Source organism: Pteronotus mesoamericanus, unplaced genomic scaffold (genome assembly GCF_021234165.1).
Source record: "Pteronotus mesoamericanus isolate MK-2021 breed Mesoamerican mustached bat unplaced genomic scaffold, CSHL_Meso_final scaffold_85, whole genome shotgun sequence".
Classification (NCBI taxonomy): Eukaryota; Metazoa; Chordata; class Mammalia; order Chiroptera; family Mormoopidae; genus Pteronotus; species Pteronotus mesoamericanus.
Window position 1 is genome coordinate 51,308,552 of NW_026555329.1, and position 144,179 is coordinate 51,452,730.

General features: G+C 37.7%; 3 pseudogenes; 2 read left to right on the forward strand and 1 right to left on the reverse strand.

Annotated features, from left to right (window-relative positions):
• Positions 1–40,644: 40,644 nt before the first annotated feature.
• LOC129063186 (meiosis-specific coiled-coil domain-containing protein MEIOC-like) lies at positions 40,645–102,098 on the reverse strand (annotated as a pseudogene).
• LOC129062920 (phospholipid-transporting ATPase IF-like) lies at positions 95,890–97,653 on the forward strand (annotated as a pseudogene).
• On the forward strand, positions 97,830–98,637 carry LOC129062923 (phospholipid-transporting ATPase IF-like; annotated as a pseudogene).
• Positions 102,099–144,179: the final 42,081 nt, after the last annotated feature.

The following is a 144,179-nucleotide window of genomic DNA, read 5'->3' on the forward strand; positions in this document are numbered from 1 at the left end:
AAAAGATTATATATATTGTAAAGTTGTCAGGTTTATAGTACTGAAGGCAAATTTTTCAAAATTCTGATTTATACTTAAAACTTATCATTGGCAAGAAACGCTGTCAGATGTTTTTCTTACAGTAACAGCTTCACTTTGGGTAATTTGGGAAAATACCTGCCAATATCCACATCTCAATAACAATATAACAGTTGTTGTTTCAATTAAAAATAATGTTCCAGTAAAAGGTACCTAGTAAGCTCAATAACCACACAAGTCCTTTTCTTTGAGATCAGCATAGTACTTCAGTGTACAATGAAAATGCTTCATGTGCACTTCTCGTTTCATCACAAAGAACATTAGAAAGCCATGTATTCAAAGCATAATTTTATAAAATAAATAATTTAATGAAGATTTAATTAAGTTAATAATTGTGCTTCATCTTTCTTAAGTGAAACTTTGTTTTTGGTTTGTGTGATTTACTGGGAGTTCATGATGGTAAAAAACACAGTGACTATTGATAAGATATGGTGCCAATACCACAATTAGTGTTAATGTCCCTGCAGTTTTAGTCATCATTAGTATTTTGGCACCATCAATGAAAATGCCAGCACAATAAAAAGTGCAAAGAAAATTAGTATTTTTACAAAAATAGTTTTGACTTCATCTCTGGAAACCCATTATAGAGTCTCAAGAGGAGATCCAAGACTGCACTTTGAGACTCACTGGTTTATGGTAACAGTAGGTTCTAAAGGTGAGAAAGTTATGTTTTATTTAATTTATTTTTATTTTTTTATTTTAATTTATTTTTTCAAATACATTTGTCTCTGTCTACCCCCTACCACTTTCCCTTGCCCCCTCGCTCCTTCCCTCCCTCAGCTCTTCCCCTTTGGTTTTGTCCATGAGTCCTTGCTATATTTTCCTTGACTTTGGTGGTGGTGATCTGAAAATAAATGTCAATACTCAAATGCAAAAGCTGGAATTAAGGAAAACCTGCATTTCCCCAATTCAGAGCTATACAAAGGTTCCCTTTGCAATTGAAACCATTTACTTTTCAAAGTCATATTCACTGTTTTGAAATTATTTTTATATAATTTGATTTTTGATTAGTCAAGATTCTTGAAATGCACCTATTACCACAGTGTATAATACACACACACACACACACACACACACAGATAACTGTTGGCATTATCAGTGTTCCTGTATCCATCATCATCTCTCTTGTGACAATGAAGGAAATAGTCCTCTTATCAGCGATTAGTGTGAAGTCTGAAGCAAGTAGTACCTTCCATTAATATGAACCTTGAATCTCACTATTGCCCACATTCTCAGTTATTTATCTTTTATTGTAATTGTCTTATTCTTGTAATAACAATCTTCATACTCTGGGTCATTTCTATCAACACTTAAGCATTCTTTTCTATCTCCTATTTTAACAAAAACAACAACAAAGAAAATTCTACCTTTTCACTATTTTCTCTGCAGTTCAAATTTCTCATCCTTGAGACTGTTTTTAACACATTCTAGTACGTTACCCATCCTAGTATGCTACTGAAATCACTTTGTCAAGGATGCTAAAGACTTCTCTGCTGCCAAAGCTAATGAACACTTTTCTGCCTTCATTCTTCCTAAGCTCAAAGAATCACTCAACATAAAATACAGTGTCTTCTTCTTGTTTCTGTTTTGGAATTTAGCAGCTTCACTCTCTAGAAGCTTTACTCCTTATTCGCTAGGGTCCCTTTTCAGTCTCCTTTGCTGGCTCTTTTTCCCTACCAACTTCTAAATATAAAGTTCTTTGAGGCCTGGTAATTAGAAGCATTTTTTCTTTCTTTGCTTTCTCTCCTTAGAGGACCTTAGAGGACTCCAAATCCTGGCTGATGGTTACTATATTTATATTTCTATCTCAGCCTTTCTCTCTGAACACCATTCTCTTGTTTTTAACAGGATTCATGACATCACTATTTGATCCCAAATGACTTTTAGATGTCTCAAAATAGTATGTCCAAAATGATTTTTTAAATTTTTTCTCCCCCAAACCTATGCATTCTCTCATTTTCTTCATTCTATTTCCTATACATTGTCCCAACCAGACATTTAGGCCTTAACCTATATTATGCCCTTCCCTCAGGCCCAGACCTTCAATATTTTTAAATTTTGCACATTCATTGTCATTCTGGTTAAAAATGCCAAGTTTTGTATTATACGTATTATATGGTGTAAATCATCTTCATGTATCCTTTTTATGCTTAATTACTAGACCCTTGGGACTTAATATGTGAGTTAAAAAATGCAGTCCAGTTTCCCCTTGGCTCATTTAGATTATAATTCATGAAACTGCTGCTATAGATACAAGTCTTGCTTTACGAAGGGGCTACTTTCAAGAGTTCTGCTCTCCAACATAAATTGATGGTGCTATTATATACTATTTTCATAAATAAGAAACACAATTGATTTTGTTTTTGCCTGCCAGAGAGGCTACAGTCTCTGACATCAGGCAGGATGGTTCCCAACAATTTTTCTTTTTTCTTTTTTTTAATTTTAAATTGATTTATTTATTTTTTCAGAGGCGGCAAGGGAAAGTGGTGGGGGGAAGGCAGAGACAAATGTAGTTGGAATATTTTTTAAAGATTTTATTTATTTATTTTTAGACAGAGGGGAAGGGAGAAAGAGAGTGAGAGAAACATCAATGTGTAGTTGCTTCTCATGCGCCCCCAACTGGGGACCTGGCCCACAACCCAGGCATATGTCCTGACTGGGGATCAAACTAGTGACCCTTTGGTTCATAGGCTGGCGTTCAATCCACTGAGCCACATCAGCTAGGGAAAAATGGAATATTTTAATGCTTTTTAAATATTCCTGGTGACTTTTAAAATTTTTTTATGTACACAAGTGAGAATATTACAGAGTAACCTTCATAGTCACTGCCTCAAAACTGTTACTTATCTCAGACAAACCTTTTTCATAACAAATTGCTGTACGCTCTATAAACACAATGAAAGCAGTGAAACATGAGGTAACATTTTAGAACTAATAAATGATACCATGTGTGCCTCTTCTCTCTTTCTACCGCTGCATGTCCCTTGGTTTTGAAGCATTGACACTTTATTCTTTTCACAATAGCTAATGTTTCCCTCTAAAATTTTGTTTCAACATTGATATTCCCACATTTTGCCTTACAGTACAAAGCTGCAGATGATATAAATAACTTCACATAGATTTTTAAAATCAACCTATAAAAAAGTTCCAAAACTGTTAAAGTGCTGACTTCTTTTATTTGGTCTTCAGATGCTAATAGATGAATCATATATCTACTTATAAATAATTTTTGGCTTCTACATATCCACATATTAATTGATATTAATCCAACACATTAATTTATATTAATAGAAGTTATATGCACAGTGACATATAAAACAAGAGAGGGCAAAATATAAGTTGGCATATATCTCTATTTCTCAATGTATTAATCATTGGTGTTATATACTTTCTACTTTCTTCTAACAATGTCTTTTACTCTCTGAGTCTGAACTGCTTATTCAGCCTTTCACTACAAATTCAAAGAGAATTTAGTATTGTTACTTCTAAGTGAAGAAATACTTTAAATTTTGGTAAGGTCATAGGAACACAGATAAAAAAAGTTTCCTCTATGTGAATCAGAAGCTGATTTTAAAACATTTTTATTGCATTTTTCCATTACCATTTATCCAACTACCATTATAATTAGAGAATAAAAATAATATCATATAGTGATGTTTTAACAGATGTGTGCCTTTTTATGACATCTGTAGCATATAAAATATTTTATTTATTTTTCAAAATGTGATTTTTAAAAGCCTACAAAGTACATTGAAAACATAACAATAAGGTTACTATAACTACAGATACTTTGGAATTGCCTGGTTGAACGTCATGAGAATCTTCAAATGCAACCATTAATTAAACATTTTTTTCCTAATATTTGTAGTATGCCAAATGAGTCAAATTTTCAGCTCATCTAGACTGATTTTGAAAGCAGCTTTCAGTCAAAATCAAGTAGCCAAATCAGCTCAGGGGTTTGTTTTCTATCATTGTAAGATTCAGTTGAAATAGAAAACTTAGTGACTCTGCATATGTAAAATATTTTCAATTATGTAATACATTTGGAGCCATAAGGAGAAAACAAACTACAAAAAGTTTCGAGATGCATATCATGTGACCCAATAGTGAGGTAAGTCTTAAATACCCATATACCAAATCATGGATCATTTACCAAAGGAGAGTGTTTATTATACTTTGGTGTGTTTTTATATGAGGAGCAAACTGGGCAGATGGTCAGCTAGTAATCCAGAGAAAATTATTATCTAATGTGCCTGAACACTGGAGAAAAAAGTGGATAGAAATTATAGTCAACAATTCTAGTGCAATCTACCAGCCAGTTCTCATCAACTCATTTAAATAAAGAGGGCCCTAAAGCAATGTTTCCTCAAACAATATGTATTTTATTTATTTTGAAATATGAAGATCTCTAACTTCTCTATGAGAGAAACTCCTCATATGCTGATGAAAAGGCACCTGGGCTCAGCATGCCCAATGTTCCCAGGCAGAGATGCCTCCAAAAACAATATAAAATAGAATCGTGTCTTGTTTCTTTTTATCTGCCCAGTGTGTTGTTTATTTGATTTTCCTATCATTGTAGCTTATAATGTTCTGAGGGCAATGAAAAATAATTCAGTAAATCTGTGCTCGATATCTAACCAACAAATGGAAGGGGGATTTCTCCTCTCCTCCTTTAGTTGTCTGGAAGGTATGCATAGACTGTTTAGAATGACTATAAGGAATGATGTGAGCAAAGAAAAACCCCTGTCCAGTGCTCTGCATTTTGCTACAGAGATAAAGGGGGGAAAAAGGCTAAAATACATCAATCACAGAAATCTCTTATAAGTGGTAACTGAAGGCAAAATAACATGCAGCTGACTAATAAAAAAAATGGGGCTACCTTGTAAATTTAGGGTGTAATTCTCTTTGCTCATCTCTAGGTAAAACCCAAACAATTTTTTTTTCATGAAGCTTCCAATTGAAGAGCCTGTTGAAAACTTATTATTTTCAAATAGGATTACATTCTGTTAATACGAGAACATGCATATTACCATATCTGGTATAAATCAAAAGTTCCAATTTGCTCACTACATGTAAATCCAATTCAAAATATTTCCATAACATATATCTGCTGGGTGTTACACTATTTGTGTGTCACTCTGGAATGGATTAACTCCATGACAGGCTAGGCTCAGTTTTTCTGCATTTGGTGTTTTAAACAGTTTATATTTGTTATCATATCAAAGACAGGCTTGCAGTTTTCAAAAGGAAGAAGAGAACACAGTGCCCAAGGCTCCTCCAGCATTACATTTCTTATTCCATTTTATCTTTCCTGGTTTTGACTAATGTCAGTAACAGCTACTGGTAATAAACTGCTTGTTACAGCCTGCTGTTGCCTTGAAGCCTGGCTTTGATACATTGTCAGCCTATCGGAAGCATTTCCTGATTACATTTCCAAATTGCTTGTTTATTGATTGAATGTTAATAAAGCAAAAGACAAGTGCATGGCTTAAAATTAAAGTTTCCTTTGATGTTTAGATTATCCAATCAACCAATATTCACTGAAATGTAAGCATTTAGAAGTTTTCTCTGAAAAGGAAAAAAATATGTATGAGGTAAATGTATCTTTGCATGGACATGGTAGCTAAGTGCTAATGAAAAATATGTGCAACTTAGCATACTGCAATTTCATTTATTTCTCAGGCAAAAGAAATGATGTTATTCAATTCACCCCACTTCCCAAACCTGAACAAGAAAAAATATTCTAGGAGGTGTGTCATTTAGTTGGCAATGATTTTTTTAAAATCTGTAACCATTTTAGTAAATAAAATAAAGACTATATAACTTCATGGACTTATTAAAGTTAATAAGTTCGGATTAATAATCAGAAGTGGTAAAACAACTTACATGATATTTTTGGAATATTACAGTGTAGCTGTCCTTATGACATATATGCTCAGCTACCTAGTAAAAAAATTGGCTTCTGAAAATTGTTAGTAGCTTTAGACATACCCTTCCCAATGAGAAAGCAACCTCTTATGAACATAAGGGGGAAATCAGACATTTCTGTCAATGATGGAAATAAATATTCAAAAGGTTTGACAAAGCAAGGACTCACAGAAAACCAGGATTTCATGGTATGTGACCTATAAATTATATATTTCATTAGAGAGAAAAAATAGTGTTTCTTGAGATCTTGGATAAAATTATAAAAAGACAACTTTTATTTATCTCTTAAATGGGCCCCTTTAACATTTTGTGTAATAATGGCTTCATGATAATGAACTCTTTTATCTTTACCTTGTCTGGAAAGCACTTTATCAGCCGTCCATTCTAAATGAAAGTTTGCTAGATAGTGTAATCTAGGTCATAGGTCCTTTTGAGAAATCAGCTTACAGTCTATGTGTACTCCTCTGTAGGTAACTTTCTGCTTTTCTCTTGTTGATTTTAAGATTCTTTTTCTTTAACCTTTGGTATTTTAATTATGATGTGTCTTGGTGTGATCCTCTTTGGGTCTAACTCGTTTGGGATTCTCTGTGCTTCCTGGATTTGTATGTCTATTTCCTTCACCAAATTAGGGAAATTTCCTTTCATTAGTTTCTCAAATAAGTTTTCAATTTCTTGCTCTTCTTCTCCTTCCAACATCCCTACGATTCACATGATAGTATGTTTGGAGATGTCCCAGAGGCTCTTTAGACTATCCCCACTTTTAAAATTATTTTATTCTTGCTGTTTTGATTGAATACTTTTCCTTTCTTATATTCCAAATTGTTGATTTGGATCTCAGCTTCATCCCCTCCACTGTTGGTTCCCTGTAGGTTTTTATTTATTTCATTTAATGTAATCTTCTTTTCTGCCTGGGTCTTTTTTATGTTGTTGCCATATTCAGTGAGTTCTTTGAGTATACTGATAACCAGTGTTTTGAACTCTGCATCTAATAGGTTGGTTGTTTCCATTTCATTTAATTCTTTTTCTGAGTTTTATTCTGTTATTTCATCTGGGCCATATTTTTTTTTTGTCTCTTTAATTTGGCAGCCTCCCTGTATTTGTTTTTGTGTATTAGGTAGTGCTGCGTTGACTCTCTGTCTTTAGTAGCATGGCCAAATGTAGAGAAGGCACCTGTAAATTGTGTGGGGCAGAGCCTTAGGTAATTGCCAGGGCAGGTCAATCTCTTTTACTGTTTTGTGGCTCTGTCAGGGCGGAGGGCTCGAAGAGTGCACAATGCTGCTGCCAGGCTTCTGGAGGTTTACTTGGGAGGAAGTTTTCTCCTGGCACTCACCCCATTTCCAGTCACTTCACTTTCTCCCTGTGTGCCACTGGTGGCCTTCCAGGTGTTGCCCTGGGGCTAAATCCAAGAGTGGGTGGGTGTACTTAAATCATAAATCTGAGTGGGTCCTTTAAGAAGAGTCTTCTGAAAATCTGGCAGTTTCCTTCACTGTCCCAACCCCCACTGGTTTTTACAGTCAGATATTATGGGTATTTATCTTCCTGATGCTGGAACCCTGGGCTGTGTGGTATGGCCTTGGGCTGGGATCCCTCACTCCTGAGGTATCCTTTCTAATTTTTATCTACCACACATGAAAGTGGGACCACTTGTTTCACTGCCTCTCTGCACCACATCGCATTTCCATGCGTCTCCACCATCTCCACGTCTCTACCCTCTTACTTGTCTGGATGAACGTGGCTTCTTAAATTCTTGGTTGTCAGACTTCTGCACAGTTTGATTTTCTGATGGTTCTCGGTGATATTGTTTTGTGAACTAGTTGTAATTATTTTGTAGTTGTTCGAGGAAGTGAAGCATATTTATGTATGCCTCCATCCTGACTGGAAGTTCTTAACAGTTTTAAGAAACTTTTACAGAAGAACTTTTCCAGTCAAAGCAGCTATTCCCAGTGGTGCCTGACTGGGCAAAAAAACCACTGATTGTAATAATATTAAGTGAAAAGAAAAGTAAACAAAATTGTATAAACAGTGTGATAACAAATCTATAAAAAGAAGGAAGAAACAAGAGGAGGAGGAAAACTTAGTAAAAAGTATACTGGGAAATATGAAAAATACTAACAGATTATTTTGGGGAGATACTGTAAGTATTTTTTTCTGTACACTTTCTTCATTCCCTAAATTTTTAAATAATAAACATGCATCACACTTACAATGGGAAAAAATAAATCAGTTTAAAATGAAAGTTAATAAAACATAATGGCATTTTAGCTGTTTCTTTGAGAGTGAAATTACAAAAAGTTTATTCTGGGGTTAGATATCTTGCAAAACCTCGAATATGTTACTGGGTTTCTGAAATTACATGCCAAATATTGTAGCTTCTTCCACTTCTTTTCTTTTTTCTCCAAAGCTATCTGAAGGCAATTATTCAGACTATGTTGTATTTCTTGATTGAGTAAGGAATGTTAATTAGTTTCAAAGAGAATGTGATTCAGGTGTTACCCTTTGAGCTGGTCTCTTTCTTCAACCTAGTTATTTGACACCAATAGCCAGATTGATCTTCTTCAGGATGTTTCATTTCAAGTAATAGTGGTCTATGCACTTGATTTGTTGAATAAGCCTTATTGTCTCCATTGACTTGAAATATAAATTTAATCATATAGGACATTGTTAGACAGATATATACATTTGTTTCTAGAATGCTCATTATATTTCATTGATCTATTGGACTATTTCTGTACTGGTGTCATGTTGTTTTAATTGCTGAGACTTTATAATGCATTCAAATATTTTAATATTTTATAATGGATTTTGACATTTAAAAATAAATAAACAAGCAAATAAACAAATAAATCTGCATAAAAAAATGCAATCTGATTATGTCCTGCCTGCTTTAAACCCTTCAGATGTCTCTGCTACAAAGCCTTGCATATCTGCTTTCAGCCTACCTCTAAGCTACACCTCAGGATCCAACTGGCTCCTCTACTCTAGCTGCAAGGGCTTCTTTTGGATCTTTTCATTATGTGAATTTACTCCTGCCAAATTCACGGCCTCAGCACTTCACTCAAGTATTTCTACCTCAGGGAAGCTCCTCCTGACTTTCAGTCCATGTCAGGGTCCATTGCAATTTGCGGTCATCAAACTTTCACTGCCTTAGTACTGATACTGTATGACCCACATGTCATATTGCTTAGCACAATGTCTGGCACAAAGTAACCACTAAACAAATATGTTTTAAAGGAGTAAATTAAAAATAAATGAGAGAACAGATGAAATAGTTTTCAGTTGGTTACCCTATATTCCTCTAGACCTAAATATCTGGAATAATTCACAGAAAAAGTTTTCATTCATTTATTCATGGTTTCTTGAGCATTTACTGTGCAATGGCACATTTAAGTACTATAGGAGATGAAAAGATAAATTTGACATGAAGTTTGTTCTGAGAGTTCCTACTGTTAATCAGTATTTTCCTTTGTCTATGCTGGTTGCTCCCTGATCAAAGAATGAATAGACACTTGAAAGTGGAACTCTGCTTCTATTTTAATATTTATATTTATATTACTAAGAACCCAGATTCAGGCCAAATCCAGGAGTTATACCTTATATTCTTCTAGCACTCACTCCCCACCTTCTCATCCTCTGGAAACTTTCAGCAAACTCTGGCACTGACGCGCAAAACATATTTTGAATCCATCTTATTACCTCTGTTTTCCTTGAAATCAACTGGTCTAAGCAATTGCCACCTCTGTGTCCCTGCTAGTCTCCTTGCTTCCTTTTTGCTCCCCACTACATTCTATTTGCCACAAGACAGCCAGAGTGAGCTCTTTAAAACATGATTCTGGTTAAGACATTTAACTATTTATTGTCCAAATGGTTTCCTCTTGCACTTGCAATCAAAGGCAAGCTTGTTCTCTGAGCTGCTATGCCCTCCCTTACTCACCTTGCCTATTCCCATGACCAAGTGTTATCCTTCTTATTGATCATTACTGCCAGATACAAACAAAGCTTATCCCTGAACCAGGGCCTTGCCTTCATTTTTTTGCATGCTCTAAATGCTTCCTAGGACCAATTCATGGGTGGCTGCTTTTTTTCATTCAGGTCAGAACTCAGGGGCCTGCTCTACAGAAAGCCTTGTCTAAGGTAGCCACCTTCCAATCACTCACCAATGTATTGCCCTTTTGGATTTCCTTCAGAGTACTTATCGCTCTCTGAAAATTTCCAGTGTATTTGTTTTTTTTTTTTTAATTTTTAAAAATTCTGACTCTACTACATCCCCACTAGAATGTAAGCTTTGTGAGGATAAGATCTGAGTAGCCTGTTTGCAGGTGTGACCCAGTGCCAAAACAGTGCTTGGTATGGATCAGGTGTTCTACAAATATTTGTTGAATGAGTGAACAAGTGCACACATAAATGAATAGCTTTCACATTTAGGAAATGGAGAGTACTCAACAACAGGTGTCTCTTAGCTATTGTTTGCTCTTCAGCTGTAACATAGCTCCTCTTCTTACAAAATCTCACCGTACCATCAAGTCACATTGAAAATCCCACTGGTTCTGTAAAACTTTTCTTAGCAGGCTAGTCTATAAGTATCATTCCTTTTTCTTATCTGTTGTATATGAATTATTGTCTAACCCTAGGTACTTTTGAGAGTGAAAGGAGGCACTATTTATATTTATGCACTGGGACTGTCCTGGGAAAATTTATGTTCACCCTTTCCATATGCCACTTATCTATCAATCTCTCTATATAATCTATCTATCATCTATCTTTCTATTTATCATCTATCTTTCTATCTACCTGCCTATCTATAGCTTTTTCATAGGTATACCATCCTTTCCCTTATGAGAACATACATGCTCAGTTATATTTAATTATGTTTAGTATACAAGAGGGTCCTAGGAGGTGCTAATGAAGTGTTACTGTGTTCAGTCAGTAGCACAACACCCCTCTTTTCTCTGTTGCAAATATGTAATTCATTCATTTTGAGGAACTTGTTTTAAAAGAGAGACTCTTTTCTGCATCATAGTGGGTCTGATGTCTAAGAAAGTATTTTCTAGTTCTTATATAATCAATAAGAACCTCTAGGCTGCAACTGCCCTGTAAGTTTTATACATTATCTTACTGAATTCCCAATATTTAATGCTTCGTTTACCTGTAACACTGTCCTCCTCACTCTCCCCCTCCCTATCTTCTCCAACTAGACTCTTGTTGTACATTCTACAGGCCTTAGACTCTATGCCCCTTCCTCCCCAAGATGTGAAGTGTCACTTGCACTCTTCAGCTCTCCACAATACACTGTATTGTGCTCCTGGAGCCATATCACACTCTTGACGATATGGAAACTGTTTCCTTCTATCTTTCCATGCATGGGACTGAGGTAATTATCTTATCTATTTTATTCACCTTTCTGTCCTTTGGACTTATTATGTTTATCTCAGATTACACTCTCATAAAATACTTGTTGAATGCATGAAGGAGTTTGTTTATGGTAGGCTTCTGATGAAATAAGTTGGAAAATGTATCTATTATCAGCTAATGTCAGATAGCAGAAGATTATTCTTTTGAAAAATATTTTAGTCCAATCCTTGGAATAAATCAATCAGTCCAGCAGCTGTACTCTAATCAATTGACTTTATGAACACGGTCCAAGACATTTTTAGTTAATTGGGTAATAAGAATGAACTCACTATTTTTTTTATTTTTTAGGTTTTTGGATATAAAAGAAGTCTCCATTGTGGCTACTTAACTTCCAAAATTATAACTGTTAATAATTTTCTAGTGTCAGGGCTACAAGTAAAGTAGATACATGTGCATCTATTTATAAAACTATCTATAGTGTCTTAGCAGAGGCTTATAATAATTGCTGCATTGGATACTCCAAAAATCATTATTAAAAGTTGAATCTGGAAATAAGTTTGCTTGCTCCTTAATTATGCATAAAAAATGCAACAGTAAAAATATACATAGAATTTCTTTGAAAAACAATCAATTAAAAAAAATAAAAAAGACATCTGAAGGTCTTGTTAATGCTTTCAATAAGCAAAACCTCATAGGAAATACAAGTTAGAACTTATATATACATGTGTTTTATATATATATATATATATATATATATATATAATTTTCCTTCTGATAACTTTGAAACCTTTTAAAAGCTTTTCCTAATAAAAGAACAGTTCTAATTATTAGTATGTTTCAATTATTTTTATACTCATTGCCTCTGCTCCTATAAATAATAAGAAAGTCTGATATCAGGACTATTAAAATTAAGGCACATCCTAAATTAATGTCATCAGTCTCTATAGGCAATATAATAACAACAATAATTATAACATATTATAATTATAGGAACTATTAGGAACTAGCACTTTCCCACACTTACAATCTTTTGATTGATTATTTTAAGCCACAACAGAGTACATAAGTAATATTATTATCATCAAACAAGGATACCAAATCAGAAAAAAACTACATAATTTTGCCAAGATATGTGAAAGATTAACATCCAAGTTGTCAGCCACTGCACAGATATACATAACTCAATTGTGTGCATGTTATACTTTTGTGTGAAAACTTTATACCTGTTTTTTTTTTTCTTTTCTACTCTAAAGTCTTATCTTTCCTTTGAACTGATGTCTTCACTAAGAAGGAGGAAGGAGAAGGAGGAAGGATGAAGATGAAGAAAAGAGGAGGAGGGAAAGGAAGGAAAAGAGGAAAATTAGAAACAGGAGAAAGAGGAGGAAGAGGAGTTGTTTGTATTATAAAGCTGCATGTTATATTCCCAGAGGATCAAGAGAGCATAAAAAAATAGATAAATACTTAGATGAGTAGGTCATAAGAATTCATCTCTTTAAGAATCTGTCCCTCTCTTATGACTCTGGATTACCCAGAAATGAGTCAAAGAATTTTGCTAAACAAATGGCATGGTGAAGAGGGTGGATCCAGGAAATCTACCCCTTTGGTCAACATCGTGCAGGAGGAAGTTTTTACACTGAGTGTGTCAAAAGCTGAAAGATGAGGAAATCAAGATTGTAGAGGAGTGAATGGAGGTCACACTGACATCCTCCAGGGCCAATCTGGAACTACAAATAAATTGTGGTGAAATAAACTGGAATGAACAACTGAACAATAGCAAGAGAGGAACCTTATAACCTCAGAGACACAGAAGAATCACATTTAGCACAACCTATTTGGTAAGGAGTGTGGTAGAGACTCGAGAAGGCATGTGGGGTACCCATGGATGGCAGCACTAGAAGGATATTGAAATGGCCAGTTGGATCCCCCCGAGCCATAAGCAGGGATCTCCAGCCTACAGAACCAGAGTCCAAAACGTACACAGATAACAGCCAGCTGTGAAAAGTGGCAGGGTTGTTCTCTGCCAGAGACAGGCAGCTGGAGATACAAAAAGCCTTTTAAAGGGCCAACACATAAATTCTTATTTGCAGCCCTTTAAACTGGTCTCAGACAAAGGAGAGGGGGAAAAGAGTGCTGGAGATGCCTGAGGAGAAACAGGATGGAGACTTTGGGGAGAGAACTGAGAGAGTAGCAGGCGAGATCCCAGTGCTAACTCATCCTCCATACAGCAGCAGCCATCTTGCTCAGGCACACCACTACCCTGTGCAGCAAAAGCGTGAGAGGACACAATAGTCCAAACCCCAGGAGGAACTCTGCCCTAGCCTGTTGGTGCTAAAGCCTGATAGCTAAGAGCAGAGTGCCAGACACAGATAGTGGACCCCTGGCTAAAGGGGGAGCAGACTGGTCTAGAGACACTTGAGGAGACACTGGAGATAGAGAATTTGGGGAGATAATGGAGAGAATAGCAAGTAGAATCCTGGTGTTGACTCATTCCCCACATGGCAGCGGCAATCTGGTTCAGGCAGACCACTCCCATAAGTGGCAGCAGCTTAAGAAAATCCAATAACCGCACTCCCAGGAGGGACTCTGCCGCTCCCTCTGGTTTCTAAGCATGACTGCAGAGTGATTCAATTAATAACTGAAAGAGACAGCCATAGACAGTAGATTCCTAGAAGTTGCAAACAGACTGCCTAAAGTCAGACAGGGTCAACGTCTAACATCATAAGAGGCAGATCGAGAAAGAAAAAAACAGCAGTCTCCTACCATACAGGTTCACACCACAAAGTGAGAAAATCAATACAGATCAATTTAAGGAGCAGAGGCAAAAAAGAGAAGAGTCTCACAAACAATGGGAAGACAAAGAAACATCCCCCAGTCAAAGGGAAAGGAGGAATCCACACAAAGAAACTAAATGAAATAGAGGCAAGTAAGCTATCAGACATCGAGTTCCAAACAACGGTTCTAAGGAAGGTCAATGAGCTCAGTGAGCTCAGAGAGAATCACAAAAAACTACAGGGAAACAATGAGGAACTTACTGCAAACTATATCATCATGAAAAAGAACATAGAAACTATCAATTAGAGACAAGAGGAAATGAAAAATACAATTTCTGAATTGAAGAACATAGTAGAAGGAATCAAAAGCAGGCTCGATGAAGCTGAGGACCAAATCAGTGAGCTCGAGCACAAGGTAGGAAACAGCTCCCAGAAAGAGCAAGAAAATAAAGAAAGACTGAAAAAGAATGAAGAGACATTTAGGGAAATGCAGGACAACCTAAAACATAATAATATCAGCATAATAGGGATATCAGAAGAAGAAGAGGAGCAAGGGAGAGGGAACCTGTTTGAAAAAGTTATGATGGAAAACTTCCCTAATTGGAGGAGAGAAAAAGGCACACATGTCCAGGAAGCACAGAGGGTCCCATGCAAGAGGAACCCAATGAGGCCCACTCCAAGACACATCATCATTAAAATGGTAAATATCAAAGACAAACAGAATCCTAAAGCAGCAAGGGAGAAAAAATTAGTAACCTACAAGGGAGTCCCAATATGGCTAGGTGTTGACTCCTCAACAGAAATACTACAAGCCAGAAAGGAATGGCAAGAAGTACTACTCCAAGTCATGAAAAGCAAAGACTTGCAACCAAGACTGCTATACCCAGCAAGATCCTCAATTAAAATAGAAGGTGAAATAAGGAGTTTCCCAGACAAAAGAGGGCCAAAAGAATACACCTCTACCAAACCAGCACTGCATGATACACTTAAGAGACTGTCTTAAGTAGATGAAGAAAAAGAGTCTATGAATACCCAGTTTCTTTCACAGTCACCAATACTTGATATAACCAATATTTTTAATACTTATAAATCTGATTGTGACAATGATGGGTTATTTTAATTGTTACTTTATTATTTGTTGAAACTAAACCTGTTTTTGTATATTTTGTCCTGATTTCTATTATTTTTAAAAAAGCTTTAAATGACTGTTTTGTATTCTTTATCCATTTTTTTATAAAATGTTTGTAGAATTTTTCCCTAAAAAAACAAAAACAAACAAACAAACAAAAACCTATTAATCCTTTTTATAGATGTCGGCCAAATCCTTTCCTATTCTATTACTTGTCCTTTAACTTTTTTTATATGTATATTACTGTATAGTCTTATACATTCAATGTAGTCAAAATTGTCAATATTTTACTTTATAGCTTCTTGGTTTGAATATTGTACTTCAGGGTAGGAAAAATATTATTTTTTATTTTTCCCCAAAACTTCTTAGTTATACATATTGATTTTTAACTAACCTGAATATTTTTTGTATAATGTGTGATATAATGCTGTATATTTGTTTTATTTCAAGTAATGGTGGTCCATGCACCTTATTCATTGAATAAGCCTTATTTTCCCCATGGATTTGAAATATAAATTTAATCATATATTATGTGGTTATACAGATATATATGTTTGTTTCTAAAATGCTCATTTTATTTCATTGATCTATTTGGTTTTTCTGTACTGGTGTCATGTTGTTTTAATTGCTGAAATTTTATAATAGATTTAAATTTTTTAATATTTCATAATGGATCTTGACACTTAAATAAATAAGTAAATAAAATCAATCTGCATTTTATAAAAAAGAAAGAAAGAACTCCTACTTTTTGTGCCAACATGGATGGAACTGGAGAATATTATGCTAAGTGAAATAAGCCAGTCGGTGAAAGACAAATACCATATGATCTCATCTTTAAGGGGAATCTATTCAACAAAATAAACTAACAAACAAAATAAACCACAGGCATGGAAACATGGAGCAGACTGAAAGTGACCAGAGGAGGTGGAGAAGGAGGACAATGGTGGAAAGAAGAAGGGACTAGACAAAGAACATGTATGTATGACCTATGGAGATGGACAACAGCATCAGAATTGACTCTGGGATTGGGCGGCAGGGTGGGATTGGTTGAAGAGGGCAAAGGGGGTAAAAAGTGAGACAACTGTATTAGAATAAACATGATTTAAAATTAAAAAAAAAATCTAGAGGGATGGATGAGTAGGACCCAAGTGTTCCAAAAGCTAGCTAGATAATTGGATTAAAAAATTTTGGGAACCATCCCACCTGGTTTCAGTGACTGTAGCCTCACCAACAGGTGAGAGAACCCAAAGTCTGGAGCTGAGCAAGGAGACCTTGGGAAAATAGGCCTTGGAAAATAGGCCACTGAGGATACTAAACCTGTCCCCCTGGCAGGGGCACAGTCCCTGTCTTCCTCACATCACCTTGCTTGGCCCAGAGGATAGATGGTTAGTCAATGATGGGTAAGATCCCTCAATGCCATGGGCAACCTAAGACAGACACAGTCACATAGGGGCCATCAGGGAAGGACCTAGGGGACACAGAAAGGGCAAAAGACCCTCACATCTCGGCTTTGTCATGGCTGGAGTCCTCATTCTATCTGAAAGAAGTTTCCTCATCTCTTGACTGCTCTGCTCCCCCTGCCTGACTCAGGCTTGAAACAGTACTAGAGGCAGGTACAGCTCTAAACTGGATTAGGTGGTTCCAGGGGAAATTAGGCCTGAAAAGGAGTGCATTAAATCCTATGAAACCTGCTTTGCTGAGAATGCCCTTGAGTTAATGAGTACTGGTATTTGGGGTCCAAGCACAAGGTGAGTTTATTTTCCCAGATTTTAGGGCTGAATGGTTCTTCCACACCCTGACTCAGAAAGACTCTTGTAATCTCTTTACTGTTATCCTTAAACCATATCTCCTTCCTTTAATCATTACTCCTTAATATTGATTGATAATCTTTATGTGCATGTTCTGTATCCCTATATGAGCTAAACTCAATAAAACCCTAAAGATAAAGGTGCTTGGAGCTCTTCTCCTCTGAGAGATTATTCAGGCTTTCCTTCTGATGCAGATCTTGTGTTGGACATTTTCATCCACGGCATGGGATGGAGCCCCCCCTTAAAAAAATTCTTCTCCTCACTCTCCCTTTAAGAACTGAAGGTTTGAGTAGGAATGGGAGAACATCTTTGAGATGGGAATCTACTACTCCCAGGTCATCACACCTGAACAAACGTCTTTCCTTTTGCACCAGCATCTCTCTCACTAGTTTGGCTTTCATAATGGCAGGAGAACCTGCACTACTTTGCAAGGCATCTGCCTCTTGGAACACTTGGATGGTGAAAGGAAACAAGTTTCTGGGGAGGAAATTCCAAGACTAGGTAAATCAAACTGGCACACACACTAAAGGTCTTTTATCATTGCTGCTTGGTTTTCATGCCACTTGGGCTTCATGCCACTTGGGTTATGTGCCACTTGGGTCTGGTTAGAACCATTTTAAGTATTGGTTGGCAAGCTATCCCAGCCATTTGGGCTTCATGACACTTCAGCTTCATTGATGCTTGAATTTTGTTCTGCCTGGGCTTTATGCCACTAAACCTTCAAGACAGTTGAGCTTTTTGTCACTTGGATTTGGTTAGGACCACTCATGGTACCAGTAGGAAAGCTATATCTGCCCTTTTGGTTTTGTGCCACTTGGGCTTCATGCTCCTTAGGTCTGCAAAGGACCACTTACAATAATCAGTTGGCAGGAGGTAAAGTTATAGGACTTGCTTGTGAGTGCTTATATGGACTAATGAAATTATGGATGCAAATTTTGTTCATATGGTCCCACTTTGTCAGGGGTCTTTCTATGGTCATGGTTTTTTACTTGTACTTTTGTGCTATCATGGGTTGTTCTTTTTGACTCCTGAAGGAGGCCCACTGTACTGAGTTTTAGCAGGTTGGTCCATAATTCAATGATGAAAAAAGAATTGGTGTTTTATCATAATACTGCTTGGCTTATGTATACTTTAGACTATAGGGAATAATGCCTCCTAAATGGTTATCTAATTTACTACACTAATATATAGTTGGAATTATTTTACCAGTGGTAATGGAAATGGGACAAAATCCCTTATGACCAAGCATTTATGTCTTTATGCAATAAAAATTTGGCAAAGAAAGGAAACAACATAATTATGCAGAGAAAGGAATTGGCTTTAAAATCCCTCTCTGATAGTGAGACACAGGAAGAAAAAGAAAATGAGAATTTGAGTCTCTTTAATGCTCTGAACCTTGGGGACCTAGAATTAGCAGAAGGAATATTTCCCTGTCACTACCCCTGCTGCTAAATACCCCTGTAATAGGGCCCAGGGGGTGATAGCCTTAACCCTCTATAATAAAGAATGGTGTCCCCTTTGAAGACCCAGCAGGGGACCCAATTTGAACAGGGAGCATCCCTATGTGAAGGGGAAAATTCCCTTTGAGGCAATACACTCCAAGGAAGGCCAGCCTCAGGCTGTAACTGGGTCCATACTCTATTTTTCACCTACATTTGTGCCATTCATCATCCAAACTGGGCAAATGTATAGGCTCTTCTTACCATCCTGCTAATGGCAGATGGTTATTTATAGATAAGACTAACAAAAAGACTCATCAACTTCATCAAGAGAATCCTAATGGGACCTCCAACCCAGCTAGCATGATTCCCTTGAAAGAGCCCAACTGGACTTGATCCAACCTTCCTAAAACATTACAAAAGTGCATACTGGAAAGGTTTAAGAGAGAAATGCCTGAACAAAAGAACCTAAACATGATACACGTTGTTCAATAGAAACAAAATGAAGGTTCTTCTGAATTTTAGAAAGGATCTAACAGGCCTATCAAAAGCACACTGATGCTGACCCACAAGCACCAGAAAATGACAAGGAATTTTTGGGCGAAGTGCCCGGATATCAGAAATAAGCACCATCAGCTAGACGGGAGGTTGGGAATAAATTCCTCCCAGGTGGTGAACATAGCCTTTAAAGTTTGCCATGCCCAGGAAACATGAAAATTAAAATAAGCCACAGTTTTCTTAGAAACAGTGTGGGGTAAACCACAAGGAGAGGTGAGACCTGAAGAGAAAAAGATTCCTTAGATGTCAACCAATGTGTCTATTGCAAAGAGGAGACCATTAGAGAAAATACTTGTGAACTCAAAAAGAAAAATGTAAAGCATAGAAACCCTTGTAGAGAAATATTAGAGAAGAATGATGAATCTGATGATGAAAGAGGAGGCTCAGGGGCTCTCCCAGACACCTCCTCACCTATTGCTATTTCCCTACAGAAGCTCTGGGTAAAATTGATTGTGGGAAACAAGCTAATTGACTTCCTTATAGATATAGGAATGGCATAGTGCTAAAAACAAAACTAAACAAGGCATCCATTACAAGACATCTTGTAATTGTGGTGGGACAATTACAAAAACAGACGTTTCTTCAACCTCTGGAATACCACTTTGGAGATCAAAAACTTACTCATAGATTTCTCTAAATACAAGACTGCCCCATTCCATTGTTGGGCCAAGATTTACTTTGTAAATTGCATGCACAAGTAACTTATTTCCCTGGAAAATCGCAATTGTCTCACTGGAATATGCTCTATGGTTCCAGGTACTTGCCTGGAAGGACTGGAAGGTGAACTCTTTTTTAAAAAAGTTGTACAAACAGGTATGTCAAGCCACTTAGGCTGATGGAATGCCAGGTAGGGCTTTAACATTCAACCCATAAAAATTAAACAAAAAAGGAGTACAAATCCCACAGAAGAAAGAATTCCTCCTCAAAAAGGAAACTTTAGAGATAATTCAACCAGTATTAGAGAAATTTTTAAAGTTAGGACTAATTTGGCCATAACACTCTCCCTACAAAAAGCCTCACTCTGATGAAAAAAGGAGGTTATTGGCTGATGGCAAGGTACATAGAAAAATATTAGGCTATTTTATTTTATTTATTTTTTTAATCATAACAGTTTAATGACTGTATGCACTGAAATCTAATAGCCAAATACAGAATTCTAGAGGGTTCAGCTGGTTCTGATTAGTTTTCTATCTTATTCTGGAAAATAAGATTGGCAATAAGTAGAGGCCAAAGAACAGCCCAAGGTAGGGATGGGGGTTGATTTTATAAACATAGCATCTAAAAATAATATGTTCAGTTACAAGTATTTTTTTTTAAAATACATTTGTCTCTGCCTCCCCACCCCACCACTTTCCCTTGCCCCTCCCTCCTTCCCTCCCTCAGCTCTTTCCCTTTGGTTTTGTCCATGAGTCCTTGCTATATGTTCCTTGATTTTCCCTTTCCCTTCTCTTTCCATGCCCCCCCTCCCTCCTTCCCTCTTGGGTCTGCTGATTTCTTTTCCTTTCAGTGTTGCTGGTCATATTTTCCTTGCATCTTTGTATTGTTGGTTAGGTTCCGCTTATAGGTGAGATCATATGGTATTTGTCTTTCACCCCCTGGCTTATTTCGCTTAGCATAATGCTCTCCAGTTCCATCCATCCTGTCGCGAAGTTTAGTAGTTCTTTTTTTCTTTCTGCTGCGTAGTATTCCATTGTGTATATGTACCATAATTTTTTGATCCAATCATCTACTGATGGTCATTTAGGTTGCTTCCAACACTTGGCTATTGTAAATTGTGCTTCTGTGAACATTGGGGTGCATATGTTCTTTTGTATTGGTGTTTTCGTGTTCTTAGGGTATAGTCCCAGCAGGGGAATCACTGGATCGAAAGGCAGTTCCATTTTCAGCTTTTTGAGGAAATTCCACACTGCTTTCCACAGTGGCTGCACCAGTCTGCATTCCCACCAACAGTGGACTAGGGTTCCCTTTTCTCCACAGCCTCGCCAGCACCTGTTGTTTGTTGATCTGTTTATGATGGCCATTCTGACTGGTGTGAGGTGGTACCTCATGATGGTTTTGATCTGCATTTCTCTGATGGCTAGTGATGCTGAGCATCCTTTCAAATGCCTCTGGGCCCTCTGTATCTCCTCCTTGGAAAAGCATCTGCCCAGGTCCTTTGCCCATTTTTTGATTGGATCATTTATCTTCTTGGAGTGGAGTCGAGTGAGTTCTTTATATATCTTGGAGATCAAACCTCTATCTGATGTATCATTAGTGAACATATTTTCCCATACGGTTGTCTCCACTTTCATTTAGCTGATGTTTTCTTTCGCCGTGCAGAAGCTTCTTATTTTGATGAGGTTCCACTTGCTTATACTTTCCTTTATGTGCCTTGCTTTAGGAGATGTATCAGTGAAAAAATTGCTGTGTGGGATATCTGAGTTTCCTGGCAATGTTCTCCTCTAGGACTTTGATGGTGTTGCGACTTATATTTAAGTCTTTGATCCATCTTGAGTTTATTTTTGTGTATGGTGTCAGCTGAGGATCCCATTTCAATTTTTTGCATGTAGCCGTCCAGCTCTCCCAACACCATTTGTTGAAGAGGCTATTATTGCTCCATTTTATGCTTCTGCCCCTTTTGTCAAATATCAGATGCCCATGGAGACCTGGGCTTATTTCTGGGCTTTCTATTCTGTTCCACTGGTCGATGGGTCTGTTCTTGTGCCAGTACCAGATTGTTTTGAGTATAGTGGCTTTGTAGTAGAGTATGGTGTCCGGTACTGTGATCCCGTCTACTTTGTGTTTCTTTCTCAAAATTGCTGCGGCTTTCGGGGTCGTTTATGGTTCCATATAAATTTTTGAAATGTCTGTTCTGTTTCTGTGAAATACGTCATTGGTATCTTAATAGGGATTGCGTTGAATCTATAAATTGCTTTGGGTAGTAGGGACATTTTGAAGATATTAATTCTTCCAATCCATGAGCACGGTATATGCTTCCATTTATTTGCGTCTTCCTTAATTTCTTTCTTCAATGTTGTATAGTTTTCTGCATACAGGTCTTTTACGTCTTTGGTTAAATTTATGCCTAGGTACTTAATTTTTCTTCTTGCTAATTTGAATGGTATTTTTTCTCTGATTTCTTCTTCTTCTATTGCATTGCTGGTGTACAAAAATGTCTTTGATTTCTGAATGTTGATTTTGTATCCTGCTGTTTTGCCAAATTCACTTATTAGGTTGAGGAGTTTTATGGTAGAGTCTACAGGATTCTCTATGTACACTATCATGTCATCTGCAAACAATGATAGCTTTACTTCCCCCTTTTCTATTTGGATGCCTTTTATCTCTTTCTCTTGTCTGACCGCTGTGGCTAGAACTTCCAATACGATGTTGAAAAAAAGCGGTGAGAGTGGACATCCTTGTCGTGTTCCCGATCTTAGTGGGAAAGCTTTCTGTTTTTGCCCGTTGAGTATGATATTGGCAGTAGGTTTTTCATATATGGCCTTTATTATGTTGAGGAATGCCCCATTTATTCCCATTTTGCTGAATGTCTTGATCTTAAATGGGTGCTGTACCTTATCGAATGCTTTTTCTGCATCTATCGAGATGATCATGTGGTTTTTTGTCTTTTCTTTTATTTATGTGATGTATCACGTTTACTGATTTGTGTATATTGAACCATCCCTGCATGCCTGGGATGAATCCCGCTTGATCGTGGTGGTTAATCTTTTTAATGTATTGCTGGACGTGGTTTGCCAATATTTTGTTGATGATTTTAGCATCTATGTTCATCAGAGAAATTGGTCTGTAGTTTTTTCTTTCTTTGTAGGGTCTTTATCTGGTTTTGGGATCAGGGTGATGCTGGCCTCATAGAAAGAGTCTGGGAGTCTTCCCTCCTCTTGGATTTTTTGGAATAGTCTGAGAAGGACAAGGGTTAGCTCTTCCTTAAATGTTTTGTAAAATTCTCCTATGAAACCGTCTGGCCCTGGGCTTTTGTGTGCTGGGAGTTTCTTGATGACTGCTTCAGTTTCCCCAGCTGTTATTGGTCTGTTCAAGCTTTCTGTTTCTTCCTCCTTCAGTGTTGGAAGATTATACTTTTCTAAAAATTTGTCCATTTCATCAAGATTTTCAAGTTCCTTGGCATATAATTGTTCATAATAGTTTCCGATGATCATTTGTATGTCTGTGGTATCAGTTGTTATTTCTCCTCTTTCATTTCTGATATTATTAATTTGGGTCCTCTCCCTTTTTTTCTTGATGAGTCTGCTTAAAGGCTTGTCAATTTTATTTATCTTTTCAAAGAACCAGCTTCTCGATTGGTTGATCCTCTGAATTGTTCTTTTTGTCTCTATGTCATTCAGTTCTGCTGTGATCTTGATTATTTCCTTCCTTCTACTTGCACAGGGATTTATTTGTTGTTGTTTCTCCAGTTCTTGAAGTTGTAGTGGTAGGTCTTTTATTTGAAATGTTTCTATCTTTTTTAGGTAAACCTGTATTTCTATGAACTTCCCTCTTAAGACCTATGCTATTTTATTAGACAACCTAAATATTACCTTACAAACCACCTCTATCTTAAACCCAATCACCCTACTCCCTGACTCTTAGAGAAGCTCAGACCTCCAAAATGATTCCTTAGAAATAATTGAACAAGTTTATTTCAGGATACAAGATCTTTCTGACCAGCCACTGACAGAACCATACTGATAGTTACACATAAATAGGAGCAGATTCATGATTCATGGAGAATGGTCAACAACAAGCTGGATATGCAGTGGAAGTGCAAGTTCTTACCGTAAGAACCTCTGCAGAAAAAGCTGACCTGATAGCCCTCACCAGTGCCTTAAAATTATCCCAGGGAAAGGATATTAATTAACATTTGCACTGACTCTAAATATGCTTTCATGGTAGTCCATGCCCATAGGGCAATATGGAAAGAAAGAGGCATCTTAAACTTGGGGAATAAAGACATCAAACATGCAAAAGAGATTTTAAAATTGCTAGAGGCAGTGTATCTACCAAATAAGATTCCCATAATGCACTGCCCCGGACACCAAAAGATGGTTCCCAAACAGATCAGAGAAAGCAAACTGTCAAAAAAGCAGCAATACAAGTCATGTGAGGGCTACCAATTCTTGGAACTTTAATTCCATACCTGGACTTATCAGAATTTAAACTTAATTACATAGAAAGAGATGAAAAATGGGCTCATAAATGTGGATCCTCTAACACTGACCTTAATTATCTATGGAAGGTCAATAATCATGGTATAATCTTACTCCCTGAAGTTCTAATATACCCCATCTTCAAAGACCAATGAAAAAGCCCCTTATGGAAGGGATGCTTTAAGGAACCCCAGCATCTGAAGAGCCCTCATTCATAAAGGACCATTCAGAAAGTTATCCAAGACTACGAGATATGCACCAAAAACAATCCTAAAACAGAACATGCCCCAACCAGAAAGAAAGTATAATATAAAAGGATATGCCCACTTGAAAACTGACAAGTTAACTTTACACAGATGCCTAAAACCATAGGAAACAAAATTTTTATTAGTTTTTGTAGATACATTTTTTTGGGGGGCAGGTAGAATAATAACCTATTAGAACTTAGAAGACAACTGAGGCAGCGAAACTAATACTCAAAGAAATAACGCATAGGCTTGAACTTCCTTAAAGCATTCAAAGTGACAATGGACATTCACTTCAGAAATCTTTCAGAACATAGATCAGGCATTAGAGAGTCAATGGAAACCACATGCATTTTGGAGACCTCAATATACAGGAAAAATTGAGAAAATGAACGACACAATAAAGAAGATCTTGGAAAAAATAGATCAGAAGACACACATTTGAAACAGGACAAGGCACTTCCTATTGCCTTGCTCTGAATTAGGGTAGCACCCTGAATCAGGCTTAAATTAAGCCCTCTTGAAATAGTTTATGGGAGACCTTTTTTCTGTTTTAGAAACACCACTTTTAAAGTTAGAACATAGGAGTTCTGGTCAGGATGACAGCTTAGATAAACACAGCTCACTATTTTGCACAACCACATCAAAATTACAACTAAAATATAGGACTCATGGACAAAACCAAAGGGGAAGAGTTGAGGGAGGGAGGGAGGAAGCAAGGGAAAGTGATGGGGGGTAGGCAGAGACAAATGTATTTGAAAAAATAAATTAATTAATTAAAAAAAACTTTAAATAAAAAATAAAATATAGGACAGCTATCACTCAGAACCAGCAGAAATTAATTTGAGTGGAAGTCCAACAACTACAAAATTAAAGAGACCATATCCATCCAGTCTGGTGGAAGATGGGGAGAGGCAGAATGGGCTTATCCCACGTCCACATGCAGTGATAAAAATTCAAGACAGATATCTCAAGAACAAGGAGTCCCAGCCCCACACCAGGCTGCCCAGCTCAAAGTTCCAGTGCAGGGAAAATAAGTCCCCATAACTTCTGGCTGAAAAAACTAAGAGGATTGAGTTGGTAGAAGAAAGGTCTGGAGTCCCAAGCAATTCCTCTTAAAGAACCCACACACAGTCTTAATCAGACTAACTACTCCTGAGCTCCAGCACCAGGATAGCAGCTTTAAAGGGACTAGTGGCACACAGGGAAAAAACAAAGTGGCTAAAATCAATATGAGAGCTGGGGGACAGCTTTTTTGAAGGCAGAAAGGACAGAAGCCACTGTCCCTTTTCTGAGCCCTCATTCCATAGAGCCATAGAGCCAGCAGTCTGGTGTTGTATCTGAGAATCCATCGACCTGTCTAACACTGTTTGCCAAGCCCTGGAGATCCCCAGAGACTCTGTCCTACACAACTTAGAGACCCACCCAAGCTGCTTTTCAGATGAATGGCTGGTCTTGGCTCATGCTTCCCACAACTTCCTAAATTTCAAAAAAAGCAACAGCCAGCTTCAGTGAGCTGCCAGTCCCCATACTTCTTGCTATGGGGCCCCAAGTCCAATACTAGCAGCAACCAGCCTAGATTCACAGCTTGGTTTGCCTGGTAATCTCCAAGCCCAGCACAAGTAACAGTCATCTCAGATTGCTTTACAGCTCAGGCAGGGTGGCCTGTAAAAAACACAGGTGGGGACTGACTTGGGAAACTTCAGAGCCTGTATACCCAGTGGACAGCTACAGGCCACATGAGAGCACCACCACCCTGCCCCTACATACTTGGTCCTCCACAGAGGGTGGAGGTTGGTGGTCAATGGTCACAACCAATCCTTGCAGCTGACTGGCCTGCATAATTCCATCCTATAGACCTGCCAACAGCAAATAAGGCTCAGCTATAAGAAGAGGGTGTATTCAGACCACAGAAGGATACACCTAGAGTACCCAGTTTGGGTGATTGGGGAGGCTGTGTCACAGGACCCTGTAAGGCACCTATTATAACAGATCTACCTAAATATATAGAAACAAACACGTGGAGACTGCCAAATGAGGAGATAAAGAAACATGGCCCAAATGAAAGAACAGGTTAAAACTCCAGAAAAAGAACTAAACAAAATGGAGATAAGCAATTTATCAGATGCAGAGCTCAAAACATTGGTTATAAGGATGCTCAAGGAACTTAGTGAGGACCTCAGCAGCATAAAAAAGTTCCAGTCATAAGTGAAGAATACACTAATTGAAATAACAATTTACAGGGAAAAAACAATAGAGTGGATGCAGCTGAGAATCAAATTAGTGACTTGGAACATAAAGAAGCTAAAAACAACCATGCAGAATAACAAGATGAAAAATGAATTTAAAAAATGAGAATAGTATAAGCAGCCTCTGGGACAACTTCAAGAGGTCCAACATTCACATCATAGGGGTGCCAAGAAGGAGAAGAGAAAGAGTAAGACATTGGAAATCTATCTGAAAAATAATGAAAGAAAGCTTTCCTAATTTGGTGAAGGAAATAGACATGCAAGCCCAGGAAGCACAGAGAGTACCAAACAATATAGACACAAAGAGGCCCACTGCAAGACAGATCATAATTAAAACGCCAAAAGTTAAAGATAAAAAAAAAAATCTTAAAAGCAGCAAGAGGAAAAAGAGTTATCTACAGGGGAGTTCCCATAAGACTGTTGGCTTATTTCTCAAAATAAACTTTGCAGGCTAGAAGGGATTGGCAAAAAATATTGAATGCATGAAAAACAGGGACCTACACTGAAGACTACTCTACCAACACAGATATCACTTAGAATAAAATGGTAGATAAATAGCTTCTCAGATAAGAAAAAAACCTAAGGGAGTTCATAATCACAAAACATTCATATGACATGTTAAAGGGACTTATTTAAGAAAAAGAAGATTAAAACTATGAACAATCAATGGCAATAAATACATATCTATCAACATTTGAATCTAAAAAACAAATTAAGCAAACAAGAAGAACAGAGACAGAATCATGGATATTGAGAGCATTTTGATGTCTGCAAAATGGAAGAGGTATGGTGAAATGGATGAAGAGGTGAAGGGATTAAGAAGTACAAATAGGTAATTATAGAACAGCCATGGGGTTGCAAAATACATTATAGGGAATGGAGTAGCCAAAGAACCTATGCATGACCTAGGGACATGAACATTAGTGTGGGGATTGTCTGAGGGAGTAGGGGTGCTGGGTGGGGTGCAAAGGGAGAAAATTTGGTACACCCATAAGAGGATAATCAATAAAATATAATTAAAACAAGATTTATAACATAAATCAAACATTCACATCATAGGGGTGCCAAGAAGGAGAAGAGAAAGATATCAAAAATATATATACAACATTTAGGTAAAACACTCACTTCGTACAGTTTTACTCATTGCAGATTTATCTACCCATCTGATAAGTTCACCTTTTCAAGCAGTAGACCAAGTCTTGATAAAAACCTGGAAACCTTAGGGTCCTGAACAGTTAGTCAAGCAATGAACTGGTCCCTATGATGTCTTGCTGAAGCTCATGGGAATCAAGCCTTGGGTCCACAACACACAGATAAAGCTGGGAGCACCTGAAGATGACTCAGATCTTGCTGCTGCTGTTTATAATTCAAGAGAAAACTGGACCTGCACTCTTAAAAGAAATTTAAAATTTCATAAAAGCACACAACTTCCCAATGCAAAGTAAAAAATGTTATTTTCATTGTTTTATTATTTTGACAATTACTATACTTTATGCTCATGCCTGGGCTTGTTACACCTTTGTCCACATTTCCCAGGCAGTGGCTTCCTTTGCAAACATATTCTGCTGTTGGCTGTGCCACTCAAGCCCCTCTCATGATTAGATCATGGGGATATTTTAGTCTCCAGTTCTAATTCACTGCAATTCTCTCTGCATCATTAGGCATACTCTCCACTAAATACTTGATTACTTGTCTACACATAGGCTTTGCTTTGGAAGCCCATCTGCAACACTGCCTCTTGAAATATAAAGCAGTTTACCAACTTTGCCTGTTCAGCAGTGCCATCCTCTAGACAATGCACATTGCCTCCATTATGAAGACAATAATTTTTCTCCCTCAAGTAAATGCTTCTCTCCATTATTAACCCCTTTCTTCCTTTAATAGGTAGCAAGAATGTCTGGACCCACGGATAGGAAAGACTATATCCTTTCACAGCAGAAAGAAACTATAGAAGATGAGATCTCATACACTTACCCTTGTAAAATTACAAGCATCTAGGATTTTGAAGGGAGAATTTTTTAATCTGGATAGAGCACCAGGGAGTCTCCCCAATTGAACAAGTTGACATAGGTGTAGCATATCACACTGAGCATTCCAAAAGCTAGAAAAGTGAATAGGTAGAGCCTGAGTGTGCTAAAAACTAAAAAGATGAATGGATAGGACCCATGCATTCCAAAAGCTGGCATGATAATTGGATTAAAAAAAAGTCCTTCACTCCCTATCCTTATAACAACTGTGGGCTTGAGAAGGAAGGGAATATGGTCTTTGAGATGGAAGTCCACCATTCTCCCTGGCCATGGCACCTGAATAAACCTCTTTTATTTTTTAATTCCAGCATCTGCCTTACAAATTTGGCATTTATAGTAGCAGGCAGCCAAACCTATGTTTTTGGTTACAGGACTCATCAGCATATTTGAAAGGAACAACGAACATTTCAAGAAAGGGACTACATTTTAGTTAACCAACTGAATTTTAAAAGCTATAGGTAGATGGAAGAGAGAGCAAGCTAGCCCCTGAGGTTTGCAGAGCCAGCCTCTCCCTGGCCATAAGTTAGGGGTGTTTGATTTATGCACCTGCACAAGTTGGGAACTTGAAGGTTCGTGTCATCTTCATAGCTAAGCAATAACTTCCTCAAGAGTCCCCTTTAATTAAAATGTATTGCTCATCAGAGTCACTTGTAAAAATGTGTAACTGAATTGTATACTTTACATCCCAACCAAATGATTCTGGGGCACGAGATGCCTGTTAGAAAACCACCTCTCACTCAGGATAGGCAATTTCTGCTTTGGTTATGTATTGCCCTTTAGGTTTTAAAAATTAGCCCTCCTTAGATATACCTTTAATCCCCTACTTTCCTTCACATATTATCCTTTAGAAAAAAATGTATTAAAATAACCATGCAATGCCCAACAGTATTCTGTCCCTATAATTGTATTTCCTTTCCATTCTGTTTGTTTTAAATACGTGTGCACAAAATATCTCTCTCTATCACTTTAGTTAATGCATTTATTAAATTGAGATTCTTATAATACTTGGAAATCATTAAAAATAGCTACAAATATTCTATACTCAAGAGAATTTATTTGGAGTCAAAAATAGCTCTATGGTTTCCTGGTAGGAAAGACATGTTTAACCTGGTTACTGATTTGAGCTTTGAGAAAGCATATGAAGAGCAAAACAATGAAGAAGAGATAAATTTGAGAGAAGGTTTTCAAGTATTAACATCTGCTCAAAATGAAGGATCCTGATCAGTGTCACCATGAAACGAAAGCTCCATTTTATCTTGCTTTCTGCCACTTGCTCTTTCTCTGTCTATTCACATCTTTAAAGTGGTGACAATAAGCTAAACCAGTTGATCACCTGTAGGACCTGAGCAACATAATCATTTCTCTGAACCTTTCTTTCTCCTCATTCATCTATTACCATCAATATTGGTGTTCTTTATCTAGTTCAGTATCCTGTAATTTATTGTTTTCAGGCCAGGTTGATATTTATTTTGGCACTTACTACCTGTGGACTCTGAAAACATCCCTTCCTCTGAGTCTTGGTTTCTTCAACTATAAACAGAGTACAATATCCATTAGCCTCTGAGATTCATTAATAATTAAAATATATATCACGTGTACATCTTAGCACCTAACCTAGTATATAGCAAAGTACACATAAGTGGTGACTGGATTCCTCTAGGATTGGACTGAAGTATGAAAAGACATTCTCCAAAGCAACAGCAGCTGCTAAGCTCTTAGCAGAAGCACCTGTAAGAAATCAGTAGGTGCAATCACATTAGGGCAGGAAATCCCTAGTCTCCCATGGCACTGTATGCTATAGAATGAAAATTGCCATAGTATGGGTCTGTTTAGAAATTCTATGAATGGTGAACAAATGCGGAAGATCCAAGATGGTGGAGGAGTAAGTGGAAGTGACACTAACATCCTCCCAGGATCAGTCTGGAATTATAGCAAGATTATAGAGAAATCATCTGGAATAAACAACTGAACAATAGTGGGAGAGAAGACTTATAACCATGGACAGAGAGAAGAAACAACTTCATCAAACGTGACTGACAGGAAATGCAGAGGAGACATGAGAGGGCTGGCTGGGCTCCCCCAGGTGGCAGCTGAAATGCCAGAGGAATATTTCAGAAGCTGGGAATTCCCCCTGAGAAGTGTGGGGTCTAAATCTCAAGCTGAACTCTCCAGCCTACAGCACCAGAACCCAAAGAGAAACCAGATAACATTCATCTGTGAAAAGCAGCAGAGCTTCTTTCAGAGATAGATGGCTGGGAGAAAAGGGCCTTTTAGGGAGCCAATGCACAAAATTTCATTTGCAGCCACTTACCCTGGGCTTCAGCAAAGGTGGGGTGCAGATTTGACTAGAGGGGCTTGAGGAGAGACTGGCCACAGCGTTTAGGGGGAGAGAACTGAGGGAGAAGCTGGCAGGATATTGGTGCTGAGTCATCCCCGACACTGCAGGAACCATTTTGCTCAGGAAGACCTCTCCCCTCCAAGTGACATCAGTCTAAGAGGAAGCAATAGCCCTGGCTGCAGGAATTACTCTGCCTCACCCTGTGGTGCTTAAACTGGATTGCTGATTACAGAATGACTACATTAACAACTGAAAGAGTCAGCCATAAACTGTGAATCCCTGGTAGACTTGAAGAGGCTGCCTAAGGTCAGACTGGGACACCATCTGACATTGCCAGAGATGGATTCAGACAGGAAAAAAATAAAAACAAGAGTGGTAAATACTAGGTGCTAGAAAGATGAAATCCACCTGAAAAATTCTACATGATTTGTGATACTTTCTCTCTTGCATAGCTTTTTAGCATTTATTTATTTTCCTTAAGATTTGTGCATATTAAGTCAGTAGATTTTATATTCATTTATTACAAAATCTCATATTTTACTCCTCCATTCTTTTACACCATTTTACCCTCTTCTTATTTTTGTTTTAAATGTTGTTTTCTCTCTTGCTATGACTTGTTTCCATTCCAAACTCTTACTATTCTCCCTCCTCTAACCTCTTAAAACTATTTTTCTTGTCATTGGTCATCTCATATTCTTTTTCCCATTCTTAAAATACCCTTGTTCTCTCTTCTTTTTTATTGATCTTTGCTCATTCATTGTAGACAGGATGGTTGTTGCATAACTTCAATTTTGTCTCTAGAGCTTCACTATTTTGGTATTTCAAATCTCAAATTTTTACCATTATCTATTCTTACTCCATTCTGCTTTTCTCCTGCCATTTCTTTTTATTGCCTCAAATCTTAAATTTTTCCTGTTTTAGCCTGGTTTTTATTCCTTAGTCTTAGTATTTCTTCTTCTCCTATTATCTCAAAACACTTCCTTTTCTTTTAGATATCTCTTAAACTTTTCTTTCTCTTTTTTCCCTCTTATTCTCATCCCACCTATATTAATCTTAGCTCATTTGTTGTTGATAGTGATGTGGTGGAACTTTTTCTCTAACTTGGTTCCTATTCTTTAAAATCTATTTACTTATTTAGTTTTCCTTTTATTTCTCTCTCTCACTATGTGTATATTTTTATTTTCTGTTTGAACTTAATAATACTATACACTTCCCTTCTCTTGCTCTATATCACCTTCTTTATTCCATTTTTAAATTTATGATGTGATTTTTACTTTCTTTTTGTCTTTACCTTGTCCCAGTTCCTTACTCTTAGTAGTGCTCTTCCCTTTACACCCTCAAACTCATTTTTCTTTCAGTCAGTCACCTCATATTCACTTCTCCTTTCTTAGCATAGCCTTAAACTCTTTACACCCTTATTACTGGCTCATTGGTTGTTGGTAATGTGATTGCAGGTGGAGGTTATTTTTGCACATATGGTTTTATTTCTTGGGCTGTACGGTTTTGCTCTGGCAGCACCTGCACAACAGCATACAAGATGTACTGGGCGGAATGACTCCTATTTCAGCCAGCCAGAGGGAAACATACCAAGAATGACCCAAAAGACAATCAAAATACAATTAGAACCAGAGAGCTAATATAAATGGCATAATGAGCATCCCAAGAACAACAAGGTCAGGAGATCAAGGAGACTGCACTACTGAATCCTGAGGTCATCTACAATTTAAAGTCACACTGCAAAGACAGGATGCCAAAGCAGAACAGTCCAAGAGGGAGAAACAAACAAAAAGAGTACCTAAAATGGGGAGACAAAGAAACAAACCCAAATCAAAAGGAAAGGAAGGATCCTTAGAAAGAATGATAAATGAAATAGAGGCAAATAAACTATCATTGAGTTCAAAACAATGGTTATAAGGAAGCTCAATGAGCTAAGTGAAAACTACAAAGGACTCCAAGGCAGCTACAAGGAACTTATTGCGAACTACATAAGCATAAAAGAGGACATAGAAGCAATCAATAAGAACCAGGATGAAATAAAGAATACAATTTCTGAAGTGAGAAACAAAGCAGAAGGAATTAGAAGCAGGCTAGATGAAACACAGGATGGAATCAGTGGGTTGGAAGGCAAGGTAGGAAAAAACTCCCAGAGAATCAAAATGAAAAAAAAAAAGACTCAAAAAGAGGGAAGAGGGCTTAAGGGAGCTGCAGGAGAACATAAAATGTAATGATATTCATACCATAGGAATACCAGAAGGAGAAAAAGAACAGGGGAGAGAAAACCTGTTTGGAAAAAGTGATGACAGAAAACTTCCCTAATTTGATGAAGGAAAAAGTCATGCAAGTTCTGGAAGCACAGAGAGTCCCAATCAAGAATAATCCAAACAGGTTCACTCCAAGACACATCATAATAAAAATGGTAAAAATTAAAGACAAGAATGTTAAAGGCAGCAAGGAAAAAACAGATAATAACTTACAAGGGAGCCCCAATTAGACTATCAGCTGATTACTCAAGAAACACTAGAAACCAGAAAGGAATGGCAAGAAATATTCCAAGTAATGAAAAGTAAAGACTTGCAACCAAGACTACTGTACCCAGTGAGATTGTCATTTAAAATGGAAGGTGAAATAAGGAGCTACACAGGCAACAAAAAAAAACAAACCTCAAAACAAACAAAAAACCTTTAAAAAGTATATTTCCACCAAACCAGCATTGTAAGAGATGCTAAAGGGACTGCTTTAAAGAGAAAGAGAGAAAAGAACACAGGTACAAAAGGAAAACATGGTAATTAATAAGTACCTATTAATAACAACCTTAAATGTAAATGGATTAAATGTTCCAATCAAAACTTGTAGGGTAACTGAATGGATACAATAACATGACCTGCACATATGTTACCTACAAGAGACCCATATCACGACAAAAGATCTACACAGGCTAAAAAGTGAAAGAATGGGAAAAAATATTCCAAGTAAATAGAAATGAAAAAAAAAGCACACTAGGGTAGCAATACTTATATTAGATAAAAGAGATTTCAAAACAAATGCCATAAAAAAGACAAAGGAGGACACTATATAATCCTTAAGGGAACAATCCATCAAAAAAAATGTAACCCTTGTAAACATATGTTAACCCAATATAGGAGCACTGAAATATATAAAGAAAATCTTGAAGGACTTCAAGAAAGATATCAACAGCAGCATATCCATTGTAGGGGATTTTAACACCCCATTGTGAAAAATGGATTAAATATTCCAAAGAGTCAGCAAGGATATTTTGACATTGAACAACACTCTAGATTAAATGGCTTTGATATATACAGAACATTTCACCCCAAAGAAGCAAAATACACATTCTTTTCAAAAGCACATGGAGCCTTTTCAAAGATAGATCACATGGTCAGACACAAAACAAGCCTCTACAAGTACAAGAAAATTGAAATCATACCAACAATCATCTTGGATCACAATGGCATTAAAGTAGAAAAAAAGCTCAAGGAAAAAGTAAAAAACCATTCCAATTCATCGAGACTGAATAATGTGTTATTCAATAATGAATGGGTTAACAATGAAATCAAGGGAGAAATCAAAAAGTTTCTGGAAACAAATGAAAATGAAAATACAACAGCCCAAAACATGGGGCACGTCGAAGTCAGTCCTGAGAGGGAAGTTATAGCAATGCAGGACTACCTAAAAAAGTTAGAAAAATCTCAAATATAAAACTGAATCCTACATCTACAACAACTAGAGGGAACACAACAAACAAAGCCCAGAGTGAGTGTAAAGAAGGAAATAATCAAGATGAGAGCAGAATTAAATAACATAGAGACTAAAAGAACAATTCAAATGACCACTAAGTACAGGAAATTTTTGAAAAGAAACAAAATTAACAAACATTTAACCAGAATCATGAAAAAAAAAAACGAGAACACCCAAGTAAATAAAATCAGAAATGAAAGAGGATAAATTACCATTGATATTACATAAATACAAAGGATTGTATGAAATTACTATGAACAACTAACTGCCAAGAAATTTGACAACCTGGGCAAAATGGACAAATTTCTAGAAACATTTAATCTTCCAAAACCGAATCAAGAAGAAGCAGAACTGATTACAAGTAGTGAAATTGACACTGTAATAACAAAAACAAACAAACAAACAAAGAAACAAACAAACTCCTAGTGCACAAAAGCCCTGGAATGGACGGCTTCACAGGCAAATTTTACAAATCATTTAGAAAATAGCTAACCCCTATCCTTCTCAAGCTATTCCAAAACATTCAAGAAGAGGGAAGAGTCCTAAACTGTTTTTATGAGGTCAGTATTATCTGAATTCCCAAATCACGTAAAGACAATACAAAGAAAGAAAACTACAGGCCAATATTGCTGATGAACATAGATACTAAAATCCACAACAAAATATTGGCAAACCATAGTCAGCAACATATTTTAAAGATCGCACACCATGATCAAGGGGGACTCATCCCAGGGGCACAAGAATGGGTACAGTATTCAGAAATCAATAAACATAATACATCACATAAGCAAAAGAAAAGACAAAATTCACATGATCATCTAAATGGGCACAAAAAAGCTTTTAATAAAGTACATTACCCACTTATGATATAAATGCTCAGCAAAGTGGGAATAGAGGGAGCATACCTCAACATAATAAAGACCATATATGAGAAACCTACAGCCAATATCATACTCAATGGGCAAAAATTAAGCTTTCCCTCCAACATCAGGAACAAGATAAGGATATCCACTTGCACCACTTTATTCAACATAGTGTTGGAAGTTCAAGCCACAGTGATCAGACTAGAAAAAGAAATAAAAGAATACAATTTAGAAAGGAGGAAGTGAGGCTGTCATTATTTGCAAATGACATGATAGTGCACATAGAAAGCCATATTGGCTCCACCAAAAGAATACTCAATAAATGAATTTGGCAAGATTACAGGATACAAAAATCAATATTCAGAAATTGAAGACATTTTTGTACACCAACAATGAAATATCAGAAACAGAAACTAGGAAATATCTAATTTACTATAGCGGCAATTAAAATGAAGTACCTAGGAGTAAGCTTAACCAAGAAGGGAAAAAACCCGTATTCTGAAAACTACAAAACACTGAAGAAAGAAATTAAGGAAGATTAAAAAAATATATAAGCATATAATGTGCTCATAGATTGGAATAATCAACATGATTAAAATATCCATACTACCCAAAGCAATCTAGAGATTCAACACAATCCCTATTAAAATACCAGTGATATATTTCACAGATTTAGAACAAATATTTCAAAATATTTTTAAATCATGTTTATTCTACTACAGTTGTCTCAATTTTTCTCCCTTTGCCCTCCTTCATCCATCCCACCCCTGCTCCCACAGTCAATTCCCACACTGTTGTTCATGTCCATGGGTCTTTCATACATGTTCTATGTCTAGTCCCTTCTCCTTCTTTCCACCATTGTCCTCCTTCCCCATTCCTTCTGGTCACATTCAGTCTGTTCCATGTTTCCATGCCTGTGGTTTTTTTGTTCATTAGTTTGTTTTGTTGAATAGATTCCACTTACAGGTAAGATCATATGGTATTTATCTTTCACCAACTGGCTTATTTCATTAAGCATAATATTCAGTTCCATCCACACTGTCACAAAAGGTAGGACTCTTTCTTTCTTTTCTTTCTTTCTTTCTTTCTTTCTTTCTTTCTTTCTTTCTTTCTTTCTTTCTTTCTTCTTTCTTTCTTTCTTTCTTTCTTTCTTTCTTTCTTTCTTTCTTAAATGCAGATTTTATTTATTTATTTTTCTAAATGTCAAGATCCATTATAAAATGTTAAAAAATGTGAATCCATTATAAAGTCTCAGCAATTAAAAGAACATGACACCAGCACAAAAATAATCAAGTAGATCAATGAAATAAAATGAGCATTTTAGAAACAAGTGTATATATCTGTCTAACAATGTAATATATGATTAAATTGATATTTCAAATCCATGGGGAAAATAAGGCTTATTTAACAAATAAGGTGCATGGACCACTATTACTTGAAATTATACAAAAAAAAATTATATTCATGTGAGTTAAAAATCAATATGTAGAATCTAAGGAGTTTTTGGAGAAAATAGAAAATAATATTTTTCCTACCCAGAAGTATAATATTCAAACAGAGAACCTATAAAGTAAAATATTGACAATATGAGTATATTGAACAGTTAAAATAATACAGTAATATACATAAAAAAGTTAAAGAACAAGTAATAAAATAGAAAAGCACTTGCCACACATATAAAATAAGGTTAATAGTTTTTTCTTTTTCGTTTTAGGAAAAAATTCTACAAACATTTAGTCAAATAATGGATAAATAATATGAAAAAGTAATTTAAAGCTTTTTAAAAATAATAGAAATTGGTAAGAAATATTAAAAAACAGGTTTGGTTTCAACAAATAATAAAGGAACAATTAAAACAACACATCATTGTCACAATCAGATTAATAAGTACTAAAAATATTTGTGATATCAAGTATTGGTGATTGTGAAAGGAACTGTGTGTTCATAGACTCTTTGTCTTCATCTCCTTAAGGCAGTCTCTTTAGCATATCTTGCAGTGCTGGTTTAGTGGATGTATATTCTTTTGGCCTTCTTTTGTCTGGAAAACTCCTTATTTCACCTTCCATTTTAATTGAGAGCCTAGGTAGAGGAGTCTTGGTTGCAGGTCTTTGCTTTTCATTACCTGGAGTACTTCTTGCCATTCCCTTCTGGCTTGTAGTGTTTCTGTTGAGGAGTCAGCACCTAGTCATACTGGGGCTCCCTTGTAAGTTACTACCTGTTTCCCCCTTGCTGCCCTTGGAATTCTCTGTTTGTCTTTGATATTTACCATTTTAATGATGATGTGTCTTGGAGTGGGCCTCGCTGAGTTCTTCCTGAATGAGACTCTCTGTGCTTCCTGGACTTGTGTGACTTTTTTCTCCCCTAAAATTAAGGAAGTTTTCCATCACTACTTTTTCAAACAGGTTATCTATCCCTTGTTCCTCTTCTTCTCCTTCTGGAATCCCTATTATACTGATATTATTACATTTCAGGTTGTCCTGCATTTCCCTAAAAGACTCTTCATTCTTTTTGAGTCTTTTTTCATTTTCTTGCTCTTTCTCAGAGCTTTTTTCTACCTTGTACTCCAGCTCACTGATTCAATCCTCTGCTTCATCTAGCCTGTTTTTGATTTCTTGTACTGTGTTCTTCAATTCAGAAATTGTATTCTTTATTTCCTTTTGTCTCTTAATGGAATTTCTACGTCTTCTTTCATGCTGATATATTTTGCAGTATGTTCCTCATAGTTTCCCTGTAGTTTTTTGTAATTCTCTCTGAGTTCACTGAGCTCATTGAGCTTCCTTAGAACCATTGTTTTGAACTCAACATCTGATCGTTTACTTGCCTCTATTTCATTTAGTTCTCTTTGTGGGGATCCCTCCTTTCCTTCTATTGGGGGTGTGTTTCTTTGTCTTACTATTATCTGTGAGACTTCTTTTCTGCTTCTGCTCCTTAAATTTATCTGTCTTGATTTCGTGACATTGTGGTGTGAGCAGACTGGTGTTTTTTCTTTCTGGATATGCCTCGGATGATGTCAGATGTTGACCCTGTCTGACCTTAGGTCATCTGTTTGAGACTTTCAGGAGTCTACTGTCTGTGGCTAATCACTCTGCACTCTGCAGTCAGGCCTAGACACCACAGGGTGAGGCAGAGTCCCGTCTTGGAGTGGGGTTATTGGTCCACTCAAGCTGCTGCCGCTCAGGGGAATGGCCTGCCTGAGCCAGGTGTCTTCTGCTATATGGGGGAGGAGTCAGCATCAGGATCCTGCCAGCTATTCCCTCCATTCTCTCCCCAAATGCTCTGTCTCCAGTCTCTCTTCAAGTGTCTCTAGACTAGTGTGCTCCCCCTTTAGCCAGGGTTCTACTATCTGTGGCTGGCACTCCACACTCAGCTTTCAGGCTTTAGCACCACTGGGTCAGTTCAGAGTCCCTCCTGGGGGTGGGGCTATTGTGTCTTCTCAAGCTGTTGCTGCTCATAGGAATGGTCTGTCTGAGCAAGATGTCTGAGGCCAAATGGGGGATGAGTTAGCACTGGGATTCCTCCAGCTACTTTCTCAGTTCTCTCCCCAAATCCTTCTTCCACAGTCCCTCCTCAGGCATCTCTTAACCACCCCAACCCCGCTTTTGCTGGAGAACACAGTAAATGGATGCAAATAAGAATTTATGTGTTGGCCTTTTTTAAAGGGCTGTTTGTATCTCCAGCTGCCTGTCTCTGGTAGATAGCAACCTTGTCACTTTTCACAGCTGACTGTTATCTGTGTGCTTTCTTGGGCACTGCTGCTATAGGCTGGAGATCCTTGCTTATGGTGTAGACCTAACTATTCTCAGGGGGATCCAACTGGCTATTTCAATATCTTTCTGGTATTGCCATCCTAGGACAACCTGCCTGTCTTCTCGAGTCTCTATTGCACTCCTTACCAGTTAGGGTGTGCTAAAGCTGATTCTTCTCTCTGTCCAAAGTTATAAGGCTCCTGTCTTGCTATTGTTCAGTTGTTTGTTCCACGTGATTTATCCACAATTTAGTTTAATTCCAGATTGGTCCTGGGAGGAGGTCAGTATGGCTTCCATTCACTCCTCTGCCATTGATTTTTTTCAGAACAAATATTTCACAAATTTATATAGAACCATAAATGATCCTGAATAGCCTCAGCAATCTTGAGAAAGAAGTACAAAGTAGGAGGAATAACAATACCTGCTATCAAATTATATTACAAGTTGACTGTAATTAAAATAGTCTGGTACTATCATAAGAGCAGAAACAAAAATTAATGAAACAGAATAGAGAGCCCATAAATAAACTCATGTTTCTATAATCAATTAATATTTACAAAGGGGACAAAAGCATAAAATGGTATAAAAATAGCCTCTTCAGCAAATGGTACTGGGAGATCTGGAATGGTATATGGAAAAAAAGTAAAACTAGACCACCAACTTACAGCATACACCAGAATAAACTCGAAATGGATAAAATACTTAAACATAATCTGCGGCATCATTAAGTCCTTGAGGAAAATGTAGGCAGTAAAATTTCAGATATCCCACACGGCAACATTTTCACCAATACATCCTCTAGTGCAGGGGTTTCCAACAAACAGCCAGCAGGCCCCTTGCAACCCAGGATGGTTATGAATGGTGTTCAACACAAAATCGTAAATTTACTTAATACTATGAGATTTATTTGTGATTATGCATTGCAATGTCACATAAAATAAACATATGTATGCTTTAATTATTTGTAAACCTATGTGGCTTTAGTTTTATGGCTTTGTGCAGCTTCCAGTGTGCTATCTTTGAAATACAGACAGTAGAGTTGGCACCATCAGATGTTACGTGCCTGTGGTGACTTAGCAAGGCAGCAATTATCAATAATATTTCAACCTACCATTGCAACTTTAAGTGGTTAATGTTATTTAGAAGTCAGGTAAACATTCTTATTTGATTATTAAAGGTACTTCCACACCTTGGTGGCATCTCACACATTTCCTGCCATGCTTTACAATCGGCCTTCTACCTCACCCTGAAGCAGTAGCTGAGAGGACTGTGGAAGGGTCCAAAGCTTGCTTTCAATTTTCCTGTCAATTAATTTTCATAATAACAGTAAGTAAAGTCTCATATATTATTAATCTTTAATCCCATTATGGTTTCTATAATGTTTCAAAACAAAAGAGAATGCTAAAAAAATAAAAATTACAGGTGAAGGAAGATTGCTCAGTGAAAAGTGGACAGATGACTACTTTTTTGTTGAGGCAAATAGTAAGGCACTTTGTTTAATTTGTAGAGAATTTGTGCAAGTTTTAAAAAACTATACTTTGAAAAGGCATTAATGCAAAAACTGCTGTCAAATTCAATGTGCATGAATGATTGTATCATAAGGACAAAATAGTGGAACTGGTAAAAAGTCTGTCTTCTCAAGAAATTTTTTTCCCAAAAGTTACAATTCAGGCAGATTCCATTGTAAAAGTTAGTTATGTGGTAGCATGTATAATAGCAAACAAATCAAAACCATTTACTGATGGTGAGTTTATTAAGCAATATATATAGAAAGTGTGGCAGATATAATTTGTCATAAAAAAGAGGGATATTTCTAAAATCAGTTTGTCTCACCAGACTATAGCCAAGTGAATTGAAGAAATTGGAAAATCTATCAAAAGAAGTTTGGAGCGTAGAGCTGCAAATTTTTGATTTATACTTTGGCAAAGGATGGCGGCACAGATGCTACAGATTTGGCTCAACTTGCCATTTTTAATAGAGGTATTGATGATAAATATAATGTCATTGAATAAATGGCTTCTTCAATGCCATTAAAAGACACAAATAAATCAAGAGATTTATATGAAGCAACACAAAATATGTTAAAGCAATTTTCTTTGTCCATTGTCAACATATCTGGTATAGTTACTGACAGTGTCCCAGCAATGGTAGGCTAAAGAGAAAGACTTGTAAAATTAATAAAAGACAATGCAATTGTCACCCAAAACTCACACTTGATGAAGTATCACTGCATAGTATATGAAGAAAATTTATTCTCAAAATCTTTAAAAATGGATAGCATGGTGCAAATCATCATCAATACTAAATTTCATAAGAACTAAGGGATTGAATCATCACCAATTCCAGAAACACCTTAAAAGTATTGATGCTGACTATGGTGACATCATTTACTTTTCAGAAGTAAGATGGCTAAGTCAATGACAAGTGTGGAAAATATTTTATGATTTGTGACATGTTATGAAGTCATTTATGGTATCAAAAAACAAATTTGTGCCAGAATTTGACGATGAAAACTAGCTTACAGATTTAGCATTTTTAGTGGATTTAACCACTCATTTAAATTAGTTAAACATGAGTCTTCAATGTGAAAACAAACTTATCGGTACCATTCCAAATGAAACTGAAATTATGGCAAAATCAAATTGAGGCAAACAATTTTATGCATTTCAACATGTTGCCTAAACACAGTCCTAAGAACAGTAAAATCTATGCAGCCTTGCTTTTCAATTTCATACAAGAATTCGAAAACATATTTCAAGATTTCTGAGAAAATAATATTTTGCAACATTTGTTACTCCATTTTCAGTTGACATAAATTTGTTACCTGCCAATTTTTAAATGGAATGCATAGAGCTGCAATCTGACATTCAACTTAAAAATTTGACTTTGTCTCTTTCTTGGACTTGTGTAAGTCCTATCTTCCCAAAGACAAATACCCCTTCCTTCACAATCATATCTTATTCACGTCATCATTGTTTGGTAGTGTCTACATTTGCAAACAACTATTTTCAAGAATGAAACACATTAAAAGTAAAATTAGAACCAAAATATCTGATGAGCATTTTGAGAGCTCACTGAGAATTGCAACTATTTCTATCAAACCAAATATTGGTGCACTAGTTTCTCAAGTACAATGTCAAACATCCCACTAGTTTTATAATAAAAATATTTAATTTTATAATAAAAATATTTTTTGAAACATCAATGATGTTTTATTACTTAGATATGTATATATTTTCTATATTAGTGATCACAAACATGGGGCCTGCTCTATGATTTTAAAAGATTACTGAAAGAGCTGCTGCATAATTAGGTTTATTATGTGAAGAATTTTTTGCTTATCTGTGATGGTAGATATCAAGAAAATAATGCACAAATTTTTTTTTTGCTCATCAGTTATTGTTAGCATTTGTGTATTTAATGTGTAGCCCAAAACAACTCTTCTGCTTCCAGTGTGGCCCAGATATGCCAAAGGTTGGACACCCCTGCTCTAGGGCAAGAGAAATAGAGGAAAGAATAAAGAAATGGGACTATGTGAAATTAAAAACCTTCTGCACAGCTAAAGAAAACATCAGCAAAATGAAAAGGGACAAAACATATGGGAAAACTTATTTGTCAACTATACATTGGACAGATCTCCAAAATATATAAATAATTTATATGACTCAATACCAGGAAGATGAAAATCCCATTAAAAAATGGGCAAAGGGAGGAGGGAGGAAAATGACAGAGGAGTGAATGGGAGTCACTCTGACCTCCTCCCAAGACCAAACTGGAATTGTGAGTAATTAGTGGAGAAATCACCTAGAAAACAATGGAACGATAAAGGGAGAGGAGCCTTCGAGCCGCGGAGAGAAACTGGATTCAACTCTCACACATCCCAACGGGTGAGAATTGCGGTGGAGGCTCAAGACAGTGGGCTGGGTGCCCACGGGCACTAGCACCAGAGGGACATTGAAATGGCCAGTTAGCTCCCCTAAGAAGAACGGGGTTTGAATCATAAACAGGGACCCCTAAACTACAGCAGCTAAAACCAAGAAAATACAGACAAAACGCAACCCCAAAAAGCTTAAGGGCGCTCTCTGCCAGAGACAGGCAGCTGGGGATGCAGAGACATTTCAAGGGCAAACACAAAAATTTGGAGTGGCAGCCACCCTCCTTGATCTCTGGGTAGAGGTGGCAGCAGAGTGGGCTGGTGCCTGGGAAAAGATTGGTGAGGAAAACTTTGTGAAGAGAGCTGAGATGGCAGGCGGCGGAGCCCCAGTGATAACTCACCTCCCACTCTGCAGCTACAATCTCCCTCAGGCATAAGGGAATCAATTAACCTGCCTTTTGTGCATCCCACACACAGCTTGTGCTCATGTGAGCTGGGGGACTAAGTGTAGACAAGCTGAAAGAAATAGAGGATCCCTGGCCAAAGGGGTCACACAGCTGCATAGAGAGCCTTGAGGAGGGGCTGGAGATGAAAGCGTTGGGGAAAAAAATGGGAGGAGGAAGCAGGGAGTCCTGATTCCCTCCCCATTCCGTAGTCTCCATTTTGGTCAGGCAGGACGTGCCCCCAAAGAGGCAGAAGCAGGGCACAGACCAACCAGACTGCCCGTGATTGAAACGCGGTCCGCACAAATAATGGATCCTTGGCTGAAGGGTTCACAGAACTGCCCAGAGACCCCTGAGGAGAGACTGGAAACAGAGGAGTTGGGGAAAGAACAGGAGGAGGAACCGGGGAGTCCCGACTCCTTCTCCTTTCCATAGTTTCCATTGTGCGGGAAAAGGCCACACCCCCAAAGGGCCAAAAGCTGAAAAGCACACAATAAACAGCCCAAAACCAGCCAGTGCGGGCGCCCCCACTTGCCGAGTGGCAGGCGAGGGTTGGTGAGCGTGTCTGTGTGGACCCGCGCAGGCTGATGAGGGCTCGCACAGGCTTGCAAGGCGCCGATGGGGCCTGCAAGGGACTGCGCAGACCAGCTAGGGCAGGCATAAACCGAACGGCGCAGGCCTGTGAGTGCAGAGGAGTTTGTAGAAATAGTGGATCCTGAGCCGAAATGGTCACAGAGCTGCCCAGAGTCCCTGGAGGAGAGACTGGAGAAAGGATTAACTGGAGAGTCCTGGAGCTGACTTCCTCCCATTTCCATTTCCGTAGTCTCCATTTGGAGAGGGCAGGCGATGCCCCCAAAGAACCAAAAGCAGGAAAAGTGTACAATAGACCCTAAACTGACCAGTCTTGGGGTGCCCTCCGGGGTGGGCGCTAGACAAGTGCGCCAGGTTGGGCAAATACACGCCAAGGCGGGCTGAAGATCCTGTCGGGCTAGGGAATCCTGTCAGTCAGGGGACCACGCTCAAGGAGCCGGCAGAAGAGTGCAAAGTGATCTACAGATAGCAGATCCCTGGCTGAAGGGGTCACAGAGCTGCCCTAAGCAGTAGTCAGACACAGACAATAGACTCCTGGAGAGCTCAAACAAATGACCCAAGGTCATATAGGGTCAACAACTGACATCATCAGAGGCAGGCCCAGAAAGAAAATTAAAGAAAAAAATAAATAAATACATAAATAAAAAAACCAAAACACCTGCCTACTACCATAGAAGTTTAAGTCACAAAGTTAGGGAATCTAAATGGCCCAATTAAAGCAAAAGCAAAAATAAACAAACAAACAAATAAATAACTTAACAGACTCTCACAAAAATGGGAAGAAAAAGAAGTTCCCCCCAAATGAGAGGAAAAGGAGACTCCCCACAGAGAGAGCTAAATGAAATAAAGACAAGGAAACTATCAGATATTGAATTGAAAACAATGGCTCTGAGGAAGCTCAATGAGTTCAGCCAGCTCAAAGATAACTATGAGAAACTGCCAAGAAACTATCAAAATCTTACAGCAAACTATATCAACCAGGAAAAGGACATAGAAACTATCAAGAAGACACAAGAGGATATGAAGAATACCATTTCTGAATTGAAGAACACAGTTGAAGGAATCCAGAGCAGGCTCGATGAAGGCGAGATTGAATTAGTGAGATGGAGGATAAGGTAGAAAAAAGCTCCCAGAAAGAACAAAAAATGGAAAAACAACTCAAAAAGAATGAAGAGGCATTTAGGGAAATGCAGGACAACCTGAAACGCAATAATATCCATATAATAGGGATACCAGAAAGAGAAGAAGAGGAACGAGGGATAGAGAACCTTCTCGAAAAAGTAATGATGGAAAATTTCCCCAATTTGAGGAGAGAAAGGCTCTCATGGATCCAGGAGGCACAGAGGACCCCATTGAAGAGGGACCCAGTGAGGCCCACTCCAAGACACATCATCTATAAATGGCAAATATCAAAGACAAACAGAGAATCTTCAATGCAGCAAGGGAGAAGAAGAAAGTAACATACAAGGGGGCCCCAATATGGCTACAAGATGACTTCTCAACAGAAACACTACAAGCCAGAAGGGAATGGCAACCAATATTCCAGGTAATGAAGAGCAAGGTTCTACAACAAAGGTGCTCTACCCAGCAAGACTCTCAATTAAAATAGAAGGGGAAATACGGAGTTTCCCAGACAAAAGAAGGTTAAAAGGATACATCTCTACAAAACCAGCACTCCAAGATATGCTAAAGGGACTGGTTTAAGAAGATGAAGGACAAGAGAGAGAAAGAGGAAAACACAGGTATAAAGAGAAAAAAATGAATGTTTCTATCAGTAATAACTCTCAGTGAAAATGGACTAAATGCCCCAATCAAAAGACACAGGATAGCTGAATGGATAAGAAAACATGACCCACACATATGCTGCCTACAAGAGACCCACCTCAGAGCAAAAGACCTACACAGATTGAAAGTAAAGGGATGGAAAAAAATGTTCCATGCAAATGGGCAAGAGAAAAAAGCAAGGGTTGCAATACTTATATCAGACAAAGTAGATTTTAAAACAAAGGTCATAAAAAGAGACCCAGATGGGCCATTTATAATACTTGAAGGAAGAATCTATCAAGAAGACATCAACATTGTAAACTTATATGCTCCCAATATAGGAGCCCCCAGGTTTATAAGGAAATTGTTGGATGACTTCAAAAAAGATATAAATAGCAACACACTAATAGTAGGGGATTTCAACACCCCACTGTCAAAAATGGACAGATCTTCCAAACAAAACATCGCCAAGGATATGTGAAACTGAATGATGCACTGAATCAAATAGACTTAACTGACATATATAGAACCTTATCCCAAAGAAGAAAAATACACATTCTTTTCAAATGCTTATGGCAGTTTTTCAAACATAGACCCCATGCTAGGACACAAAGCAAGCCACAGGAAATTCAGAAAAATTGAAATAATATCAAACTCTTTTTGGACCACAAGGGCTTGAAACTGGAAATCAGCCTCAAAGAGAAACCTCAAATACTTGCAAACTCATGGAGACTGAATTGTAGACTATTAAACAATGAATGGGTCAATAATGAATTAAGAGAAGAAATAAAAAAAAAATTATGAAAACAATGAAAATGAACAGACAACAGTCCAAAACCTATGGGACACAGCAAAGGCAGTCCTCAGAGGGAAGTTCATAGCAATCAAGATCTACCTAAAAAAGATAGAAACATTTCAAATAAAAGACCTAACACTACAACTTCAAGAACTGGAGAAACAACAAATAAATCCCAGATCAAGTAGAAGGAAGGAAATAATCAAGATCACAGCAGAACTGAATGACATAGAGACAAAAAGAACAATTCAAAGGATCAACCAATATAGGAGCTGGTTCTTGGAGAAGATAAATAAAATTGACAAGCCTTTAAACAGACTCATCAAGAAAAAAAGAGAGGGACCCAAATTAATAATATCAGAAATGAAAGAGGAGAAATAACAACTGATGTTACAGAAATACAAAGGATTGTAAGAAACTACTATGAACAATTATATGCCAAGGAAATTTGAAAACCTTCATGAAATGGACAAATTTCTACAAAAGTATAATCTTCCAACACTAAAGGAGGAAGAAACAGAAAGCCTGAACAGACCAATAAAAGCTGGGGAACTTGAAGCAGTGATCAACAAACTCCCAGCACACAAAAGCCCAGGGCCAGATGGTTTCACAGGGGAATTTTACAAAACATTTGAGGAAGAGCTAACCCCAGTCCTTCTCAGACTATTCCAAAAAATCCAAGAGGAGGGAAGACTCCCAGACTCTTTCCATGAGGCCAGCATCACCCTAATTCCAAAACCAGATGAAGACCCTACAAAGAAAGAAAACTACAGATCAATTTCACTGATGATCATAGATGCTAAAATCCTCAACAAAATATTGGCAAAGTGTACCCAACAATACATTAGAAAGATTATCCACCATGATCAAGTGGGATTCATCCCAGGGATGCAGGGATGGTTCAGTATATGCAAGTCAATAAACATAATACATCACATAAATAAAAGAAAAGACAAAAACCACATGATCATCTTGATAGTCATGGAAGAAGCATTCAATGAAGTACAGCACCCATTTATGATCAAAACACTCAGAAAAATGGGAATAAATGGGACTTTCCTCAACGTAATAAAGGCCATATATGAAAAACCTACAGCCAACATCATACTCAACAGGAAAAAATTAAATTCTTTCCCACTAAGATCGGGAACACAACAAGGATGTGCGCTCTCACCACTTCTTTTCAACACGGTATTGGAAGTCCTAGCCACAGTGGTCAGACAAGAAAAATAAATAAAAGGCATCCAAATAGGAAATGAGGAAGTAAAGCTATCATTGTTTGCAGATGACATGATAGTGTACATAGAAAACCTTGTAGACTCTACCAAAAAACTCCTTAACCTAATAAGTGAATTTGGCAAAACAGCAGGATACACTGTCAATATTCAGAAATCAAAGGCATTTTTGTACACCAGCAATGCAATAGAAGAAGAAGAAATCAGAAAAAAATACCATTCAATATAGCAACAAGAAAAATAAAGTACCCAGGAATAAATGTAACCTAAGAGATAAAAGACCTGTATGCAGAAAACTATATAACTACTACAAAGCCGTTATACTCAGAACAATCTGGTACTGGCACAAGAACAGACCCATAGACCAGTGGAACAGAATAGAAAGCCCAGAATTAAGCGCAGGGTTATATAGGCAACAAATATTTGACAAAGGGAGCAGAAGCATAAAGTGAAGTAATTGCAAATGAAAACCACAATGAAATACCTCACACCTGTCAGAATGGCCATCATAAACATATCAACAAACAACAGGTGCTGGCGAGGCTGTGGAGAAAAGGGAACGCTAGTACACTGCTGATGGTAATGCAGACTGGTGCAGACATTGTGGAAAGCAGTGTGGAATTTCCTCAGAAAGCTGAAAATGGAACTGCCTTTTGATCCAGTGATTCCCCTGCTGGGACTATACCCTAAGAATCCCAAAACGCCAATTCAAAAGAACCTATGCACCCCAATGTTCATAGCAGCACCATTTACCATAGCCAAGTGTTGGAAGCAACCTAAATGCCCATCAGTAGATGATTGGATCAAAAAACCATGGTACATTTACACAATGGAATACTATACAGCAGAAAGAAAAAAAGAACTACTCCACTTCGCGACAGCATGGATGGAACTGGAGAGCATTATGCTAAGTGAAATAAGCCAGGGGAGGAGAGACAAATACCATATGATCTCACCTATAAGTGGAACCTAACCAACAATACAAAGATGCAAGGAAAATAAGAACAGCAACACTATAGGAAAAGAAACCAAAAGAGACAAGAGGGAAGGATGGGGTGTGGGGGAAGGGGAAGGTCAAGGAACATATAACAAGGACTCATGGATAAAACCAAAGGGGAAGAGTTGAGGGAGGGAGGGAAGGAAAGAGGGAGGGAGCAAGGGAAAGTGGTGGAGGGAAGACAGAGACAAATGTATTTGACAAAATAATTAAATTTTTTTTTAAAATAGACAAAGGACCTGAACAGACACTTCTTCAAAGAGGACATATAGAGGGCCCAGAGACATATGAAAGGATGCTCAACATCTCTAGCCATGAGAGAGTTGCAAGTTAAAAGTACAATGAGATGTCACCTGACACCAGTGAAAGAATGGCCATCATTAACAAATGAACAAACAAGTGCTGGTAAAGATGTGGAGAAAAGGGAACCGTAGTGCACTGTTAGTTGGAATGCACACTGGGGCAGCCACTGTGGAAAACAGTATGGAATTTCCTCAGAAAAAGAAAAAAATGGAACTGCCTTTTGACCCGGTGTCTCCACAGCTGAGATTATGCCCTAAGAATCCTGAAATACCAGTTCAAAAGAACCTATGTGCCCTTATATTCATTGCGTCATTATTTTTAAAAGCCAAATGCTGGAAACACCCTAAGTGCCCATCAGTAAATGAGTGAATCAAAAGACTGTGGTACACTGACCTAATGGAATGTTATGCAGCAAAAGAAAAAAAGGAACTCCTATCTTTCACATCAGCATGGATGGACCTGGAGAGTATTATGCTAAGGTATACAAACCAGGCGCCAAAAGACAAATACCACATGATATGACCTATAAGAGGAACCTAATTAACAAAACAAACAAATAAGCAAAATAAAACCAGGAACATAGAAATAAGGAACCAACTGACAAGTACCAGTGGGTGGAGACGGGGAAGGATAAGGGAGGAAAGAAGGAGAATGTTGTTAAACATCCAGTATAATGGCCCATGGACATGGACAACAGGGTGGGAATTGATTGTGGGAGTGAGGATGGGCAGGGCAGGGGAAAGCAATGGGGGAAAATTGGGACAAGTGTAATAGAACAATTTAAAAAAAGAAATTCTCTGAACGGTAGAGAATGAGGTAATGATGATGAGGATGAGGAAAGGAGTAGAAAGCACTTTAAAACATTTTCAGTGTATAAGGCAGTGTTCTAAGCATTTTATGTATTTTCATTCCACTAACAATTTTCTAAGTTAGGGTCTGTTATTGTCACCATTTTTCAGATGAGGAAACCAAGGCTTGGAAAGACTGAGGTACTTGTCCAAGGTCATACAATTACTAAGTAGTAAAATTTGAGATCAAACCCACATTTCTCAGGCTTCAAGGTCCAAGTGCTTTCTATTCTATCACATTTATTTCTTTTTTTTTTGTATTTTCATTTTTTTATTATTTTATTTTTGACATATAGAGGGTTTTATTAGAATGAGCAATAAGGGGATTCTCACATTAATGTAAACATTTCTCCAAAACTTTCTATCAGGTAGCTTCATTTTATTAAGGCTATTTCCATCTTTCCCCTTTAAGTTTACTGGTTTGTAATCTTAACTCTACTTCTGAATTACATTCAAATTATTTCTCTTTCTCATTTTATTTTTATTTTATTTATTTTATTTTATTTTAATTTATTTCTGAAGAAGTTAAGTTACTTAAATTCCCTGTTAAAAAAACACTGTCATCCAGAGAGTAATATTACCACATCAATCCAGAGAAAGAGAACACAGATTTTTTTGAGACAAGCTAATTGACTTCACTTAGCCACTCAATTTGGAAAGGCATCATGTCACAGTATATCAGTTGAGATGACTGGCTGCACTTACTAGACTACCTAACAGTAAATTAGAGTATAGTGACATTTAATTTTATTTCACAGAACAAGAAGGCTAGAAGTGCATGGTAATGGTGGTACAGGATCTCCATGTCCCCTATGTTTATTGTAGCATTATTCATGGTGGCCAAGACATGGAAATGACCAAAGTGTCCTTTATAGGTGATTGGATAAAGATTTGGTACATATATATAATGAAATACTACTCAGCCATAAGAAAAGATAAAATTCTGCCATTTGTGACAACATGGATGGACTTTAAAAATATCATTCTAAGAAAAATAAATCAAAATAAATAAGTCAAAAAGCATATGATTTCTCTCATATGTGGGATATAAAACTGAAAGCATTAAATGAAAAAACAAGAAATACAAACAAAAACTCATTGACACAGATAATCATATGATGGTTGCCAGAGAGAAGAGGGAGGATAATAAAAAGTAAAGGGTGTCAAAATATGGAGATGAAGGTTGATTTTTCTGAGTGGTGAGCACACAATGCAACATACATACCAGGTATCATAGAAATGTACATTTGAAACCTATATAATCTTGTTAACCAATGTCATCCCAATAATATTATTTAATAAATAAAACACAATGTAATTTAGAGAGTGACATTACCACATGGATCCAGAAAATAATAATACAGTGAGATTCTTTGAGACTAGCTAATTAGACTTCACTCAGCCACTAAATTTGGAAAGGCTTAATGTCACAGTATATTAGTCAAGATGGCCCTGGCTGCCATTAATAAACTACCTAACTGTAACTTAGATAATAAGGACATTTAATTTTTTTCACATAACAAGAAGACTGGAAACAGGTAGTAATAATGATAAAGCAGCTCCATCACACCAAAGTGCAGGGTAGGCATGGCTGTAGTTTGTACCTTTCTCCTCATGCTCACATAATGGCTGCAGTAGTGTCAAGAAAATCTCCTCATATGATGGCAATTAAAGGAAGAAAGAAGGAAAGAGGTTTATTTCCAGAATCTTTTTCTTTCTATGGTAGGAAAAATTTCCCCAGAAACACTCTAGAGACATTTTCCCTTGTAGCTCATTGCTTAGAACAGTGTTACTTGGTCATCATGAGCTAAAAGGGAGGCTGGATTAGTGAGCACCTGGACAGAGAAATGAGATTAGCTTGATAGAATTTGACCAATAAAATTTAAGGCCACAATACTACCTGAAGGAAACTTGGTGTTCTTTGTACAAGGTAGGTGACTAGCTGAGTCTGTCCTATGTGAGATCCTGAGATTAATACAGTGGTAACGCAAAACAGGAATCATTTTATAAGTGATTTAAAGAAAAGTTGTGAGTTGTCCAAGTTTGTAAACATGCTCAGGATGAGAGTTAAACCCAGCATCCTTTGGTTACACATGTGGTTTTTAAACTGAGTGCCTCAGGGTTTCTACATACATTTCATTACCATATCATTTAAAACCTCTTTTGAATATGTTATTTAAAAATGTGATTTAAATACAATACATGTGTAATTTTCTTATACATCAGAAATTAACATGATGCAGTCATTACTGAACAAGCCATGTGAAGTCCATGCTGTCAGAGTTAACTCAGTTTTTATTGCTGTTGTTCTTTAAAACTTGGAGTAAAGCATCTCTGGCCATCTCTATTTAATTATGAAGTTTCCTGGAATTGTTAGGTAAGCTATTAAAAAGTATTTATAACCACTTGTCCACGTTAATCTAGATACTTTTAGTACTGGACAACTCTATAAAATAATCAATAGAGGGTTCACAGTGATATAAGACTACAGCACCTCCAATAAATTTGAAATAATCACTAATTTAAAATTTCCATGTGTATCAGAACAGCTGCACTATTCTCACCAACTGACGATATCTCTCTGGCCTCTGCCTACCTCTCCAACCACTTTTCTCTGACTCTTCCTGCTCTCCAAGCACCTGTTTCAATTCTAGGAATGTTGTTTCTTGCCTCAGGGCTTTTGCATATGCTCTTTCTTCTAGCAAGTATTCCTCGTTTAGTTAGATTCAACTCATTTTTGCTGTCCCATTTAAATTGTACTTCTTTTTCTGACGTCTCAAATTAGGCTAGTACCCTAGGCTTCACAATTCCTTTAGTACACTCATTATTTTATAATAACTTTATCCACAGGTCTCTTTCCTTTTGGGCTGAGAATTGTCTGAGTGCAGCAACCATGGATAACCCATTCACAGTGCGATCTTCAGCTCCTGGGGTAGTATTTCCTCCACAGAAGTAATTAATTATTGTTGACAAATAAATGTAACATTAATAAATACATTTGAATTTTGATTTTATATTTATAAAGGAGATAGAGGAAATATTACTGATTATTAAAAAAGCTTATGAATTGCAAAATGACATAAAAACACTGAAATAATACAAAGCACTAATTTTAAGTGCCTAGCTAGATGCATATTTTCATATGCATACATCAGATCAACCTTCATCTAGTAAATATAGAATACTTGTAGTACCCAATATGATTATTTCATGATCATACTCACTACCTCTCCACTCCCATCACAACTGTTTTGCCTTATACCTCCATAAATTATGTTTTGTCCATTCTGAAACTTCATATAAATAAAAATTATTTAAAATGTATGTGTTTGTGCCTGGTTTCTTCTATTCAACATAGTATCTATGAGATTTATCCATGTTATATGTTCCTATTTATTGTTTAATTATATTACAGCTCATGAATATACTATGATGTAGTTATTCATTTTCTTATTGATTGATATTTGTTTTCCTTCTCATTTTGAAGCTGTAACAACAACAAAGAAAAAACAATGAACACTTAGCTACAGGTATTTTTGTAGTCATATGTTTTGTTTTTGTTCTTTTTTTTTAAAGTTCTGCTCTGCTTTCTCCCATCATTAAAAAAACAAAAAATCTGGTGACATGGGAAATATAGCAATGTGAGAGATACCCTTGGTCTCTCCATTGAAGTTCCAACAATTTGAACAGCTACAACACAACAAAAGATTCCCTGTCCAATGTACAAATATGCTTGAGAGATCCACACATGAAAATATTTAAAGGGGGGTAAGTGGGAGGAAAAGGGACAAGAGAGAAGAAAGAAGTGCTGAAAAGAGCTAAGGACAGAGCCCTGCAACCAGGAAAACAGTAGGGCACAGCTTGGAGAGAAGAATCCCATTGTACATTGCTCTCTTCAGCCAAGAGGAGAAAGATGATTCAGTGAACATTCCTTCAGGAGTGTGTAGTAGAAGCTGAAGCTGGGCCCAGAGACTTAGGAAGTATACAGAACAGGGGAGCAATCACGTTTATCAGGAGATTGGCATTCCAGGCAGAGAAAGCAAGCCAAGAAACCCGGCTGCCCTGTAGCATCCACAAGTGTGCCTCCCTTTGCCCTTGGTGTTGTGTTTCAGAGGACATTATTTGCAATCCCAAAACTAGTACTTCAGAATTACATTTTCCCCTGAGCAAAGGATGCACCTTGTGATTGGTCGTAGAGTTGGAGCATAGGGAAACGCTGGGGAAGTCTGAAGTTGCCATAGGTAAGTGGGCAAAATAACAAAGCAGCTGACTAGTTCCCCCAGCCCACCTCATCCCCAAAGTGTTGCAGCTAGACTGACAACAGCATCTGGCTACAGAGGAGAGTCCTGGGATTTTACAGAGCTAAAAACTTGTGATTTAATGCCACCTACTGAGAAATAAAAGAAAGATCTCTATATATTAATCAGCTGGAGAAATACCATTCACACATAGATGCCTAAATGGAGAAGGTATGCATCAAATACCACGAATAATCTAAGTAGAGAGACAGCTTAGAGAGAAAATGGAAAACCTTCAAAAAACAAATTTAAACTCTTGGAAATGTGTGATAAAAATGAGAGAAAAATTAAGATTGCAGTTCTGAAATACTCAATGAGATGAAAGAAAATACAGAGAGGCAATTTAATGCACATGGAAAACAAATCAATAAACTAAACACATTCTTTACCAAAGGAATCAAAATTTTAAAAAAGGAAAAACAAAACAAAATAGAAATTCTAAAAATGAAGAACATAATAAGAGATCAAGAATGAACATAGGAAATAGAGCAGATCAGATGGTGGAAAGAGTTAGTGATATCAAAGATACAAATTTAGAAATAACAAACAAGGAAGAAGATGGAGAATTAAGCATCAAAAAATAAAAGAGCTCTATGAGAACTATCAGACTATACATTTTTCTCCAGTGCACATGGATCATTCTCAATGAGAGACAGTATTTTGGGTCACAAAATTAGACTCAACAAATTCAAGAAGAATGAAATTTTACCAGGCATATTCTCTGGCCACAGTGCTTTGAAATTTAAAAACTACTGCAAAAAAGAATTAAAAAAACCCACAAATATATTAAGTTACATACTACCAATGAATAATTAGGTCAAAGAAGAAATATAAAGCGAGGTCAAAAGACATACATAGATGAATGAAAATGACAATATGATATATCAAAACTTCTGGGATTCAGCAAAAGTAGTAATAAGAGGGAAGTTTATGCCATTACACGCCAACCACAAGAAATGAGAAAAGTTCCAAATAATAACCTAATATTACATCATCAAGAACTAGTAAAAGAAAAACAAAAGTAATCTAAACTCAGCAAAAGAAAGGATATAATTTAAATTACAGTAGAATTGAATAAAATAAAAAACTATACAAAAAATTAATAAAACAAAGGGCTTGTTCTTTTAAAAGATTACTAAAATTGAAAAACCTCTGGCTAGACTTACTAAAGAAAACAGAAAAAATGCTCATATAAACAAAATGAGACATGAAAGAGGAGAGGTTAGCACAGACATAACAGATATAAATAGGATATTCTAGACTACTATGGATGACTATATGTTTTAAAATTCAATAACCTAGAAGAAATGGATAACTTCTTAGAAGTATATAACCTTTCTAGACTGAATCATGAAGAAATGGAAGGTCTAAATAGACTGATAAACAGTGAGAAAATGAAAACAACCATCAAAAATTTCCCCCTAAAAAATGTCCATGACCAGATGGCTTCACTAGTAAATCCTACTAAACATTCAAAGAAGATTTGATACCTATCCTTATTGAACTCTTCCAAAAACTTGAAGAAGAGTCAGGAAGTTGGTAGCCCACTTGCTTGTGCCCCCAACATGGATTTTAGGCTGATAGTCCAACAAATGACCTGAACAATTAATGGAATCTTAGCTCATATAAATTTTTGAAGCCAAGGAGTACAAAGGAAGCTTTGCACCATCCACTAAGAAATTTTATAAGTTGAAGGGAAAATACCCTGTGTGAGGTGCCTGCAGCAGAGAAGAGAACAGAGGAGAGAAAATGGAACTTAGTAGTCCTGCCTCTCCCAGAGCAGGGTGTACTGGGCCTGCACAGAGAACTCCCAATTCTAACTGGGAGAGGCTTGGGAGGATATCCAGGTCCAGGAGACTCAGGCTGCACACACACAGTGAGTAGTACGTCCACCATCCAGGAGAATTCCAGAGAAAAACTATCTAAAACTGTCAGAGAAACTGGCACTTTGTGGTCAGCCGTGACTGAGAGAGACTTTGTGCTTTTGGGGGATATAGAGTGCATGGAGAAGCAGTCCCCCAGGGCTTGGTGCTGCAGTGTGACGGCCACATGGAAACTCTTTTAAAAGAGGATCTAAAGTGAGACTCAAGACTTGGCAGGGACCCTGTGCTTGTGCTCGTGCTGAGCTGCTCTGCCAACGAAGAAACCGCAGTGAAAGTATCATGTTAAAGGGTCTGTGGTACCTGACCAAGTGCAGCTGGCAAGCAGGGACTGTACAGAGTGGAGGGTTCAGGCCTGAGTCCACTGTGAGAGTGGCAGACTGGGTACTGGAAGGCTAGGAGCTGGTCACCTGATTTTTGTTGCAGCCAGGCAGGACCCTCATGGGCAGGTGTGCCCCACCCCGACCTGTGGGATTATAAACTCTGCATACCAGTGAGGCCAGGCTCAGGGCTCTTCTGCTTGATGCATATCTACAGAGGAAAGAAGGAAAATCTCTGAAAGAGCCCTTTCTGAACTTCTATCAGACACTGCAAGGTACACTGTTCCTTGGGCTCTGATCCATTGCAACCAGCACAGCAGAGAGTTTAGAGACAAGTGCAACAAGGGGTGTTCAGGGCCCTGCCCAACCACAGCACTTAGACAAAGCTGCTATCTATACCAACCAGGAAAGAGCTGCTCCTTTTACATTGACTGGCTCCTCACAGAAAATAGGTAGCTAATTCACCAGAAACCATACATTATTGGAAATAATCTGGGACAGACCAAGAAGTGTGGTAAGGAGGCAGGGAAACACTCCCACCATTTTTTCTGAGGACTACGAAGTGTCTCCCGGGGTGACTCTGAGATTCCACTCTCCTGATTGCACCAGAGACCCCCCTCTGGGGGCAGGTAGAGGTGGTCATGGTAGTGTTCTCGAGTCCTTAAATGAACTACTCCGGGGCTTTATGCTAATGGAAAGCTGACAGGGCAGAATAGAGGGGACCAACCAAGGCTGAAAGAGACAGCCACAGAGTGTGGATTTCTTGTGGTCTGGATCAGGCTGCCAAGGGTAAGACTAGAACATCATCTGAAATTACCAAGGACAGAACCAGAAAAAGAAGACAGTGGCAAACTCTAGACTGTGCTGAGACAAATTGCACCATGGCCTTCATTATTTGCATTATTTTTTCTCCTGTACAGTTTTTTAACATTATTTTCTTTTTCTTCAAGTTTGTTCTTATTATTTCACTGTTTTTTATGTTAGTTTATTTTAAATCTCATATTTCACTCCTCCTTTCTCTTACTCCATTTTGCCTTCTGCCTTCCTCTTCTTATTTTTGTTTTCAATTTTATTTTTTCTCTTGCTCTGATTTGTTTCTATTCTTCACTTTTACTATTTCTCCTCCTTCCAGTCTTTCAAAACCATCTTTCTTTAGTCATCACATTCTAGTCATTAGTCATCTCACATTATTTTTTCTGTCCTTAAAATACTCTCATTTTCTCACAACCTTTAGCAATCTTTGCTCATTGATTGTTGATACGGTGTTGGTTGTTGTATCCCTTCAATTTTATTCCTAGATATTCACTATTTTTGTATTTCAAATTTCAAATTTTACTGTTCCCCTATCCTACTCCATTTGCCTTCCTCTTGCCTTTTCTTTTTTTCATTTTAAATTTTACTTTTTCCCTTTTAGCCTGGTTATCATTCTTCACTCATTATTTCCTCTCCCTCTATCCTCTCAAAATCACTTTTCGTTCCTTAAAAAAATCTCATGTATTTTTTCTTTCTTTTTCCTTATTATTTCTTTTTCTCCTGTATTAATCTTTGCTCGTTGTCATTGATGTTATTGTGGTAGATGGTTTCTTCAATTTAGTCCTTATTTTTGTCAATATTATTTAAAAATTTTAAAACCATATGTTATACTCTTCCCTTTGCTTATTCCATTTTGCCTTCTTCCCTACCTTTTTTATTTATGATGTAAATTTTCTTTTCTTTCTTTCTTTACCTTTTTTCTACTCTCTACTCTGTTTCTGCTTCCTTGGCCCTTTCAAAATCATTTCTCTTTCAATTAGTCAATTCATATTTGTTCTTCTTTTTCTATAATAGCCTTAATCTCTTTACATCTTTATTTGCTCATTTGTTGTTAACAGCATGTTTGTGGGTGTGGGTTCTATTTATGGGTGTGGGTTTTTCTTCATGGGTTGTTTTGCTTTGTTCTGACAGCACACTTTCATGGGATTTTTGCTTTGTTCCATACCAAATTCCTAGGAGTAAATCTAACAAAAATATCCACACCTCTACAGAGAAAGCCATAGAACATTACTGAATTAAAGAAAATCTAAATTAATTTTATTTTCTCCCAAGCTGATACACAAATTCAACTTAGTCCCAATAAAAATCCTAGGAACTTTTGTGTGTTAACTAGGTGTTTTTACAATTTATATAGAAGTGGGGAAGGCCTAATATAAATAATATAATTATGAATAAAATTAATAAACTTATAAACCTCATAATAACAAAAACCTAGACTTACTAAGCTGTAATAATAAGAGCAGTATGATAGAGGTACAGTGTAGACAAATTGACCATAGAAAAATTTATAGACTCCAACAATAGATCTGTCCAAATACAGTCTCTGATTCATATGCTGCAGTACAGGAAGGAGTAGTCTTTTCAATAAATTATACTGGGTCATTCAGATTAAATAGGGAAAAAAATGAATCTTTATTCCTCTCTAACTCACATCATAGCCAAAAATAACTTAAAAATGAATTTTGTAGCTCTAAATTTGAAAAGTAAAACAATGACAAATGTGATCTCACCTATAAGCTGAACCTAATCAACAAAACAAACAAATGAGCAAAACAGAACCAGAGACTTGGAATAAAGAACAAACTGGCAATGACTGGGGCGGGGGAGGGAGAAAACGGAAAAAGAAGGTGAAAGGGCAAGCAAAGGAACATGAATAGAGGACTCAGGAGTATGGACAATGGGGAGAATTAATTGACTATGAGAGTGAAGTAGGGATGGGGCAGGGGTGAGCTATGGGATAAAAGGGGAACAGCTCTAACTGAACAACAATAAATTTAAAGAAAAACAAAAATTAAATAGAAAGTAAAACAATGAAATTTCTAGAATTTTCTAGAAATTTCTAGAATTCTCTAGACAGACAAAAACCTTATTTTTCTGAACTTGAAGAGAGAGAGCTTTCTTAAAATGTACCCCCCAAAATCACTAGCCATAAAGCAAAAATGTGATAAACCAGACCATATTAAACTTAACAATTTCTATTTATGAAAATATACTTTCAGAATAAAAGAATACAGGCCACAGATTGAAGAAATTACCTGTGTTATCAATATTCAACAGAAAAATGTAAAGAACAAATAGAACTCTCATACTTTGTTGGTGGGAGAATAAATTGGTACAATTACTTTAGAAAAGACTTTAGCAGCTTCTACTTTAACTAGATCTTCTATTTCACTCTAAATTCTGAACAGAAATGTATATTTATGTTCAAAAATGTGTAAAATCATGTTCAAAGTAATACTGTTCTTAATAGCCAAAAACTGGAAACAACCTAATTGGATATTAAATATTAGTATGGATAAATAAATTGTATATTTATACAATGAGTAATGTACAGAAACAAAAACGTATGGTTAGTTTAAAAATAAGAATGCTACTTTTAATAATTAATGGCTTCCTAGATTTTTATTAAATATTATGCATACATCAGCAACAAAATTATCTTGGTCAAGTTTTGTGAGTTTAAAAATAACAGCATTCATATATTTTGAATGGTATCTAATGCAAGTAAGGCTTTATTCTTTTTTTACAAAAGATTGTAGATCACATATGTCTTAGAGGCACTTAGGTATTTGTGTCAGAGAGTTGTTGAACAGTCACAAAACATTGAAGAATAGTTAGCTTTGCTCCATCTCAGTGAAACATTTCTAATTTTATATATATTTTACCTATTCTGTTTTTCTTATAATGTACATTTCAAACATTGAGATTCAAAAAAAAATTTAAAATATATAAATATCATATTCTTTTTACTTTTATGAGAAGTCAGTTTCTCTCTTTTACATGGTGACATAACAACATGTGTCTCACCATGAGATAAAAAAGAGAAAATACATAATCACACATAAAACAGTCAAACAAGACCATGTCAAGATAAATTTAAGCAGGATGATGTTCTTGCACAACTGCTTTAAGTTTACAAACTGTAGAACTCACAAGACTTCTTGAGTCCCTTGCCTTTCTTTTTCTTCCTCTGAAGAAATAAGCCTAAATAGTCACTTGTGATTTAGGGCAAGAAGGAATCCCAAGAACTCTGCATGGCACCACCTCCAGGTTGGAGGAGTGATTGGGAAAGGAACCAGTGATTTTTCTTCATTTATCAAAAATTTTCCTCCTATGATGTTTTTTTGAAATGTTTCTACCTTTTTTTGAAGGCCTGTATCAATATGAACTTCCCTCTCAAGACTGTCATTCCTGTGTCCCATAGGTTTTGGACTGTTGTGTGTTCATTTGTTTCCAGAAATTTTTTTATTTCTTCCATAATTTCCTTATTAATCCCTTCATTGCTTAATAGCATATTATTCAGTCTCAATAACTTTGAGTATTTTTTAGTTTATCCCTTGAGGTTGGTTTCTAGTTTCAATCCCTTTGTGGTCTGAGAAAATGCTTGCTATGATTTCAGTTTTCTTGAATTTGTAGAGGTTTGTTTTATGTCCTGTCATGTGGTCTATCTTTGAAAATGTTACATATGCATTTGAAAAAAATGTGTATTTTGCTTCTTTAAGAACCAGACGAAGAACAACAAAACCCAGAGAGAGCAGAAGGAAAGAAATAATCAAGATCAGAGCAGAATTAAATGACATAGACTGAAATAACAATTCAAAGGATCAATAAATCCAGGAGCTTGTTCTTTGAGGGAGGGAAGGATGGAGGGGGCAAGGGAAAGTGGTGGGGGGGGAGGCAGAGACAAATGTATTTTAAATAAATAAATAAAAGAGGAAAAAGAAGAAAAAAACAATGTCTACAATTAAAAAAAAAAGCCTTTAACCAAATTCATCAAGAAAAAAAGGGAGTGGATCCAAATAAATAAAATCAGAATGAAAGAGGATAAATAACAACTGATATCACAGAAATACAAAGGATTCTAAGAAACTACTACAAACAATTGTATGCCAAGAAATTAGAAAACCTGGGTGAAATGGATAAATTTCTAGAAAAACATAACCTTAAAAAATTAATCAAGAAGAATGAGAAAGCCTGAACAGACTAATAACAGCTGGTGAAATCAAAGCAATAATCAAAAAACTCCCAGCACACAAAACCATGGGCTAGACAGTTTCACAGGAGAACTGTACAAAACATTTCAGGAAGAGCTAGCCCCTGTCCTCCTCAGACTGTTCCAAAAAATCCAAGAAGAGGGAAGACTCCCAAACTCTTTATGAGACCAGCATTGTCTTAATTCCAAAACCAGGTAAAGACACAACAAAGAAAGAAAACTACAGGGTAATGTCTCTGATGAACATAGATGCTAAAGTCCTCAACAAAATATTGGCAAACCACATCCAGCAACACATTAAAAAGATCATCCACCATGATCAAGTGGGATTCAACCCAGGGATTCAAAAATGGTACAATATTTGCAAATCAATTAATGTAACACATCACATAAACAAAAGGAAAGACAAAAATCACATGATCATATAAACACATGCAGAAAAAGCATTTATGATAAAAAATACTCAGCAAAGTGGGAGTGGAAGGAGCATACTTCAAAATAATGAACGCCATATACAAGAAATATGCAGCCAACATCATATTTAACAGACAAAAAATAAAAGCTGTCCCACTAAGGTCAGGAACAAAGGACAAGGCTGTCTACTTTCACCACTTCTATTCAATGTAGTATTGGAAGTCCTAGCTGCAGCAATCAGACAAGAAAAAGAAATAAAAGGCATCCAAATTTTAAAGGAGGAAGTAAAATTTCCATTGTTTGCAGATGACATGACAGTGTACATAGAAAACTCTATTGACTACACCAAAAAACTATTCAACCTAATAAATGAATTTGGCAAAGCAGTGGGATAGAAAATCAATATTCATAAATTGAAGGCATTTAATATACCAACAATGAAATATCAGAAACAGAAATCAGGAAAAAAATTCCATTTGTTATAGTAACAAGAAAAATAAAGTACCTAAGAATAAACCTAACTAAGGAGGTAAAAGACCTGTACTTAAAACTACACAACACTAAAGAAAGAAATTAAGGAAGACACAAATAAATGGAAGCATATACCATGTTCGTGGATTAGAGAATTAACATCATTAAAATGTTCATAGTACCCAAATCAATTTATAGATTCAACACAATCTCTATCAAAATACCAACGACGTATATCATAGACAGAGAACAAACATTTCAAAAATTTGTATGGAACCATAAACAACTCTGAATAGCTCCATAAATTTTGAGAAAGAAGAGCAAAGTAGGGGGAATCATAATACCTTATATAAAACTATATTACGAGACCACTGTAATCAAATCAGTCTGGTACTAGCATAAGAACAGACACATAGATAGATGGAAGAGAATAGGGAGCCAGACATAAACCAATGTCTCTATTGCCAACTAATAGTTGATAAAGGAGGCAGAAGCATAAAATGGAGTAAAAATAGCCCCTTCAACAGAAGGTGTTGGGAGATCTGGACAGCTACATGTAAAAAATTGAAATTCGACCACCAACTGACACCATACACAAAAATAAATGCAAGATGGATAAAATACTTAAATATAAGTCGTGACACCATAAAAATCTTAGAGGAGAATATCGGCAGGAAATTCTCAGATATTCCATGCAACAATATTTTCACCAATATGTCCCCTAGAGCAAGGGACATAAAGGAAAGAATAAACAAATGGGACTTCATCAAAGTAAGAAGCTTCTGCACAGCTAAAGACAACAACATCAGCAAAATGAAAAGAGAACCAACCATATGGGAAAATATATTTGCCAATGATACCTCAGACAAGGGTTTGACATCCAAAATATATAAAGAACTCACATGACTCCATTCCAGGAAGACAAACAATCCAATCAAAAAATGGGGAAGAGAGCTGAACAGACACTTCTCCAAGCAGGTCATATAGAGGGCCCAGAGACATAAGAAAAAGATGCTCAGCATAACTAGCCATCAGAGAGATGCAAATTAAAATCACAATGAAATACTAATTGATATCAATCAAAATGGCCATGGTAAACAAATCAACATCAATAGCTGCTGGCAAGATTGTAGAGAAATGGGAACCCTAGTACACCATTGGTGGGAATGCCGACTAGGGTCGCCAGTGTGGAAAATATTATGAAATGTCCTCAAAAAACTAAAAATGGAACTGCTTTTTGACCCAGCAAATCCACTGCTGGGGTTAAACCTTAAGAATCCTCAAACACCATTTCAAAAGAACCTATGCACCCCATAGTTCATAGCAACACAATTTACAATAGCCAAGTGTTGGAAGCAACTTAAGTGCCCTTCAGTAAATGAGTGATTAAAAAACTGTGGTACATTTACACAATGGAATACTATGCATCAGAAAGAAAGAAAAAAGAAAAAAAGAAAGAAAGAAAGAAAGAAAGAAAGAAAGAAAGAAAGAAAGAAAGGAAGGAAGGAAGGAAGGAAGGAAGGAAGGAAGGAAGGAAGGAAGGAAGGAAGGAAGGAAGGAAGAGGAAAGGAAAGAAGGGAGGGAAGGAGAGAGAGAGGGAGGGAGGGAGGGAGGGAGGATGGAAAGGAAGGAAAGAAGGAAGGAAGGAAGGGAGGGAGGGAAAGAGAAAGAAGGTGCTCTTGACCTTTTCATCAGCATGGATGGAACTTGAGAGTATTATGTTAAATGAAATAAGCCAGGCAGTGAAAAACAAATACCATATGATCTCACCTATAAGTGCAACCTAATCAACAAAACAATCAAACAAGCAAAACATAACCAGAGACATTGAAATAAAGAACAAAGTGACAGTAACTAGAGGAGAGGTGGGATGGGGGTAATGAGGGGAGAGAAGAGGAAGGTTCATCAAGGAATATGTATAAAGGACCTATGGACAAAGCCAAAGCGGGTAGGATTGAGGTGGAAAGTGGGGGTAGATTGGGTTGGGGAAAGTGATGGTGGAAAGTTGGAGACATCTGTATTTGAACAATAATAAAAGAAGAATTTCCTTTTATGACTTCCTTTGAGGCTAACATTAGTGGTTTCAATGTTACTCAATTAACAAGATAGCCCCAGCCCCAGTCCAGTTTTTTTTTTCTTTTTATTTTATCTATACTCTTACCCTGTGTTAAAATGTTCTTGCTTCTTCACTATTTTTCTGTTTATGAAAATCCATCCTTTCTTTTATGTCCAGTTTAAGTCACATTTCTGTCCTGCCATCTTTATCCTCTTGGCCTCCTAGATACAAGATGCCTAAAACAGGGATTACATCTCCAGGTCAGTGTCCAGAGGTAGTGTATTCAGTAAAAAGACTTTCTCTTTTTTGTGTTTCCTTAAGATCAAGGAAACATTTTCAGAAACATCAATCTCACCTCTACCTCACTCCAGTCTAACTTGGCCAGGCTAACTGACAAGAACTGCTTTGTATTCCCTACCTCAATGAACCAATGAAACAGGGCAGACTGGAGGGGCTAGGGATTCTTCTTCCTTCCCCTTAAAAGCATCTCCACAAGCAGGAGTATGGATAGCTGAATAAATGTGAGTCTTCTTAGGAAGGGGGGATGGGGAATGATGTGCAACATTAATTAACTTGGTCTTCTGCACCTTCCATACCAGTTTGTAGGTGTGTCAATCAATGTGTTGGAGCACATCTTTCTTTGTGCTGCTTTGTCTATTCCTTCCTCAGCCTGTAACCATCCTCTAGCAGCTATGGCTTTGTTACACCCACGACACACTACTGGAATTAGCATTTATACCTGCTTGTTTAGTTGAATGATTCTTTTTCATCACGTTCTCAGCAGTGGTAAGTGAGTCTTTCCAGAGTTAATTATGAAAGTTCATGAAGGGCCAATAACCTTAATCTCAAGAATGCATTGCTTCTGACTTCTTTTCTTTTGATGTAAGCTTTGATGTTTAACCTAGGCTCCTGGAAACAACAAATGTGTTTCTTCTTATTGCATCAATTCTGTGACAGTAAATAGGCTCTTAGTTTCTTTTACATAACCAAAGCACAAGATGATTTTTTTCCAGCTTTTATAAGGTGCAGCTCAACTCAATTAATTGTTCTAGTTACAGTACTGCTAATAAAAATTAGGAGTTATCCAGCTGATTAACTGGAGAATAAACCAAATACAATGCAAATTATAAATCTTTTTTGTGATTTGGGAGATTTTATACAAATTTATATTTGAAAGTGCCAATGTAAAGCAAACATCAAAAATGATTAAACATTCGTAGGAGGGATAAACCATTGGATGATTTTATGGATTTAACCACCAATAGTAAACTTCAATAAAAAATATTTTGATGTTTATCATTTAAAAACATTTTCTTAGAAATGTTCAAAGAAGACTATGGAAGTGGGTGAAGAATGCACGCACAAAATATTTGTATTCTTTCTGTGTAAACACTTATTTATTATTTCAATAAATATTTATTAAATAAATTAGCATTTTGCTGAGCTCCCCTCCAAAATCATTAACACTTTTCCTGACTATTGATATAGTCAGGGCTATGATTGTTTCCCATGTCTGTCTGCCAGTTGTTTGCTAAGTATTTATTCACTGAAAAACATATGCCAGAGTTTAATCTATCTGTTCAGCTATTCTGTGCAAAGCTTGTGAAGTAAAATGTTTTTGGAAATCATTGAATTCTCATTAAACTATAAGGCTCATATTTCTAATTCTCTTATTTTAAACATGACTCTAAAAAGAAGTTTAGAGACTTGCTTAAGACCTTAGAATTAGCATTATCTTTTGCATAAGTAAAAAGAAGAGTTGGTTTTAAATATGAGGGATAAGTTATTCATTAGAATTTAACTTCTTTGGAAGAATTTGGCGATAGAGAGCAAGTTTCATAAATCTTGTGGGGGGAGGAACATGTTCTTGATATGTTCTTTAAATATGCATAGTCCTTTAGAAAATTTCATCAAGTTAAGAAAAAGGATAAAGAAGTATGAATTCCCACACAGATCCAGTATAAAACTGAAGAAATATTTATTTGTAAAGCTTATAACCTGTTCATTTGGGCTACAATTTCAGAACCACTTGTAGGAAAAGCTAAATGTAAACAATAAATAAGCTAGAAGACAGGTAAACGGAAACAACAAAAGTAAAAAGTACATATTGCTGAGAAAGCATTAAACCCACCCTCCCCAGTGGAAAATGAGCAAAACCCATTCAGCAGATGAAAATACGCAGCAGCACGATGTTCTGTCAGGTAACATGTACATAAGAGGCAGCATCCAGAGGTGTCATCCTTTGAAAACCTTGTTCAGTCTCTCTATATTTCAGATTTAAAATACAAAGAATACATTTTCTCTCTTATTTCTCGACTTTGGTTAAAACTAGATAACAAAATTCTTTCTCTAGTATTTTCACACAATACATAAATGAAAACATTATCCCTCAATTTAATATTATTTTCAGATTTATTATATTTATGCTGAAAAGAAGCATGTGTTTCTCTGGTTCTTCTGGCCAATATATCCCAAATGTTGGCATTTCCTTACAGAAACTCTTTGAGAGATATATCTTTATTCTGTGGAACTCAAAAAACAAATTAAATTATTATAAATAGAGATATTCCAGATTTTTAAAAAATTACACAGAATTTCCAAAAAAATTGGGGTGCCGATTTCTGAGTGTAAACAATCCCTTAAACTGAAAGCATAATTAACAAATAAAATTGAAAACTTGACATTATCAGCTGTCACAAATTGAAGCCCTCATCAATCTTAGAGGAGTGAGATATATTTTTGTTTTTTAAGATTTGTTAGTGTATTTTTTCTTTTTCCTTTCTTTAATTTCATTTTATTTTTTTTAAATTTATTAACTTTTCAAATACATTTGTCTCTGCCTTCCCCCCACCTCTTTCCCTTGCCCCCTCCCAACTTCCCTCCCTCAGCTCTTCCCCTTTGGTTTTGTCCATGAGTCCTTGCTATATGTTCCTTGACTTTTCCCTTCCCTTCCCTTTCCCTGCCCCCCCCCCTTCCCTCTTGTCTCTGTTGATTTCTTTTCCTTTCAGTGTTGCTGGTCATATTTTCCTTGCATCTTTGCATTATTGGTTAGGTTCCACTTATAGGTGAGATCATATGGTATATGTCTTTCGCCCCCTGGCTTATTTCGCTTAGCATGATGCTCTCCAGTTCCATCCATGCTGTCGTGAAGTTTAGTAGTTCTTTTTTCCTTTCTGCTGGTAGTATTCCATTCTGTATATGTACCATAGTTTTTTGATCCAATCATCTACTGATGGGCATTTAGGTTGCTTCCAACACTTGGCTATTGTAAATTGTGCTGCTATGAACATTGGGGTGCATAGGTTCTTTTGTATTGGCGTTTTGGGATTCTTAGGGTATAGTCCCAGCAGGGGAATCCCTGGATCAAAAGGCAGTTCCATTTTCAGCTTTTTGAGGAAATTCCACACTGCTTTCCACAGTGGCTGCACCAGTCTGCATTCCCACCAACACTGGACGAGGGTTCCCTTTCCTCCACAGCCTCGCCAGCACCTGTTGTTTGTGGATCTGTTTATGATGGCCATTCTGACCGGTGTGAGGTGGTACTTCATGGTGGTTTTCATCTGCATTTCTCTGATGGCTAGTGATGCTGAGCATCGTTTAAAATGCTTCTGGGCCCTCTGTATCTCCTCCTTAGAAAAGCATCTGCCCAGGTCCTTTGCCCATTTTTCTGATTGGATCGTTTATCTTCTTGGAGTGGAGTCGAGTGAGTTCTTTATATATCTTGGAGATCAAACCTCTATCTGATGTATCATTAGTGAACATATTTCCCCATACAGTTGGCTCCCTTTTCATTTTGCTGATGTTTTCTTTTGCCGTGCAGAAGCTTCTTATTTTGATGAGGTCCCACTTGTTTATTCTTTCTTTTATGTCCCTTGCTTTAGGAGACATATCAGTGAAAAAATTGCTGCATGGGATATCTGAGAGTTTCCTGCCTATGTTCTCCTCTAGGACTTTGATGGTGTTGCGACTTATATTTAAGTCTTTGATCCATCTTGAGTTTATTTTTGTGTATGGTGTCAGCTGATGATCCAATTTCAATTTTTTGCATGTAGCCGTCCAGCTCTCCCAACACCATTTGTTGAAGAGGCTGTTATTGCTCCATTTTATGCTTCTGCTCCCTTTGTCAAATATTAGATGGCCATAGAGACCTGGGCTTATTTCTGGGCTTTCTATTCTGTTCCACTGGTCGATGGGTCTGTTCTTGTGCCAGTACCAGATTGTTTTGAGTATCGTGGCTTTGTAGTAGAGTTTGATATCCGGTATTGTGATCCCTCCTACTTTGTGTTTCTTTCTCAAAATTGCTGAGGTTATTCGGGGTTGTTTATGGTTCCATATAAATTTTTGAAATGTCTGTTCTATTTCTGTGAAATACGTCATTGGTATCTTAATAAGGATTGCGTTGAATCTATAAACTGCTTTGGGTAGTATGAACATTTTGATGATATTAATTATTACAGTCCATGAGCAAGGTATATGCTTCCATTTATTTGCGTCTCCCTTAATTTCTTTCTTCAATGTTGTATAGTTTTCTGCGTACAGGTCTTTTACGTCTTTGGTTAAATTTTTGCCTAGGTACTTTATTTTTTTTCTTGCTATGCCGAATGGTATTTTTTTTTTTTTCTGATTTCTTCTTCTTCTATTGCATTGCTGGTGTACAAAAACGCCTTTGATTTCTGAATGTTGACTTTGTATCCTGCTGTTTTGCCAAATTCATTTATTAGGTTGAGGAGTTTTTTGGTAGAGTCTACAGGGTTCTCTATGTATACTATCATGCCATCTGCAAACAATGATAGTTTTACTTCCTCCTTTCCTATTTGGATGCCTTTTATCTCTTTCTCTTGTCTGACCGCTGTGGCTAGGACTTCCAATACGATGTTGAAAAGAAGCGGTGAGAGTGGACATCCTTGTCGTGTTCCCGATCTTAGTGGGAAAGCTTTCAGTTTTTGCCCGTTGAGTATGATATTAGCTGTAGGTTTTTCGTATATGGCCTTTATTACATTGAGGAATGCCCCATTTCCCATTTTGCTCAGTGTTTTGATCATAAATGGGTGCTGTACCTTATCGATGCTTTTTCTGCATCTATCGAGATGATCATGTGGTTTTTGTCTTGTCTTTGATTTATGTGATGTATCACGTTTACTGATTTGCGTATATTGAACTATCCCTGCATCCCTGGGATGAATCCCAGTTGATCATGGTGGATAATCTTTCTAATGTATTGCTGGATGCAGTTTGCCAATATTTTGTTGAGGATTTTAGCATCTATGTTCATCAGCGAAATTGGCCAGTAGTTTTCTTTCTTTGTAGGGTCTTTATCTGGTTTTGGGTGATGCTGGCCTCATAGAAATAGTCTGGGAGTCTGCCCTCCTCTTGGATTTTTTGGAATAGTCTGAGAAGGACAGGGGTTAGCTCTTCCTTAACTGTTTTGTAAAATTCTCCTGGGAAACCGTCCGGCCCTGGGCTTTTGTGTGCCCGGAGTTTCTTGATGACTGCTTCAGTTTCCCCAGCTGTTATTGGTCTGTTCAAGCTTTCTGTTTCTTCCTCCTTCAGTGTTGGAAGATTATACTTTTCTAAAAATTTGTCCATTTCGTCAAGATTTTCAAATTTCTTTGCATATAATTGTTCATAATAGTTTCTGATGATCATTTGTATTTCTGTGGTATCAGTTGTTATTTCTACTCTTTCATTTCTGATATTATTAATTTGGGTCCTCTCCCTTTTTTTCTTGATGAGTCTGCTTAAAGGCTTGTCAATTTTATTTATCTTTTGAAAGAACCAACTTCTGGATTCGTTGATCCTCTGAATTATTTTTTTTGTCTCTATGTCATTCAGTTCTGCTCTAATCTTGACTATTTCCTTCCTTCTACTTGCTCTGGGATTTATTTGTTGTTGTTTCTCCAGTTCTTGAAGTTGTAGTGGTAGGTCTTTTATTTGAAATGTTTCTATCTTTTTTCGGTAAGCCTGTATTGCTATGAACTTCCCTCTCAAGACTGCCTTTGCTGTGTCCCATAGGTTTTGGACTGTTGTCTGTTCATTTTCATTTGTTTCCAGAAATTTTTTGATTTCTTCTCTTATCTCATTATTGACCCATTCATTGTTTAATAGTGTACTGTTCAGTCTCCATGAGTTTGCAAGTTTTGAGGTTTCTCTTTGAGGTTGATTTGGAGTTTCAAGGCCATGTGGTCCGAGAAAAAGTTTGGTATTATTTCAATTTTCCTGAATTTGCTGAGGCTTGCTTTGTGTCCTATCATGTGGTCTATCTTTGAAAAACTGCCATGAGCATTTGAAAAGAATGCGTATTTTTCTTCTTTGATACATAAGGTTCTATATATGTCAGTTAAGTCTCTTTGATTCAGTGTGCCATTCATTGCCACAATATGTTTATTAATGTTTTGTTTGCAAGATCTGTCCATTTTTGACAGTGGGTGTTGAAATCCCCTACGATCACTGTGTTGCTGTCTATATCTTTTTTGAAGTCATCCAAGAATTTCCTTATAAACTTGGGGGCTCCTATATTGGGAGCATATAAGTTTACAATGTTGATGTCTTCTTGATAGATTCTTCCTTTAAGTATGATAAAGTGCCCCTCTGGGTCTCACTTTATGGCCTTTGATTTGAAATCTACTTTGTCTGATACAAGTATGGCAACCCCGACCTTTTTCTCATGCCCATTTGCTTGGAATATTATTTTCCATCTCTTTACTTTCAATCTGTGTACGTCTCTTGCTCTGAGGTGGGTCTCTTGTAGTCAGCATATGTGTGGGAAATGTTTTCTTATCCATTCAGCTACCCTGTGTCTTTTGATTGGGGCATTTAGTCCGTTCATGTTGAGAGATATTACTGATAGAAACTTACTCATCTTTTCTCTTTGTACCTGTGTTCCTCTCTCTCTCATTCTTTTCCTTTCTCTGCTTAAACCAGTCCCCTTAGCATATCTTGGAGTGCTGGTTTGGTAGAGATGTATTCTTTTAGCCTTCTTTTGTCTGGGAAACTGCATATTTCTCCTTCTATTTTAATGGAGAGCCTAGCTGGGTAGAGCAGCCTTCGCTGTAGGCCCTTGCTTTTCATGGCTTGGAATATTTGTTGCCATTCCCTTCTGGCTTGTAGTGTTTCTGTTGAGAAGTCAGCTCCTAGGCTTATTGGGGCCCCCTTGTATGTTACTTTCTCCTTCTCCCTTGCTGCCTTGAGGATTCTCTCTTTGTCTTTGACATTTGCCATTTTATGATGATGTCTCTTGGAGTGGACCTCCTTGAGTCCCTCTTGAGTGGGGTCCTCTGTGCCTCCTGGATCCATGAGAGCCTTTCTCTCCTCAAATTAGGGAAATTTTCCATCATTACTTTTCCAGGAGGTTCTCTATTCCTTGCTCCTATTCTTCTCCTTCTGGTATCCCTATTATGCGGATATTATTGCGTTTCAGGTTGTCCTGCATTTCCCTAAATGCCTCTTCATTCTTTTTGAGCTGTTTTTCCATTTCTTGTTCTTTCTGGGAGCTTCTTTCTACCTTGTCCTCCATCTCACTGATTCGATCCTCGGCTTCATCCAGCCTGCTTTGGATTCCTTCTACTGTGTTCTTCAATTCAGAAATGGTATTCTTCATATCCTCTTGTGTCTTCTTGATAGTTTCTATGCCCTTTGCCAGGCTGATATAGTTTGCCGTAAGATCCTGATAGTTTCTCTGCAGTTTCTCAGTTCTCTTTGAGCTGGCTGAGCTCATTGAGCTTCCTTAGAACCATTGTTTTGAATTCCATATCTGATAATTTCCTTGCCTCTATTTCATTTATCTCTCTCTGTGGGGATTCCCCTTTCCACTCATTTGGGGGGAACTTCTTTTTCTTCCCATTTTTGTGAGAGTCTGTTAAGTATTTTTGTCCTTTACTTTTCTTTCTGGGCTTGCCTCTGATGATATCAGTTGTTGACCCTATAAGGCCCTCGGTTGTTTGTTTGAGCCTTCCAGGAGTCTAATGCCTGTGTCTGACTCCTGCTTGGAGCAGCTCTGTGACCCCTTCGGTCAGGGCTGGGCTATTTTTTGGGATCTCTCTGTGCTCTCACATGGGCTTCTTGAGCATGTTCCCAGCGCGGCAGGGTCCCCTACCTGCCTGGGTTCGCATGTGCTTGCCTCAGACCAAGGGGCTTATTCGCGACCTCGCATACTCATCTGGTCCCCCTGGCCAGCGAGCTCCGCGGCACTGGTCTGTTTAGGGTCTCTATTGTGTATTTTCCCTGCTTTTGGCTCTTTGGGTGCGTTGCTTCCCCTCACCAAATGGGGACTACGGAAATGGGAGGAAGTCAGCTCTGGGAGTCTCCGGTTAATCCTGTTTCTGTTCTCTACTCCAGGAACTCTGGGCAGCTCTACTAATCTTGTGGGCTGCTCCACAATTGCGGGCAGGCGGGTCAGTTTATGCCTGCCCTTGCTGCTCTGTGCACTCCCTCGCAGGTCCTATGGGTGCCAGTCTGTGGGAGGCCTTGCCGGCCAGTGCAAGCGTTCGCCAGCCCCCGTGGGCCACACACAGGCTCGCCAACCCTCACCGGTCACTCGGCGCAAGTGTGCGCGCCTGCTCTGGGTGTTTTGGGGTGTCTATGTGTGCTTTTCGGCTTTTGGCTCTTTGGGGGTGTGGCCTCTTCCCGCACAATGGAGACTATGGCAAGGAGAAGGAGTCGGGACTCCCCGGTTCCTCCTTCCGTTCTTTCCCCAGCGCCTCTGTCTCCAGTCTCTCCTCAAGGCTCTCCCAGCCAGTCTGCACTTGGCCCCCAGCTCACGGGCGCACAAGCTGTGTGCGGAGCGCATAAAAGGCAGGTTAATTGATTCTCTTATGCCTGAGCGAGATGGAAGCTGCAGAGTGGGAGGTGCGTTATCACCAGGGCTCCACCGGCAGCCGTGTCAGTTCTCTTCACAAAGTTTTCCTCACCAGTCTTTTCCCAGGCACCAGCCCACCCTGCTGCCGCCTCTACCCAGCGATCAAGGAGGGTGGCTGCCACTGCAACTTTTGCGTTTGCCCTTTAAATGTCTTTTTGCATCCCCAGCCACCTGTCTCTGGCAGAGAGCGCCCCTGAGCTTTTTGGGGTTGCATTTTGTCTGTATTTTCTTGGCTTTAGCTGCTGTATTTTAGGGGTTCCTGTTTATGATTCAGACCCCATTCTTCTCGGGGGAAGCTAACTGGCTGTTTCAATGTCCCTCTGGTGCCAGTGCCCGTGGGCACCCAGCCCACCCTCTCGAGCCTCCACCGCAATTCTCACCCGTTGGGATGTGTGAGAGTAGAATCCACTGTCCGCGGCACCAAAGCTCCTCTCCCACTATCACTCCACTGCTTTCCAGGTGATTACTCCATTATTTAGTTGCAATTCCAATTTGGTTTTGGGAGGAGGTCTGCGTGACTCCCATTCACTCCTCTGCCATCTTCTCTCCTATTTTTTCAAGGTAAATGTAACAACCAGAATCTAATATGCGTATCTTTATCTTCTATATTAGGGGCTGCATTTTAAGAAAATCATTCTTATTTTATCATGACTGGCTTTTATATGAGTAGGAATATGATAGACATTGAATTTTATCCCAACAACAGAATCTTTTCTTTTAAAAAAAACACTATAAAGTATATATTTTAACTGTTAAAAAATACAAGTGATATCAGCCGAATGGTGGTGTGAGAGATCTCCTTGGTCTTTCCCCTTGACGTTTCAACAATCTGAACAGCCACATATCAATAGAAGATTCCCTGCTCAATATATAAATAGTCCTGAGAAATCCATTCATTGAAAATATCTAAAGGTGGGCAAGTGGAGTAAAAGGAGGAGGAGAGGATGGTGTGGTATGAACCAGGGATGCAGCCAGGAGTCAGCATCTCACAGTGGGACTCAGTGGGGAAATGGGAGAAATCTGGTTGTGGGGGACACATCTTTCAGCTGGAAGGAACAGAGACTTGGTGGACACTCCTACAGGAGTTAGCAACACTATCTGTGGCTAAAGAAGAGTCCTGAGCAAGAACACATCATGGGAGAATGGCGGCCGTAGACAGGATGGTCAGCAATTCAGACAGTGAAACAAAGCCACAAAGCCTGGCCACCTTCTTTTAACCTCCCACAGGTTACCTCCCTTTTCTATTTGTGCTGCTTTTTGTTTAGGTTGTAGAGCATGTTAACTGAGAGCTTATTTCTCCCTGAGTAAAGGATACATACACTCTGTGACCAGTCCCGGAGCTGGGACAGGAGAGATCCTGATGGAAAACGAAGGCAAACATTACTGGAAGAGCAAAACAAAGAATCTTGAGGGATCACTCAACCCACACCCACCCTGACACATTATTGCTACAGTGACTGCAAAAGCTGTTCAAGACAGTGCTGGGATCTCATGAAGCTCACGAAGCTATTAAAAAAAAAAGTTGAAGTTAGTGCCACCCATTGGAAATAACAGAAAACCTATTCATGTTAATCTGCTAGAGAAATGACATACACACATTGATGCCTAAACAGAGAAGAAATCCACCATATACCATAAATACCAAGGTAGTGTGGCAGCTTGGAGAGAATATCAAAAATCTCAAGAAAACAGCCTTAAAGACACAGAAACACATGCCAAAAATGACCAAAAAAAAATCAAAATTAAAGTTTTGAAAATATTCAATGAGATGAGAGAAGGTGCAGACAGGCAATTTATTGAGTTCAAAAACAACTTAATGAACAAAATGAGTACTTCACCAGATTATTTTTAGAAAGAACCAAAGAGACATATTACAGGTGAAGTAAGAGATGGTGAATGAACTAGTAAGCATGGAAATGGAGCAAACCAAATGGAGGAAAGGATTAAGCCCAAGTTGGACTTAAAGAAAAAGACAGAACCTCTGAGGTTCTTTCATTCTGCATCATTTCTTGATTTCTGTCTAAGATATCACTGATCCTTTCCTGAAAGTGACCAGAGGGTATGGGGAAGGAGGACAATGGTGGAAAGAAGAAAAAAGGACTAAACAAAGAACATATATGAATGACCCATGGACAGGGACAACTGAGTGGGAATTGACTGTGGGAGAGGAGGGTGGGGTGGGATGGGTGGAGGAGGGCAAAGGGGGAAAAATTGAGACAATTCTAATAGAATAAACATGATTTTAAAATAAAATTTAAAAAATTAAAAAATCCATCAGAAAAAGTAATGTGAGAACAATAGGCATACCAGAAGAAGAAGAAAGAAAGAACAGACCTAAGAGACTATTCAAACAAATAGTGGATGAGAACTACTCAAACCTATAGGAAGGGCTGGATTCTCAAATCCAGGAAGCAAACAGAATACCTGGTTACCTAAATCCAAAAAGGCCTTCTCCAATGCACATTTTATTAAAACTGTCAAAAGTTAATGACAAAAAAGGGATCCTCAAAGCCGCCAGGGAAATAAGAAAGTAGCTTATAAAGGAAAGTCCATTAGGTTATCATCAGACTACTCAGCAGAAGCTCTAAAAACCAGAAGAGAGTGAAACCAAATTTTCAATCTACTGAAAGAGAAATTACCAGCCAATAATGATATATCCAGCAAAATTATCCTTAAGTATAAATCTAAGGGGATTTATCACCAGAAGACTTCTATTGAAGGAAATTTTCAAGGAGGTTATTCTACCTGAAACAAAGAAGAGAAGTTCACAGATCTATAAGTGTGATTACCAACAAACCTACAGCATCAACAGGGATAATTTGTGACAACCAAAACTTAAAAGGGAAAAGGGAAAAGGTCTCTGAAATGATAAAGAAGGATGGAGACCAGAGATATTGAAGAGAAAAATAACTACTCTATATATGAAACTTTTTTCTTATAAATCTAAAGGTAACCACACACACACACACACACACACACACACACACAACTGAGACACTTAGCATAGAAAAAGAGAAAACAAAGGGAAAATTGATGGAATACCACCAAACAAAAACAATAGACAGAAACACAAAGGAAACAATCAATGGAGGTGCAGAATTATCAGAAAACAAAAAAATGGGTATAAGAAATTATTATACATCAATAATTACCATAAATGTAAATGACATGAATTTACCAATAAAAAGGCACAGAGTAGCATATTAGATTAAAAAAACAAAACAAAACCATATGCTGCCTTCAGGAGAGACGTCAAAGCTGCAAAGACAGGCAAATTCAAAATGAAAGGGTGAAAAATGGTTCTCCAAGCAAATAATATTCAGAGAAAAGCAAGGGTAGCCATATTTGTCTGACAGAATAGATTTCAAGATAACAAAGGTAACAAGAGACAAAGATAAACACTTTATAATGGTAAAAGGAACATTACATCAAGAACAACAATAACAACAAAAACACGTCTAAGGATACACGCACTCAATCAGAGAGTACCAAAATATATAAAGTAATGACTAAAAGAAATAAAGGGAGAAACACACCAAAGCATAAGCATAGTTAGAGAACTTAATATTCCATTGATAAATTATCCAAACAAAAATCAATAAAGAAATATTGGCCTTATATGATACATTAGACCAAATGGAAATAATTGACCTCTACAGAGCTTTACATTCCAGAACATCAAATTATACATTTCTTTCCAGTACACATGGAATATTCTTAAAAATTGATCACATGTTGGGTTACAACACTAGCCTCAACAGATATAAGAAAACTGACATTATACCAAGCACAATAGTGACCACAATGCTTTGAAATTAGACATCAACTACAAAAAGGAAGTAAAGAAACCCACAAATATGTGGAAATTAAAAAAATCATACTACTAAAAATGACTGGATCAAAGAAAAAATAAAAGGTAGGATCAAAAGATATATAGAAATAAATGAGAATGACAATAGAATATATCAAAACTTCTGAGATGCAGCAAAAGCACTAACAAGAAGGAATCTTATATTATTGCAGGAATACCTCAAGAAACAAAAGAAATCCCAAGTTAACAGAAGAAATGAAATAATTAAAATTACACCAGAACTGAATAAAATAAAAAAGACTAAACAAAAAATTAATAAAACAAAGAGCTTTTTCCTTGACAAGATTACTAAAATCGAAAAACCCCTGGCTAGATGCACTAAGGAAAAAAGAAAAGAGGTTCATATAAACAAAATCAGAAATTAAAGACAAGTTGCCACAGACATTACAAATATGCAGAGGATCACACTAGAATACTATGAAAGACTATATGTCACCAAATTCAATAACCTACAAGAAATGGATAAGTTCCTAGAAATATATAACCTTCCTAGACTGAATCATGAGAAAATGGAAAATTTAAATAGACTGATAAACAGTGAGAAAATGGAAACAACCATCAAACCCTCCCCAAAAGAAATCCAGGACCAGATGGTTTCATTAGTAAATTCTACCAAGCATTCAAAGAAGATTTGACACCTATCCTTATCAAACTCTTGCATAAAATTGAAGATGCAATATTCCCTAACACATTTTTATATTATGACCAACAAGACCCTGATACTAAAACCTGGCAAGGATACCACTAAAAGATGAAATTATAAACAAATATTTCTAATGAATATGGATGCAAAAATTCTAAATAAAATACTAGCAAACTGAATGAGTAATACATTTAAAAGAATATATCACAATCAAATGGGAATTTCACCCAGGGGCACAAGGATGATTCAACATATGGAAATTGATCAATGTGATACATCATATTGATAAAACAAAGGATAAATATTATATGATCTTATCAATAAATGCAGAAAGAACATTTGATAAGATACAACATCTATTTATGATTAAAATAATTGAGTGTAGAAGAAAAGTACCTCAACATAAAGAGGCCACATATAAGTACTCAGTGAATATCACACTCAATAGTGAAAATATGAAAACTTTTCCTATAAAATCAAGTAAAGGACAAGAATGCTCACTTTCCCCACTCTTATTTGACATAGTTCTGGAAATCCTAGACAGAGCAATCAGGCAAGAGAAAGGAATAAAAGGCATCCAAATTGAAAAGGAAGAAATAAAAGTGTCACTTTTTGCAGATGTTATGATTCTGTATATAAAAATCCCTAAAGACTCTCCCCCCAAATTTTTAGAAACAATAAACAAGTATAATAGGGTTGAAAGTTACAAACCAGTGCACAAAAACTGACTTTTTTCTATATACTAACAATGAAATCTAAAAAAAGAAATAAAGAAAACAATATCTTTTGCAGTTACAACCAAAAGAATAAAATACTTAGGAGTAAACGTTAAAAAGGATGTGAAGGACTTATATAATTTAAACTACAAAACATTATTAAAAGAGATTTAAAAATATATAATGAAATGGAAATATATTCCATGTTCATTGATTGGAAGAATCAACATAAAGTGGTTATATGACCTAAAGCAACAGATTTAATGCAATCCCCATCAAAATTCCAGTGTAATTTTTTAAAGTAATAGAACAGAAAGTTGTTAGACTTGTGTGGAACTACAAAAAACCTCAAATAGCCAGAGCAACCTGGAAAAAAAAGAATGAAGCCAGATGTATCAAACTACATGACTTTAAGTTATACTTCAAAGCTAAAATAATCAAAACAGCATGGTATTGGCAGAAGAACAGACACATTGGTCAATGAACAAAATAATTGAGGAACTAGAAATAAAACCACAATAATATGGGCAGATAATTTTTGAAAAAGCAGTCGAAAACACTCAATGGAGAAAAGAAATCCTCTTCAGTCAATTGTGCTGGGAGGACTTGAAAGCTGCATGCAAAAGAATGAAACTAGGTTACATTTTGTTGCTATGTACAAAATTTAATTCAAAAGGGATCAAAAACCTAAATATAAATTTTGAAACAATAAATTACATAGAAGAAAACAGACACTAAAATTATGGACCTTGGTTGTATAGAACATTTTAGGTCTTTAACTCCAAAGGTAAGGCAAGTAGAGGCAAAAATAAATGAATTGGAATATCTCAAACTAAAAAGTTTCTGCACAGCAAAATAAATTGAAAACAACAACAACAACAACAAACCCAGCAACCGACCTATTATGAGATGAGACCTGCAGACAACAGCTCACACACAGGGTTAGTATACAGAATATATGCAGGGCTCATACAAATCAACACCAAATATACAAACAATAAGATTAAAAAACGGGCAGAGGACCTAAACAAACAACTCTCACAAGAACACATACAAATGGCCAATAGATATATAAAAAGATGTTCAAATTAACTAGCTATTAGAAAAATATAGTTTTGACTGGTGTGACTCAGTGGATTGAGCACCAACCTGCGAACCGAAGGGTCACCAGTTCAATTCCCAGTCAGGGCACATGCCTGGGTTACAGGCCAGGTCCCTAGCAGAGGGCACGCGAGAGGCAACCACACATTGATGTTTCCCTCTTCCTCCTCCTTTTCCCCTCTCTCTAAAAATAAATAAAATCTTTTTTAAAAAAGAAAAATGTAAATCAAAACTGCAATGAGATACCACCTCACGCCTGTTAGAATGGCATTATTGTCAACAAGACAGATAATTAACAAATGTTGGAGAGGTTTTGGAGAACAGTAAACCTTCATTCACTGCTGTTCAGAATGTAAACTGGTAAAGACACTGTAGAAAACAATATGGTAGTTCCTCAAAAAATTAAGAATAAAGATTCCATATAATCCCAATATTCCCTTTTCTAAGTAAGTGAAAACTAGAATACATTTATTCACAAAGATATACTTATGTTTATTACTGTATTATTCACAGTGGCCAAGACATGAAGACCACCAAAGTGTCCTCCTATAGAGGACTGGATAAAGAATATATAGTACACATATACTGTGACATACAACTCAGCCATAAGAAAAGATGAAATCCTGTCATTGGGGACGTGGACCTTGAGAATTTTATGCTAAGCAAAATATGTCAGTCAGAAGAAGCTAACCATAGAATTTCACTCATATGTGGGATATAAAACTTAAACTCGTAGACACAGACATCAGTATGGTGGTTACCAGAGGGAAGGGGATGGCAGGTAGTAAAGGATAAAGGGGCCAAATATATGTGACAGGAAATTATTTGACTATTTGGTGGGCACACAATGCAATATACAAATAATGTGTCACACAAAAGTACACTTGAAACCTATTTGATCCTATTAACTAATGTCACTCCAACAAATTTAATAAAAAAGAAAAAAAATGAACATATGCTCATACGATGTTCAGAAATATCTTTTCAGTGCAACAAAAAGAAATCAGAGTAATATTAGATGTTACTGAAGAAATACTGAATAGATGAGAATCTTAATTGAATACTGGGCGATAAGTTAGCTCTGTGTCAGAGACAGAGAAATTTGAAAATCTAATGAAATGAAAAACATTAAATATGGTAATAACTAGTAAAAATATATTCATTAAAATCATGTACAAAAGTGTTCATAGCAGCTTTATTTATTATATCCTCAAACTAGTAAAATATATCAAAACTACACAAAATATTCTGCACATTTCATTACTTAAGGTAATATATAAGGATTTGGATTCTGCTGTCTTGAGAGTATATCTGCTCACAATTGTTCTAGATTCTAATAATTTCCCACACGTATTTCAATATGTAGAATTTTAAAATCACAAATTTCACTATGACATGCTAATACAATACAGAGCAAGGCCTCAAATGCAAGACTTCTAATGTTAACTTTAGTGTGTTTCTCCACCACATATTGATTATACTTCATCATGGAAAAGTAACACTCAACATGATTACTTGTGACAAAGTGTATTTAATTTTTAACATTTCAAGAGCTGTGTCTTATTTATTGGGGTTTTTTCTAATTAGAAATAATCACTTGCGTATGTATTCTGATCTTGTCAGTGGTCTCAACCATCCCTGTCTCATGCCATGCCAAACTCTTTATCAAAGAGCTAGTACCCTACTTACATGAACGTTCCATTCCACCAAGAATGATGTTTCTTCTTATTTGTTAATAGACATTCTGTTACATAGCCTTCATTCACAGTAAATTCAGCAAAGCAAAAATAATTTTGTTTTTGCTTAATTCCTTTGCTTTTTTCATCCAGTCCCACAAATCCCCACCACTGTGACAGCTACTCTACATAGTAAAAGTTCATAAACGTTATCATGTCATCATAATAACCATTATGTAAGAAATGCAGTATAATAATTGGTTCGGTTATATGATGGCAGTTTACAGCTTGAGGAAATCAAGGATAAACATCTGAAAAGATGTTAATAACTATTTATATAAATAAACACTGTAATTTGTCATACATTCATTGGCGATAATTTAAGTGATGATTTCAAACCTGGCCAGTGGCAATTGGTTAGAGCATCTTCCCAATATACCAAAAGGTCATGGGTTTGATTCCTGATTTATACCCAAGAATTTGGTGCTTTATGTTATTATTTTAAATGCATAATGTTAAAACTATATAGTGTGTCTATTGCTGATAGAAATATAAAAATAGACTGAAATAGGCACATAGAAATATAATTTTTTTAAATTTATTTACTTTTTAAGTACATTTGTCTCTGCCTCCCCCCCACCACTTTCCCTTGTCCCCTCCCTCCTTCCCTCCCTCAGCTCTTCCTCTTTGGTTTTGTCCATGAGTCCTTGCTATATGTTCCTTGACTTTCCCCTTCCCTTCTCTATCCCTGCCCCCGCCCTTCCCTCTTGTCTCTGTTGATTTCTTTTCCTTTCAGTGTTGCTGGTCATATTTTCCTTGCATCTTTGCATTGTTGGTTAGGTTCTGCTTATAGGTGAGATCATATGGTATTTGTCTTTCGCCCCCTGGCTTATTTCGCTTAGCATGATGCTCTCCAGTTCCATCCATGCTGTCGCGAAGTTTAGTAGTTCTTTTTTTCTTCCTGCTGCGTAGTATTCCATTGTGTATATGTACCATGGTTTTTTGATCCAATCATCTACTGATGGGCATTTAGGTTGCTTCCAACACTTGGCTATTGTAAATTGTGCTGCTATGAACATTGGGGTGCATAGGTTCTTTTGTATTAGCGTTTTGGTGTTCTTAGGGTAAAGTCCCAGCAGGGGAATCCCTGGATCAAAAGGCAGTTCCATTTTCAGCTTTTTGAGGAAATTCCACACTGCTTTCCACAGTGGCTGCACCAGTCTGCATTCCCACCAACGCTGGACGGGGGTTCCCTTTTCTCCACAGCCTTGCCAGCACCTGTTGTTTGTGGATCTGTTTATGATGGCCATTCTGACCGGTGTGAGGTGGTACCTCTTGGTGGTTTTCATCTGCATTTCTCTGATGGCTAGTGATGCTGAGCATCATTTAAAATGCCTCTGGGCCCTCTGTATCTCCTCCTTAGAAAAGGATCTGCCCAGGTCCTTTGCCCATTTTTTGATTGGATCGTTTATCTTCTTGGAGTGGAGTCGAGTGAGTTCTTTATATATCTTGGAGATCAAACCTCTATCTGATGTATCATTAGCAAATATATTTTCCCATATGGTTGGCTCCCTTTTATATATTGGTAGTTTTAATTGTTTCTTGGAAAAAATGTTAGATATGCACTGGTAGGAATGCCAGGACAATATTGATAGTAAATATCATTGTCACATTCCTAACCTGAAAAGGAAAGCATTAAATAATAACGTATGATGCTTGCAATAGGTGTTTTTATAGTCTTTGTAAGTCAAAGAAAGTTTTTTTCTTTTCATCAGCTTTTAAAGTTTTTAAAATTTATTTGTTTTCAATTATGATGGGTATTTAATTTTATTAAAAGCTTAATTTTCTATAACTTAGGTATTTTTCTAGTTATATTTTGTAATATATTTCCAGTATGATTCTACTGTGGTCAGGGAAAAATACTCTAAATGAATTCAATCAACCTGAAAAATTTTGGAATTTTAAAATTATACAATATATTTTCAATTTTGGCTACATGCTACATTTACACTTAAAAGAGATGCAAATTCTGTAATTGTTGAGTGCAGTGTGCAATATATACACGAATTTTACCAATGCACCAATTGGTTTGTTAATTAATTGTTATTTAAATCTTCTATACATTTAAACTACATTTGTTTTTACCTACTTGTTCTATTAGTTGATAAGTGGATTCAAACTCTATCGAACAAGTTCTGGCAAATGTAGTTTAGGAATAGAAAAACTAACTAGGAAGCTTCAATTAGGTCTCCTGAGTGAATCCTAGGCCATACAATGCCGGAGCCTTGCATCGAGTTCTTATTTATTCAAAGGGTAATATGTTTTCCACTTGCTGTATATAAGATCCCTTGATATGAAACTCTGAAAGGAAAAAGGGACTTGTGAGAAGATTCAGGAGTCTAACCACCCCATGAGTTCCTAACATATTTACAAGAAACACTTCTCAATTCTCCAAAATATGTCATCTTGGTTGTATATTGCTTAGTAGAATTCTCATTAAAAAAAAACTTGAAGAAAAAGACATGTGGTGGGATGGGAAGTGGATGAAATGGGTAACGATGGTGAAAAGGTAAAAACTTTTGGTTTAAAATAAATAAGTCCTGGGGATGTAATGTACAGCATGGTGACTACAATTTATAATATTGTATTGTGTATTTGAAAGTTACTTAGAGAGTGGATATTAAAAGTTCTCAAAAAAGAAAGGCACTGCAAGTATGTGTGGAGAAGTATGTTAAGTAGGTTTATTGTGGTGATTATTCCACACAATATACATATATTAAATCATATATATACCTGGAACTAATATAATGTTATATATCAATTAATCTCAATTTAAAAAAGACTTAGTGACTGAAAAAGACGAAAAAATTTTAAAGCACTTATAATTTTTTAAATTTTTTTTATTCATTCACACTGGATAGCTATTGTTGTGTTGGTTGTTGTAATTTTTTTTTAATTTATTTTTGGAGAGGGGAAGGGAGGGAGAAAGAGAGGGAGAGAAACAATGTGTGGTTGCATCTTGCTCACCCTCTACTGAGACCTGGCTTGCAACCCAGGCATGTGTCCTGCACTGGGAATCGAACCGGTGACCTTTTGGTTCACAGGTCAGTGCTCAACCTACTGAGCCACACCAGCCAGGGCATAAAAAATTCATAATTATTTTTAAAAAGTATGGTTTACCAATACCTTATATATTGAACTTATTATTAAATATTACCTATATTTTTATAGCTGCATAAATCTTTAATATTTTCAACGTGGTTAACAAAATGAGCTTTAGAATATCTTGAGTACTAACACAAGTTAATGTAAAGATCAACATGTTAACAGAAGTTAGTCCAAGACCATCAAATGTTATCACTTCAAAGGAGTGTTATTCCTGGTTATTTCCGCTTACATACCACTTCTCTCTCCAACACTAAAAATCTCCAGGGGCTGTCTCGTTGGCTCTGCTTGTTTGGCACCAATGGCAATACTTGCAAATAAATCTGTACACATCAACGAGCTGATGAAGTTCAATATTCCAGATGGCAGTTCTTCAAAATGTCTTTGGGGATTTTATTCACAGAAGAAATTTTCAGAAGAAAGCAACCCAAGAGGTGGTGAGACAAAGAAGTGTAGGTGTCACAACTGATGATGTGCTGTGTATAAGGCAGTGAGCGTGCATCACAACTGAAATCTGTTAGTTTTCTCAAAAGATGTTATTAACATAATAAGATGTTAGATTTGGAATATCAGGAAAATGCAAAGGGAATAATCAAATTCAACAAATCTGGATTTTGAAAAAAAAAAGGAAACAGTAAAAATTAAAAAAAAAAGAAGAGCTTGAGTGGCTGTTACTGAGAGAATGCAGAAGGATGAACAGAATTCAGAATCTCATATATGGTTAGATACCTCAATTATATAAATATTATTAGATGGTAAAGGACACTGGTTTTCTTTTTTTCCTTTTCTTTGTAAACAATGTTTTTGAAGTCATTTCCTCCCTTGATTAAAGTAGGTTATGTTGATTGTAAGAAATCTAGAAACTGAAGAAATGTTAATGACAATAAATTCACCATAATCCCCAATAAGCACAGTTAATAGTTTGTAATACATACTGTCAGTCTTTTCCATATATATATATATATATATATATATATATATATATATATATATGGAAACTATATATATATATATATATATATATATATAGTTTTAAAAAGCCAATTTAATCACACTATACACACTATACCAAATACAAGACAATTTATTTCTCCTAAGTGTTCTGATTCATGGTTTGAGCCCTTCTCACTACTTTGCCCCCATCTTGGGTAGCAGGAAAAGAAATATAAAACTAAAACATTCTGTCTCTCAGATTCCCTGTTCCCTTACTCATCACCTGTCCTGCTCATTTTATTAAAATTACGTATCTCCTCAATAACCTCCTCCCATCCTGCTTTATTTTTAATCTTTTTTACAGTTTTTTATCATTATCTAACTCTTTATATTTTGCTTATTGTTTTCTCTTTTCCATATTTCTCAACCTCAACAAGAATATAATTCCCATAGGGAAGGACTTTTGTAATTGTTTTTCACCCTTGTGTCCACAGTACCAAGATAAGTGGCTTTTACAAAACAGGTCCTCAATCCATCTTTGATTAAATGAATATGAATGAAGTATTGATTTGGCCAAAACTTTTGTTAGTTTTTTTCTATAAGATGGTTCTAGTAGGACTTAGTTGTCTTTAACATCATTTGAAACATTTTTGTTAGATTGTATTGTGACAGCTGTCATATCAGCGTGCACTTAAAACATATATCAAAATTGGTGAGTTTTTGTGTAGCCATTTTAATATTGAAGATGGAAGAAAACATGCAACATTTTTGGCATATTATGTTTTATTATTTCAAGAAAGGTAAAAATGCAACTGAAACACAAAATAAAGATTTGTGCAGTGTATGGAGAAGATGCTGTGACTCACCGAATGTGTCAAAAGTGATTCGCGGTTTCATGCTGGAGATTTCTCTCTTGACAATGCTCCATGGTAGGATAGACCAGTTTAAGTTAATACCAATCAAATCAAGATATTAATTAAGAACAATCAATGTTATACCATTTGGGAGAGAGCCAGCATATTAAAAATATCCAAACCAATAAAATTATTGGTGAAAATAAAAAATGTGTCTCTCACTTTAGAGGAAAAAAAGACATATGGACTTTTTGGCCAACCCAAAACTATATGGTTTGGGTTTCATAGGAATAAAGAAACTTCAGCTCTCTGTCCTCTGCATCCTATGTCATCTTTTCTCCTGAACTGGGACTGCTCTTGACAGCCCATGACCATACTTATCTGTCCTGGCCTTGAAAGCACAGCTCTAAATGGTTTCTTGTTCCTGGCCCAGAATTTTTTAGTCTTCTTCAAATCTTGGTATGTGTGCATTTGGTCATTGTGGCAAGAAAACTTCTACATCCTCTGAAAGACACTTGGCAAGCCTTAGTGAAGTTGGCAGGAGGGGCCATGTTACTTTGGTCTCCTTTCATTCGCTAACCTCCTTCAGCCACCTTCACACTTGCAATGCTATGCCATTTAGGTAAGGGAATCAAACTGAGGATTCGTGTTACCTAGTATTTACATGTGGCTTTAATGTGTTCTAAAGCCATGCTATCCAACATGATAACCACTGGCCACATGCTGCTATTGAATACTTGAAACATGGCTGGTATGAATTGAGATGAGCTGTATGTAAAGAAGCACATTAAATTTCAAAAACAATAATAAAAATGTAAAATGTCTGAGTAGTTTTGTGTTAATTATATATTTAAATAATATTTCTGTTACATTGGATTAAATAAAATATATTATTAACACTAATTTCATCAGTTTCACTTTAGTTTTTCATGTGGGGACAAAGTTGAAAGTACAGCTATAGCTGGCATTTGTAGCTTCCATGATGCTTCTATTGGTCAACAATGTTCTAAAGCTCCTTGCACCCATCACTGAGAGAGAGGAAAACAGCATACTGGTTCTCCCTAGCACTCCTTCCTTGGATAAAGAAGATGCTAGAGACAAATTAGGTCCGACTATAGGCTCTCCTTCTTTCTGGTAGTTTCTGTCTTTAGGTTAGTGCAGCCAGAAGTTCTTTTTGGGCAAAATAATGACCTGCTCTAAATTTATGGAAAAAAAACCCTATTATTTAAGTTTTCAAGTTTAGTCTTTAATATGCCCAAATATAGAAAATGATTTTCCCTTTCTTTCCCACAAAACCTGGCTTTCAAGTTTTATTGTGTTTGACAATCAAAGCTTTGAAGTAGCTTGGATCCTCTTGTTGGTATCTGTCTTGCCTCTGAGGCACCAAGATCTTATCCTATGTTTTTACGTGTGGGTATCACATATATGTGGTATATACTATATATATATATATATGATAAGAATATATAGACTACAATTTTGTAAGAAAAAACACTGTTATTGTTACATAGGCATTTAATTTTTTATTTAATGAGTCTTTTGTAATATGCATTTTTCTCTTTAAAATGTAGTATGACTAGAGGATAAAAGTAGGACTTTCTGGAAGGAAGATACAAGTGAATATCATGATTGTCAAAGAAAAAGTTTCAAACTGCACCTGTGAACTTCTCCCTTTATCCACCCACAATAGGCTGATTCTTCATTACCCTACACTCTCAATCTCCAAATTGACTGATATTTCTAGTAGAAATAGCACTTGAAAGATACCAGAAATGGCTTATTTGTGCTTGGTTTGAATGAATCCAGACATTTTGTCAGCCTCTAGAGTGTTCTCTGAGGGTTGCTTTCTGATCATAAACATTTCTCCTCAGAACACCAACACTGTGGATTCGTGTGCTTTAGGTAGATGCTCACCTGCTCAAGCAGTAAACTCTCTATACTGCGGTATGAATATTTCATTGTTATCTTCTATCAACACACAAATGGAAATTTGAATGGCAGTGGAAGGAGGCTCAGAGGAAAAGAAAGTGACCTGGGAAGCTAGCTTATGAGCGGAACTTTCTAGTTGTGTTCCAGGGCAGGCAGAGGGCAGCACCAATGGCCTAGCTTTCTGAGCAGAGGGGCATGGAGAGAGGAGCAAATAAGGAAACACAGGGTCTAAGAACAGGGGCCCCTAAAACATGTTCTTTCCTAGACCTGGTGCTTGGTCCCGACTGCCAATTCAACCATGAATGAGGAACAATTGCCCTTTTTTCCCCCATTAATAAATACATCAGTTCCCACTCCCCTTATCTGCAGCATTGCTTCCCATAGTTTTAATTACCCACAGTTGACTAGGGCCAAAATCATTAAATGGAAAATTCCTTAAATAAATAGTTCATAAGTTTTAAATTGCATACCATTCTGTGTAGCATGATGACATTTTTTGCTATTTGCTCCATCCTATCCTGGATGTGAATCATCCTTGTCCAGAGTCTCCACACTGCATAAACTCCCCTTCCATGAGTCACATAATAGCCATCTGGGTTATCAGGAAGAGTGAGAGAGAGACACATTCACCTGAGTTTTATTACTGTATACTGTCATAATTGTACTATATTATTATGTTATTGTTGGTAATTTTTTTACTGTGCCTGATTTATAAATTAAGCCTTATCATAGATATGTAATTTTAAGGAGAAAAGAGTGTGTATAAGGTTCTGTACTCTCTGTGGTTTCACACATTCGCTGGGGGTCTTAGAATCTATCCCATACAAATAATGAGATTTTACTATACACAAAATATTGTCTGAACAGAATGTAGAATAGAAGTGTCGAGAGGGTGCATGGAGATTGGCATGGGGAATTATTATTTAATAAATAGAGTTGCTATTTGGGGTGATGAAAAAGTTCTGGACAAGGGTATTGGTGATGGTCTCACAACATGCGAACGTAATTAATGCTGCTAAAATGCACAATTAAAGTTTGTTAAAATGGAAAATTTATGTTGTATATATTTTATAACTAAAAGGTTTTTCTTTTTTAAAGTGGTTGAGATTCATGGATGGCACATGCTAAGTGGTGAAAAACTTGGCAGTTGCTCATATAAAAGAAATGGGAACTGCAAAAGGGAAATGTCAAGGGAGGAAAAGATGCAGCAAATGCTTACAAGTGAATAGAGAGGAACAAACAGCATGTGAACCCTGTTTGTACCCCTGAGAGAGTTCAAGCTAAAATGACTGGAGGAACTCTCTCCCATCTAAAGTATTAAGGAAATAATTTACAATAGATTAAATATGACCTGAGGTGCCTGTAACATTTTAATGAGTGAACCTTATGTTTAGAAGAATACATTGAAACTGTATAATAGCAGCAGTACCAGATGTCTCTGCAACAAGAATAGTTTCTTAACACAATTTGGTTGATTTCAGGCTAGGAGGAAGGGAACCCATGAGTCCCTCTGATGTTTCAGATCTCACACTCTATATAGTATTAACTCTTACAGCTCCTGTCACATGTTGGAGCATCAATGAATTAAGTATGGTTTGACATCAGTTTTCAAATCATTGGATTTCTATTCCCAAAGTATAACTGACAATGTATCCATCTATTATGGCTCAATCAGTAAAAAAAAAAAATAATAATAATAATAATAATAATAATAAGATGAGAACATACACAAAAAAAGAGAAATAGGAGGATTACCTGGCAAAAAATAATAAATGAGATGATAAAACATATGGAAGAAAAACATTATCTTTTCACTCAAATAGTGGTTTCATTCTGGTGGCCCTCACACCAGCTAATAATTCCTACAAGCTTTAGGAGACACTGTTTTATTTGAGGAAAATGAGAAGTTTCTCCTATATGTTTTTTTTGTTTGTTTTTTTGTTTTGTTTTGTTTTTGGAAAGGTAACCAGAGACTGTCCTGGGTCTATTAATGCCAAACATTTGCAGGGACAACATTGTTTCCTTAAAATGAGTTTTAGAAGATTGTGAAGGACAGAATTGCTTGACAGAAAAATTCCATACTACAACTGCTGCCTTGACCAAATACTCTTGGATGCCACTTATAAAATATGTCAGGATAAAATTGACCATGCTAGTAAAGGGGTTTTGAATGATCATTCAAACATGATGATTTTGGATACAGGTCACCTGAAGACTGATATCACAAATGTGACTAGACCAAATAGAGAGAACGTTTCATGGCTTCCTCCTGTTCAATGACACAATTCTAAAGGTGCCAAAGGAAAACTGCAATCCCAGACAAATGGTGCTGAGAATAAGGTATGGGAACTGGAAAAGCCTCAGGACATATCATGATTCTCAAGACACAAGGTCACTCTCAAAAGAGTCTCCCAACTAGTAAGTGGAGAGCTCACCACAAATGCAAAGAGTTGCTTCCTGTATTACAACTATGTGCTTGAAATAGTGCTTTGCAAGATCAGTGCTGATTATAAACATACAAAATTTTGAGTCAGTCTTCATTACATATCTGGTGGAACTAAAAGACTTCCTGACTTAATCTTACTGTAGTTAGTATATTAGTGTTCTTACATGTTGTGAGAATTATTTTCCATTATTCAGTTTAGCTCAAGAGCATAAAGAATTTGGATGAAAATTATAACCAGATCATGACCAATTATTTAAGCTAAAAAAAAAAGTAATTGTTGAGGTTAAGAAAGGTGCAATAATTCTCTTCATATGACTTTTCACTGCTTGTGAACTGCATTAATAAGTTTAGCAAAAATCTATAAAAGCCAATTCATCAAAACAGGCGTTTGGACAATAAAAATTTAATTTCACATCAATAAAACTTTAGGTTTTAGATTTATTTAGGGCTGTTTGCAAATTTTTATTTAGTTTACTCTAACAGATGACAAGATAGGTCCCCCTCAGTGAGACCTCACCTAAACATATTTGCAAAAGCTTCCATATTTAAACTTGGAAGCTTTTGATTTGTGGCACTGAACAATGATCTACACAGGGCATCCTTCAAAAGCCTGACTGAGGTCTTCTGGTCCATTTGCTTGATATTCTTGTTTTATGAGTTTTTAAAATATATTTTATTTATTTATTTTTAGAGAGAAGGGATGAGAGGGGAAAAAGAGAGGGAGAGAAATATCGATGTGAGAGAAAAACATCGATCAGTTGCCTCTCATACGTACCCTGACCAGGGATCAAACCCACAACCAAAATACATGTCCTGACCAGGGAATCCAATTGGCAACATTTTGCTTTGTGAAACAATGCCCAACCAACTGAGCAATGCCAGTCAAGGCATTTTATGAATTTTGTAAGGGAAACACTTTTATGTCACAACCAAAACTTGTCTTGGTTACTAGACTGTAGCCATAATTGGGTAACAATCATTTAGATTAATTATTTGGGATTATACTTACTAAACCAGATCTAAATGAATCTTATCTTCTAGAATAATTTCACATTTGCATTTATCTGAACTGCAGAATGGATTTAAGTATTTTAGCTGTTAGGAAATATTTCATTTACTTAAACTTATCTTTACTCAGATATCCTACAGTAGTCATTTTACCTTTGAATTCACTTCAAACTATACCTGATTCATTCTGAATAAATTTTTAAATCAAAGTTAGATTCCATTAAGGTACTAACTTTAAATCTGAAAGAAAATGTATTAAAATTTTGAAGTTTGACAAGTTCATTAAAATTGGTGAGCGTGTATTGATACCTTTATTTATCAGTTTTTTATTTTTTGTGCTGGCATTTCCATAATATTTTGTTGTGTCACCTTTCTGGTTCATTGGGTTGCTACTATTTAAGCTTTTATGGACTCTACTTTTACAGTTTACTATATCTTGTAAAGCCTTTACCACATCTGTTTGGCCTGCAGTACTGGCTGTTTTTGGCAAGGTCATCTGCAGTGCACACCATAGAGTTGTGTGTGCCTTCTGAGTACCCATACATATCTTATTAATTGCTGAAGCAAGGGCAAAAACATCTTTGTCATCTTGGCATCTAGGAACTCCTTGCTTTTGCTGATTTGAAGCACTAACAATTCCATCCTTTCTACATGACTCTTCAATGTGAATAGACTCCAAGTGTCTCATCCAGAGCAGTAGAAATATTGGCATGAGGGGGAGAGCTTTGAAGATGTTCCATTTTGCCTAGTAAAATTACAACACTGGCTTGTTCTTGAAGTTCATCCATAATTAAGTGATCAGCTCTAGATAGGTTGGAAGTCAGCTTTGAGACTGAAGTACTGTTAGTACTGGATACTCTTTTCCCTGGGTAATTCTTGATGATGACCAATTCTGTCTTTTTTTTCTCTCCTTTTCTAACTCTTCATTGTTCTTAGCACTCTTCTAGACAAATATGAAGTTCACTGGCTGGTCCGCTGTGGGTTTTAATTTACAAAATGTTTTTCTGTCTGACGTGGTGTAGTTTTGAAATCCAAAAGTTGGCACAAAACCAGAAAAGAATTATTACCATACTTTATATCATTAAAAATAAGGGTATAAATGGCTTAAGTTATCATAAGAATCCAACAGTGGAATGACTGAATGGCCAAATAGGTGGTGGATCTTAGAGGAAACTCATTTGAATCAAGTTGCTAAAAACTCTGATTATGCCTTAAATCTCTCATTATATAATTAGAAAAGCATGATGCCTGTGTGTGATTCACTTGGCTATTAATATTGTTGTTTACACTTCCCTGTCTGTGGCTATAAAGACGACTCTGTAAATACAACAGATCTTGTATGCTTTTGGAGATAAGCCACCTAAATGCTTTGGGCTTTCTTCAGGATCATAATGTCCACTCTGGGGCTTAGCTTGGAAAGTATGTTTACATTTTCAATAATCCCATACAACAGAGCTAAATAGTTACCAAAAAATCTATTTGGCTGCTTTATTTATTTATTTATTTATTTAATATTGTATACATTTTTTGCAACTTACATTTTCACTGTTTGTAAGATGCATCCATGCAGATATATGTTTTTATTTTTTTAATTTTAATTTATTTTTTCAAATACATTTGTCTCTGCCTCCCCCACCACCACTTTCCCTTGCCCCCTCCCTCCTTCCCTCCCTCAGCTCTTCCCCTTTGGTTTTGTCCATGAGTCCTTGCTAAATGTTCCTCGACTTTCCCCTTCCCTGTCTTTTCCCCGCCCCCCTTCCCTCCTTCCCTCTTGTCTCTGTTGATTTCTTTTCCTTTCAGTGTTGCTGGTCTTATTTTCCTTGCATCTTTGTATTGTTGGTTAGGTTCCGCTTATAGGTGAGATCACATGGTATTTTTTTTATCAATAACCAATTCAGAGATTTTCTTCCACAGTCTTTGTCAGTCCATCCATTTGGTCTATAGATTGAATTCTTTCTACACCATTATAATTGAAATCAAACTAGAAAATACTGAAAGCTTTTCTTGGCAATATTTCTAAAACAAATTACTATTTGGAGTTAAATTTGTGGATTATGCTTGGCAGAAATCTGAAGGATAGTTAGAACCTTTTGAAGCTACATTAAATGACATTTTAATTTCAATCAATTTACTCCTTATTTTAATAAGGAATAAAAGTTTTTGTGTGTGTGTGTGGCCACTCATCCAAGTTAGCCAAGTTACGCTGATACCTCCTGCTTCTAGCCAAGATGGAGGTGTAGGTAGATATGCTTAACTTCCTTGCACAATCAAAAGAAGGGTAACAACTTATTTTAAAACAAAAACAACCAGAACTGCCAAAAAATTGAACTGTATGGAAGTCTGACAACTAAGGAGATAAAGAAGAAACATTCACCCAGACTGGTAGGAGGGGCAGAGATGGGCCACTGGGGCAGAGAGGACACATAGCGAGGTGGCAGCTGATGGATCAGGCAGTCCCACATTCACATGCAGATAAGCCAGGAGGTACAACTGGGGTGTGAGACAGACCAACAAACCAGGGTTCCAAGGCAGGAAACTAAAGCCTCAAAACCTCTGGCTATAAAAACCCGTGGGAGTTGCAGCAGCAGGAGATACTCCCAGGCTCTCATAAGAGTCCATTGGAGAGGCCCACAGGATCCTAGAACATACGCAAGCCCACCCACCTGGGAATCAGCCCCAGGGCAGCACCTGAAAGGGCACAATCCACTAGTGGGAAGCAGGGAAAGTGACTAAAAGCAGGGCGAGAGCCAAGAATGTGTCATTGTTCCCTCTGAACCTTCCCCACATACAGCCCCAAAACACAGCAAAGTTAGTTACCCTGTCCTGGTGAATACCCAAGGCTCTGCCTCTTACAATGTAACAGGTGTGCTGAGACAAAGAAATATGGTCCAATGAAAGAACAGATCAAAACTCCAGAAAAAAACTAAGCAACAAGGAGATAGCCAACTTATCAGATGCAGAGTTCAAAACACTGGTAATCAGGATGCTCACAGAAATGCTTGAGTACAAATACAAAATAAAGGAAGAAGTAAAATCTTTATAAAGTGAAATAAAGAAAAATATACAGGTAACCAACAGTGAAGGGAAGAAAACTGGGACTCAAATCAATGATTTTTAACAGAAGGAAGAAACAAGCATTCAACCAAAATAGAATGAAGAAACAAGAATTCAAAACAAATAAGGAGAGGCTTAAGAACCCTGGGACAACTTTAAATGTTCCAACATCTGAATCATAGGGATGCCAGAGGGGAAACAAAAAGGAGAAAGGTATTAAAAACTTATTTGCAAAAGTAATGAAGAACTTCCCTAATCTGACAAAAGAAATAACTTTCAAGAGATCCAGGAAGCCCAGAGAGTCCCATGGAAGTTGGACTCAAGGAAGCACACACCAAGACACATCATAATTACATTACCCAAGATGAAAGATAAGGAGAGAATCTTAAAAACAGCAAGAGAAAACGAGAGAGTTACCTACAAAGGAGTTCCCATAAGACTCTCAGCGGATTTCTTAAAATAAACCTTGCAAGCAAGAAGGGGCTGACAAGAAGTATTTGAAGTCATGGAAGGCAAGGGCCTACATCCAAGATTACTCTATCCAGTAAAGCTATCTTTTAGAATGGAAGGGCAGAAAAACTGTTTCCCAGATAAGGTAAAGTTAAAGGAGTTAATCATCATCAAGCTCTTACTATATGAAATGTTAAAGGGATTTATCTAAGAAAAGAAAGAACAAAACTATGAACAGTAAAATGACAACAAACTCACAAATATCATCAGATGAGCCAGAAACAAGAAACCAAAATAAACTAAGCAAACGGCTAGAATAGGAACAGAATCTTAGAAATAGAGATTACATGGAGGATTATCACTAGGTGGGGGTGAAGAGAATGGGGGAAAAAAGTACAGGGAATAAGCAGCATAAATAGTAGGCACAGGATCTGGGTGACAACGATCAATAATGAAGGTGGCTGCAGCACAGCGGCAGGTTCTGCTGTATCAGGTGGGTGTGTCACCAGTGTCTCAGCTGTAAGACCTCGGGGTGGCTCTGTGAGATGGGGACCTAGCGCAGGGAGTGAAGTGGGGGCGGCAGGAGCAGCGAGCAGAACTTCAGCCAGAGGGGCTGATGAACTTTCCCCTCTGGCTCATTGGCCTCCACCTGCAGCTCCTCAGTCTCCACATGTTGTGGGATGGGAACAGCAATGGCAGGGGCATGTGGCACTTGATCTAGCAGCAGCTAGAACTGCCAAATTATTTTAGAATCTGAGAAGTTTGTGATGAAAGAGAAATTGGAAATCCTTAAAAGAGAGTTTTGACCCACCTCATCAAAGCGACACAAGAACTATTTACATAACCAACAGGTTTCCTCAGAATGGCCTTTATACACCTCAGAAATTTATAGATAACGAGATCATTTCATCTAAGTATACTGTGTGGAATTTTGTTCCAAAGAACTTACTTGAACAGTTGAGAAGAGTGGCAAACTTTTATTTTCGTATTATATTTTTGGTTCAGCTTATGATTGATACACCTACCAGTCCAATTACCAGCGGACTTCTATTATTCTTTGTAATAGCAGTAACTGCCATAAAACAGGGATATGAAGATTGGTTAAGACATAACTCAAATAAAGAAGTAAATGGAGCTCCTGTTTATGCTGTTCAAAGTGGTGGCCTTGTAAAAGACAGGCCAAAGAACATTTGGGTTGGTATCACTATTTGAGTAGCCAAAGATGAAATTTTCCCTGCAGATTTGGTGCTTCTGTCCTCAGATCAAGTTGATGGTTCTTGTCACATTATAGCTGCAAGTTTGGATGAAGAAACCAACCTGAAGATACATGTGGCAGTTCCAGAAACAGCAGTATTACAAACAGTTGCCAGTTTGGACACTCTTGTAGCTATAATAGAATTTCAGCAACCAGAAACCGACTTGTACAGATTCATGGGATGAATGATAACTCAACAAATGGAAGAAATTGTAAGACTTCTGGGAACAGAGAGTCTCTTTCTTCATGGAGCCAGATTAAAAAAAAAAAAAACGCAAGAGATTTTTGGTGTTGCTGTATACACTGGAATGGAAACAAGGATGGCATTAAATTACAAAAGCAAGTCACATAAATGATATGCAGTAGAAAAGTCAATGAGTATTTTTGATAACTTATCTAATAATCCTTATTTCTGAAGCCATCATCAGTACTATCTTGAAATATGCATGGCAAGCTGAAGAAAAATGGGGTGAACCTTGGTATAACCATAAAACAGAACATCAAAGAAATAACAGTAAGATTCTGAGATTTATTTCAGACTTCCTTGCCTTTTTGGTACTCTACAATTTCATCATCCCAATTTCATTATATGTGGCAGTAGAAATGCAGGACTTTCTTGGATCATATTTTATTGGCTGGGATATTGATCTCTATCATGAAGAATCAGATCAGAAAGCTCAAGTCAAAACTTCTGATCTGAATGAAGAGCTTGGACAGGTGGAGCATGTGTTTACAGATAAAACTGGCACACTGAAAGAAAATGAGATGCAGTTTTGGGAATGTTCAATTAATGGCATAAAATACCAAGAAACTAATGGTAGACTTGTATCTGAAGGACGAACACCGAAATCTGCAGAAGGAAACTTAAGTTGTCTTAGTAGTTTATCCCATCTTAACAACTTATCCCATTTTACATTCAGTTCTTCTTTAGAACTGGTCTGGAAAATGAAACTGAACTAATTAAAGAACATGATCTCTTCTTTAAAGCAGTCAGTCTCTGTCACACTGTACAAATTAATAATGTTCATACTGATGGCATTGCTGATGGTCCCTGGCAGTTCAACCTTGCACCCTCCCAGTTGGAATGCTATGCATCTTCACCAGATGAAAAGGCTCTCATGGAAGCTGCTCCAAGAATGGGCATTGTATTTATTGGCTGTTCTGAAAAAACAATGGAAGTTAAAACCCTTGGAAAACTGGAACAGAACAAACTGCTTCATATTTTGGAATTTGATTCAGATCATAGGAGAATGAGTGTAATTGTTCAGGCACCTTCAGGTGAGAAGTTTTTATTTGCTAAAGGAGCTGAATCATCAATTCTCCCTAACTGTATAGGTGGAGAAATAGAAAAAACAAAAACAAAAAAACAAAACCAGATATCATGTAGATGAATTTGCTTTAAAAGGGCTAATAACTCTGTGCATGGCCTATAAAGAGTTGACATCTAAAGAGTATGAGGTAATAGAGAGATGCCTATTTGAAGCCAGGACTGCCTTGCAACAACGGGAAGAGAAATTGGCAAATGTCTTCCAATTCATAGAGAAAGACCTGATATTACTTGGAGCTACAGCAGTAGAAGACAGACTACAAGACAAAGTTTGAGAAACTGTTGAAGCATTGAGGATGGCTTGTATCAAAGTATGGGTATTCACTGAAAATAAACATGAAACAGCTGTTAGTGTGAGTTTATCATGTGGACATTTTCACAGAACCGAGAATATTCTTGAACTTATAAACCAGAAATCAGACAGCAAATGTGCTGAACAGTTGAGACAGCTTTCCAGAAGAATTACAGAGGATCATATGATTCAGCACGGGATTGTGGTGGATGGGACCAGTCTATTTCTTGCACTCAGGGTGCATAAAAAACTATTTATGGATGTTTGCAGAAATTGTTCGGCTCTATTGTTCAGAAATTGTTCAGCTCGTATGGCACCACTGTAGAAAGTCAAGGTAATAAGACTGATAAAAATCTCACCTGAGAAACCTATAGCATTGGCTGTTGGAGATGGTGCTAATGGTGTAAGCATGATACAAGAAGCACATGTTTGCATAGGAATCATGGGTAGAGAAAGAAGACAAGCTTCAAGAAACAGTGACTATGCAACAGCTAGATTTAAATTTCTTTCCAAGTTACTTTCTGTTCATGGTCATTTTTATTATATTAGAATAGTTACCCTTGTATAGTAGTTTTTTTAATAAGAATGTATGCTTTATCACACCCCGACTTTTATATCTGTTCTACTGTTTGTGTTCTCAAGAAACATTGTATGACGGCATGTACCTGACTTTCTATCAAGACACTAGTAAATACTATCAATAAACCATGAAAATTTTGGACCATCCTGGGTTTCAGTCATGCCTTTATTTTCTTTTTTTTTTTTTGGATCCTATTTTCTAATGGGGAATGATATATCTCTCTTGGAAATGGCCAGATGTTTGGAAACTGGTCATTTGGCACCTTGATCTTCATGGTCATGGTTATTACAGTCACAGTAAAGATGGCTTTGGAAACTCATTTTTGGACCTGGATCAACCATTTGTTACCTGGAGATCTATTATATTCTATTTTGTATTTTCTTTGTTTTATGGAGGGATTCTCTGACAATTTTCAGGCTCCCAGAATACGTATTTTGTATTTTTTAGCTCCTATCAAGTGGCTCTGTTTGGTTTGCCATAATCCTCATGGTTGCAATATGACTGTTTCTTGATATTGTGAAGAAAGTATTTGACAGGTAGCTCCCTCCCACAAATACTGAAAAGGCACAGCTTACTGAAATAAATTCAAGTATCAAGTGCTTGGACTCCGTGTGCTGTTTCTCAGAAGGAGAAATAGTGTACACATTTGTTGGAAGAATGCTGGAACGAGTAATAGGAAGATGTAGTCTGACCCATGTCAACAGATTATGGAGTGCATCGGATCCTCTCTACACCAATGACAGGAACATCTTGACTTTCTCCACAATGGACTCATTTACTTGTTAAAAGAGCAATCAGTACTTTGTGGGAGCCATTTCAACTCCTTTCCTAAAATTCAGTGTGATCATCCTGGTATGGCCACACTAGCTCTGCAGAATTACTTTCTGAAATCTCTGGAGTAGTTCATACCCACTCAGTTATAATGGCAAACAAACAAAAAGCATTAGCATGAACCATTCTCATAACTCTTTTTATTGTTGTTGTTGTTGTTCTTGTTGTTGTTGTTAAAAGTGTTGCTCTCATAACTCTTTAATTGAAACTTGACCATGTTGAAATTGGTGAATAAAGAGACATTTTCCATCTTTCCTTGGTATGTCCCTTGTGCTTATGGGACTCTTAAAGGCATTTCAGCCTCTTGCTAAGGCCACATATTTTAATATCAAGGTAGAAAAGAGAAATAACTTCTGGTTAATTGTATTTTTGAGTATTAGCTTAGTTATTGAGTCTTCTATTTAAGTCTGCTTTTGTAAATTAATGTTGAAAAGTTTGCCTTGAAAACTCTTTTTTTATTAGAGTTATTTTGAAGTTTTTCATGGGAAAAGTAAATGTGAATAGTAAGGAATTTTGGTTCCTAAGTGACCCATGTTGTTAATTCATTAGTGCTTTCTAAGTTCATAGAGAAAATTAGGAGAATGCGTTTCTAACTATTATTTGCTGCACTATGGGTAGTAAATATATACCAGTACCAAACAATGTACTGGAACACAACCAATAAAGTTAACTGTATACATGCAAAGGGTGTATTATATCTTATTCATGAATCAGAAATCAGTCCACCATATTTCAAGTTGATGTTTACTAATATTTTTATTACAGAATATAAAGTGGGTAAATTAGGTACCATTAGCATATTATTATTTAATGTGTTTATTTTTGGATCTTTTGCATTTTTTAATCTGGTTTATATATTTAAATTTGCTTTTTCTCTATCTGAAGACTCTATAGTATTTTTATGACATTTGTAAAGTTCAACTATATCAATAAAAAAAACAATTTTGGACAGCTAAAAATATAGTAGGCACAAAATATACAGGGGGATGTTAAGAATAGTATAAGAAATGGAGAAGCCAAAGAACTTATATGTACAACCCATGGACATGAACTAAAAGGGGGGATGCTGAAGGGCACAGGGGTACAAGGTAGAGGGGGATAAAGATGAGAAAAAAATAGGACAACTGTAATAGCATAATCAATAAAATATACTTAAAAAAGTTGAAACCTCCTGAAGATGTGGCTGAATCTGACAATAAATTCACTGATTTAAAATACCCAGAAACTGGGGTGTTAGCTTTAACAAACTGTTGCTTTTCCATAACATTAGCAAAATCATTATTAGTTGGAAAAACTGTACTAGGTTTTAGTCCATATTCTGATTTTAAACCAAAATCAGCATTAAATGTTTCTTCCTTTGCAAACTGTTTTTCTGTCTGGTGTGGTACAGTTTTTGGAAATTTGAAATTCAGCTGGTCCAGTATTATTTCTTCCATTTTTTTTTCTGATTTACTGCTTTAGCCTGAAATAACTGGTATCTAATACCTGCTTTTATAGTTGGTGGTTCAGGTGTGCCATTGGCTCTTCTTTTTTTCTTTTTACTATCATGGACACTAAAATTTGGACACTTGTTAAACTTAGACATATTAAAATTAGCATATTTTGGGTATCTACAATAATCTGAATTTTCAATGTATCTATTGAACTGGGAAATAAATATCTGTAAGGTGCTTCAAGACTTTTAACATACATTTTCTCTTTTCCAAAAGGGTATCAATTCCTGATTCTTTTATGATGTCAGACAGGCCAGCCTGTGGTGTAAAACATTTTTTGACAAATGGGTATTCTTGGAATGTTGTCTTAGCTGTATCATTTATCTGAATATTGTAACAGAATGATCACTTTATGAGGGTTACTTTCATTGCTCTTCAAGGTCTAAACAGTAAATCCATAATAAAGTTCAACTATTTTGTGTTCTGGTGTGAGATTACTATTATGCATGTATTGCTTTTCCACTGCTATTGCATTCACCATTATGAAAACTTGATGAGAAATGGCTGTATGTTTTGGCCTTTTGGTTTCTGTTAACAGGTCATGATGATCTGCAATTCTGCCTGTGTTCATTGGCCAGACTGACTTTAAATTGGAAGAGCAGGTCCCATCATTAAATTATGACTGCCTCTTATCTTGTTCTTTCAAAATATTAGATGCAAGTCTATATAAGTCTGTTTCACTGATATAGCCATGTCTTTCTGTTTGAATCCTGTTCTTTACATTAATCTGGGAATTAGAAGGCTGCTTCATATCATCACCATAAGTAGACCATGGTGCATAGAAAAGTGAATAATCTACAGAGCTTTAATATTCAGTTGATGAAGAAAGTGGAGAGGGGTCTGCTTTAGGTCAACTTTTTTCACTCTGAGGTTTGTAACCATCACAGAGAAGTGGAGCCAGTCAACCTAAGTAGACACATCCCTTAGTCTACTACTGGCATTAGCACTGAGGTTCCAGCACCGCCACGGAACACCACCTTGGGCTCCATGGGCCTCCCAGCCCTTCTGGGACTTGGTACAGCTCCTGGTGTATGGGAGAATAAAGGGATTTGTGGAGGCCCAGCTCCCTCAGCCTGCATACCACCAGTGCCACCTTTGTTACCACCCTTCAACTTGCTAGAACAGGTCTGTGGTGGCGCTGGGGTTGGGAAGGCGGTGGGAGGGCAGAGCAGGGCTGCTCTTCTTGAATAGCTTTAAACATTTCCCTCGTTGTTGCTATCCAAAATGCTAAACTAGTAACACAGGTCTTCTGATTCACAGCTGGATATGCTTAACCCATCCTAGAAGCTTGTGTTTTGTGCTTTTAAATTATTTAAACCTGCCAGAGAAGTCTGAATCTGTTTCATCTTCACCTTGTCTTTTATACTATTAATTTTTTATCTTACGGCATTCCCATTTGTCCTCATGGGCATGCTTATGGGCTCATATAGCCTTAGAAATTATTGTCTCGCATTGAAAATTCTGCCTTGGGGCTTCTAAAGTACTGGAAAATCTTCAGGGACCCTTCTCTTCTAGGCCAGTTGAGTAGATTCCCTGGATCTTTAGAAGAATTAGAAACCCACCTGACAGTAATTCCCTCTACTGCACACACTGCAGCTGCATTCTGGCAATTTAATGTTACATGTGAATTTTAGTTTATATTATTTAAAACATACACTTCCATACTATCAAAATGTCCTTCCTTTCGCTGATGGTGCAGATGTTATATGTGTTAAGTTAAAAAGTGTTATATGTTATAGCAGTGTAACTACACATAGAGTTCAGTATGATGCTGCTAAGAGAGAAGCATTGTGGTATGGTGCCAGCATGCTGGCAGGGGTGCCAGAAGCCCTGCCCCTTAATTGTCTGACCTGGCACCTTGCTGGATGATGAAAAAACTTTAATTGAAATATCAGATTTTTCCTATTCTTAGCATACACTCTTAAGATAGCCTTCTCTGAAAAAGCAGAATTTTCTCAGTTTTATGTTAATTTTTTTTTCAACTTCCAATGTGGCTTGACATGAAAATTCTGATCGTACAGAAACAAAGAAACCATCATTAGGGAGAATACACTTGCCTGTACCTTTATCAAAATTTTGAAGAAATATATTTCCCAAATATAAAACATGACCATTTTCCTCCTGCTGGAATCACACATGTGCTGTATAGACAGAAGCTTTTGCTGCTTATCACATTCATGTCCTAATAAAGCTAGTCTCAGTCAAACAGGATGACTGGCACACATTGGAAGAACTGGTCCCATCGCTCATGTGCATGAGTGACTACACAGACCTCCACTACAACTTTCTACAATATATCAGAATAGAACAAAATAAGTAAACTTGGCATTGAATGTTAAAATAGTGACTAAGCATTTGACAAGTTGCCATTATGTACTGCTAAGTGGGAAAGAATGGTTACAAAACAGTATGTGTTATATAATTCCATTTGTATTTTAAAATACACACAGAATACAAGACTAAAAGGAAAGAGAAAAATGCTTTACTGCTTTGGTTGGTACCATTAAAATGACATAAAAACTGTCATTATATCTTTCCAATGTTCCTTTATAAAGTAAGTACAAATACAGCAGATATTCTTAATCTCAATTTTTGAACAAAAGTTAGCTTACTACATTTTAACTAAATTATTCTATATGAATACAAGCAAGCCCTAAACCTCAGGAGCTTTCAAGGCACACTTTTCTTACTCACTCACTTGGTATGTAGGCTGTACTTCTTGAACGGCAGCTCAGCTCCTGGCTGCAGGTAGGTTTTCTAGATCTTTTTCTGGGACTAAGGCCAAAATAGTGGCTGCTAACTGGGACTTTTATTTTTATTCTTTTTTATTTTGCTTATTTTTTAATGTTTAAATTATGTTCATTTTATTACTGTTTCCATTTTTCCCTCTTTGCCCTCCTTCATCCATCCCACCCCTGCTCCCACAGTAAATTCCCACTCTCTTGTCCATGTCCATGGGTCATTCATACATGTTCTTTGTCTAGTCCCTTCCCCTTATTTCCACCATTGCCCTCTTTCCCCATCCCCTCTGGTCACTTTCAGTCTGCTCCATGTTGCCATGCCTGTGGTTTATTTTGTTCATTAGTTGATTTTGTTGAATAGATTCCACTTATATGTGATATCATATGGTGTTTGTCTTTCACCGATTGGCTTTTCATGTAGCATAATATTCTCCAGGTCCATCCATGTTGTTGCAAAAGGTAGGAATTTCTTTTTTCTTCTTTTCTTTTCTGTTTAAATGCAGATTGGTTTTATTTATTTATTTTTTAAATGTCAAAACTCAAATAAAATATTAAACATATAAATTTATTATAAAGTTTCAGCAATTAAAACATGAAACCAACACAGAAATAATCAAGTAGATCAATGAAATAAAATGAACATTCTAGAAACAAACATATATCTTTAACAATGTGATTAATTGATACTTCAAATCAATGGGGAAAATAAGGCTTATTCAACAAAAATAGTGCATGGACCACTATTACTTGAAATAAAACAAATATAGAGCCCTATTTCACACATTATACAAAAGATATTCAGGTGAGTTAAAATGCAATGTGTAAAATCTAAGGAGTTTTAAGAGAAAATACAAAATAATATTTTTCTTACTTTGAAGTATAATATTCAAACCAAGAGCTATAAAGTAAAATATTGACAATATGAGTATATTAAACTTTTAAGACCGTGTGTGTGTGTGTGTGTGTGTGTGTATGAAAAGTAGTAGAAGAAGGGATTTACAACACATCAAAAATGTTTAGAGTGGGGAGGAAAGATGGCAGGGGCGTGAAAGGGAGTCACGCTGACCTCCTCCCAAGAGCAAACTGGAATTGTAACTAAATAGTGAAGAAATCACCTGGAAAACAATGGAACGATAAAGGGAGAGGAGCCTTGCAGCTGCGGACAGACAGTGGAATCAACGTTCACACATCTGAACAGGTGAGAAGTGCAGTGGAGGCTCAAGAGGGTGGGCTGGGATCCCATAGGCACCTGCCCCAGAGGGACACTGAAATGGCCAGTTGGATCCCCCTGAGAAGAACAGGGCCTGAACCATAAACAGGGACCCCTAGACTACAGTAGCTGAAACCAGAAAAACACAGACAAAACGCAACCCGGAAAAGCTTAGGGGCGCTCTCTGCCAGAGACAGGTGGCTGGGGATGAAAAGAGACATATAAAGGGCAAACGCAAAAATTTGGAGTGGCAGCCACCCTCCTTGATCTCTGGGTAGATCAAGGCAGCGGAGTGGGCTGCTGCCTAGGAAAAGATTGGTGAGGAAAACTTTGTGAAGAGAGCTGAGATGGCAGCCGGCGGAGCCCCAGTGATAACTCACCTCCCACCCTGCAGCTACCATCTCACTCAGGCATAAGGGAATCAATTAACCTGCCTTTTGTGCACCCCGCACACAGCTTCTGTGCATGTGAGCTGCGGGGCTAAGTGTAGACAAGCTGAAAGAAATAGAGGATCCCTGGCCAAAGGGGTCACACAGCTGCATAGAGAGCCTTGAAAAGAGACTGGAGATGGAGGCATTGGGGAAAGAACGGGAGGAGGAACCGGGGAGTCCTGATTCGCCCCCTATTCTGTAGTATCCATTTAGGGCAGGCAGGCCATGTCCCCAAAGAGGCAGAAGCTGGCACGGGAGCCAGAAGATGTGCAGTTACAACACAGTCCACAGAAATAGTGGATCCCCTAGATGAAGGGGTCACAGAGCTGCCCAGAGACCTTGAGGAGAGACTGGAGACAGGATTAACCGGAGAGTCCAGGAGCTGACTTCTTCCCATTTCCATAGTCTCCATTGTGTGGGCAGGTCACACCCCCAAAAAGCCAAAAAAGGAAAAGCACACAATAGAAGACCCTAAAAGGACCATTGTCGGGAAGCGCGCCTGGGTAACTGGCTAGCTCCTGCGGTCCGTCAAGGATGCCAACTCAGGCCAGGACAAGGGCACCTGCCCTGGTTGAGCGTGAGCACGCCCAGGATCGGGGGAGCCAGCCATGGCTAGCACAGGCGCTCAAGTGAGTCAGGGTGAGAGTGCAGATCGATCCACAGAAATAGTAGATCCCGGGCAAGAGGGTCACAGAGGTGCCCAAAGATCCTTGAGGAGAGACTGGAGACAGAGGCATTGGGGAGTCCCGGTGCTGACTCTTCCCCTGTCCAAGATCTCCGTCTGGCTTAGGCAGACTACCCCCCTGAGGGACAGCAGCCTATAAGGGAGTGATAGTCCCGCCATCAGGAGACACTGCTCCACCCTGTGGAGCCTAAGCCTGACAGATGAGAACAGAGTGACCAGATTGACAATCACAGGAAACACATGCAGACAGTTGAAACCTGGGAGGCTCAACCAAAAGGCCCAAGGTAAGAGACAGTCAACAACTGACAACATCAGACACAGACACAGAAATAAAAGTAAAAAAAAAAATTAATTAATAAAAAGATCCGCCTACTATGATAGAAATTTAATCCACAGTCAGAAACTCTAGATGGATCAATTGAAGCAGAAGCAAAAACAAACAAACAAACAAACAAACAAATAAATAAAAATAGACTGTCACAAAAATGGGAAGAAAAAGAAGTTCCCCCCAAATGAGTGGAAAAGGGGAATCCCCACAGAGGGAGCTAAATGAAATAGAGGCAAGGGAACTATCAGATACTGAATTCAAAACAATGGCTCTAAGAAAGCTCAATGAGCTCAGCCAGCTCAAAGATAACTATGAGAAACTGAAGAGAAACTATCAGGAACTTACGGCAAACTATATCAGCCTGGAAAAGGACATAGAAACTATCAAGAAGACACAAGAGGATATGAAGAACACCATATCTGAATTGAAGAACACAGTAGAAGGAATTAAAAGTGGGCTAGATGAAGCAGAGGATCGAAGCACTGAGATGAAGGACATGGTAGGAAAAAAACCCTTCAGAAAGAACAAGAAATGGAAAAAAAGACTCAAAAAGAATGAAAAGGCATTTAGGGAAATTCAGGACAACCTGAAATGCAATAATATTTGCATATTAGGGATACCAGAGGGAGAAGAAGAGGAAGAAGGGATAGAGAATTTTTTTGAAAAAGTAATGATGTAAGACTTCCCCAATTTGAGGAGAGAAAAAGGTCTCAGAGGTCCAGGAAGCACAGAGGGCCCCATTCAAGAGGGACCCAATGAGGCCCATGCCAAGACACATCATCATTAAAATGGCAAATATCAAAGACAAAGACAGAATCCTAAAGGCAGCAAGGGAGAAACTGGTAGTAACACACAAGGGAGCCCCAATAGGGCTAGCAGCTGACTTCTCAACAAAAACACTGCAAGCCAGAAGTGAATGGCAAGAAATATCCCAAGTAATGAAAAGGAAAGGCCTACAACCAACGCTGCTCTACCCAGCAAGGCTCTCAATTAAAATAGAAGGGGAAATAAGGAGTTTCCCAGACAAAAGAAGGCTAAAAGAATATGTCTCCACCAAACCAGCACTAGAAGATATGCTAAAGGGACTGGTTTAAGAAGATGAAGGAAAAGAGTGAGAAAGAGAAAAACACAGGTACAAAGAGAAAAAATGAATAGGTTTCTATCGGTAATAACTCTCTGTGTAAATGGACTAAATGCCCCAATCAAAAGACACAGGATAGCTGAATGGTTAAGAAAACAGGACCCACACATATGCTGCCTACAAGAGGCCCACCTCAGAACAAAAGACCTGCAGAGATTGAAAGTAAAGGGATGGAAAAAAAAATATTCCAGGCAAATGGGCAAGAAAAGAAAGCAGGGGTTGCAATACTTATATCAGACAAAATAGATTTCAAAACAAAGGCCATAAAAAAAGACCCAGGGGACACTTTATAATACTTAAAGGAAGACTCCATCAGGAAGACATAAACATTGTAAATTTATATCACTCAACATAGGAGCACCCAAATACATAAAGAAAATCTTGGAGGACTTCAAAAAAGATACAGAGACCAACACACTGATAGCAGGGGATTACAACACCCCACTGTTAAAAATGGACAGGTCTTCCAAACAAAACATCAACAAGGATATTGTGGAGCTGAAAAACGCACTGAATCAAATGAACTTTACTGACACTTATAGAAACTTACATCCCAAAGAAAGAAAATACACATCCTTTTCAAATGTGCATGGCACTTTTTCAAAGATAGATCACATGATAGGACACAAAGCCAGCCTCAGCAAATTCAGGAAAATTGAGATAATATCAAGGTTTTTCTTGGATCACAAGGGCCTGAAACTAGAAATCAACTTCAAAGAGAAACCTCAAATACTGGCAAACTCATGGAGACAGAACAGTACACTGTTAAACAAAGAATGATTCAATAATGAGATAAAAGAAGAAACCAAAAAATTTCTGGAAACAAATGAAAACAAACAGACAACAGTCCAAAACCTATGGGACACAGCAAAGGCAGTCCTGAGAGGGAAGTTCCTAGCAATACTGGCTTACCTAAAAAAAAGATAGAAATTTCAAATAAAAGACCTAACCCTACAACTTCAAGAACTGGAGAAAAACAACAAATAAATCCCATAGCAAGTAGAAGGAAGGAAATAATCAAGCTCAGACCAGAACTGAATGACATAGAGAAGAAAAGAAGAATTCAAAGGATCAACCAATCCAGGAGCTGGTTCATTGAAAAGATAAATAAGTCGACAAAACTTTAAGCAGACTCATCAAGAAAAAAAAGGGAGAACACCCAAGTAAATAATTTCAGAAATGAAAAAGGAGAAATAACAACTGATGTTACAGAAATACAAAGGATTGTAAGAAACTGCTATGAACAATTATATGCCAAGAAATTTGAAAACCTTGATGAAATGGATACATTTCCAGAAAAGTATAATCTTCCAACACTGAAGAAGGAAGAAACAGAAAGCTTGAGAAGACCAATAACAGCTGGGGAAATTGAAGCAGTAATGAACAAACTCCGGGCACACAAAAGCCCTGGGCCAGGCGGTTTCACAGGAGAATTTTACAAAACATTAAGGAAGACTAACCCTTGTCCTTCTCAGACTATTCCAAAAAATCCAAGAGGAAGGAAGACTAGACTCTTTTTATGGGGTCAGCATCACCCTAATCCCAAAACCAGATAAAGACCCTACAAAGAAAGAAAACTACAGGCCAATTTCGCCAATGAACATAGACACAAAAATCCTCACAACATATTGGCAAACTGCATCCAGCAATACATTAAAAAGATTAACCAGCATGATCAAGTGAGATTCATCCCAAGGATGAAGGGTTGGTTCAATATATGCAAATAAATAAACGTAGTATATCACATAAACAAAAGGAAAGACAAAAACCACATGATCATCTCGATAGATGCAGAAAAAGCATTCGATAAGGTACAGCACCCATTTATGGTCAAAACACTCAGAAAAATGGGAATAAATGGGACATTCTACAACATAATAAAGACCATATATGAAAAACCTACAACAAACATCATACTCAAAGGGCAAAAACTAAAAGCTGTCCCACTAAAATCGGGAACGCGACAAGGATGCCCGTCTTCACCACATCAATTCAATACAGTATTGGAAGTCCTAGCCACAGCGGTCAGACAAGAAAAAGAAATAAAAGGCATCCAAATAGGAAAGGAGGAGGTAAAACTATCATGTTTGCAGATGTCATGATAGTTTACATAGAAAACCCTATAGACTCCACCAAAAAACTACTCAACCTAATAAGTGAATTTGCCAAAAAAGCAGGATACAAAGTCAATATTCAGAAATCAAAGGCATTTTTGTACACCAGCAATGAAAGAGAAGAAGAAGAAATCAAGAAAAAATACCACTCAATATAGCAAGAAGAAAAATAAGGTACCTAGGAATAAATTTAACCAAGGTGGTAAAATACCTGTACACAGAAAACTATACAACATTGGAGAAAGAAATTAAGGGAGACACAAATAAATGGAAACATATACCATGCTTATGGATTGGAAGATTTAATATCATCAAAATGTCCATACTACCCAGAGTAATGTATAGATTCAATGCAATCCCTATTAAAATACCAATGACATATTTCACAGACATAGAACAGACAGTTCAAAAATTTATATGGAACCATAAATGACTCCAAATACCCGTAGCAATTTTAAGAAAGAAAAACAAAGTAGGAGGGATCACAATACTGGACATCAAACTATATTACAAAGCCACTATACTCAAAACAATCTGGTACTGGCACAAGAACAGAACTATAGACCAGTGGAACAGAATAGAAAGCCCAGAAATAAGCCCAGGTCTCTATGGGCACCTAATATTTGACAAAGAGGGCAGAAGCATAAAGTGGAGTAATAATAGCCTCTTCAACAAATGCTGTTGGGAGAGCTGGACAGCTACATGCAAAGAATTGAAATTTGATCATTAGCTGACACCATACACGAAAATAAACACAAGATGGAGAAAAGACTTAAATAGAAGTCACAACACCATAAAAGTCCTAGAGGAGAACATTGGCAGGAAACTCTCAGATATCCCACGCACCATATGTCTCCTAAAGCGAGGCACATAAAGGAAAGAATAAACAAGTGGGATCTCATCAAAATAAGAAGTTTCTGCATGGCTAAAGAAAACATCAGCAAAATGAAAAGGGAGCCAACCGTATGGGAAAATATATTTGCTAATGATACATCAGATAGAGGATTGATCTCCAAAATATATAAAGAACTCACTCTACTCCACTCCAAGAAGACAAATGATCCAATTATACAATGGTGAAAGGACCTGGGCAGACACTTTTCCAAGGAAGAGATACAGAGGGCCCAGAGACATTTGAAAGGATGCTCGGCATCACTGGCCCTCAGAGAGAAATGCAGCTCAAAGACACAATGAGATAACACATCACACCAGTCATAATGACCATCATAAACAGATCAACAAACAACAGGTGCCAGCGAGGCTGTGAAGAAAAAGGAACCCTAGTACACTGTTGGTGGGAATGCAGATTGGTGCAGCCATTGTGGAGAGCAGTGTGGAATTTCCTCAAAAAGCTGAGAATGGAACTGCCTTTTGATCCAGTGATTCCTCTGCTGGGACTATACCCTAAGGATCCCAAAACGTCAATTCAAATGAACTTATGTACCCCAGTGTTCATAGCAGCACAATTTACAATAGCCAAGTGTTGGAAGCAACCTAAATGCCCATCAGTAGATGACTGGATCAAAAAATTATAGTACCTTTAAACAATAGAATACTACACAGCAGAAAGAAAAAAAGAACTACTCCACTTCGCGACAGCATGGATGGAACTAGAGAGCATTATGCTAAGCGAAATAAGCCAGGGGGTGAAAGACAAATACCATGTTATCTCACCTATAAGCGGAACCTAACCAACAAAACAAAGATGCAAGCAAAATAAGACCAGCAACACTGAAAGAAAAAGAATCCAACAGAGACAAGAGGGAAAGAGGGAGGTGTGGGCTGGGGAAAAAGAAAGGAAGGGGCAAGTCAAGGAATGTATAGCAAGGACTCATGGAAAATGCCAAAGTAGTGAAGGATTGAGGGAGGGAGAGGGGGAAGGAAGACAGGGGAATGTGGTCGGAGGAAGGCTGAGACAAATGTCTTTGGAGAAATAAATTAATTAATTAAAAGAAAAACTTTTATTTTAAGAAATAATTTCCAAAAAGTGTGGCAGGGAAAGGAAAGGGATGGGTTAATTCAAGGAACAAGTATAAAGTACTTATTGACAAAGCCAAAGTGGGAAAAGATTGAAGGAAGGGGGGAAGTGGAGGAGGGTAGGGTAAGATGGTGGAGAAAAAAATGGAGACAAATTAATTTGAAGAAAGAAAGAAGAAGAAGAGGGAAAGAAAGAAAAAGAAAGAAAGGAGGGAAGGAAGAAAGGAAGGAAGGAAGGAAGGAAGGAAGGAAGGAAGGAAGGAAGGAAGGAAGGAAGGAAGGAAAGAAGGAAGAAAAGAAAGAAAGAAAGAAAGAAAGAAAGAAAGAAAGAAAGAAAGAAAGAAAGAAAGAAAGAAAGAAAGAAAGAAAGAAAGAAAGAAAGAAAGAAAGAAAGAAAGAAAGAAATGGAGTAGCCAAAGAACCTAGGCATTACCCATGGACATGAACAATGGTAGCATGGGGATTGTCAGAGAGTGGGGGTGCTGGGAAGAAGGGGGCAAAGGAAGAAAAACTAGGAGAACTGTTATAGAATAACCAACAATATATAATTTAAAAAGAAAAAAAAAGAAATAATCCTAGGTTTGGATTCCCTCATAGCATTCAGAGCAACAGCGGATATTCATTCACTTCAGAGTTCTCTGAGTAGATTGGACAGGTACTAAAATACACTGGAAGTTATATGCATTTTGGAGACTTCAATCTACAGAAAAAACTGAGAAAATAAATCACATAATACAGAAGATTCTGACAAAAATATACCAGGAAATGCATTTGAAATGGGACTAGGCACTCGCCATTGCTTTGCTCTGGGTTACGATAGCACCCATAAGTCAGCTTAAGCTAAGCCCTTTTGACATAGTTTATGGGAGACCCTTCCAAATGTTGCTTTTGGGAATACTTTACCAGATTTGGAGCATAAGTCAAAAATTAAGCAATATGTGCAACATTTAGGGAAAATGCTAAACACTTTGTCCAAGTTTGCTCTTTGCAGATCTGCCTACCCATGCAACAAGCCCTACATCCATTCCAGCTGTGGGACCATTTCTTGCTCATCCTGGAAGACTCAAGACCCTGAACATCAGCTAGCTGAACAATGGACTGGTCCCTATGACATCCTACTGACAATACACTCTTCCCTGAAGCTCACAGGAATCAAGCCTGGATCTACCACACACAGATAAAATGGGCACCAGCTGAGGAGAACTAGAACCCTGCTGCTGTGTTTGATGCTGAAAGGAAAAGTTGGATCTGCACTCTGGAGGGAGATTTGAAATTCCTCTTCTGGAAGAAGACAGCAGGCCTTAATGCAAGATGACAATGTTCCTTTTATTTTATTTATGTTTTTGCAAATCTAGGGACTTTTAGCTAATTGATACTGAGTTAGAGTATGGTCCCCACCAGCATTGAAAAGAACAAGGATTGAAAGTGAGTTATGTCTAGACTTGAATGAGCCTTGAATTTTGTGAGAGTTTTAACTTGAAAGAAATGTAAGCTCTTGGTTCTATGCTTTCTTTCTAATCTTGTGGGTACTAAAGAGAACTTTATTGTTGTGTTTACACCAGGAACCCTCATATCTCTGCTGTGAAACCAGTTGGCACACACTGGGAAATGAGAGAACATTTCCATCATTGGGGTTTTGTGTCATTTGGACCTACGGGAGGTCATCTGAGGACCAGTTGGTGGGACAAGTTGGTGTGAGACAAGATTCTAAGCAAGCCCTATCTCCCCTCAATTTTTCTGAAACTTTGTCTTTGTTTCTGTTATGAAAGGAAATTGAGGATTTCTAATAGTTAAAACTTTACATTAAGTTGGAAAGAAACAATGGAAAGCATAAACCATAGAAATGCAATTTTGGAAGGACAAGGATTTTACCTTTCGCTTTGTATTTTTTTCCCTACCTGATTTCTCCAGAATTTAGTATTCTTAATGAGAGAATACTTTTTTTCATGAAGCCAAAAAGACAAGTTTCAAATTATGGTTTTAACAACCAAGACTTTGACTGGAATATCATGACAAAAGGAGGCATGTCTGGGCTCTGGTTGTTACCAGAAAGCCTTGAGGATCTGAGATTAATTTTCATAGCTAAAAAATCCCATTGGAAAAATGGCCTGGTACCTTGTTTGGTCATGTGGTTTGTGGCAGTCATTCCAAGGAAGGAATGAAGGTTGCTTTCTTGAGAGATGGCAAGGAGAAACGCTAAGACGTAATGGGAGCATCAAAGATTTGAGGAGTACAGGTACTAAGGCAAAGCTGGATGGTAGGTGTGTGGGTTGGCCTCTGTGCCCTGAAGAGGCAACTAGCGGTCAATTTAAACTTTTCTTGTGGAAGTTCTAGTGAGCAGATGTAAAGAGCTCAATTGTTGCTCTTGTTGTGCACATGCAAATGATGAGGTAAAATTAAAAACTTGCAGTCCCTGTGATGACAATGAGGGTAATCTTAGGGAGAGGAATAAAGTTTCAATAATAATCACAATGCTCAGTTGTGGATATCAGATTTTAATGAAGCTATCTTCAAAGTTTTGTTTTTACTTGGAAGCTTAACAAGTTTACCTCAGCACCTGATGACATCACGAGAGATGTTTGATTTACAGGCTTGAAGAATTTGTCAAATTGTCGCTGCTTGATATCATTCCAGCAAAAGCATAACAACTGGATGTCTTCTCAAAAGACAGTTTTGTAAGCTCAGATATGGGCTTGTGATTTGTTGTGTGAATTAAACTGTGTGTCCTTCCTTCTGTTTTCATAATGTGTGTGCCTATCATCTCGTTTATCCAGGCATTTGGTTACACAGTATAGACCTCATTTAAAAGCCCATCTGCAGTGTGAGAAGCTGCATCCCACCCCCAAGAGATGGGGAGGGGTTGAGAAGCACTTGAGGACTGCACATGAGTAATTGTCCTGGCAACCAGGCAGCACAGGTATGATGGAGGAAAATCCCTCCTATGTGCTTCTGCTGAGCAGAGGATTTTGAGCCAGACTATATAAAGTGGAGACCATGAAAATGCTACTCTCTCCATCTTTCCTTCTTCCCCAGCCTCCAGGTTCTCTAGTTCCTGTGCTGTCAAGCCCTGGAGGCTGCAGGTCTGGAAATAACGCCTGCGCTCCTTCCTGAGTGCTGCATGGGTCTGCCTGGCTAGGAGCACAGAAGGCACTGGGTTGTTAGGGCTAAAGGGGAGGAAACCCAGGACAGAGGGCCATGGAGGCTGCAAGACCAGGTGACAAGCCCTGTGCCCCTGCCCTGCACAGGAAGTTGCAGTGGAGCTGGCAATTGGAGCTGTGCTGTACTGGTCTTGCCTGGTCAGGCACACAGCAGCACTGTAGAGAAGCAGCAGAGGAAGGGGGCAGCATGCCATGAGTAGAACACCTGGGTGTACAGATTTGGAAGGATGCCTAAAGCCACACAGTGACAGGAAACTACCTAAGCCTCCTGTGTTTCTTAAAGGACAGTAGTTTTTAGAGAAGAGATTCCTGATGCAGCCTTGAACTGAGCAGGCAGAGGGTGGCACGTGATTTTCTTTGGGTATCTTAGAGGTAACAGGCTTTCAGGCAGAAAATTGCCATTATTTCAAACTGTATAGACTCTGAAAAAAATATTTTTTTCTTTTTTTATTGTTGTTCAGTTACAGTCATCCCTCCTTTTTCTGAATTGCTCTCTCCTGCCCTGTGCCCCAAAATTCCCATAGTCAATCTCCTCCTCTATTGTCCATGCCCATGAGCCCTCTATTTTTGTTCCTTGGCTTACCCCTTCCCATTCTTTTTTCTTTTTACTGAACTCTGCCTCCAGAGTTTTTGCCTGTTGACAGTAAGGAGTAGGATCCACTGGTGTTTTGGTTAAAATATCACACACAAATGACTAATAATCCAATAGAAAAATGTGAAAGATACCAAGACAGACAGTTCTTAGAGAATGAAATATGTTATCCTTAAACTTATAAAACGATGTTCAATCACATTTAAAATTAGAAAAACTCAAGTGAGAACTAAACTGAGATATACGTTTTTACTTTCAAATTGTCAAAAGTCTTCAGGTTGACAATACACTTATTTGTCTCATCTGGAAAGACAAGAGACATACTCTCACACATTGCTGGTGGAAATACTAAATGATTCAGCTCTTATGGAGTGTAATTTATTATTATCTTCTGAAATAACAAATGTGTTTATCCTTTGACACAACTATTCTGTTTCTAGAAATTTATCTCACAGATATGCTTGGTTTTGCCTTTTACCACCATGACAAAATAAGGTTTGGCTTCTAGTTACCCAGGTAAACAAGGCACTTCCCATCCTTCTTTGCAGCTAGTGGTAGCTATGTCACTAAGTCTTTGCAGTGGAACATGACTGGATGAGATGTTTGCTGCCTCTTGGTCTGGGTCCTCATATGTTGGGAATGTGTTTTTCTATGATTATCTTTTTCCTTCCTGTGACCATGACCCAGTTTCAACCATGCAAACTAAGAATTGTTTTTTATTCATTGATTTTAGAGACAGAGGGAGGGAGAGAGAGAGAGAAAGAGGCAGAAACATTGATTTGTTTTTTGATACATTTGTGAACTTTTGGTTGGTCCTTGTATGTGCCCTGACTGAAAACCTGCAACGTTGGCATTATCAGGGCAATGTTCTCACCAACTGGGCTACCTGGCCAGGGCTCCAGACTAAGATTTTGAGGAAAGTGGAAATAATGAGATGGAGAAAATATAGCTTCTTGTTCTGGATGGTTTGTGTCACCTCAAAACCAACATGTTGAAATCCTAATGCTCAATATGATAGTATCAGGAGGTGATTGGGTCATGAGGGACACCCCTCATGAATGGTATTAGTGTCCTTATAATAGGCACCCTAGAAACCTCTCACACACCATGTGCTATGTGAGAACAGAGCACAAAGATACTTGTCTGTGAGCCAGGAACCTGGCTTTCACCAAACCTATGCCCTGAACTCAAACTTCCCAGCTTCCAGAACTCTGAGAAAAAAAAAATGTTGTTTAAGCCACCCAGTCTGTGACAGTTTGTTATAGAAGCCACAGTATAATAAGATATCATTCAATGATTACAAGAGACAAAACACCATCAAACTGGGCTTTCTTCTCCCTAGTCTTAGAACTGTTGCATAAAGGAAATAACCTCAGGCCATTGGATACCTGTATCTTTTTCTCAGGGTTCTTTAGCCTTCATCTTACTATATATCTGCCCACATATGAATTGACATATGGACAAAGTTATTCATTTCAAGATTATTTGACATTGTAAAAGATTAGAAACAGCCCATGTTTCCACCAATAGGACCTTGTTATATAATCTACATCATATTCACAAGATGAAGTACAACATAGGTATTTTAAAAATAAAGAAGCCTTCTCTGTATTCAAATGAGTGTCTCATACATCCTTGATGTTGAGCTTGGCCATGTGACATTTTGCAGCCAATGGAATAATGTAGTGCATGTCATGTCTGAGCTTCCTGAGGCATAATGAATTGATACCAGCTCTCTTACTCTTACCCTATACTATAAGAAGAGCATGTACAATTTCGTTTGTTAGGTTTTTCTTGTTCATTAGATTCCTCTTACTGGTGAGATTCCTCTTACTGGTGAGATCTTACTGGTGAGATCATATGGTATTTGTCTTTCACTGACTGGCTTATGCTATTTCACTTAGCATAATATTCTCTACTTACATCCATGCTTTCACCAAAGGTAAGAGTTCCTTCTTTCTTTCTGATATGTAGTATTCCATTGTGTAAATGAACCACAGTCTTTTGATCCACTCATTTATTGATGTTAGGCTGTTTCCAGTGCTTGGCTATTATACATAAAGCTGCTATGTACATAGGGGAGCATAAATTCTTTCGAACGGATGCTTTGAGATTCTTAGACTATATTCCCAGGAGTGAAATTACTGGGTGAAAAAGCATTTCCATTTTTAGATTTTTGAGAGAATTTAATACTGTTTGCAGTATGCATTTCTACCAACAATGCACTAGGGTTTCCTCTTCTGTGCATCCTGGCCAGCATTTGTTTTGTATATTTATTTTTTGTAGGTTTTGTAGATTTATTAAGGATGGCCATTCATACTGGTGTCAGGTGATATCTCATTGCGGTTTTAACCTACATCTCTCTGATGATTAGTGATGGTGAGCATATTTTCATATAACTATGGACCATTAGTAAGTCCTCCTAGGAGAAGTGCCTATTCAGTCCTTTGTCATTATTAACTGGCTCATTTGTCTTACTGGTGTTGAGTCGTACGTGTTCTTTATATATTTTGGAGATCAAACCCTTGTCCATTGTATCATTGACAAGGATGTTGTACTCCCATATGGTCAGTTCACTTTCCATTTTGATGATGGTTTCTTTAGCTCTGCAGGGGCTTTTTAATTTGATGTAATCCCATTTGTTTATTTTTCCCTTTATTTCCCTTGCCCTAAGAGATATATCAGCAATAATATTGCTACATGTGGTATCTGAAACGATTCTGTCTAGGTTTTCCTCTAGGACTTCTATTGTGTCATGACTTATATTTAAGTATTTAATCTATTTTGAATTTATTCTGGTATATGGTGTAAATTGGTGGTCTAGTTTCTTTTCTTTTTTTTTTCTCCGGGTACCAGTCCAGTTCTCCCAACCATTAATTGAAGAAACTATTTTTAGTCCATTGTATGCTTGTGCTGCCGACCTTGTCAAATATTAATTGACAATAGAGACATGGGTTTATTTCTGGGCTTTCTATTCTATTCTACTGATCTATGTGTTTGTTCTTATGTCAGTACCTAAGCTGTATTGATCACAGTGGCTTTGTAGTATGGTTTGATATCAGATATTTTGCTCTCTCCCACTTTTTTCTTCTTTCTCAAGATTGCTGAGTCTGTTCAGGGTATTTTTGATTCCATATAAAATTTTGAAGTATTTGTTCTGGCTCTATGAAATATGCCATTGGTATTTTAATAGCAATTGCATTGAATATGTACCTTCCTTGGTAGTGTGGATATTTTAGTGATGTTAATTCTTCTGATCCATGAACATGGCATATGCTTCCATTTATTTGTATTTCTTTAATTTCTTTTTCAGTGTTATATAGTTTTCCAAGTACAGGTCTTTTACCTCCTTGGTTAAATTCATTCCTATGTATTTTATTTTTCTTATTGCTATAGCAAATGGGATCCCCCCGCCAGTTTCTCTTTCTGATATTTCATACTTATTATAAAAAATTCCATTGATTTCTGAATATTGACTTTGTACCCCACTATTTTCCCAAATTCACATATTATGCTGAGTAGTTTTTTGATGAAGACTATATGGTTTCCTATCATACTATCATGTCATCTGCGAATGACAGTTTTACTTCCTCCTTTGTAATTTGGATCCCTTTTATTTCTTTTTCTTGTCTGATCACTGTGGTGGAACAGACTGATAGTAACCAGAGGAGGGGAGGAGGCTAATGGTGGAAAAAAGTGGAAAGGACTAGTTAAAGAGCATATATGAATGACCCATGGATATGAACAACAGCATGGGAATAGACTATGGGAGTAGGGGTAGGATGGGCAGAGAAGGGAAAATGAGGAGGAATTGGGATGACTGTAATAGAATAACAATAAAAAGGGAAAATAAATATCAATAAAATTAAAAAATAAAAACCATTATAAAAAGTAAGGAATAAGAATAAGAATAAAATAATATCAAGTATTGGTGACTGTGAAAGGAACTGAGTATTCATAGACTCTTTTTCTTCATCTTCCTAAAGCAGTACCTTTAGCATATCTTGTGAGGCTGGTTTGGTGGAAGTATATTTTTTTTAGCTTTCCTTTATCTGGGAAACTCCGTATTTCACCTTCCATTTTAATTGAGAGCCTTCCTAGATAGAGCAGTCTTGTTTGCAGGCCTTTGCTTTTCATTACTTGGAATATTTCTCACAATTCTCTTCTGGCTTGCAGTGTTTCTGTGGAGAATTCAGCTGCTAGCTGTACCGGGTCTCCCTTGTAAGTTACTACCTCTTTCTCCCTTGCTTCCTTTAGAATTCTCTTTCTTTGATATTTGATATTTTAATGAAAATGTGTGTTAGAGTGGGCCCCTCTGTACTCCCTGGACTTGTGTGATTTTTTCTCTCCTCCAAGTAGGGAAATTTTCCATCATTACTTTTTCAAATAGGTTCTCTACCCCTTTGTCCTCTTCTTCTCCTTCTGGTATCCGATTATATGGATATTATTACATTTCAAGTTGTCCTGCATTTCCCTAAATGCCTCTTCATTCTTTTTGAGTCTTTTTTATTTTCTTGCTCTTCCTGGGAGATTTTCTAACTTGTTCTTCAGTTTTCTTGTTCGATCCTCTGCTTGATCTAGCCTGCTTTCAATTCCTTCTACTGTGTTCTTCAATTTTTAATACTTTTTAATATTATTATGACAATGATGTATTTTATATTCTACCTTATTATTTTTTGAAACTAAACCTGTTTTTGTATACTTCTGGCCTATTTCTATTATTTTTTTAAAAAGCTTTAATTGTCTTTCTGGTATTCTTTATCCATTTTTTGATTAAATGTTTATAGAATATTTTTCTCTAAAAAAACTATTAAACATAATTTATTGTTTATTTTTTATTAATTTATTTATTTTTCCAAATAATTGATTCTCTGCCTTCCCCCGAACACTTTCACCTGACACGCCCCCCATCCCCCTCTCAATCTTTCCCCACTGTTGCTTTGTCCATGAGTCCTTGCTATACATTCCTTGACTTGCCCCTTCCTTTCTTTTTCCCCAGCCCACACCTCCCTCTTTCCCTCTTGTCTCTGTTGGATTCTTTTTCTTTCAGTGTTGCTGGTCTTATTTTGCTTGCATCTTTGTTTTGTTGGTTAGGTTCCGCTTATAGGTGAGATAACATGGTATTTGTCTTTCACCCCCTGGCTTATTTCGCTTAGCATAATGCTCTCTAGTTCCATCCATGCTGTCGCGAAGTGGAGTAGTTCTTTTTTTCTTTCTGCTGTGTAGTATTCTATTGTTTAAAGGTACTATAATTTTTTGATCCAGTCATCTACTGATGGGCATTTAGGTTGCTTCCAACACTTGGCTATTGTAAATTGTGCTGCTATGAACACTGGGGTACATAAGTTCATTTGAATTGACGTTTTGGGATCCTTAGGGTATAGTCCCAGCAGAGGAATCACTGGATCAAAAGGCAGTTCCATTCTCAGCTTTTTGAGGAAATTCCACACTGCTCTCCACAATGGCTGCACCAATCTGCATTCCCACCAACAGTGTACTAGGGTTCCTTTTTCTTCACAGCCTCGCTGGCACCTGTTGTTTGTTGATCTGTTTATGATGGTCATTATGACTGGTGTGATGTGTTATCTCATTGTGTCTTTGAGCTGCATTTCTCTCTGAGGGCCAGTGATGCCGAGCATCCTTTCAAATGTCTCTGGGCCCTCTGTATCTCTTCCTTGGAAAAGTGTCTGCCCAGGTCCTTTCACCATTGTATAATTGGATCATTTGTCTTCTTGGAGTGGAGTAGAGTGAGTTCTTTATATATTTTGGAGATCAATCCTCTATCTGATGTATCATTAGCAAATATATTTTCCCATACGGTTGGCTCCCTTTTCATTTTGCTGATGTTTTCTTTAGCCATGCAGAAACTTCTTATTTTGATGAGATCCCACTTGTTTATTCTTTCCTTTATGTGCCTCGCTTTAGGAGACATATGGGTGAAAAAATTGGTGCGTGGGATATCTGAGAGTTTCCTGCCAATGTTCTCCTCTAGGACTTTTATGGTGTTGTGACTTCTATTTAAGTCTTTTCTCCATCTTGTGTTTATTTTCGTGTATGGTGTCAGCTAATGATCAAATTTCAATTCTTTGCATGTAGCTGTCCAGCTCTCCCAACAGCATTTGTTGAAGAGGCTATTATTACTCCACTTTATGCTTCTGCCCTCTTTGTCAAATATTAGGTGCCCATAGAGACCTGGGCTTATTTCTGGGCTTTCTATTCTGTTCCACTGGTCTATAGTTCTGTTCTTGTGCCAGTACCAGATTGTTTTGAGTATAGTGGCTTTGTAATATAGTTTGATGTCCAGTATTGTGATCCCTCCTACTTTGTTTTTCTTTCTTAAAATTGCTACGGGTATTTGGAGTCATTTATGGTTCCATATAAATTTTTGAACTGTCTGTTCTATGTCTGTGAAATATGTCATTGGTATTTTAATAGGGATTGCATTGAATCTATACATTACTCTGGGTAGTATGGACATTTTGATGATATTAAATCTTCCAATCCATAAGCATGGTATATGTTTCCATTTATTTGTGTCTCCCTTAATTTCTTTCTCCAATGTTGTATAGTTTTCTGTGTACAGGTATTTTACCACCTTGGTTAAATTTATTCCTAGGTACCTTATTTTTCTTCTTGCTATATTGAGTGGTATTTTTTCTTGATTTCTTCTTCTTCTCTTTCATTGCTGGTGTACAAAAATGCCTTTGATTTCTGAATATTGACTTTGTATCCTGCTTTTTTGGCAAATTCACTTATTAGGTTGAGTAGTTTTTTGGTGGAGTCTATAGGGTTTTCTATGTAAACTATCATGACATCTGCAAACATGATAGTTTTACCTCCTCCTTTCCTATTTGGATGCCTTTTATTTCTTTTTCTTGTCTGACCGCTGTGGCTAGGACTTCCAATACTGTATTGAATTGATGTGGTGAAGACGGGCATCCTTGTCGCGTTCCCGATTTTAGTGGGACAGCTTTTAGTTTTTGCCCTTTGAGTATGATGTTTGTTGTAGGTTTTTCATATATGGTCTTTATTATGTTGTAGAATGTCCCATTTATTCCCATTTTTCTGAGTGTTTTGACCATAAATGGGTGCTGTACCTTATCGAATGCTTTTTCTGCATCTATCGAGATGATCATGTGGTTTTTGTCTTTCCTTTTGTTTATGTGATATACTACGTTTATTTATTTGCATATATTGAACCAACCCTTCATCCTTGGGATGAATCTCACTTGATCATGCTGGTTAATCTTTTTAATGTATTGCTGGATGCAGTTTGCCAATATGTTGTGAGGATTTTTGTGTCTATGTTCATTGGCGAAATTGGCCTGTAGTTTTCTTTCTTTGTAGGGTCTTTATCTGGTTTTGGGATTAGGGTGATGCTGACCCCATAAAAAGAGTCTAGTCTTCCTTCCTCTTGGATTTTTTGGAATAGTCTGAGAAGGACAAGGGTTAGTCTTCCTTAATGTTTTGTAAAATTCTCCTGTGAAACCGCCTGGCCCAGGGCTTTTGTGTGCCCGGAGTTTGTTCATTACTGCTTCAATTTCCCCAGCTGTTATTGGTCTTCTCAAGCTTTCTGTTTCTTCCTTCTTCAGTGTTGGAAGATTATACTTTTCTGGAAATGTATCCATTTCATCAAGGTTTTCAAATTTCTTGGCATATAATTGTTCATAGCAGTTTCTTACAATCCTTTGTATTTCTGTAACATCAGTTGTTATTTCTCCTTTTTCATTTCTGAAATTATTTACTTGGGTGTTCTCCCTTTTTTTCTTGATGAGTCTGCTTAAAGTTTTGTCGACTTATTTATCTTTTCAATGAACCAGCTCCTGGATTGGTTGATCCTTTGAATTCTTCTTTTCTTCTCTATGTCATTCAGTTCTGGTCTGAGCTTGATTATTTCCTTCCTTCTACTTGCTATGGGATTTATTTGTTGTTTTTCTCCAGTTCTTGAAGTTGTAGGGTTAGGTCTTTTATTTGAAATTTCTATCTTTTTTTAGGTAAGCCAGTATTGCTAGGAACTTCCCTCTCAGGACTGCCTTTGCTGTGTCCCATAGGTTTTGGACTGTTGTCTGTTTGTTTTCATTTGTTTCCAGAAATTTTTTGGTTTCTTCTTTTATCTCATTATTGAATCATTCTTTGTTTAACAGTGTACTGTTCTGTCTCCATGAGTTTGCCAGTATTTGAGGTTTCTCTTTGAAGTTGATTTCTAGTTTCAGGCCCTTGTGATCCAAGAAAAACCTTGATATTATCTCAATTTTCCTGAATTTGCTGAGGCTGGCTTTGTGTCCTATCATGTGATCTATCTTTGAAAAAGTGCCATGCACATTTGAAAAGGATGTGTATTTTCTTTCTTTGGGATGTAAGTTTCTATAAGTGTCAGTAAAGTTCATTTGATTCAGTGCGTTTTTCAGCTCCACAATATCCTTGTTGATGTTTTGTTTGGAAGACCTGTCCATTTTTAACAGTGGGGTGTTGTAATCCCCTGCTATCAGTGTGTTGGTCTCTGTATCTTTTTTGAAGTCCTCCAAGATTTTCTTTATGTATTTGGGTGCTCCTATGTTGAGTGATATAAATTTACAATGTTTATGTCTTCCTGATGGAGTCTTCCTTTAAGTATTATAAAGTGTCCCCTGGGTCTTTTTTTATGGCCTTTGTTTTGAAATCTATTTTGTCTGATATAAGTATTGCAACCCCTGCTTTCTTTTCTTGCCCATTTGCCTGGAATATTTTTTTTCCATCCCTTTACTTTCAATCTCTGCAGGTCTTTTGTTCTGAGGTGGGCCTCTTGTAGGCAGCATATGTGTGGGTCCTGTTTTCTTAACCATTCAGCTATCCTGTGTCTTTTGATTGGGGCATTTAGTCCATTTACACAGAGAGTTATTACCGATAGAAACCTATTCATTTTTTCTCTTTGTACCTGTGTTTTTCTCTTTCTCACTCTTTTCCTTCATCTTCTTAAACCAGTCCCTTTAGCATATCTTCTAGTGCTGGTTTGGTGGAGACATATTCTTTTAGCCTTCTTTTGTCTGGGAAACTCCTTATTTCCCCTTCTATTTTAATTGAGAGCCTTGCTGGGTAGAGCAGCGTTGGTTGTAGGCCTTTCCTTTTCATTACTTGGGATATTTCTTGCCATTCACTTCTGGCTTGCAGTGTTTTTGTTGAGAAGTCAGCTGCTAGCCCTATTGGGGCTCCCTTGTGTGTTACTACCAGTTTCTCCCTTGCTGCCTTTAGGATTCTGTCTTTGTCTTTGATATTTGCCATTTTAATGATGATGTGTCTTGGCATGGGCCTCATTGGGTCCCTCTTGAATGGGGCCCTCTGTGCTTCCTGGACCTCTGAGACCTTTTTCTCTCCTCAAATTGGGGAAGTCTTACATCATTACTTTTTCAAAAAAATTCTCTATCCCTTCTTCCTCTTCTTCTCCCTCTGGTATCCCTAATATGCAAATATTATTGCATTTCAGGTTGTCCTGAATTTCCCTAAATGCCTTTTCATTCTTTTTGAGTCTTTTTTTCCATTTCTTGTTCTTTCTGAAGGGTTTTTTTCCTACCATGTCCTTCATCTCAGTGCTTCGATCCTCTGCTTCATCTAGCCCACTTTTAATTCCTTCTACTGTGTTCTTCAATTCAGATATGGTGTTCTTCATATCCTCTTGTGTCTTCTTGATAGTTTCTATGTCCTTTTCCAGGCTGATATAGTTTGCCGTAAGTTCCTGATAGTTTCTCTTCAGTTTCTCATAGTTATCTTTGAGCTGGCTGAGCTCATTGAGCTTTCTTAGAGCCATTGTTTTGAATTCAGTATCTGATAGTTCCCTTGCCTCTATTTCATTTAGCTCCCTCTGTGGGGATTCCCCTTTTCCACTCATTTGGGGGGAACTTCTTTTTCTTCCCATTTTTGTGACAGTCTATTTTTATTTATTTGTTTGTTTGTTTGTTTGTTTGTTTGTTTTTGCTTCTGCTTCAATTGATCCATCTAGAGTTTCTGACTGTGGATTAAATTTCTATCATAGTAGGCGGATCTTTTTATTAATTAATTTTTTTTTTTACTTTTATTTCTGTGTCTGTGTCTGATGTTGTCAGTTGTTGACTGTCTCTTACCTTGGGCCTTTTGGTTGAGCCTCCCAGGTATCAACTGTCTGCATGTGTTTCCTGTGATTGTCAATCTGGTCACTCTGTTCTCATCTGTCAGGCTTAGGCTCCACAGGGTGGAGCAGTGTCTCCTGATGGCGGGACTATCACTCCTTTATAGGCTGCTGTCCCTCAGGGGGGTAGTCTGCCTAAGCCAGACGGAGATCTTGGACAGGGGAAGAGTCAGCACCGGGACTCCCCAATACCTCTGTCTCCAGTCTCTCCTCGAGGGTTTCTGGGCTGTTCTGTGACCGCTTCGGCCACGGATCCGCTATTTCTGTGAACCACTCAACTCTCAACACACTGGCTCTTTGCGTGCGCATCAGCCTTGTGTGGGCGCCCTCCCAGGCCCACGCCTATGAGCTCCCCAGCAGCCCTGGCACTGGTCATTTAAGCATCTCTATTGTGTGCTTTCCCACTTTTGGCTCTTGCGGGGCATGGCCTTCCCACACACAATGGAGACTATGGAAAGGGATGGACTTGGTACTCCCCAGTTCCTTCTCCCACTCTTTCCCCAATGCCTCTGTCTCCAGTCTCTCCTCGAAGGTCTCTGCACAGTTCTTTGACCCCTTTGGCCAAGATCCACTATTTCTGAAGACTGCATGTAATCGAGGGCAGTCCCACTCGTGTGCCTGCTTCTGCCTCACTGGGGGCATGGTCTGCACAAAATGGAGACTAGGGAATGGGGAAGGAGATGGGTCTCCCCGGTTCTTCCTTCCCTTCTTTCCTCAGTGCCTCCGTCTCCAGTCTCTCCTCAAGCATCTCTATGCAGCTGTGTGTCCCCTTTGGCCAGGGATCCTCTATTTCTTCCAGCCTGTCTGCACTTAGTCCCCAGCCCACACATGCACAAGCTGTGTGCAGAGAGCGCAAAAGGCAAGTTAATTGATTCACTTATGCCTGAGCGAGATGGTAGCTGCAGAGTGGGAGGTGAGTTATCTCCGAAGCTCCACTGGCCAATGTCTCAGTTCTCTTCACAAAGTTTTCCTCACCAGTCTATCCTCAGGTTTCAGCCCACTCTCCTGCTGTCTCTACCCAGAGATCAAAGAAGGCAGCTGCCACTGCAAATTTTTGCATTGGCACTTTAATTGTCTCATTGCATCTCCAGCTGCCTGTCTCTGCCAGAGAGCGCCCCTAATCTTTTCGAGGTTATGTTTTGTCTGTACGTTTTCCTGGTTTCAGCTGCTGCAGTCTAGGGGTCCCTGTCTATGGTTCAGGCTCTGTTCTTTTCAGGGGGATCCAACTGGCCGTTTCAATGTCCCTCTGGTGCTGGTGACCGTCGGTACCCAGCCCATTCTCTCAAGCCTCCATCGCACTCCTCACCCGTTTGAGGTGTGAAAGTTGATTCCACTCTCTGTCTGCAGCTCCAAGGCTCCTCTCCCTCTATTGTTCCATTGTTTTCCAGGTGATTTATCCACTATTTAGTCACAATTCCAGTTTGGTTTTGGGAGGAGTTCCATGTGACTCCCATTCACTCCCCCACCATCTTTTTTCTTCCTTAAAATAAAAGTTTTCGTACCTTAGTCACCTTCTCAGTTCTAGTGGGGCATGCCTCTACCCATCCAGAAAATAAAGTGTCCAGAAAAACTAATACAAATTTGAAAGTCCCTTTTGTTTAGTTTATGCATTTGTGTAAAGTCTAGTTGACAGTCCTCAAATGGGAATAACACACTTTATATTGTCCTCCCTTTTCTGCTGAGGTACTTTCTATCATAAGATTGTAATTGGCACATATCTAGCAGTCTTGGGTGATCCTCTAAATGATCCTTTGCAAATGAGGGCCCTTTAAATGTGGTCTAATGAGATCCATTAAAGCATCCCTCCTTTAAGGGGTCCCTTCATGTAGGCATTTTAAGATAGGGTACACTAGAACTTTGGGGAGTAACATTATACCATGGGTGTTGATCTTCCATATGGAATTTGGATCAGTGTCAGAGAATTACCATTCATAGGCCAATTCCTCACTTCATTCTGTGTAATGTGGTTTACATTTTGACAAGTTCAAGCAGTGGGTTAAAATCCCTAGGCGTGGTGGCCCTCCAGCTGCTTCTCTCACCATTTTGTCAGCAGTTTGTTTTCCCTAGCTCATTTGGGAACTATCCCTTTGGTATCCTGGACAGTGAATTATGGAAACCTGGTCCAATAGATTCACTGCCTTTAGCAATTGCAAAATTTCTTCTGCATGTTTAACGTCCTCATTTCCTAAGGTTAAGAGCCCTCTAACCTTCCGTATTGCTCCATGGGCATGGACTACCAGGAAGGCATAGTTGGAGTCTATGTGGATGTTCACCTTCTTTTCCTGGGACAGGAATAAGGCTTTCATGAAGGGTATCAACTCAGCTTTTTGTGCTGAAGTTTCCATCACAAGTATGTGGGCTTCTATTACCTTGTCCATGGTGACTACCATATAAACCCATCTCATCATTTGCTGTTATCCATGTTCATGGATAGACTGCTCCTCTCTGTATATAGCTCCCAGTGGCTGGTCCAGTAGATCTGGCCTGCTAGAATAAACTTGGTCAATGATTTTCAAACAATCATGCTGGAAGGCTGAGTCTCCCTCTGTGTCTGGCAGCAATGTGGCTGGATTCAATGTTGTGGTAGTCTGTAAGGTAACATTTGGGTTGTCCAACAGAATGGGCTGGTATTTTCCCATGTGCTGTCCTATCAGCCAATACCCTCCTTTCAGTTCCAATAGAGTTAGGACCTGGCATGGTTCCAATACAGTAGTAGGCCTCCTCAAAATTAACTTCTCACAATGTAACAGATAGCTGCTGCTGCTCAAAGATATGGAGGCCACCCCTTTGTCACATGACCCAAATTCTTTGAGAGATAAGCTATGGGTCCGGGGTTTGTTTCCCAGAGCCTGGGTTAGTAAATCCCATCCAATCTCCTGACTTTCATGAATGTACAATTTTAAAGGTTTCTGTAAATTGGACAATCCTAAATGCAAGAGCTGAAACTAGCTTTTACTTCAAGGTGTCAAATGCTACCTGACAATCTCTTGTCCATTCAAAAGCTTCAGTGTTCAGGCTTTCAAGGGAATTGTACACTGGTTTTGCTACAAGTCCCAAGTTTGGAATCCAGATTTGGAAGAACCCTGTAATCCCTATGAACCCACAAAGCTGCCTTCAGTTCTCTGGTATTTTAATTGTAGCAATGGCTTGCTTTCTATCTGCCATCAAGCACCTAGTAGCCTGTTTCAGTTGAAATCCAATGTATGCCACCTCTTGTTTGCAAATCTAGGCCTTGTGAGGTGATGCTTATATCCCCTTTCTGCTAAATGATTTGGAACTGTGATGGTGTTGAACAAACAGTCCTCATAGGTATTGTTAGCTATCAATAAGAGGTCTGTCTGGAAAAAGTCCAACCATTTTTAATACAATAAAAACAGTTTGCATGACATCAATGTAATCCAGCAGCCATGAAGAGTGGACTGGAATGTGCATGTGTGAACAATGATGACTTCACTGTACTAGTCAGTAGGGGTGGTAGATGCCATTGAGTGAGCATCTCACTCAGTGTGAGATGTGTGGCTATCACATTCAAAGTAAGTAGAGCAACACACCTGCATCAAATTTTGCACTAAGCTTGAGCATTCCTACACAGAAATTGTTTGAATGATTCAGAAGGCCACAGCTATGGGCAACTGGTGATTGGCAGCTTCATCACAAAAATGAACTGACTCTTGCATCATGTCTTGTGCAGCATTTTTTGGTGAAACATCAGATCATCCAGGTGACTCAGCCCCCATACAGCTCAGTTTTGGTACCTTGCAACTTCTGCCTTTTCCCAAAACTAAAATCATCTTTGAAAAGGAAGAGATTTCAGACCATCAATGAGATTTCGGGAAAATATGGTGGGGCAACTGATGGCGATTGGGAGAACTGTGTGGGGTCCCAAAATGTCTACTTTGAAGGGAACTGAGATGCTGTTGTCCTATGTACAATGTTTCTTGTATCTTGTATCTTCTTCAAAGTATTTTTTATAATGCATGGCTGGATACCTTCTGAACAGACCTTACATGTCATCTACATATTGCAGAAAAACTCCTAATTTCAGCTGAATATCCCTTCTTAAGTCCTTGGCTAATGCTTCATGAAATATAGTTGGGGAGTTCTTAAATCCTTGTGGTAGCACAGTTCAGCAGCATTGGAGCATGGGCTTTAGTTTCTGGGTCCTGCCGTTCAAAGGCCAATAGTAGTTGAATTTGTTCATTTATTGGGATGCAGAATAAGTCATCTTTCAAGTCTAGGACTGAAGACATTTGCTATCTCCAGACACCATGGTCAACAGTGTGTAGGGGTTGTGTACCATAGGATGAATGTCCTAAACAATGTCATTTTAGGCTCTAAGATGCTATACAAATCAATATTCATCAAGGGAGGCTTTTTGAGTGGTGAAACGAGTGTGTTATATGGGGACTGGCATGACTGAATTAATTCTCATTTTAAGATTTTTTGTAATATTGTCTGAATCCCCTCTAAAACCTCCTTTCTAAGGGGGTACTATTTCCCCATGGGAACGACACCCCTTCTTTTAGGTTAATTTTTATGGGTTGGATATTAACCAGTTTACCTGGGGTTCCATATGCCCAGTGTGATCAACCTGTTCATAGATCTCAGACAGAAAGGGTTCACTTCTGGGACCTTCTGTTCAAGTCAGGAGTGCCTAGAACTGGAGAGCATGTTCCAGTGGGACCTCCACACATAATCACCACTTTTCAGAACAAAAACTTATTTGTACATGCAGTTTGCAAACTAAGTCTCAGTACAGCAATGGAATATAAGGAAAACTGTCATGTAGAGAAAACTATGCATAAGCTTTTGATTCCCAAGCTGACATTCTAGAGGTTAAAGGAATGCCTGTTTTTGTAATTGTCCAGTCACTCCAGAAACTGTTACTACATATGAACTTTTCTTGGTTAATTTTGTATTCAGCACTAAGTATGTAGCTCCTGTATCCACAAGGAAATCAACTAGCTTGTTTCCCAAGGTTAAATGTACCAAGAGATCCCATGGGGAAGTAATAATAGGTCAAGAGATATCCAAAGAAGTCCCTGGGCCTCCTCATTTGTCATCAGACTCCCCTCTACTTTTCAGCAATTTTCAGTGAGGGTTTTTATCTCTATTTTCCCTTTTGAGTTTTGGGCACTATTTTCTCCAATGGCCCCCCTCCTTGGAATAGGTACATTGATTGATGCCTAGTGGGTCTCTCTTTTTCCTTTAGGATTCCATTTTTTCTTCTGGTCTCACCATCTTTTTTTTTTTTTCTTAAGAGCATGGTAGCCTGTTTTATCTTCCTTGCTTTCTGGGCATTATATACTTTAAAAGTCATGTTCACCATCTGAGAGGGATTCATTCCTAGTATCCCAGCTAAATTTTGGAATTTCTTTCTGATATCTGGGGCATTTTACCAAATAAAAATCATGTTCACCATCCATACATTTTTTAAATATATTGTATTGATTATACTATTACAGTTGTTTCATGTTTTCCTCCCCTTTATCCCGCTCCACCCAATACTCTCATTCCTTCCAGTATTATCGCCCCTCCAGTTCATGTCAGTGGGTCATACATATAAGTTCTTTGGCTTCTCCATTTCCTGTATTATTCTTAACTTCCCCCTGTCTATATTGTACCTAGCAATTATGCTTCTTATTCCTTGTACCTTTGTCCCACTCTCTCCCCACTCCTCCCCACTGATAACCCTCCATGTGATCTCCATTTCTGTGATTCTGTTCCTGTTGTAGGTGTTTGTTTAGTTTGTTTTTGTTTTTGTTTTTTAGGTTCAGTTGTTGATAGTTGTGAGTTTATTGTCATTTTACCATTCAGAGTTTTGATCTTCCTTTTCTTAGATAAGACCCTTTACCATTTCATATAATAAGGTATTGGTGATGATGATCTCCTTTAATTTTAGCTTATCTGAGAAACACTTTATCTGTCCTTCCATTCTAAATGATAGCTTTTCTGGATAGAGTAATCTTGGATGTAGATCCTTGCCTTTCATGACTTCGAATACTCCTTTCCAGTCCCTTCTTGCTTGTAATGTTTCTTTGGAGAAATCAGCTGTAAGTGTTATGAGAACTCTTTTGTAGGTAACTCTCTCCTTTTCTTGTGCTGCTTTTAAGATTCTCTCCTTTATCTTTAATCTTGGGTGATTTAATTATGATGTGTCTTGGCATAGCCCTCTTTGGGTCCAAGTTGTGTGGAACTTGGTGTGCTTCCTGGACTTAATATGTCTATTTTCTTTGCCAGATTGGGGAAGTTTTCATAATTTTTTCAAATAAATTTTTAGTTTCTTGGTCTTCCCCTTCTCCTTCTGGCTCCTCTATGTTTCAGATGTTGGAACATTTAAAGTTTTCCTGGAGGTTCCTAGCCTCTTCTCATTATTTATTTATTTATTTACTTACTTACTTATTTATTTTAGATTCTCCTTTTTTTCAGTCTGTTCCAGTTGAATGTTGATTTATTCCTTTTGTTCCAAATTGTTGATTTGAGTCCTGGTTTCCTTCTCTTCACTGTTGGTTCCCTGTATATTTTTCTTTATTTAATTTTGTGCAGCCTTCCATGAATTCTTAAATGCCAATAGATAACTATAAGTTTTCTTCCTGTTGATACTGATGTCAGATAGAAATCCCTGGTTTATGAGTCTATAAGTATAGTTAACCTTGAGGTGCCTCCTTGCATGTTTCTATGACAGAGAGGAAACACTTTACAATCTCTCTCCCAAACATACTGGGTAGCTGGTCATCTAAGTTTTATTGGTATATCAACTGCTTGAAAGAGTTTTGAGATGAATCACATAAAAAGGGATCTGGGCAATGTTCTGGTTGCAGGAATGTGGAAGAGGTCTGGACCAGTGATCTGAATAAAAGCCTTATAGGTTTTTTTAAAAAATAATACCTCTCTCAATACCAGGTCTCACACAGTCATTTCCTTTGACTTTGAGCAAATCATTTAACTTCAGTTTCTTCATCTATAGAGTGAGACGCAACTATCTTATGGGGATGACAAGGCTGCGAAAGGCATTTAATAAGGTTTTTGGAAGAAAGCTAATAAAATTTGCTTGAATTATAATACAACTATTTGAATTTAAAGATTTTCTTTCTCCTAAGTAATTCCAATTTCTGAGTATTCTTTGCCAGTGTAGTAAATTATTCTGTAATTAGGTAGAGCTAGCCAGAAAAATGTAAAAAGTTGCTCTCAGAATCTTAACTTGTTATGTCCCAGGAACAAGAACAGCATGCTTGTCAGCATCACTTTTCTGAGAAATCTAATGAGTGAACAAGATGTGTCCCTCACTGTTTTTCCTTTCTGGATCTGCCTCTGGTGATGTCAGATGTTGACCTGGCCTGACCTTAGGCAATCTGTTTGAGACTTCCAGGAATCTACTGTCTGTGGCTATCTCCTTCAGTTGTTAATCTAATCCCTCTGCACTCAATTGTCAGGCTTAGGTATCACAGGGTAGGGCAGAGTCCCTCCTGTGGGTAGGGTTATTGTGTCCTCTCAGGCTACTGCCATTCAGGGGAGTGGTCTGCCTCAACCAGATGGCTGCTGTCATCTGGGGGAAGAGTAAGCACCAGGATCCCTCTGGCTGCTCTCTCTGTTCTCTCCCAAAAGCCTCAGCCTCCCATCTCTCCTCAAGTGTTTCTAGACCACTCTGTTTCTCCTTTAGCCAGGGATCTACTATCTGTGACTGTCACTCTGTACTCAGCAGAAAGGCTTAAGCACCACAAGGCCAGGGAAGAGCCTCCTGGGGGTGGGGCACCTGTCATTTTAACATTCAGAATTTTCATCTTCTTTTTCTTAGATAAGGCCCTTTAACATTTCATATAATAAGGGCTTGGTGATGCCACTCAGAGGAGTGGCCTGCCTAAGCAAGATGGCTGCACTGCCATATGGGGGATGACTCAGCACCAGGATCCCATCGGCTGTTCCCTCAATTCTCTCTCCAAAGCCTCCGTCCTCAGTCTCTCCTCAGGCATCTCTAGCCCACTCTGCCCCCACATGTGCCAGAGCCCAGGGTAAGTGGCTTAAAATAAGAATTTATGTACTGGTTCTTTAAACAGCTCTTTGCATGCATCTCCAGCCTCCTATCTATGACAGAGAGAAACCATGCTGCTTTTCACAGCTGGCTGTTATCTGATTACTTTTGGGGCTCTGGTGCAGTAGGCTGGGGATCCCCACTTATGGTTTAGAACCCATTATTCTCAGGGGGATCCAACTGTCCATTAAATATCCTTCTAGTGCTGCTGCATGTGGGAGCCCAGCCAGCCTTCCTGAATCTCCACCACACTCCTTACCAGTCAGGTTGTGCTAAAGCTGATTTTTCTGTCTGTCCGAGGTTATAAGGCTATTCTCTCGTTATTGTTCACTTGTTTGTTCCAGGCAATTTCTCCATAATTTAGTTGTAATTCTAGATTGGCCCTAAGAGGAGGTCAGTGTGACTTCTATTCACTCCTCTGCCATCTTTCCCCTCATCACCATCCATAAATTTTCTGTTGCCTGTGGGTCTGCATCAGTGTGCCTTCTAGAGGCCTGATACATCTTTTGTAAAAATTCAAAAGGGTCTTTGTCTGTTTTATGTGGAAATCCCTATATCATATTCAGGGTCTTTTATTTATGAACCCTTTTCTTAAGCACTTCCAATATGCACCTTCTGCAATGTTCCAGGAAGTCTAGGTTCCCACTATTCGGGTCCCAGTCAGGCTCTGTCAAGGGAATTTCCCCAAATGGATTCGGGGTTCCTTTTGAGATTCTCTAGGTAGAGGCATTGGGCCCCATCATTGGCCTTATTTATAATCAGCTGTCTCTCATCTGATTTTAACAAGATGTTATGGAGATCCTGTACATCTGTCCAGTTTAAATGATGAGTGACAAAAATGGAGGCAATAAGATTTGTCATTTTTAAGACCCTTCCCTCTGTGAGGGGTTGGAATTCCTCCAATTTAGTAAGTCTGAAGTGAAAAATAGAGTATGGGTCCAAAGGTAGCCAGTAGGCTGGCCTTTCTGAATTACTCTGCCTATGGGGTATTGCCTCAAAGGGAATTGTCTTGCTTCAGATAATAAGCTCCTTAGCCAAATTGGGTGCCTTGATGGGCCTTTGATGGGGAGACCTGTACTTAATCATATGGGAGTGGGGCCGCTGGGTCTCTGGGCCTTATTTCAGGTGTAGCTAACAATAGGAGTGGTGATGGAGGAGGTCCTTTTGCTACTAACCCTGTGTCTCCTAGGTTCAGTGCATTAACAAGGCTTATTTCCTCATTCTCCTTTTCTTCCTGTGTGTTAATGTTAGGAAGAGGTTTTGAGCCATGCCCTTCTCTGCACTATCAAGTGGAACTCTGTCTCTCTTGAAACCGTATTATGTAATGACATAAATGCCTTTATATAATGGATTTTGTGTCATTTGTGGAACTGTTGGTAATACTGCTCCAATTGCATAATGTTACAGTAACATAGAGAACCATCCATGGGCTGAGGGGGGTACCCCATCCCGCAGAATCCCCTGAGCTGCCACAGATGAACTGTACCAGACATGATTGGCCTGTTGGGAGAGGGGGTGGTGATTCCCTCCAGTGGAGAATGCCCTGAGTCCTTCTCTTGAAGTGGCTTTTATTGAAAATGATATGTGCAGGGGTATACAGCATGCATGCAAAGCTTGTCAATCAATATCTAAAGGCTATATTTACAGAAAACAGATAGAGAACATAGATAACAATTGAAGGAACACAGATATGCCTCAAGTAAGGGTCTGCTAGACAGGGTGATGCTTATTCAGCCCTAACTTGGGAAAATAAACTCATCCTATGCTCAGACCCCAAACACCAGTACTCATTAGCTCAAGAGCATTCTTAGCAAAGTAGGTTTCAAAGGATTCAATGTATTATTTTTCCAGACCAAATTGTCCCCATGTAACCACCTGATCTAGATCAGGGCTGTACTTGCCTCTAGTATTGTTTCAAGCCAGAGTCAGGTGGGTGGAGCAGAGCAGCCAAGAGATGAGGAGACTTCTTTCAGATAGAATGAGGACTCTAGCCATTACAAAGCCAAGGGGTAAATGTATTTTGACCCCTCTCCTTGTTGCCCAAGTCCTTCCCTGGGGGCCCCTATGCAACTGTGCCTGTCTTTGGTTGCACCTGCCGTAGAGGGGTCTTATCTATCATTGACTAACCATCCATCCTCTATGGTCAAGCAGGGTGATGTGACGGAGACAGGGGAAGGCCAGGGAGACAGGTTTTATCTCCTCAGTGACCTATTTTCCCAAGACCTCCTTGCTCAGCTCTGTCCTTGGGTCCCCCCTTGCCTTTCAGTGAGGCTACAGTCCCTGAAACCAGGCAGGATGGTTCCCCAAAATAGGCTACCTTTCCCCACAATCTAAAACATTTGTAGACCACACAGTGTTACAATAACAAGTCAATACCTCTTTAGACATTTGACAATAGTTCTATACACAACGCTCCACTGTAATTCTACCCAGCAGGCTCACTCCAGGAACCAACACAGAATAGTCCTTACTGGCATGAATACACAACATGCTCAAAACTATGACCAGAAGAATCCAGGCAACTTGGGAACATAAAAACAAAATGCATCCATGACTCCATTTCTCCAACAAATGTTCACAAGCAAGTTTTCCACCAACCAATCTCACAGACATGGGTCTCCAAGCACTGGCCTCCCCCAAATTTAGCCAATCCTTCCCTGTTCATAGCCACAAAACTCAGGTGATCCTCCCTCCTTCTTAGAGTCTGTTTCCTTCCCAGATCTCTTTCCTTTACAACTTCCAGGCATGTTTAAGTGCTGACAACTGTAGTGGGAATTCAGAGAAATTCCCAGCAACTGGGAAACCCCACAGTTCTCCTTGTGGGGGAGGGGGTCAACATGTCAGGAGCAGCTAGTGCCCCACATTGGGTAAGTGAACAACCAGTGGGTTCCTACAGCTCTCTGCCAATGGGCAAAAACTCTGAAGGCAGAGTTCAGTGGAAAAATGAAATATTTTATTTGAAGCCTGTATAGTTTGAACTAATGGCAGGTTTCTGCCTCAAAGCCCATTTCCTTTAAGACACTCAAATAAAATTACCCTGCCACACTCTGCTCGCTCAGTTCAAGGCTGCACCAGGAACCTCTTCTCATACCTAAAAGTACCATTATTTAAGAAACACAGGTGACTTAGCTGCTTTCCAGTCACTTTCTGGCTTGAGGTATCCTTTAGTCTGTGTGAACCAATATTCTACTTATGGTGCTCAGCCCTATTCTTCTGGTCACTGCCTTCTGGTGTCTCTGTGTTCCTGGACAGGCAGGACCAGCACACCACAGCTCTAGTCAACAGTGCCACTGCAGTTTCCCATGCAATAAAATGATGCAGGGTTTGCTACCTGACCACATGGCTCCTAGGACCTACCAGCCCAGGCTTCCTCCTCTTCTGTCCTACCTTCCCTGTGCCTGCTGTGTTCCTGGGAAATCAGGCTAGCACAGTACTCAGAGTAGGGCACCAGGAACTTTCCCTGATCACTCAGTTTTCAGAGACTGATAGCATAGAAATTGGATCCTGGCAGCTGGGAAAAAGAGAAGAACAAAAAAGAGCATGGCATCTTTGTACCCTCCACTTTGCATATTCAGCCCACAATTCTTTATGTAGTGAAAACAAGCAGGAGGGTATTTTTCTCCATCGTGCCATGCTGCCTGGTTACCAGGGCAACTGTTCATGTGCAGTCCCCAGCACTTCCCAAACCTTATCCCATTTCCTGGGTAAGTGTGTGCAGCCTTGCATGCTATTCCTGATGTACCCATTCCTTTCTTTCCCACAATCCAGCTAGACCACCCATACCCTATAATATGAGTTGCAAGTATTTTTCCCCCAGATTGTCATTTCTCATTTCACTTTGCATATGATGTGTATGTTGACCGTTTATCATAATCAGAATGCCCCTGCCTGTCCCCCACTCTACTACTGAGACATTTTAAATAATTACAACTGGACAGGTAGGGTTTCCAGGTATTTAGTGGGTAGAAGCCATGGATGTTCCTAAATATCTTACAGCTCACAGGAAATAATCCTATAATAAGGAATTATTCAGTCCAAATACCAAGTGCTGAGGGGAGAAACTGTAGTGTAAAATAATCAGCACATTTTATCCTAATAAATTAGAACATTTCATATTTTATATTTAAATATTTGGTCATTTAGAATTTATCATAATCAACAGTATTAAATATTTATTCATTTATCTTTTTCCATATGACTTCCCAGTTGAACCATTGATTATGACTTTATGTATTATATATTGCTGTGTAACAATATGCCCCAAAACTTAGCAGCCTGAAGTACATTTATTATGTCACATAGTTTCTAAAGGTCATAAATGTGAGAGCGACTGATCTCAGTGGTTCTTGTTCAATAAAGTTACAGTTAATAACGTTACAGTTAATCTAATAGCCAAAAATGCAGACAATTCAAAGCTCAAAGATCTGCTTTCAAGGTCACTCCCATAGCTGTTAGCATGCTTTAGTTTCTCATTGACTGTTGGCAGGAAGTGTCCATTCTTCACCATGTGAGCCTCTCAATATGGTACTTGAGTCTCCTCACAATATGGTATCTAGTTTCCCTCAGAGAGAGTGATCCAAGACAGCAAGAGAGCACCCAAAGTTCCTTTTTTTAAAAGGGTAATCCTGGAAGTAAAATGTAACCAGCTCTTCAACATTATATTAAGAAAAAGTCACTAAGTGAGAGAAGTGAGAGAAGTGAGAGGAGAGAAGTCCACTTCTCTCACTCAAGGAAGGAGAATTAAGCTCCTTATCTTGAATTGAGGAATATAAAAGAATTTCTCAAGATGGCAGAGAAGTAAGTGGAAGCTACACTAACGTCCTCCCAGGACCAATCTGGAATTACAACTATATTTTAGAGAAATGATCCCAAATAAACAATGGAGCACTAGCTGGGGAGAAGGCTTATAACAAAGGAGAGGAAGAAGAAACAGCTTTACCACAGACTAAGAAGGAGTATGAGGAGGCATGAGAGGGCTGGCTGGGATACCACAGGTGGCAGATGCAGCCCTGCAGGGATATTTCAGGGGTCAGGGTGTTCCCCTGAGAAGTGTGGGGTCTAAACCTAAAGCTGGGTCACTAGCCTAAAGCACCAGAGTTAGAAAGGAACCCCGATGACACTCTAGATGACACTCCAGCTGTGAAAAGCAAGAGGGTTTCTGTCTGCCAGGGAAAGGAAGCTAGAGACACAGAGAGCCTCTTAAAGGGCCAATTCACAAAATTCTTTACAGCCACTTAACCCTGGGCTCCAACAGAGGGAGGACACAGTGGACTACAGACACTTGTGAGAGGGATTGGTGGCTCTGGGGAGAAAATTGAAGGAATAGCCAGGATTCCTGTGCTGAGTTATTTCACATAATGCAGAAGCCATCTTTATCAAACAAACATTCCCCTCCAAATGACATTTCCTGAGGGGAAGCAATAGCCCTAACCACAATAATTACTCTGCCTCACCCTGTGGAGCTTAAGCCCAGCTGCTGATCACAACTTCAATAGCTTAAAAACTGATCAGTTTAACAACTAAAGTGGAAAATACAAAGAAGCAGTCGAAGTGGGAAGACAACGAAACAGATAACAATTGAAAGAACAAGAGAATTCTCTGGAAAAACTACATGAATTAGAGGCAAGCAATTCATCAGACAGAGAGTTTAGAGTAATGATTATAAGGCTACCCAATGGCATGAAAAAAGTCATAGAAACCATAAAAAAGACCAGTCAGAAATAATGATTTTATCTGAAATAAAAAATTCACTGGAAGGAATAAATGGTAGGTTAGATGAAGCAGAGGACTGAATTAGTGAGTTGGAAGACAAGGGTGGAAAAAACACCCAGGCAGAATATCAAAAAGAGAAAAGAATTTAAAAACAAGAGGAGAACTTAAGAAATATTTTGGACAACACGAAGCATAATAACATCCGCATCATGGGAATATCAGAGGAAAAGAGAGTGAGCAAGGGATTAAGAACCTATTTGAAGAAATAATGACCAAAAACACCCTTAGTCTGGTGAAGGAAAAAAAAAAAAACAAAACACACAAATCTAGGAGCTGAGAGGGTCCCGGACAAGTTGGACCCAAAGAAGCTCACACCAAGACACTTTATAATTAAAACAAAAAAAGTTTTAAGACAAGGAGAGAATCCTAAAAGCCACAAGAGAAAAGCAGGTAGTTACCTACAAGGGGGCACCAATTAGACTGGCATCTGATTACACAACAGAAACAATTCAGGCCAGAAGGGAGAGGCATGAAATATTCAAAGTGAAGAAAAGCAAGGACCTACAACCAAGGCTACTTTACCCAGTAAAGCCACCATTTAAAATCAAGGAGAAATAAAGGGCTTCTCAGACCAAAAAAAAAAAAAAAAAATTACAATAGTTTGTTAATACAAAACCAGTACTGCAAAAACTGTTAAAAGGCTTGCTTTAAGAAAAAGAAGATAGAGAGAAAGGGGGAAAAAAAAAACAGAGGAAAACAGTCTAACAATAAAATGCAACTACATACATTATCTATCAATAATCACTTTAAATGTAAATGGCTTAAATACTGCAACCAAAAGACAGAGGATAGCTGAGTGGATAAGAAAACAAGACCCATATACATGCTTATTCCAAGAGACCAATCTCAGATGAAAAAAGTACATGAAGAATAAAAGTAAAGTAACGGAAAAAGATATTTCTTGCAAATGGAAAGAAAAAAAGCTAAGGTAGCAGTACTTATACCTGACAAAATAGACTTTAAAACCAAGCCTATAGAAAAAGACAAAGAAGGACACTACATAATGATAAAGGAACAATACAAGAGGCTATAACCCTAGTAAACATTTACATATCCAACATAAGAGCAGCTAAATATATAAAGCAAACTTTGATGGACATAAAGGGAGAGATTGACAGATACAGTCATGGTTATTTTAACACCTTACTGACTTCAATGGATAAATCTTCTGGGCAGAATATCAACAAGGGGACAGCAGCCTTAAATAACACACTACATCAAATGGATTTAATTGATATATTCAGAGAATTTCATCCCAAAGGAGCAGCATATACATACTTTTCAAGTGCACATGGAAGATTTCCTAAGATAGACCATGTTAGGACACAAAACAAGTCTAAATAAATTTAAGAAGACTTAAATCATATCAAGCATATTCTTTAACCACAATGCTATCAAACTAGAAAGCAATCACAAGAAGAACACTTAAAAAAAAAAAGTAAAGACATGGAAGCTGAATAACAAACAGTGAATAGATCAACAACAAGATCAAGGAAGAAATTAAAAGATACTTTGAAACAAGTGAAAATGAAGATGCCACAATCCAAAATCTGTGAGACATGAAGAAGGAAACACATAGCACTACATGTCAATCTTTAAAAAAAAAAAAAAAAACAGAGCTCAAATAAGCAATCTAAACTTACATTTAAAGGAACTTGAAAATAAACAAACAAACCAAACCAAATGCAGAGGGAGTAGAAGAATGGAAATAATAAACATCAATGCAAAAATAAACAAGTTGGAGTCTAAAAAATGATATGAAAGATCAATGAATCCTAGAGCTGGTTCTTTGAAAAGATAAACAAGATTGACAAACTTTTAACCAGACTCATCAAGAGAAAAAGAGAGGACCCCCAAAAATCAAATCAGAAATGAAAGAGGATAAATGACAAATGACACCAAAGAAATACAAAGGAGTATAAAAAAGTATTATGAACTAGTATATGCCACAAAACTGGACAACCTGGATGAAATAGATAAATTACTAGAAACATACAATCTTATAAACTAAATTATGAAGAATCAGAGAATCTGAATAGACAGATTACACCTAGTGAAATTAAGCAGTAAATAAAACAAAAAACAAACTCCCCCAAAACAAAGGCCCTGACCCTGATAGATTCACAGGTGAATTTTACCAAACATTCTGAAAAGAAGTAACACCTCTCCTTATCAAACTATTTCATAAAATTCAAGAGGAGGGAAATCTCCCAAACTTATTTTACAAGGTCAGTATTATCCTAATTCAAAAACCAGATAAAGACAATTCAATGACAGAAAATTATATGCCAATATCCCTAATAAATATAGATGCTAAAATCCTCAACGAAATATTAGCAAAATGAATACAGCAATGCATCAAAAAGATTATACACCATGATCAAGAAGGATTTATTCTGAAAATGCAGCCTTGGTACAGCATTGCAAATCAATAAATGTGATTTACAAATAAGAAAAATAAAGAATAAAAACCACATAATCAAATCAGTAGATACAGAAAAAACATTTGATAAAATCCAGCACCCATTTATGATACAAACTCTCGGCAAAGTGGGAATAGAGGGAACATATCTAAATGTAATAAAGGCCATATATTACAAACCCACAGCCAGCATCATACTCAATAGACAAAAACTACAAGTGTTCCCCTTCAGATCAGGAAAAAGACAGGGATGTTGACTTTCACCTCTCTTATTCAACATAGTACTGGATGTCCCAGCTTCAGCAATCTGGCTGGAAGAGGAAATAAAAGGGATTCAAATTGGAAAGGAGGAAGTAAAGCTGTCTTTATTTGTCTCCTGTATATGGAGAACCCCAAAGGTTCCATAAAATACTAGAACTGATAAATGAATATAGCAAAATAATAAAATAAAAAATTAATATCCAGAATTCAGTTGCATATTTTTATGCAAATAACGAACTGACAGAAAGGGAAATTAAGAAAACAATTCTATTGACAATCGTTTAAAAAAATACATAGGACAAAGGAGCAACCACTCCAGGAGCTGGTTCTCTGAAAAGATAAATGAAATTGACAAACCTTTAAGCAGACTCATCAAGAAAAAAAGGGAGAACACCCAAGTAAATAATATTGGAAATGAAAGAGGAGAAATTACAACTGATACCACAGAAATACGAAGGATTGTATGAAATTACTATTATATGCCAAGAAATTTGAAAACCTTGATGAAATAGGCAAATTTCTAGAAAAGTATAACCTTCCAACACTGAATGAAGAAGAAGCAGAAAGCCTGAACAGACTGATAACAGCTGAGGAAATTGAAACAGTAACCAAAAATGTCCTGGCACACAAAAGCTCTGAACAGGATTTCACAAAATGCCTGGAGTTCCTGGAAGAGAATTTCACAAAACATTTAAGGAAGAGCTAACCCATGTCCTTCTCAGATTATTCTAAAAAATTCCAAGAAGAGGGAAGACTCCCAAACTCTTTTTATGAGGCCAGTATCATCCTAAACCCAAAACCAGATAAAGGTATGATCAAGAAGGAAAATTACAGGCCAATATTGCTGATGACCATAGACACTAAAATCCTCAACAAAATAATGACAAAGTGCATCCAGCAATACAGTAAAAGGATCATCCACCATGATCAAGTGTGATAAATCCCAGGGATGCAAGAATGGTTCCACATTTGCAAGTCAACAAAGGTAATACATCACATTAAGAGAAGGAAAGACAAAAATCACATGATCATCTCAATAGATGCGGAAAAAGGATTTGATAAGGTACAGAACCCATTTAGGATAAAAAACACCCAGCAAAATGGGAATAAAGGGGATATATCTCAACATAATAAAGGCCATATATGAAAAACCTACAGCCAACATCATACTCAACGGGAAAAAACTGAAAGCTTTCTCAATATCGGGAATAAGACAAGGATGTCCTCTTTCACTACTTCTATTCAACATAGTATTGGAAGTCCTAGCCACAGCTGTCAGACAAGAAAAAGAAATAAAAGACATCTAATTTGGCAAGGAGGAAGTAAAGCTATCATTGTTTGCAGATGACATCATAGTGTACATAGAAAACCCAATAGACTCCACCAAAAAACTACTCAACCTAATTAGTGAATTTGATGAAACAGAAAGATACAAAGTCAATATTCAGAAATCAAAGGCATTTTTGTATACCAACGATGAAATGTCAGAAGCAGAAATCAAGAAAAAAACATTATTTGCTATTGCAACAAGAAATATAAAATACCTAGGAATAAATTTAACAAAGGAGGTAAAATACCTGTATGCAGAAAACTATACAACACTGAAGAAAGAAATTAAGGAAGACAAAAATAAATGGAATGATATACCGTGTTCATGGACTGGAAGAATTAACATCAAAATGTCCATGCTCTTCAAAGCAATTTATAGATTCAATGCAATCCCTATTAAAAGACCAATGATGTGTTTCACAGACATAGAACAAACATTTCAAAAATTATATGGAAACATAAATGACCCTGAATAGTCACAGCAATTTTGAGAAAGAAAAACAAAGCAGGAAGGATCACAATACCGGACATAAAATTATATTACAAGGTCACTGTAATCAAAATAATCTGAGACTGATGCAAGAACAGACACATAGATCAGTGGAACAGAATAGAAAGACCAAAAATAAACCCAT